This window comes from Thamnophis elegans, chromosome 8 (assembly GCF_009769535.1).
Source record: "Thamnophis elegans isolate rThaEle1 chromosome 8, rThaEle1.pri, whole genome shotgun sequence".
Classification (NCBI taxonomy): Eukaryota; Metazoa; Chordata; class Lepidosauria; order Squamata; family Colubridae; genus Thamnophis; species Thamnophis elegans.
Genome location: NC_045548.1, coordinates 49,125,205 through 49,234,531, shown reverse-complemented (window position 1 = coordinate 49,234,531; position 109,327 = coordinate 49,125,205). Strand labels below are relative to the sequence as shown.

Below are 109,327 nucleotides of genomic sequence, written 5' to 3'. Positions count from 1 at the left end.
ATTGTCTTCTCATTGCCTTGCTCCGACAATGAAGGTGAGAACATTTCTTCCAAAAGTGACCCACTCTATCAAGGAACTTCAGACCATTGTCCCTATGTTGATCTTAGTCACAGTAGAAGTTTGCAGGCCCATATACTCAAGCTTGTTCTCCACAAGCATCTTTATTTAGGGAGGACTAAAATACTTAGGGAGGACTAACTCAGGCTAACTAGTTGGTAGAACTTCTGTTAACTGTAAACAATATTCACCAAGGGGTTGATTTAAAATATATCTTCAATGTATTTTACCAATGAATTTCTAGTCCACAAAATAAAAAAAACTATTGAACATTATTTTTTCAACCCCCTGAGAAACTCCAAGTAATGAGAGTTTACAGTAAATAACTTCCTAGTTTCGTCAGTGAAGTGCCTCACATGTCTCAGTATGGAAAAAGAAGTGTAAGCCAAAAATGCATGAAAGTTCATTATATGTCAACTATCAACTTAATTATGAAGAGAGAGGGGCAGAATTGTCTGTAGAAGCTACCATGACCTACAGGGGACCCACAGATACTTCAAGTGTTAATGAAGGAGGGGGTCTGCTTTCCAGAATGCACAGAATTTAAATTGAATGATGAACATGGGCTCAGAGGATTGTCTCTTATTGGTAATGTATGCATGTACGCCATATTTCCATCTTTAATTATAAATACTAATCAGGCAGACGGAAATGTGAGAAGCTTAAACAAATGGAAAGAAAATCAGCTAAAATGGTACAATCATCCTTCAATTTCTTAAAGCAGCCCCAATATTTTGTGGAGGAACGGAACACAGCTCTCAGCTATGTTAGAATTATGCTGAGTTTATGGACACAGTATCTGGATACAGTAGGATCAGTTCTTCCTAGTAGGTTATCCTAAGCTTTGTGGAACTTAGCTATCCCTGCTGTGTGAAAAAATATATAAAAGGCAAAACAAAGTTATATTTCAATTTTCCATTTAAAAATAAAACAAGGAATTGGATAAAGATTTATGAGAATGCTGATACTGACATACGTTAGATAGATAACACTTTGAAATAACAAGTTTTTTTTTAAAAAAAGCTTTCCAAGCCACATCTATAAATATCTTCTACCCTGAGACTTATTCTACGTTCATCTCTTTTCTACTTTCATCTATGTCTTTTACACACTGATAGGTGATTGTATAAACAGGCAGCTCAAGAGTTTTGTACTATGTTCATTTTGACTGTAGTAAAGTACCCGCCATCTGCTTCACTCTTCTAAATAAAAGTTTTATTGTATGGGAAAAGCTCTGAACTCTTAGTCCCTTTTTACAAATTAACTTGGCACTTAATGAAAAAAGAAAAGAAAAGCAGCATTTTTTTGGGAGTTTGCACAATAAAAGGAACTGGGCAAAAAACCAATTTTTTCTCTGTTGCACTAAGTAAAACTGGAGCAGGGGGAAGGGCTGATAAAAAGATTATTCAGACTCCTTCCTTTTCACATATACATTGCTTCCTTTATAATTTTGATTTACAGGAACAAACTATATAAAAAGGACACTAGCAATCTGTCAGACTCTCTTTTGGCCTGAATCAAAAAAATTAAGGAAGATTAAATGAGACTGGCCAGTTTGGCAGAGGACAAAACTTAAATGAAAACAAAAGTCACCAAAGGAGTAGATTTGAGCTATTTTTTCAACAAAGCGATGGCCAATGTAAGTAAAAATACCGTGTGGGATATATGTTATACAAAAAAGGAGACATTTCTCTCCCCTTTCCAAGAGTGTGCCTCAATTAGGCTAACTTACAGAATGGGTCCAAAATCTAGGACCCGTAATTGACATGAGATTGAAGCTTCACATAGATGTGGCCTCTTCAGTGCTGCTGGAGTCAGATTCAGTCATGTGATCATCATTTACAACATGGCCTGACAGCTTCCTACAAAGAAACTCAACAAGGAAAGCCACCAGGAAGTTGGAAGTCATTTCTACTTTTTTGTCTACCTATGGCAGTGATGGCTAATCTTTTCCGGACCGAGTGGCCAAAGTGCTCCCAAACCCCCAAAATGCAACGTGTGTGCGGCTCCTGTGCATGCGCACCACCTCCCACAAATTGTCCCTGCACAGCCCCAGTGCATCAACCCGCTGTAAGTGCCCCCTGTGCATGCATGCATATTCCCCCTACACATGCCCAAACACCCTGCGCATGCACAGCAGAGACCTGAAGACCAGCTGGCTGATGAGAGGTGTGCACCCAAGCACAGTGGAGCTGAACTGGGGTGACAGCTTGCGTGCCCACAGAGCAGGTGCTGTGTGCCATCTCTGGCACGCGTGCCATAGGTTCGCCATCCCGGACCTATGGTAATTTTCTTATTTAGGTAAGGAAATAGCAGCGAGATGATGATCCAATTGATCATGGATTGTCTAGTAGCTTCTAACATCATGATTCTCAAACATCAGTCAATCAAATTTTCACCATGTTCAGCTACCACCTTCACTTGCTACTTTTCCACATGGTTTGCAGAGCCCACTGAGCTCATTCCTCGGTTCTTCCTCTTCACATATACTACCAGCCTTGTAACTAGAGAGCAGTCATTTACTGCACCACTCCTTTCCTGCCTCCACTGACTGTCATCTGGCCAGGTCTGAGTTACTTCCCATCTCACCCCAATCAACTGGCTCATGAAAAGGGGATCCAGGGCTTATAATTATGCACTGAAAGGGCCAAGGGATAATACAAATAAAAACAGAATGTGATCATCAGAATTTAGAAAATTAGCACTTCTTCGGTAGAATCACAATGATCTATATGGACAATGCTAAGGGAATATTGCTTGCACAAGCAAAAGAAAAGAAAAGTACATATTTGAGCCATACTGATGAATATTTAAGAGATTATTTTGGGGTAGAGATGCATTTACACAGCTTCTCAGTGCTTACTGATTTTTTTTTTGCATTTTTATAAATACATTAAATAATAAGCAAACTATGAATAAATCAGGTGAGGATTTAAAATGTAATGAAGTTATAATTCTTCAGTATAACAATTAGTCAATGCCTTAATAAATTATATTGCATCAACAGACTAAAATCACCATTTAAACTAAGAATGAATATTGAGAGCCATGGTACAAATCACCAAGCAAAATTGTATTTATGGTAAATCAAATACATATTACTAAAATATTTTAAGTATTTTGCAAGAAACCCAAATGTTGGGTATAGTATAAATCTGTGCATTAAGGTTTAAATTGAATTCTACATCTGACTTATTTTTAAGATTTATTTAAGACATCAAACTATACTCCTATGTCAACATTCTTCCATAGAGGGGATCAAGCAACCTTTCTACTAAAAACATACAGTATAATATCCTAGCTACAATTACTATGTTCAATATAAAGCCCATTTAGTACACTCTGAAGGGATATAAAGTTTAATAAAGTTTAATAAGGATATAGATCATTTCCAGAATTGTTGCACAGTATAGCATTGCCGCCTAATATGAAAAAAGTGATCTGACCTGATCATTTCAGTTCCAGAAATTTTAGAAAATGAATTGCTTATTTTAATTAATCAATCCTGGCAAAACATCTTAAACCAATTCTCTTTAAGTATAATATTTTGAGTAAAATTAATGTTGTTCTTCAATGAAGTTATCATTGGTACTTACAAATTTCTACTGAAGAGCATTCTTGACTCTACCAAGAGATATTTGTAGGTATTTACACCACTTTTTCCACAGTGGTGCAGTGGTTAGAGTGCAGTACTGCAGATGACTTCTGATGATCACCAGCTGCCAGTAGTTTGGCAGATTGAATCTCACCAGGCTCAAGGTTGACCCAGCCTTCCATCCTTCCAAGGTGGATAAAATGAGGACCCAGATTGTTGGGGGAAATATGCTGACTCTATAAATCACTTAGAGAGGGCTGTAAAGCACTGTGAAGCAGTATGAAAGTCTAAGTGCTATTGCTATTTTTCACTGCTTCTATTTTATCAGACACAAAGCAATGGTTATAGGACAGGACATATCATTCAATTATTTATTTATTTTATTCATATCATTTTAAGGACTCAGGTTGGAAATTTTGTTTGTTTGTTTGTTTGTTTGTTTGTTTATATTACTCTGGACAACTAACTTCAATCAAAAAAAATATGCCTGTTTGACAGCCAAGATTTTAAAGAAAATAGTAGACACAATTAGAATAAGCAATTTCGGGTCTTTGCAAAATGCTGGCAGAGGCAGGCCCCACAAAGGTTCCCTTCTTGTGACCCACAAGATGGCACTCTGTAATTGATGGGATCCATAGCCTGCCTCTCCTGCGAAATCTGATGGGATGGGTAGGAATGATTAGGAATCACAGCGCTCCTTCTTCCTATTTCTCTCCATAATCATTACCCTATGATGTAGTTTGGTTTGAAAGAATGTGACTGGCCCAACATTTACCCCACGCTACTTCTCTTATAAATTATATTGGGTTTATTTGTTCTCACATTTGTTTTGAACAGATAACCTGAAGCTAAATTCAATCATTCAAGAAAAAGGAGAAAAACTTTTCACATTTTTTTCATTACGGTAAGTGTGAGTGTATGTGTGTGTGTGACAATGTGCGTTTGCATGTGCATGCATGTGCATGCTCATGTATATAGATAGGTAGACAGGTTGCAATGTGATAGGCAGATGAGCAAACAAGATGTCTACAAGATGATATTCCACTTTGGAAGATCATCTTCTCTTAGCCATAGATCCTTCCTTTAGCCATTGGCTCCTTCAAACTATAGCATTTCCAGGGTTGAATATCTTCTCAGTTTAAAACATAGCAATTTATTTCCACTGTTTCCTGTTTTTAATCAGTTGCCATGAGAACTTCCAGTTTCTTATTTTGTGACTGTGGAATTTCCTTGGGAGACTTTGCTGACTTTGTCAACATCAGTTAAATTCCCCTTTATATATACTTGTGGACACTGATGAAAAAAATTAGAAAGTTAAGCAAGACAAAACATAACTTTGGCAGAAACCGTGTTGCTTTTTTAGCAAGGTCATTCGTTTCTCTATTTTCTTCAATAAGTAGGTTTATACAATCTTTAATTGTGTTTGTGTCTGCCTTTCAGCAGTGTTGACTCCTGGCAACTATCTAGATTAGTCCCTGCAGTTTTCTTAGCAAGGTATTTTTTGAAGGGGTTGGCCATTACTTTCTGCCAATTACCTGGAAGGAGCATTAAGGTAATCTAGCTATATATTCCTGTATTTCTCCATTAATATATCCATCTTCTATTGCTCATCTTCAGTAGCTTGCAGGCTACCATCCAGCCTGGAAGGTCAGCTATTGATATCCATATTTGAGTCATGTTGAGTGATTGCCCTACAGTGTTCTGGTGACATTTTTTACTGGATAGTTCACCATTGCTTTTCCTAACCTTTCCATTTATCTAGGCTTGAGACCGGCATATGGTTGATGAATGAAACATCAACATCATTTATTTTTGAAGTAAATAAACTTCATAAAAAGGAGTATAAAGAATTTGGCAGCTTGCTAATTCACTTGCTCTACATGGGGCTGCCCTTGAAGAACATCCGGCGACTTCAGCTAGTACAGAATGCGGCCGTGCGAGTGATTGTGGGTGCACCTCGGTTCGCCCACATAACACCCATCCTCCGCGAGCTGCGCTGGCTACCTGTTGATCTCCGGGTGCGCTTCAAGGTCCTACTTACCACCCATAAAGCCCTTCATGGCAGTGGATCTGCGTACTTGAGAGACCGCCTCCTGCCAATTACCTCCTTGCGACCTATTCGATCGCACAGATTAGGCCTCCTCCGAGTTCCATCTGCCAGTCAGTGTCGACTGGCAACTACGCCGAGGAGAGCCTTTTCAGTAGTAGCTCCGACCCTTTGGAACGATCTCCCCGTGGAGATTCGTACCCTCACCACCCTTCAGACCTTCCGCACAGCCCTCAAGACCTGGCTATCCCGTCAGGCCTGGGGATAAAGATCGTAATCTGTCCCCACCTGAATGATGAATGTTGCGTTTTATTTTTACTTGTACTGTTTTCATGTTTATTGTTTTACTGTCTTGTATCCCCTTCCCTATAAATTGTAAGCCGCCCTGAGTCCCCTCAGGGAAAAGGGCGGCCTATAAATAATAATAAACTAAACTAAACTAAAACTAAACTTACAACTTTCAGGAAAGTAAATTAATATAAAGATCCAATATGTATTTGTAGTTCCTTAAAATAATATCTATGACTCCTTTTGGCCTGTTCATTCTAATGAAGAGTGCAGAGTGCTTTCAAGAATTTCCTCTGCCCCCTGCATGCTTAATTCTTGGCTTCTTCATTAGGTTGGGAAAAGTCATGATTAACTGAATCTGGCTGGTGATCTACATTTTCTTGTGGAAAGATGTGTTATCCAGAGTTTTAAATCTGTGGTGCACTTCTTTTTTAAAACGTCCTTCCAGGATTCAATAGTTCTTGACAACTGTTTCCATGTCCAGTTTCCCCTTTTGGTGAGAAAGTCGTTGGGGGTATTTTGGAACCTGCTTCAAAATACCTACAGGAATTATCTGGATACTTTACAATCAAAGCAAGGACTGAAACCACTCTGGTCATATTGGTTCATGATGTTAGGCTAAGATAGAAACAGTATGTTCATTCTGATCCTACTAAACCTTTCATTAGCATTCAACACCATCAACCATGATAGTTTTCTGGATCATTTGTATAAATTGGGAATTAGAGAAATTCTTCTGTAGTAGTTCTGCTCATTTCTTAGTGGCCGCTTCAAGTTAATCGTAGCACAGAAAGAGCATTTGTCCAATTGGAATGGCTGCTGTAATATAGCATGCCATAGGTTTTGGTGAACCATTATCTGACTTTTAATGTTTACATGAAACCACTGAAAGAAGTCAACTAGGAATACATTCAAGTTGTCCTATTGAGATCTAGATGGGATGAAATATGAAAATGTTGAACCCAAAGAGATAACGTTGCCATTTCTCATGGTCTAGCCTGAGAGTATCTTTCACGATAGGGCACTAACCCTGAAGAAGTAGGTCTGAAAGTCTTCCTGGACTTACAGCTACTGCTGAATTAACAGTTGGACATACAGGCTTTGCTCAGTTTCAGTCGATGCACCAATTATGACCCTACATTGAGCTGGAGGATACAGGTTGCAATAGTGACTCATCAATTCACCACTACCAAGTCTACTACAATGTGCTCTACATGGTACCTTATAGACTGTTTTAGATTACCATTTAATGTTTATCCATTAACATAAATTCACTATGATACTAATAGAGAAATAATAACCCTAGTTAGGATAAATAACCAGCCCATAGAAATGCTAATGTACATTCTGGTGATTGTCAAGTAGAAATGTTAATATCTCTTAAATTGTCTTAGATGTCTAATGTTTATTTTCTTAGCACATAATTAACTAATTTGGGATTGTGGGAAAAGTCCTATAAATCTTATCAATAAATCATTGTTTAAAGACGGTTATAAAGTTATAATATTGTGTGGGCCTGGAGAGGAGAGGTGAGATAATCAGTAAATAACCCTTAGTTAACTACAATAATAACAATGAAATGTTAATGGACAATATTTAATGATACATACAGGTGTGTTATGGGGGGGGGAATGCTTAGATATCTTACTTAACCGAATTAATTTTAGAATGTGTTATAAAGGTGCAATGGTATTGGAGATCTATTGAAATTGCAAATGAACGCCAGTAGGTGGTTGTGTCTTTTAATATAAATGATTCTAGATAAAAACATGCTTAAACAATGGTAACCAAATGAGAATTATGGTACAGGGATAGTAAAATACATAAATTTTCTTTCTTGACTTAAAATGTACAACATGATTTGAATGAAGCATACGTAAGGACTGTGGAAGAAACACATGGAATATATTTGTAACCAATCGATACGCTTTCAACAAGATGTAACAAAAGATTTTTTTTCTTGTATTTTTTTGTTTAACTAAAACAATAAAAAAAATTCTCAAAAAAAATGTGCTCTACCTGGTGCTGCCTTTGAAGACCAAGCAGAAGTTTCAGGTGATGTAAAATATAGTGCCTTGTGTTTTTATTATTTGGCATTCATCACCATGAGCACATTATGCTAGGCTTTCAACTGCAAATTGTAATGTTGGTATTGAGCTATAAAATCTTGTATGACTGAGTGCCCAGGATTGCCTCTTTTAAGCAGAATCACCTATCTCCCAATAAAATCATTCTAGGAAAAATTGTTTGTGGTCCCCTCCTTTCATGAGGGATGTTAAGACAACATTTTTCAGAAGGACATTTAGATTTTAACTAATGGATAACATTTGCTATGTCATAGGTGAAAACACTATCTATATATTATAATAATATATTGATGTTTACCGTGGACAATTTACATGTTTATTATTAAAACTGACTTTTTAAAATACAAACTGCAAGGAATTGACTGTAAATCCATTAATATAAAAATGTAATACATAAATGTATTTCTTAGCTGTTCCAGTAACACTGATCTTCTAAGTCCTCAATCTTAAGCACACATAATGGGAAAGAAGCTCCATTGGCCCCACTGGAGTTTACTGATGCACGCTGAATGTAATTCTTAGTCTGGTGATCATTCTATTTTTATCACTTTAATTTTATTTACACTTTAAAGAAATCATGTAAATCATCATAAAGCGTTTTGTGGCGGAGGATGCAAACATGTTGCATTATTTTGAACATTTTCTCTGAAAACTCCCTGACTGCCAACATTCAAGTGTCTCAGCGTATGCCTTTCGTCTTCTAGGCACCGCTGTTCAGGCTCTTGTTATTGTAACCTCAGTCCCAGATGTGGCGCCAAAAACTAGTGCACTCTATAAAAGTAACTGACAGCTCAGATGTGTAGCTTAGTGGAGGCCTAGAGAAGTTACACCAATGAGAAGCTGGCTTTTTCACAGAGCCACACATGTTTACAGTCTGCATTCTGCCGGTAGGAGGAACGGTCTAACTGAAAAGCCGTAATGGATTCATAGCAGGAATTAGGATTAATTTTTTTTTTCAAATATCGAACAATCTAATTTCTCTCTTTAAGGAGGTGCAGTAAAACACAGTGAAATAGTCTTGTCAATTGAAATAAAGTATCATTTGAATGAAATCCTGAACCTGACTGATATGCCATGGAAATGCACAGGAAATTATGAGAGATTTTTTAAAGACAAAAATGTCAAATCTCATATAATTTTTTTGCTGAACATGAAGTACCTTGTGAAAAAGCCAATAACTATCTATCAGAATAATATTTTGGAACATACTGCATCAATTTCAGCCTGTATGCCATGAAAATATTTATATTATTCGGACAACTATCAAGATATTACTTCTTGCCTGCCCATATACAAATTTAAAAAAATAAGTCAGGTTGCTCAGAAATTGGAAAATATTCCCGCAGTATGCCTTTACCAAGTACCATTTTACTTTATTACAGCTAACTAATGCTGCACCATTATGTCCTGAACCTGGTACCTCCAGATGTGTCATAATCTGATTTCTAGCATCAAGTGTATATGATCATGTTGGCGAAAATAATGGTAGATGGAAGTCTGGCCAGTGACTAGAAAACTGATTTATATTTGTAGCTACTGTGTCTTTCGGATGAGGCATATGAGCATTGCTTTCATGGAAGTCTCCTATGAAAGGCTGTATGAAGGATCATAAAATATGTATCCAAGGATGAAGCACATGGTATTTCAATCAGTGGCTTGTTTATTGAAAGGTAATTCAATTTTGAACTCAGGTTTACCTGTACCATTATTTTAAGAATTTTTTGACTCTGCCAATATCAATAGTAGGAATGCTGTTCATCTGGTGCATTTCCTAAACAAGACAGATGAATGACAGTATTATGGTTTTAAACATAAGGAAGAATCTATTCTTGTTTGAGTTTGAAAGAAACAGTTAATTGATAAGCATCCAAACAAGTGTAAGAAGTTCTTTGAAGAACTAGTTTACAATGTATTTGCATGCGTGTATGAATATATGAGAGAAACCTGCCTTGTTCTGTAAGCAGAAAAATCTCCCTTGCTTTAAACAACAATCTATGGACTTTAGAAAACAACACTGGTTGAAATTTGACTGGGTAACTTTGGACCAGTCACTCTCTCAGCCCAACTCATCTCAACAGGGCTGTTATTTTGGGGAAAACAGGAAGATGAAGGAGCAGTCTTGAGCTGCATGTGGGGAAAAAGGCGGGACAAAAATCTAAAAAGAGAATTGTTTAATTCTTTTTAAATTTGTTTGAGAAATTTCCCATCATTCAAGAGAAGGCTATACTGGAATGAGATGTGGAACATAAAGGTGAGGGCTGCACTCAGCCTCATGAGCTTCCAGGAATCTATTGTGATTGAGGCAAATGTGGCAAAACACATTTTATGTTTAATCTCTCTGAAGTGGCTTAAGGATGGTAAGCAACTAGTACCATTCCTATCTTTAATTATCCAAAAACAGAACATTGGGTCTAAAATCACAATTCAGGAGTGACTTTTGAGATTGTTTTAAAATACTGAGATTGTTAAAGATGTCAATGTAGCTTGCCTCTAGGAAATCTATTATAGGCCCTCTAGAATGACTTTTAAAATGGTTTGGATTCTATAGTCAATTCTGCAACTATGACCATGTCATAATAGGTATAACAGTTTCTCCTATCTGCAAACTTTTTAAAATGATTCTACTGGTATAAAATATAGATTCTGCAAGTAAAATATAGCACTTGCTGTCTATTGATAAATATTTAGGATAAAAGTGGCGACGGAGGACAGGCTTGTACACTCATTTTTGTATTAGGATAAATTTGGCTTTGATATAAAAATACTTGACACTTCAAAATCAATACAATGGCACGATGTGTGTATGATTGTACAGCAATGGGAATCTGTTTTTTCACATTTCTTGGGATTTAAAAACATTTTTTTAAAAATTTGTTCTCCAGCCATTAACCACAATGCCAAGAGAAGCGAAAATTCCATTATCGTAATGACATAAGTCTGAAAGGTAGAGTTTTATTGTGTTGTTTGTATTGTATTGTTCGTTGTGTGGTTTCAATTGCTAAGCACTTTTCTTTGGGGAAGAACTTCAGAATCATGATTATTCTATTGCTAATTTTTCATATTTGATGGTTGGACAATAGGATAAATTATTATTTTATTCAACTGACTAATATAATCATTTTTATACACAGGGCAAGAATGTCACCAGAGGCACATAGGTTATTGAAATGAGTCAAAAGGTTAAGAATCAAATTAAAATTTGCACTGATTTCAGCCCATTAAGAATGATTAAGGCACCACATTAGAAACAGACTGCCCTGCTTCAGATACAAAGCCAGCTGTTTACCTAGGGCCAGTCACTCTCTCAATGGGAAGCCTGCAATGGCAAATCAATTCTGAAATGCTGCCAAGAAAACTGCAGGGACTTCTGCGGAACGTTGCCAGAAGTCAATACTGACTGGAAGGCACCACCGTTCCCACGCGCGCCAAAACCAAAAAAGTTTAATGGGAACAAGACTGCAAGGCATCGGAATGTTTTGGCGTTTCTGAATAGCGCTAAAAAAAGAACCTAAGAAGTCGTTACTCTTATCAGTGCGATGCCTGCCTGGTCTCCACCAATATGTCCTCGAAACTCTCACCACTATCCTTAATAGGAACAGTGCCCGCAGGTGGCTTTCTCCGCAATTACGGAAGACCCATCCCGCCTCAGCCCAAACCTGCCTTTGTAATCCGCGCCTCCTATTCCACAGCACGTTGTATTGTTGTCACCACTTGTTGCTGGGCGCTTCAGGGCACTTAGGAGGCAAGGAAGGCCGTAGCCGGCGATCCCAGCCCAGCAGTCCCTTAGCCTACGCGTGTTAACTAGAGCGGCGGCGGCGGGCAGGCGAAACTGCCGCCTATTAGCATTTCAGAGGCAGTCGACTCCAGTCCGGGTTTTGGGGCTGAGGACTAGCGAGCCGCAGGGAAAGGTTAGCAAAAGACCCCGCTCGGTCCGTCCACCCAGCTCGCCCGCCCTTTCGCTAACATCTGGGAAGCGCCGCTGACCTGCAGAGGGGAGCTATCCCAAAAGGGTCCCTAAGTCCCCGCCGGGCCAAAGCGCTCGATGGCTGCAGCGGCGCGCCCGGCCTTCTTGTCCAGCCCAGCGCATCCGCTGTAAGCGGCGGCGGCGGCGGCTGCACCACCTCTGCTGCCTTGCCGCGAGTGCCTCGGCTGTAGCGGCAATAGCCGCCGCCGCCGCCGCCGCACCCGCCCCCTCGCTCAGCCTTGCCCACCGCCCAGCCGAGCCGAGCCGAGCCGAATCCACTCCTCTTCGGTGCGGCGCGCTGAGCGGTGCTGGGCGCGGCCATGCAAGCGCGGCGTCTGGCCAAGCGCTCCAGTCTGGGCAACCGGCGCTTGAACACGGCGGGGCCGCCCTCGGCCGCGCAGCCTTTCCCGGAATCGGGGGGCCGCGGCGTAGCGAAGACCGAAAACTCCTGGAGGCCGCCTCGGCGCGAGGGCTCGGCAGCCGCCCTCGAGGAGGAGGACGAAGAGGAGGACGTGGTGGTGGACGTCGAGGAGGACGACGACGCCGACGAGGCGGAGGAGTTGGCCGGGTCGGGCAAGGGCCACGCGGCCGCCCGGGTAAGCCTGAAGGTGCGTCGCCGTCGCGAGAAAAGCGTCCCCGCCGTCAGAGGCTCCGCCTGGCTCGGCTGTGGGAGGCGGGTGAGGGGCTCGGGGGCTGGGTGGGTCAGTGCGGCAGGTTATTATGGGAGGGGGGGAACCTTCATGATTGATGACAGCGGGATTCTTCCTCGGGCAGCCGTTTGGAAGTTGAGGCAGGGCTAAGTCAGCCCCAAGTTGTAGTCAGGGTTAGAAAGGATAGGAGAGAGTGCAAAGAGCAGGAGGCGTCTGAGCATACCTAGAGTGCCTTTGCTGCGCGGAAGATTAGGCGCCGTTTCCACCCCTCCTTTGTAACAGAAGGGCAGAGCTTCTTGATCCCGTCCTTGATCGGGGGGGGGGGGGGGGGGTGTATCCTCCGCTGCTTTACGTTCAGCTAAAATGTCTAGGTCCGGAGAAGGGATTCTGTGCCTGTCAGGTTGTATAACAATAGGCTTCATGCATTTATCTTATTTTGAGAAGAAATGATGTTCTGAAAGGCGGGAGCAGGGTGTTCCTATTTAAACAAGGAAAGGGATGGGATGACATGCTGGTTTTAACAGCCCTGCAGGGTTGGCATTCGCCTGTTTTGTTCCCCAACTCAGACAGTTAACTCGTGTAGTGCAAATAAAGATGGCTGTTGTTTACAGTATTTTAAAAAAATCAACCCTTTAACAAAGTCTGTTGTGCCTGATCAGATAATTTATCGCCGGATGATTTCTATGATTAGACCAAAGTGGGTGTCCAGGATCAACAATTTTAATGGCAATAAAAAGGCTGGCTGATGGAAGAGGGCAAGATTGGAATGACCATTGGAGAGATTATTTTAAAAAAATAGCCGGGATGTGGGCACACACAGCTTTGAAATACATGCAGCTAAAGTGTATGTTACAGAAACAATAGTAAAGCTTTAAAAGGCCAAGGGGAATGCCAAAAAGGGAAGAAGGTAAAAATGACATCAGCCGGTAGAACTGCTGTAGTGCAGGAAAACCAACTGTATATAAACCCTGCAGTTCTAATACATGCTTAGGAGTAGTTTGTGTATTACAGCACCCAAAAGGTAACAGTAAGTTCAATAAATCTTACTGTCAAATAAATACAGGTTACATTTTGGGAAGATGCAAAGAAACCAAATATATTCTATGGCATTAAAATAAAAGCTATATTAGAAAAGCAAAAGCAATTAAAGCTTGGTTATTGCACAAAAGTTGGTGTGTGAGCGAGAGAAACAAATCTCTGCAATTTCTATAGCAAACCTGTGATTTATACTCAGAATTTCCACGCAGCATTTTAAAATCTTCAATACAACTAGATGCAGAAAGATCAGCTAAAACATAGTTATATATTTTATAATTTAAAATAATAATAAGGACAAATGTGTAAAGTATTTTGAACAAGCAAACATGGCTCTTGAATCAGCATCATGGACTAAATTTGGCCCCAAATTATTCTAACAAAGGTTATCTCTTGATCTTATTGATCCAAAGCTCAGTTAAATTGAAGATTCTGATTTTTGGCTTTTAAAACCATAAACATTCTAGATTTAAGTAGATAAATTTCCTATTTGCTTTGATTAACCTTGAGGTTCTGTTCAGATAATGAACAAAAATAGTATGCTCAGTTATAGCAATAGTTTTCCAGAATTAGTTTTTATTCAGAAAACATCTTTCACTGCTAGATAACACTAATTAACATTTTGTTGTTTAGAAATATGCTTAAGGAAAAAAAAGCTTTCAGTAGTAGGTGATCCTGCTGTATATATTTTTTTATTTACTTTTTGATTTCTTGCATTTTGTTGTGTAATTTTGAGACAAAACATTCTTCAACACATGTTTTAGCTATTTGAATTTTATTGTAAAAGAAAAATTGGAATAGATAATATATGTTGCTGGCATTTCACTTTACAGGTTTTTCTCTTGTATTATTTAACCAATACTAAAAATAAAAATCAGAAAACGTAGGTGATTAATGTATTAACTCTGTTTGTTCATATCCTTAAATTAGCATAAATTAGAAAATTAAGTGTCAGTGAGTTTTGCAAAAACAGATCAACTTAATTAAAAGTAGAAAGATGGCCTATTGTTACAAGTTTGGTAGATAGCTTATATGATTGCTCCTGATGTGATTTTTTTTTTTTTACTCAGATGAACTTTTTGATATGCAATAAGTTTATATACTGCATTTTAGAAAATATGCCTTGTTTGCTTTTGGCCTCCTTTGTGAGTAGTTTCTACAAATACTATCGGTCTTTGTTGTTTTCCCTCTCAGCTATGAGAAACTAATATTATAACTAATAATGATTTAGCAAAGTGTGTGAAATTCAACTACTGTCTTAAAAGAGCGGTCTAAGGCTAAGCATATCCATGTTGTTAAAACTGTAAAGGGACAAGTTGAGAAAAACATTACTTGTATTTGGCTTCTCCACAGACTTTTTTCAAAGAATTATATTGGTAGTGAATATGGCATATTTTTATGCAGGTTGCTAAATACTTCCTGACATATAGTGGTTGCTTGTGGAGCCAAAACCTTTTGTTGTTATGAAGAATAAGCTTGACCCAAACAAAAAGTAGCAAAGTTTTTGTGTACAAAAACATTTTTGTGCTAAACTATGTAGCATATAGAAAAGGGTCAGATTTTCATGGTGCAAGAAAGGAAGTTGTTCAGCAAACTTACTATCCAGTGGAAATGTTCTTTTGTCCTAAACTGCTTACAGCAGAGTTTCCTCAATATATTTATATACAGTTAGGACATTAAAAAAAATAAAGTGGGTATTCTGAGTAAACAAGCAGGCTACTTAGAGAAAGCTGAACAAGGGATTTGTTAGCAAAAAATTACGCATATTGAAGAACTCGGTATATGTCTATACATTCTTAACTTCTGGTGACTGAACCAGTTCAGATACTATTTTCTGATCATCTTAATTAGAACTAATAAAAATTTAAAAAAAATCTATGGCAAAATGGTGGATAGAAAGATTTTATCTCCATTGTGCTTTCTAAAGGCATCCAAGAAGAGATAAAAAAAGTTTGAATGGTAATCACAACTGCATGACTGAAACTCCACCCCTTTTGTTTATGAATTAATACACATACACAAAATCTATCATTTCAGCTGCACAATTACAACACTATCTTAGGTTTTTACCCCTTCATTATCTTTGCAGAAGTTCCTGGAGGTTCTTTTATGTACAAAATCATGCTCTATAACAAAATTGTTTTTTTTTAAATTATTCAGTGTGATGGTTAAAGAAAAGGAAAGGTATAATAAATAGTATTGCTTCCTTGGTAGAAAAATGGAGTTATAGAAATAAAAGCAAGTTCCTTTTACATCCTTTTCCAGTAGTGGCAAAAGATATATGGATTCCTTGCAATGACATAGTGTACTTAAATTATTTCTGTAAGTTTATTATTTAAAAAATAAATTGTTTATGGTAGTAACTTTTACTGCTATCTTACATTTAGGAAGTAAATCTTAATTTCAAGTAACCTGAACAGGTAGTTCTTGACTCATGACCACAATTGAACCCAAAACCACTGTTGCTAAGCGAGACATTTGTTATGTAAATTTTGCTTTGCTTTAACAACCTTTCTTGCCACAGTTGTTAAATGAATCACTGCAGTTGTTAAACTAGTACAGTAACACAATTGTTATGTGAATCTGGATTCCCCATTGACTATGCTTGCAACAAAAGGTCATCATATGACCCCAGGACACTGCAACCTTCACAATATGAGTAAACTGCCAAGCATCTGAATTTTGTTCACATGACCACAAGGATGCTGTCATGATGCACAACATCATAAGTGTGAAAAATGGCCACTTTTTTTCAGTGCCATTGTAATTTCAAACGGTCACTAAATGAACTGTTGTAAGTCTATATACCAAACTGTATACTGTTTTATTGATGGTGGAATACCATTCATCATTTTCCATAATAGAAAAATGGAAGCAATTAGGGACTAGATTGGGCATATCACTGAAGATCAGTGTTCTTGAATGTGATTGTTTTGGATAGTAAATTGCTTTGAAAACCTTTTCTGGTACACAACATTGCAGAGAGAAGACAGTTTTATTTACAAATAAGTCTCTTGAGTTGAGCATAACCCTTGGTTGATCATGTGCTCATGTCTATATGGTTATCCTCCTGAAATATGGAAAGAATATATGGCCACTGCTTTTATTTTTGATTTCCCATTCTAGACCATAGTCTAGATTAGTGGTGGCGAACGTTTTTTTCCTGCTCGGGTGCCAAAAGGGCATGCAAGCACGCGATAGCGCGTGTGCACGTGCCCACACCCATAATGCAATTCTCTCCGCCCCTTGCATGTGCACACAACTCGCCTGCGCATGGCCGTAGGCCTCACTGAAGTCTCCAGACTTCCGGTAGGTCCGTTTGGCTGTTTTTCGCCCTCCCCATGCTTCAGGAAAGCCTTCTGAAGCATGGGAAGGGTGAAAAACGGCCCAACAGAAGTTCATTTCCGAACTTCTGTTAGGCCCATTTTCGTCTTCTACAGGCTCCGGAGGCTTTCCTGAAGCCTGGGGAAGGCGAAAACGACCTCCCGCCTCCCTCTGGAAGGCTGAAAATCAGCTGGCCAGTGTACTACTTTTAGATATAACTCTTTTCAGATGCTTTGACCATATTTAATTAATATATTTAATAAGGAATTATTAACAACATAAAAAAATAAATATAAATTAGGTTGATTTGCCCCAAATGTAGCAATATAGGAAAACTCAGAATACCACTTTTTCTAGCATGGCGACAACATTGCAGCTCTTTTTATGAATACTGTAGAGATTTCCTGGTGAAAGGATTTTTTGATATAATTCTTCTATTTCAAACTGCTTCATCCTCAGGCTGGTATAAGAAATGAAAGAATATTTAGAAGTGGTTGATGTTGAAGAAACATTTTAAGAAATATGAACAGAAATTGATTTGTTTTAAAAGTCTCTTAGCTGTTTATTGTTTTAATAAAATAGAGTATTTCTACAGTTCCCATTGGTATTAGTAAAGATTCACTGTGAAGCATATTCCACAATTACAGGAAGAGTTTATTGGTGCTAGTAAAACAGCTCAGGAAAATCTTGTAATATTTCACAAGAAATATTTCTGAAAGACACATTGTATGTTAATCCTTACAAACAAAGTTCATTCATGTCCATCCTTCAGAACTGTCATTTACCACCAGTCCTGTATTTTAAATTGACTTTGTAATGTTCTTGAATGGAAGTTTCATTGCCACCTACATTCAGCTCAACTGTATCTTCTGAGCTGCATTCTCATTGCCAGCAATTAACCACCTTTATTAGAATAGATGTTTGTTTTGTCTCAAATACTTTGCTCTCTCTATAGTCTGTTAGCAACATAACCCATTTCTTGCAATATGGTGTAGCAATTTTAAATAGGAAAATAAATCCAGTAGTTTTTCTCAACATTGTGAGTTTGTACTTTGTTTGAACACTGTAGTTTTCTTTTGGGTGATTTTCCTTGTCCCAAATTATGGAATTCTGAAACCTCAAATCTCAGTTTGTGTAGAGATGAAGGTGGATTATCAAAGACAGGCAGGCAATGAATATGGTTTGACTATTCAAGCCCCGGCAAAAATAATTGGCTAAAATTATTAGTTCTTTGTATGGTCTATGTAGCAAAGCAAATAAGTAGGAGCTAAGCATCATAGGGTACAGTAGAGCATTTTTTTTACTATCATTTTGCACTGTAAGCAACCTGCAGAGTCAAAGACTTCATATTTGATGCTGTATTGGATGGCAAGGAAAAGTAGAACAACTTCATTTTTTACCTAGGATATTCCATCTAGAACATGGGTGTCCAACTTTTTGGCTTGCCTGGGCCGTCCTGAGTGAAAAGGAATTGTCTTGGGCCGTATATATTTTTTTTCTTTTTACAACTCTGTTATCCCTTTTTATTGGGGTGGAATTGGGCAAATGAATGGAGCTCAGCGTTTCCTGGCAAGATGCCCTTCCTGACATCTATGTGGAGTTTGCAGTAGACAAACATCTATCACTACCTAGGATGGAACTCTCAACCTTCTGAGTGGAAAACGAGTGTTTTCACCTATAGGCCATCACACTCCTGTATTGGGCAACATATAACATATAATTAATGTATATAAATCACATACTATTGTTAAATATATTGTTAAAAAATTATGTCTTGTGGAGCTGCATTACTAACTGTCTAGAGCCGCATGCAACTCATGGGCCACAGGTTGGACATGTTTGATTTAAAACATTGACACTAAAGAAAAAATATTTATTAAATTGAAGGCATTTCATTTCTGTTCTTTCTCTACTTCTGAGTTACTTATCAGTTATGAAGGTCGTATAGATGATGGCTATATTTAATCTAAGACCAGAGCTAACAAATGTGGACTTCTGTTCTGTACTTTTCAGGTAAGGGTTACTGAAAACAAATGAAATAGTTATATTAAGCCTACTGAGATTTTGCATGCCAATTTTGTTTTGTATTTTTGTTTTTAGCACTCTGGAAAACAGTGGAACTATACTTCATGATGTTGAAATCTAGTGACAAAACACTAGTAAAAGAAGCATAGAAACGAGGGTTGTGCTATATTTGAGTTGCCCGTTATGAGCATCGTGATGTATTTGAGTTGCTCATTGTTTAATGAGAGTTTAAAAGTTTTGTCTTTTAAAACTTTTGTTCTAAATTTGATTTATTGTTTTGGCCATTTGTTTTATTAACTATCATATTGCATACACTGCTATTTCATCTCCAAGTTGCGTAACAAGAGATTTGCCGTCTCCCATAGAATTAGGAAACTTTTAATGTATCACAACAGCAAAGTCAGTGAATTGTCCAGCAGTACCAAAAGATTACAGGCAGATTTAAAAAGCTTTATTTAAACATTACAAGAATCTCACAGTCTTTTAGTCACACAAATCTTATGAATCAAGAAACCTATTTATCATTGACCAAATAACAAAACAGGCATGGGAATTTCAGGAAAATTTTCTGAACATAACTTTAATGGAATGGAAGATGGGACTTTCAACTTCTTTCTTCATCTCTCCTTTTATAGGCAGTGTTGAATTACTTCAGTACTTCACTTGGGGTGTAATTGATTGATGATTCTTCATTAACCTGCAGAAATTATATCTCTTTGTGGGGATTGTAGGTATGTTCTTGGTTGTGCCCAAACCTGACACCACCAAGTCCCCTCAGGAAATGTAAGAAACATGTCAAGAGGCTCGGTTAAGGAATCTTCTATTCATTCATAGTCTGATACACCTTGGCATATTTCTGAGCATATTATGCTTAGGTATATATAATCATCTGCCACCTTCAGTGAGTACAATACTCTTTACTGTCTGGCCTTTAATTTACTTACTTTCTGAAACACTGTTACACATACACACATACAGAAGAATGGTGTTTGATTATGAAGAAAAACTCATAACCTTCAATTCCATAAAACCAAGTCCTCAGATCTCAAGGCCCATCAGACGTTGTAGGATATATATATATGTATCAGGTGGGTTTCAAAAATTGTTCAAACCTACTCTGAGGGTGTGGCCTTCTTTGTGGGAGTGGCTTGCCACCCATGTGATCGGATGGGAGTGGCTTGCCACCTATGTGACCGGATATGAAGATGCCAACAACACTTGTCAGAACCACCTTAAATTACCTCACACACAGCATGCATAAGAATATGATGTAAACTTATTTTTTTAAAGGCATCTTTGGTTTGCGTTAAAATAACTTCAACATACGCAATGTTCTGATTGCACCACAAACGCAGTAGTCATCCTTACCTTTCACAGAGGCACTGAGTTTTATAAATATGAGCATGATAGTGTAGAATAATCATATCCAAGGACCAGTGGTGGGTTTCAAAAAATTTTGGAAGCTCTTCTGTAGGTGTGGCCTGCTTTCTGGGTCCACTGGTGGAACCTTTTCTAACTGGTTCGGTAGATTTGACAAACTGGTTGTACCGAATAGGTGCGAACTGGTAGGAACCCACCTCTGATATGTATGTATGTATGTGTCTGTGTGTATGTATATATGTATGTATGTATGTATGTATGTATGTATGTATGTATGTATGTATGTATTTAAAGTCACAACCCCTGGTATGCCCAAATATGGGAGGAAGTTCACTACTTCCATTCTCTGTCCATCGGCTCATCACAAGAGACCATCCAGACAGAAACCCAATATTTTTACTGTTGCCTTTTGTTACATTTGTGTTGTATTTGTGCTGATAAATAAATATTCGAATCCCAGTAAGGGTATGGCCATCTGATGAGAGCTAAATAGCTTGAAATACATCTATACTAGTCTCCCTTTATTTATTTATCAGCACAAATACAACATATATATATATTACTCAAGATGCGTTCAATCATACTTCTCATTCTAACATATGGTAGGCATTTTGTCATATATCAAATATATCAAATACTAACAAATTTTAGTAACATGGATAAGCATGTTGGTTTTGTTCAGTGTTCTGGTTTTTTTGTGCCATCAATTAACATGACTCTCCTCCAGTGGTAGAATGCTTGGGACTTAAAATCCAAAAGTGAATGTTTTAAGAATTCTCAAAAGTACTTTAACTTGTGAATTCTGTCTCCTATAATCTGTCTCCAGTAGTGTTTAATTATCTGTGTGGTGAGGTTGGTTACTTCTTGAAGGACAGTGGCTTTAATATCTAGAGCAGGCTTGAAGCCACAGAGTGGGTGGACCCAAATCACAAGTATGGGGATGGCAGGATTTGAAAATGAGATTGAGAAATTTTCTTTAATATTTAACTGTGGCATACATAACTCAGTACTAACACTTGTTGTTCCCCTTCTCAAAGAGATTAGGAATTATGCTTCCAGTTTCCTGCACTCCTGTTCCGATGGACCTCTGTGGGCTGTGTGTACTTCAGGTCTCAAAACATTTATGTCCCTTGTAGTGAATTGAACCAGGAAGGCAAAAGCACATAAATTACAAAGACTGAGAATATTCAGTGTTGAACCATTTCTTCCAATCATGATACTAGGTTTGGGTCAAGAGTTAATAGTATAACTTTAATACATGTGGACTTCAAGTCCCAGCCAGTAGGAGTTGAAATCCACACAACATAAAATTGCCAAGTTTGGGGGGGGGGGGGGGAACCTGCACTGAATTATTTTAACCCAAATCAAGCTGACTTGCTTTTTTGTCATCTAATATCTCTTGACTGTAATCCTCTTAATGTGAATAAGAAATTAAGTTCACTATCCCAGCATGTAGCAAAATATGTGCATATACATTATAAAAAGTGGCAGCATAATCTCAAATGATATTGCTGCTTAAGGAGGATAGTAAAAGATGCTCCTCCCAACCCGCAGTCCACAGATCTTGGCCCGGAGTCTAAATATGTACAAATCTGGCTTTAAAAGGGCATTATATTTCCATTCAATAATAAATAAAACCTGTTGGAAATCAGGCTGTACTCATGGTGATTTCATGGCAGATCTGTGTAGGTTCTGTAAAAGTTGTTTATGATTGCCTTACTTCAGGCAACTTTCCTAAAAAGGTAGGAAAAGGTAGGAAAAAGCTAGGAGAGCAGGGATAAATAACAGCTAGGCTACAATATGTTGAATTAATTCATTAGAAATTATTTGTGTCAATTGAATGAATTCAACTCCCAATACAAGATAGGTAATAAGAGTTAAAAGGAAACCATGAGAGAGAAAGTTGCTGCTATATCCCATCACCGTCGACAATGCATCTGCCTTAATTTTTTTCAATACATTAGTAATATAGATTTTATTTATTAAATGTATTGCCCGCCCATCTTACTACACGATAACTCTGGGCAACTTACAACATTAAAAGGATAAAATTATATAAAACCTATACACAACACAAACAAAATGCAATAAAAATATAAATACTCAACATGTAACTTTGAACTAAATGAATGGCTATAAGTAGAGGACTATAGCATAGTATAGTATTATGTAGATAAGCCTTCAGATCTGGAACAAGCCCTGATAATATTTATATTTGAAGCAGAATTTCTGAAAACATGGTTTTGAAAATATTTATTAAGTGATTTAAATAATTCAAAAGCATACTTTAATGTTCACTTATTTTCAAATGTGGTGAGCATATGAAATAAATTTGGTTTGGGAAAAAATGGTCATGGTTCCTATTTCCCATATAGAAATAATACTGTGTGTGTGTGTGTGTGTGTGTGTGTGTGTGTGTGTGTCCATACTTATTGGTACATTTACACATACATATATAAAGTTAGCTATATAATGGACTTTACAAGGCTTTTGAACATATATAGTGCTTTGGTGGGTACACTAGCACAATACACTAGACCACAAGTTGCCTAACTTTTTTTTTAGCCTAAATATTTTGTACAAGCGTATTGCATAAGATTAGTTTATAATTCAGCATATCATGTAACAGCTAGGTTAATATGTTATGAAATAGTAGCTGGTTGAAGTTTTTAAACTGGCAATTGTCTTTAACCAATTAATTGTGCTACTATCCAAACACTGATTAATCTCTCTTTGTAGTATTTTGCTTGTCCCAAATAATGGATCCCTGATGATGTATAAAAATAAATGTTATGCTTTCTGAAAGATATACACAGCTAGCTAACCACCATTATGAAGACATCTTACGCAAAGCCGTGTTAAATCATTATCTAGTTACACAGATTTAGTGAATTGTCTCAGAATTAGCATCAAGTTTCTGCAGAGCTATTGTAAATGGTTGAAAATCAGCTTCTCTGTCAAATAACTTCTTTTCTGCCGTTTTTCCTTCAAATATGTTCATGATTATTTCGGTGAAAGTTTTACTTATGAAAATAGAGTTTATTTAATATTTTGAGCCTTTTGCTTTAAAATATAGAGGAAATATGTTTTCTTAGTCTTGTGTCATTGGGCTGTATATCAAAAGATAAAAAGCTTGGAAATCATTTTTTGTTCTTAAATAATTGTTCTAATTTTATTTATGAAATAGCTGCTAAATATTTTTAAACATTTTTTGCTTTTAATATTTAGACATGCACATAGGGACTGCTATAGTGTTTTATCCTTTAAATGTGTCATATTGAAATGAATACATCTTTCTGTATTGCGAATCCTTCTTTTAACTACCAGATCTTCAAAAATGAATCTAAACCTCATTGTAACTTCAATTATCTAGTACATTGTTCTGCTGCTTGGAGAATGTAAAGTACTATGGACTTTCCCTTCAGTCCAGCTCTGCAAACAAATAATTAAAAGAAGGTACAGTACTTTCAAGTAAGTTGCCTAAAATCTGGAAGGCAAAGAAATTGACAAATTATCCCTAAACTCCTAATCTCACAAAACTGAAGTATCATGCAGTTTTTCATGAGGAGAAAGTTTTAGTGATAAATACCGGTATATAGTTAACATGAAGTCCAATTTTAAAAGAACTTTTTTTGGGAAAAGAAATAAAAAAGAGACATATCAATGAACATATTCATTTTCAAATAAGCCTGATCTACATAACCATTGTTGGTTACATTTATTTGCCACCTGGACTGGTAATCTCAGAGCACAAGCAGAATCCCATGAGGTAGAATAACCTGAGAAAAAGGATGTTTGAAAGTCCAGTTGCCTCTTGAAAAAAGCACCTTTGGGACAACCATGACATGAATGAGAATCTCCATATACGTTCAAAAATAAAATAATAAATTAGATGAAATTCTCAATCTCTACAGCTCAGCATGAAAACCATTATCTTGATTTATAAGAAAGGTTTTGAGTAGGTTCCTGAAAATTGGGAGTGAGGACCTGATGTATCTATCTTCATGTGGAACAGTTTCCAGAAAAGGTGTTACCTCCAAAAAGTCCTGTGTTCTGACCCACATTCCTGTGAATTTCAAGTGTAATGCAAGGGGTAGTTTTGATGGTTGTGGAGGAGGTAGTAAAAGATGTACCTCTCTTCATGTCCCAACTGGCCAGGCAAGATCATTTTGGATAAGACAGTGTCAGCTTTGTCTATTAGGGAAGAAAATGTCTTCTGATATCAAAAATATAGAAAGCTGATCAAAATTGTTTAGAAGCTTCTCCTACCTGTCTAATGACTCCACAGTTACATCATAAATGAAATATAACTAGACATTTTGACAGTTCCTTTGCTAAAAAATTATTTTTAGTGGCAAGGTATCCTATTCAAGCTTCATTACGGAAATATTTTTACGATAGCAAGTACTGTTCAGGTATCAAAATATGCTGGCCAACAGCACTGATTTTTACAAGAAAGATCTATAATAAATTACATGGCCTAATTTTGTATGTAGAGTAACATGTCCCCCCCCCAAAAAAAACATTGCACCAGCATTTATTTATTTGCTTTATGTGGCCGTTCATCTCATATATGTGACTCATATGTGACTAGGCAGGTTACAGTACAGTAAATAAAACGAATAAAATTCATATAAAATGAAAACACAGAGCAACTGAGCATCGCAAAATAACCATCAACAAAGTCAATTGCATATCCAATGCCCCAAGGTCAGCAGGGTCGGGGCCAACCCAGTCTACTCACTCTTTTAAAATGAATTGTGAGGAATCTAATACATGTATTTTATTTTTCAGGTAACCAGCATAAAGCGTGAAATGACCTTTGCAGCATTTCAAAAGGAAGATCTAAAAAGTGATCTAAATCAAAAACTCTCAGATCAGCAATTTTTTGTGTTGGCTATGAAGGAAGAAGATTCAAAAACAGCAGACACCAAAAAAATTGGCAGAATTCATGATCATGAAAAAGAAAATACTCGTTCTATCTGTCTTCTTGAACAGAAGCGCAAAGTTGTATCTTCAAACATTGATGTGCCTCCTACAAGGTACAGAAATTTAAAAAGTAGAAAATGGAAAAAAAATGGTAAAATTCTGAGTATATTTTGTGTTCTTCTTTCTGTTGTTTCAGTATCAAATAACTCAGATACAGGTCATTCTTGATTTATTACCACAAGTGAGCCCAACATTTCTATTGTTAAGCAAGGCAGTTAAGTGAATCATGCCCTGTTTTACAACCATTTTGCCATGGTTGTTAAGTGAATGTTTACAATTGTTTAATGAATCATACAGTCATTGAGTGAATCTTTTTCACCCATTGATGTTGCTTATCAGAAACTCCCTAGGAAGATTGCAAATGACAGTCCTAGGACCTTGGGATGCTGCAACCATTGTAAGTACATGCCGGTTGCGAAGCATCCGAAGTTTGATCCTGTGACTGTGGAGATGCTACAACAGTCATAAATGTGCGAATTGGTCATTACTCACTTTTTTTCAGTACCATTGTAGCTTTCAGCAGTCATTAAATAAATGGATGTAAGTTGAAAACTAACTAATGCTTTTGATGCAAGTCTAACATAGGAACACAGAATCCTAGGGTTAGAAGGGGCCTTGGAGGTCTTTTAGTCCAACCTCCTGCTCAAGGCAGCTGACCCAATGCCACCCAGTAGAAGAATCACCCAAGTCGTAGAACCTTTTTTCCCTTCTGCTCTGCACCGGCAGGGCCAAAGTGGAGGGGAACAAAGACAATTCAGGAGCCGCAGGAGATGTCCTATGGTCATAGGTGGAAGTCACAGTGCATGCTTGCAGCTACTGGGGAATGGAACAAGGTTCCTAAAAGGAAGCTGCTCTGAGGCCAGATGAGTGAGTGTTATGGGGTCATTAGTGGACATTAATTTTGGAATCCTATAGATAGGAGATACAGATTTACTGGGCAACCTTTAGTGCATCTGGTCTCTGTCAAACAGGAATAATTAACTGTTGTAATTTTTAGTTCAATCTTCTCCATAGTGGTCAAGGCAGTATCCAGGCTGGGTTAACCTTCACACACTTATCGCGAGGACTGAATCTGGTAAAGTTGTTAAGCCACGCCCCTGTTGCTAGGCAGACCCAGATTTCGACTCAGTCCCTCGATGAGGGCAGCTGCATCATTGTCTTTCTCCGGTCTTAAAATCGTTGGATTGTTATTTTAATGAGTTTGTGAGTAAGTTGTCAAGAATTGGACGAGACCCCGTTATCAGACGTCCCTCGCAGGGACAGTGATTTGGGAAGGAGTCTGAGCCTCTAAGCCCTGTCAGGGCACGTAAGCTGTCGCTAGGGCTGGAACGACTGTAACGGCTGCAAACGGCTTCCCTCGCCTCAAAATCAACGATGCTTACCTTGGGTTCAAGTTTCTAACTGCCCTTTCATCGCATCGGAGGTGTTAATTGCTCCCTCAGCTCCCTGCTGGGAACACGCTCCACCGCTCCTGTCAGACAATTGAGCAACGAACCACGGCAGCTCTGTGACTATATTATAAACAAAATACACGCTACTGCGGAGCAACCGAAAGGAAGAGTTAAAGGGAAGAAAATCACAAAAATTTTGATTGAAGTGCCGCTAAAGTGACTGTGCGAACAGCGTTAATAGCGATCTTATTGTTTTTAAGCGTGGGCTCCGTGGCAGTTTCTGTCAGTAGCGAGCATGGCGGCCGCTCTTAATGCTGAAACTGCCGCGACGCCGCCAGAGTTGCCTGAGGAGGCACAAGTCGTTCAGTCATCTGAAGGGGCCTTGGCGCCTCATTCCTCCCCTTGTCCTCCACAACTGATGGCAGGGAATTGGGCAATTCTAGCAAGAAAACTGTGTGAACCGCAGTTACAGCAAAAAAATCAAAAAAGTCATCTAAGCCCAGTTTGCGCTATGAAAAGCAAAAAGACAAAGCACTAGAACATATAAGAAAGCAGCCAGTAAAAAGGCTTCTTCCACCCAGCCATCTAATCAGCCACCTCCAGCTCAAGGCCAATTATCATTGCTGCTTTCCCCAGGAGCAGTCAGAATAGGGAGGTTCCTCTTAATCCCATCTTTCCTATTGAAGTCTCAAATATCTGGGGGCCTGCTCAAGAGCCTCAGGCCTCTCTGCCTGTCAGGGATGACATGCTTCCACCAGCTGTCCAGAGAATGGATGCGCTCCCATCCACCTCCAGCGCAGCAATTCTGGGCCAGGCACATCCTATGTATTTGGCTAACTTCAAGATATTATTGCCAGTGCCATATCACAGGGCATCACAGCAGGGTTGCAACAATGGGATGTCCTGGCACAAAGACAGGCTAATGCCCCTGTCGCAACACCGCTGGGTCCTACTCCAATGGCAGACCCTGCAGGGCAGGTGGTATCTGATCAGAAGGACCAGGATGATTCCTCTGAATCAGAGGAGGGCGAACTCAAGGAGGCTGAGCTATCTGAGGATGAGGGCAGGGAGACGGAGCAAAAAATCTTCTCAGGCCTATTCCCTCCGGCTCTTTTCCAATCCTTGCTATGCAAAGCCAAAGTAGTCTCAAAAATTGGATCCCAGCCAGCAGCTTCCACCCCTCAACCAGCAATTGTTTGCGCTGAATTCTTGTATTCTGAGCAGTTTCTGCAAGCTGAAACAGTGCCAATGCCAAAGATATTTGTGGATTTAATTCAGCGACAATGGGCGGCTCCCACATCTGGGCCAAGCCCCTCCGCCTCAGATAAAAAAAATTCAATGTTGCTAATGAATTGGCACAATTTCTGTCTATCCCTAATATAGATGCTCCAGTAATCGCTCTCTATACGCCAGCCCATATGCCAGGGGCTCCAGAGGATGTCCTGAAGTCAGAAAAAAAGAAGGCAGACCTCACACTGCAAAGAGGACACCAGGCATCTGCTTGGGCAGTCCGGGCCTCTACCATGGCCTCCTTTTTCACACGACCCTGTCTTCTTTGGCTTCATGACCTGCAACAGCGTATCCCCATCACAGATATACGCGCACACCAGGACATCACGAAGCTAGTGGCAGCTGTGCAATTTGCTTCGGATGCTACCCTGTCTGCCAGATTTGCAGCTAGGGCCATGGCTTCCTCGGTGGCATCCCGCAGGCTCCTGTGGCTTCGGCAGTGGCAAGCTGATGTGCGCCACAAGTGGCGATTGGCTTCTGCTCCATTCAAAGGCAATTTGGGAATGCCTTGGATCCCTATCTGGTGGAGAATAAGAAGAAGAGGAAGATCCTCCATACTGCGCCTAAGAAGGGCTTCAATTGTCAGGCTCCTTATCCCAGGCGTTCCTCCTTTTGAGGGCAAGACTTTGGTTCGTCCTTTCAGAACCAGGGCTATGGTTCTTCCTTTCGGCGGGCGGACTATGGGAACCAGGGATATACTGTATATACTCAAGTATAAGCCAAGTTTTTCAGCCCACTTTTTGGGCTGAAAAAAGCCGCCTCGGCTTATACTCGAGTCAGTGAAAAATTTGCCCGAAATGGAGGAGAAAAAGGGGCGGGGCCATGCCGCTGGGTGACGCTCGTGAATGGCCCGGCGCCCCTGTGAGTTTCCCCTCCCTCTGTGTCAGTTTGCCGTGCAGCACGCACCGCACCATCCCCCCTCCTCACGTTCTAATGTAATGCAGGGCTGTCTTACGATTCCCCTTCCTCCCCCTCCTGCCGCTCTGCAACGATGTCCCACCTCCTCCTTGTTATGGCAAGCAGCCACATAACGATGTCCCAGAGCTAGTTTACTGTTTTTCTTTGAAATAAATATTCAAAAACATTATTGGTATCTATTTTTATTTTTGAAATTTACCGGTAGCTGCTGCATTTCCCACCCTAGGCTTATACTCGAGTCAATAACTTTTCCAGTTTTTTGTGGTAAAATTAAGTGCCTCGGCTTATATTCGGGCCGGCCTATACTCGAGTATATACGGTAGGCAGCATACTCATATACTCTTCCAGGCAGAGAGCCCAACCTGACTGCTATCAGTGGGGAAAGTACTACAGGTGTCCTACAGGAGGGGGGATGTTATCACCACCTCAGGGGCCAGTTATTCTATTGGGGGTAGGTTGTCCCTCTTTGCTGATGTGTGGGACACAACCACCTCCGACGTTTGGGTTAGATCAACTGTTAGAGAAGGTCTTGCCCTTGAGTTCATCTCCAAGCTCCCTAGGCTCTTCAGGACCTGCCTGGTCTCATCCAACCCAGCTCCCAGATGTCTCATGCAGGAGGCGGTCCAACATCTCCTTGACATATGGGCAATACAACCGGTACCAGCGAACGAATGCGTGCTGGGGTTTTATTCAATCTTTGTCATTCCTAAGGCCTCGGGGGGCTGGAGAGCCATCCTTGATCTTAAAAAATTAAACAAGTTCATTTGTTATTAACATTTCAAGATGCATTCTTTGCATACCATTTTGGGTTCCATCAGATATGGTAATTTTTTTAACTTCAATTGACTTAACGGAGGCCTACCTCCATATTCCTGTTTTGCCCCTCCATAGACAGTTTCTCCATTTTTCTTACCTGGGGCAGCATTTCCAATATACTGCCCTTCCCTTTGGACTGTCCTTGGCACCTCGGGTATTTATGAAGGTGCTAACGGCCTTGGTCGTGGCACTATGGGAGGTGCCTATTAGAATACAGGCCTACCTTGATAACATTCTTATTCAATCTTCGTCACCCAGGCAGGCACGAAGGGACCTGGCAACTACCATTCAGGCCCTTCAGGACCATGGGTTCTTGATCAACGTACCCAAGAGCCACTTCCATCCATCCACCAGGTTGGTGCATTTGGGGGCGTTGATCGACACAGCTGAATGCAGGGTTTTCTTGTCCCGCGATCGACAGGACTCTCTCAGGGCCTTGGCAGTTCAGGCGTCCAGGACATGGAGGTGTTCCTTGGCTTCCCTCTCTAAATTGCTGGGTACCATGGTGTCGGCCATTGGGATTGTTCCATGGGAGCGTTTGCATTCAAGAGACCTCCAGTGGTTCCTCTTGCCTTTTCAGAGGAGACTCTTAAGCTGTTTCTTGGCCAAGGTGCGCATCCCGGCGGAGATCTCCCATTCCCTCAGGTGGTGGATGTCTCAGGCCATCACCAATGGCCAACTTTTCAAGGAGCAGGATTCTTTGACTGTCATGACAGATGCCAGTCTTTTTGGCTGGGGGGTCCACCTTCAGGCCCAGGTAGCACAAGGCAAATGGGACCAGGTGGACCGCATCCACAATATCAACTGGCTGGAGTTGAGGGTGGTTCACCTGGTTCTCCGTCACTTCCTTCCATCAGTGGCGGGTAAACGTGCTTGTGTTAACAGACAATGTGTCTGCCAAGGTGCACATAAACCGCCAGGGGGGTACCAAATCACGGTCCCTCGTGGACGAAGCCATGAAGTTGGGACTTTGGGCCGAGAGGAACTTGCTTTCTCTCACCACGGAGCATATTTTGGCGAATGTGCAGACAGATTGGCTCAGCCATGAGGTTCTGGACAATTCTGAATGGCACCTGCACCCCTCAATTTTCCAGGACATTGTGGACAGATTCGACATGATGGTGATCGATCTATTCGCCACCCCCAACAACACCCAGCTCCTGCGGTTCTACTCTCGGTTCCCAGCACAACAGTCGGAGGGGGTGGATGCCTTGTGATGCAGCTGGCCACCTGGCCTTCTATACGCCTTTTCCCCATTTCCTCTTCTTCCCAGAGTAATCCAGAAAATCATTGCGGAGAAGGCCAAGGTCGTGTTGGTCGCCCCCCCACCCCCCATTGAAACATAAGTGGCACACTTTGGATGTAAGGAGGGCTCTCAAGATTTATTTGAAACGCAGGTCTGAATTTCGAAAATCTGAGATTCTCTTTGTGTCCTTCCAGCCGGCTTCCTTAGGCGATAAAGTTACCTCCCCTACCATAGGCAGGTGGTTGAGCGCCTGCATTTCATTGGTTTACCAGTCCCAATCCTCACAGGTGCCGGGTAAGAAATACCATGCATTCTACAGGGAGTGTGGCCACCTCAGTGGCCTGGGCTGCTCAGGCCTCCTTGCAGGAAATTTGCAGGGCCGCGACTTGGGCCACTCCGTCGGCTTTTATCAAGAACTACAAACTGGAGTCCTTTGCATCTGCAGATGTGGCCTTTTGCCGCAGAGTGCTACAGTCAGTGGTTAGGGCTGAGACTTCACCGAACCAGTCCTAGACCCTCCCTGGGACAGGTACAGCTTTGGTACGTCCCAGCCTGGATGCTGCCTCCACCACTATGGAGAAAGGGCGTTGGTTCTTACCTGAGATGCCTCTTCTCATAGGGTGGAGGCAGCATCCATCCCCTCCCTGCACGAAACTGGTTCAAAAAGGGGCCGTTTTTGTCCTTAATTGATGATGCTGTTCATGTGATTGAGTTATGTGACTGACCTCTACATTAGAAACCTCAGCAGGAATATTCATGTTGATGTCCGGATTATATGTACATAATGACTGAGACAGATGATGCACTGCGTCTGGAGTTTTTCTTCGGCAAAAGCTGAGTCTGCCTAGCAACAGGGGCATGGCTTAACAACTTTACCAGACTCAATCCTCGCGATGAGTGGATGAAGGTTAACCCAGCCTGGGTGCTGCCTCCACCCTATGAGAAGAGGCGTCTCAGGTAAGAACCGACACCCTTTCTCTTACCTTTTGTGAGGAATAAATAATGGGAAATCATTAATAAAAATTGAGCTTTAGTTAAGCACATTAAGCAATGGCCTTCTACATGCATAGCAGGCAGGAAAATTGCCTAGGCTCTTGTTGTTCAAGTTGTTGTCCAAATGTCTCAACTATAGATCTTTCATTTCTGGTGCAGAAATAGAACAAGGGATTGGGAAAAGCTACTAGTTCAATGTCCATTTCAATTGCATAATTTACAATATCATATAAAGTAAGAATTCCCCTAATCTGATTTTAGTTTTCTATGTTATTTATAAACTGGCTTTCCTGTTTGGGTAAGGTGGAATACTTTTTTTAAAAAATATCTAAACTGGGCATATGAAGAATGGCAAGAATCGACAATGTGATCAGACAGCTCATTTTTTGTGATCAGACAACTCATGGTTTGTTAGAATAAAATATAATATCTGAATCAGGCATGTATTGAAGCTAATTAGGTGCAACAGTGCGATCAATGGAAAATCCCCCCCCCTTCCTTCTTTAGCATAGTGCAGGTAGTCATATACTATGATGGTAATTGAATGAGGTAATTATGATTGTAAGTTTTAATAGTCATAAATCAGATCACCATATGACCAGACCTAATGTTACAACCTTGTTTAACATGGTGTCTAATTGTATACCATTAAGCAACCACATTGTTCTCTATGGCCAAGTTTTGCCAAAAAATGAAAGAAAATGTAAATTGCAATCGTGTGACCACTAGGCACTGCAAACAGCCATAAATATGGGCCAGTTGCTAATCATGCAAAATGCAGTCATGTGACCACCGGAGGTCAGAACTTTGAAATTGGGTCGTAAGTCTCGGGGCAATTTTTTGCAATTTTAATAGATTTGTATGCCGCCCAATCCCGAAGGACTCCGGGCAGCTTACATAAAAGCAATTAAAATATTTAAAAAGATTAAAAACACAGAACAATATAATTTAAAACAGAAAAACACAACATACACTCAATTATAATGGGGCTGAAGTTCAGTCAAGCTCAACAGCCCCAGGCCTGCCGGAACAGCCAGGTCTTAACAGACTTGCGGAAGGCCAAGAGAGTGGGGAGGGTCCGGATCTCAGGGGGTAGCTCGTTCCAAAGGGCTGGGGCAGCAACAGAGAAGGCTCTCCCCCGGGGAGCCGCCAGACGACATTGTGTGGCTGACGGTACCCAGAGAAGGCCCACCCTGTGCGGTCTTACTGGGCGCTGGGAGGTATGTTGCAGGAGGCGGTCACGGAGACATCCAGGTCCTAGGCCATGTAGAGCTTTATAGGTAATAACCAGCACCTTGAAGCATGTCCGGAGACCGATGGGAAGCCAGTGCAGCTCACGGAGGATAGGTGTAACATGGGTGTACCTAGGTACACCCAGTATCACTTGCACGGCTGCATTCTGGACCAGTTGTAGTCTCCGAACACTCTTCAGGGGCAGCTCCATGTAGAGCGTGTTACAGTAGTCGAGCCTTGAGGTGACGAGGGCATAGTGATCATTTGGAGTGCCTCCCGGTCCAGGTAGGGCCGCAACTGGTGCACCAGGAGAACCTGGGCAAAAGCTCCCCTGGTCACAGCTGACAGGTGATGTTCTAATGTCAGCTGTGGATCCAGGAGAACACCCAAGTTGCGGGCCCTCTCTGAGGGGTGTAAGATTTCACCTCCCAGGATTAAAGGTGGAATATCTGGACTGTTTTGAGGGGGCAACATCCAAAGCCACTCAGTCTTGTCGCAAGCGCAAGCTTGTTCATTCCCATCCAGACCCTGACAGTTTCCAGGCACTTCCAGGCACTGGCACATTACTTCCACCGCTTCACTGAGTTGGCACGGGGCAGACAGATACAGCTGGATATCGTCCGCATACTGGACCGAACCCTGCGGCACCCCATAATTGAGGGGCCTAGGGGTCGATCTCTGCCCTCCGACCAACACTGACTGCGTCCTGTCCGAGAGGTAGGAGGAGAACCACCGCAAAACGGTGCCTCCCACTCCCACCTCTTCTAGCCATCTAGCCATACCATGGTCGATGGTATCGCCGCTGAGAGGTCAAGAAGCACCAGGATAGAGGAGTGCCCTCCCTCGCTCGCCAGAGATCATCGGTCAGTGCGACCAAACCAGTTTCGGTGCAGTAACCAGGCCTGAAATCAGACTGAAAGGGATCTAGATAATCCGCTTCATCCAAGGTCTGCTGGAGTTGAGAAGCAACCACCTTCTCAATAACCTTTCCTAAAAATGGGAGGTTGGAGACTGGACGGTAGTTTTTAAGGACAGCCGGATCCAGAGCAGGCTTCTTAAGGAGGGGTCTCACCACCGCCTCCTTCAGAGGCTGCGGGAAGGACCCCTCTCGAAGCAAGGTGTTTATAATCCTCTGGATCCAGCCCCTAGTCACCTCTCTGCTGGTCGAAACCAGCCAGGAGGGACAAGGGTCCAGTAGACAAGTGGCGGTACTCATCGATCCAATGGCCTTGTCCACTTCCTCAGGAGTGGCAGGCTGGAACTCAAAGTTTGCTCAAGAATCCCTCGGCATCTCTGCTGGCACTGTCCAAGTGGAGTCAAGGTCCGTCCGAATCTGAGCGATTTTATCCAACAGAAACTGAACAAATTCCTCCGTTCTTCCCTGTAAGGGTTCACCCGCATCTCTCCCTTTCAGGAGGGAGCGGGTTATCCTAAACAGGGCGGCCTGGCGAGATTCTGTGGACGCAATAAGGGCGGAAAAATGCGCACGTTTTGCCACCCGTATCGCCACTAGATAAGACCTAATAAAGGTTCTTAGCAGTGTTCGGTCGGATTCGGAGTTACTAGCCCTCCACCGTCGCTCTAGGCGTCTCTTGGCGCTTCATCTCCCGGAGTTCCTCGGTAAACCAAGGCGCCCTCCTGGATCCACTGCCGCGGAGAGGCTGCAAAGGCGCAATCCGATCTAGAGCCCTAGTCGCCGCGGTATTCCAGGCAGCGACCAAGGACTCAGTCGAATTGTGGGCAAGGGAGTCAGGTATCTCCCCAAGCTCCGTCTGAAATCCCGAAGGGTCCATCAGGTGCCTGGGGCGGAACCATTTAATCGGCTCCACCTCCCTGCGGGGGGGAGTAGCTTCCAAAAATCAAGCCTTAGCAGGAAGTGATCTGTCCATGACAAGGGCGAGATCTCAATCCCCTTTAATTCCAGATCACGTCTACACTGCTCCGAGAGAAACACAAGGTCAAGTGTGTGTCCCACCATATGAGTCGGACCCTGAGTTACTTGGGTCAAGTCCATGGTTGCCATGGAAGCAATGAACTCCTGGGCCCCATCAGAGTGTTCGCCAAGAGATGGCAGGTTGAAATCCCCCAGTACTATAAGTCTGGAGAATTCAACCGCCAGTCCGGCTACTGACTCGGGGGAGTTTCTATCAGAACTTCAAAAGGTCATTAAGTGACCAGTTGTAAATCGAGGATTATATGGACTTGCATTGGGGCATTCACAAAGGATTGTGAAAATATGCTAAATATAAATTATATGTTTCTTGCTACTGAAGATATTCTGTGTATTGTTCTCCAATGGAAGCACTTTCTGTAATATGCATAGAGACTGTAGACTAATTTCTCAGAAACTGTATTGGTTGTCACTTATAAAGTTGGTGTAAAAGCAAACAGTGGCAATTTTTGAAAGTGATATTCTCACGCACTCATCTACTGCTAAAAAGACGTGAGTGATTTGAAGCCTTGAAATTTCACCATTAACCTCTTAGAGGTGTGAAATTTCTTAGTGATTTATAATGACATATCACTGAAAGGGGTCATGTTGCTCATCAAGCATTATGCTCCACTCAGAGCAAAAAAATATATATATTACTTTTTTTTGCCTTTTAATAAAATTTGCTAATTCGAAAGATGCCAACAGAATCCTCTTGGGTTTTTTTCTAAATGAAATGCAGAACTTTAGGTATTAAATGTGTGTCTGTGTAAAATATGTGAGTTTGTATAAAAAAGATGTATGTACACATATAAATCTTAAAATTAGAGTACTAAAGGCAGTGATGCAAAGACATTTATAGAGGTTTTAAGTACCCAAATACAGTAGATGACCAGGAAGCTATTTAGCGGTTTGTATGAATTGGTCTGATTCAAGATAGGAGGAATGTGTTTAATTTGTTTTCAAGGCTTATAGGCTACTTCACTTAGCTGACTCTGAATACTATGAAATTCCTCAGTATGTAACTGAAATTAAAACATCATGAATTGAATTTTAAAAGCATTTTTTGTATTATAACACCAATAGACGTATGCAGAAGAATAAAATAAATTCCTCCTCAGGAGGGATCATGGTAGTGAGGTACTCTACATGCCTTAATGAAACAGCCAGTGAAGGACTCCTTGGTATACTCTGAGCTTGGTTGTTTTCATGCAGACGTTTCATTACCCAAACTAGGTAACATCATTAGCATGTAGTTTGGTTAATGAAAAGTCTGCAAGAAAACAACCAAGTTCAGAGAGCACTCATTTCAACCTTGAGCTAAAAATATTCTCCTTTTTTTGATAAAATAGCCAAATTTCCATATTTCCTGAAAGTCATGTAGGAAGAGGGCATTTCAATGTCAAGCCCAATACTGTTCTATAGGAAGGGGCAGCAATTAGAAGAAATAATTCCAGGGCAGTTGGCAGTTTGATCAAAGGGGCATGTAAGGAGCCTTCCCCGCTAGATTGTATGGAATGGACAGATGTTGCTAGGTGAAGGCAGTTCTATAAGAAAGCCTGGTCTAAACTATGCACTGCTTTAAAAAGTGACAACAGCACCTTGATTCCTACCCCAAAGCCAAAAATCAACCAATGCAGTATAAGTGTTATGTGGCTATCACAAGATACCCCCATAACTATTTGAGACACTCTGTTCTGGGCCAGTTGTGGCTTATAAATGCTCTTCAATGGTAGCTGTACATAAAACACATTGCAATGGTTCAAGTCAAAGACTGAATAAGGTATGAATGACAGTGAATAACATTTCCTGCCCAGGAAAAGATCACAGATCTCACACAAGACAGAGCTGTGCCAAAATTCTCTTCACCAGAATTCCCTAGTACTCCTTGAGCAGAAGCTGTGACTGCAAATGAAACCTCGAGATGTGAAGCATTCTGTTTGGGGCAGTGCGGCTTCACACATGGCTAACAAGAATCATACTGGAATTAATAGGTCTTCAAACTAGAAATCTTTAATATTTCAGCCCTTGAAATAAACAAATGACATCTCATTCAGAAGCATCTGTACTCTTCCTTTTGCTTCTTCAAAATCCAATTTAAGAGTATCACAGGGAAAAGCTGTCCTATGTTGATTATGAAATTGGTGGTTTATATCAGATCCACCAGATGGCACTAGAGAGTGTTTACAACTTTAATGTACAAAAGGGATTATTTCATAGAAAGAGAAACAAAATGCATATTTTATTATATACAATTTACGTAGTTGAATTTATTCAGTTTCATACACTGAGTTTCAAAATTATATATACACACACACACACACACACATATATGTCACAACCCCTGGTATGCCCCAATTATGGGAGGAAGCTAACTGCTTCCATTATCTGTCAATCGTCTCGTCACAAGAGTCCATCACGACAGAAACCCAATATTTTTACTGTTGCCTTTGTTATATTTGTGTTGTATTTGTGCTGATAAATAAATAAAGGGAGACTAGTATAGATCTATTTCAAGCTATTTAGCTCTCATCAGCTAGCCATACCCTTACTGGGATTCGAACCTGTGCTGTATTACATCTTAGGCAGACGTCTTAGCCATTAAGCCACTGTGGCCTAAGATGTAATACAGCACAGGTTCGAATCCCAGTAAGGGTATGGCTAGCTGATGAGAGCTAAATAGCTTGAAATAGATCTATACTAGTCTCCCTTTATTTATTTATCAGCACAAATATAACTAACATACATACATACATACATACATCATACACACACACACACACACACACACACACACACACACACACACACACATATATATATATATATATATATATATATATATATATATATATCGTGTATACTTCTAGAAGAGTGAAGTTGTTTTTGGCAGCAATAAAGAGAATTGTACATAAATGTCCTTTTAAGTTTTTACACTTTTGTGGAAGTAATTTGTGATTTGTTGGCGACAGCGATACAAGATCTGAAACTATTTACAACTACATTTAAAATTCTTCTTAATTATTCGTTGTTTTAAAAAAATCATGGGCAGAAGTTTTATTAGTGCTAGAAGCTTCATGTTGTAACTAGTGTATGTTACAACTGTAGTCTTGTCAAAGTCGTCAAAAATGTTGTGGGTTTTCCATCACTGGAAGGTTTTAAAAAGAGACTGAACAGCCATCTGTCAGAAATGGTATAGGGCCGTGATGGCGAACCTATGGCATGCATGGCCCAAAGTGGCACATGAAGCCATGTTGCCTCGCAGCACGGCCTTGCCTGTTTGTCTTCTTGGTTTCTGGTGTGCATGCACAGGCGTTGATCAGCTGTCCTGTGCACGCGGCAGTGCCGAAAACCGGTGTGCGCATACGCGCCAGCCAGCTGATTATGAGGTGTGCATGCATGCCAGAACCTGGAAGTTCAGCTTTTCCAGAGCGTGGTCCCTTCGTGCACACAGCAGTGCTGAAAACCAGCCTTCGTGCACACAGCAGTGCTGAAAACCAGCTTGTGCATGCGCGCAGGCCAGCTGATCATCAGGCACACATGCGCTTTAGAACCTGGAAGTTCAGCCTTTCGGAGTGCAGCGCTGACAAGAGCGTACGTGACATTTCTGTGCAACCTTTTTGGCAGTTGGTGCCGAAAAGGTTCGACATCACTGGTATAGGGTCTCCTGCTCGAGCAAGGGATTGGACTAGAAGGCCTTCAAGGTCCCTTCCAACTCTATTATTCTATGTTCTAAAGATAGATGCATTTGGTTAGATGCTGTTTGATTTTGTGGTAATCAGACTAGGGAAGACAGGTGGAAAGTCCTCAGCACAGCTATTGAAAAGGGAGACTTTGTAAATCAGGAGCGCCTATAGCTACAGTGCAGTCCTGATTTCATGGAAGACACTTTTTCATGGACTGGGTGGGGGGGATGGTTTTGGTTTCTTTTGCTTGCTTGCTCACCTCCTACTGCTGTTTGGCCTGGTTCCTAACAGGCCACCGACTGGCACCAGTCTGTGGCCCAGAATTTAGAGATGCCTGCTTAAATCAACTGGAAGGTTGGAATGTGTTTCTAGCAATGCCACTAAAAGAGATCAAACTTTTATTTTTTGTCCAATTTTGTCCTTCGGCGGAAGGATTGGAGCAAAAGATCAACCCCTCCATTTCTAAGCATAAACCCTTTATTTTTCTAAAAGATCCCCAAATTATGCCCTTGGACTTCATTTGCAAAAAGTGGTCAAATTTTAGATTTTGGTTTGAGCTAGGGAGGGTGAATTATGTCTCGGTATGGTGTCTTTCCCATTCCTATTTCCACAAATATTAAGGAAAAGAAATGACAATGCCAAAATCCAGCCATTTTTTTTGCCAAATTTTACAGGTTGTCTTGTGGATTTTAACAAACCCATGCAGCCAATAGATTGCCTATTTCCACTGTAAATAGATTATGAGTCCTTTATCAGGTTAGAAAATAGTGAACTCATTGTTCAAGATGCCTTACTTGCATCTTGTTATGTCTAATAATTTTTAGGATAAGCTGTATAATCAAAAGCAGAGGCATATCCAAGAAGTTCACGTTGTAGAGAGAGCCAACCATAGTAAACCTTGTAAAGGAAAATATGGTTGTAAAGCTCAGTTTTAGTATTGCCATTCCTGTCCTTTCTCTAGCACCTGCTTTATTGTGCAAGATTAGCTAGCTATGCAACAGCAAAACATCTGAAATATCTGAGCACCGATTCTGTTTTGCCTAAGTTTAAAGAATCCTTCAGATCATGCTTAATTACTAGTGATCAAATAGATGTGTCCATGTGGTCTCATAATGGGGCTGAATATATAAATGGTTCTAAATGAATATATGAAGATAATATTGAAATTATAATACTGAAATAGTTTTCCACTTCTTTCTTCCTGGATTTTTTAAAAACTATGTAGTTTAAATCAACATTAGGGTTTCTTAGTAGTTCTCATTCAAGTTCTAACCAGATTTAACTCTGGTTAGTTATTTAAAGATCAGCCAAGGAGTTAAATATACAGTAGATCACAATTTCTTCCTAATTCTGTTATTTGCTTACGTCAGCCTTTGGCTTTTTAAAGAGCACTGAATTAAATAATAATAATTCAGCAGGAGATTTTGAATGTAGAAGCTGCCAGAATAAAGTTTGAGTGTATCATTTCTCTTACTGAATGCTCAAGTTCCATCTGAGCAACTTCTGCTTGTTTAGTAGTTTTGTCACATAGCAACATTGAATGAGTGTTTGAAAGTCTCCAGCAACTAATATGTGTAAAAGAAAAGGAGAAGTGACAGTGCAAAGAATCCAGCTTGAATGTACTTTGAGCTAATTCTGTTCAATTTGGGTGTGTGCAATATAAATCACACCCAAATAGAGTAAATTAGGAAAGAAATTAATTCATCCAGATACATTGGTTTAAATGACCTATGTTAACTCTGCATCAAAAGAAAACTAGACATTAGTAAATATAATATGCTTCATATATTATCCCAGAATCGTAATGCTATCAAGGGGCACAGCTCCATATTCAATGAAAGGGAAGAATGTAGGGGTTTTTTTCCTCATTACTATTTTTGTCTTGTTTCTGTCCTGATAAAATACACTAAAATACTTCTTCAAATGGAATGGACTTGCAGATATGGTACTTAATTAAACACAGTCCACTGCATCTACATAAGTAAATGTTGCATATTTTACTGGTGGTGTTTCAGATTGGTCTCTGAATAACAGTAATCAGGTTTGAAAAGGCAGGTGCTATTAAGGATGCCTGCCAAAAAACATAATACTATTTCCTAGATTAAAAACGGTGACACTTGCTAGCCAGTGTCTTATCATACTATAACTGCATTCACATTACATTATGCTGTGACCCATTTTAATCTTGTTTGTTGAACTAGCCCTTGTGGTTATTATGTGAACTCTGCATGTAGAAGATAGAACTCCTGTTCAGTTTATTTTTCAAATAATTGGCTCCAATTCTCTATCCAATGTAATCAATGATTTAGATTTGAATCGTGACCAGACATAATTCATTCATTTAGAGAGATTTAGATTTAGATTCCTTTGCAAACACTAATTATTGATATGGAAATAAGAACAACCACCTGTGAAGAAATTCAAACTACTGTACTTGCTGTCTGTTTATACCCTCTAAATTTTCAAAAAAAACCCACTGTCAAGTGTTTTGTTAAATACCTTTTGGAAGGGCTCATTCCAGTATCTAAGCCCCAGGCTTAGAGATGGCCATCCTCTATTGGGACAGAAAAAATATAAATCCCTTCCTTTAATTTAAGAATATTGCTCCATTTTCACTTTTAGAAGTGTTTATATTAAATATTATTAAAATCCTAAGCACATTAAGGTGATAGAAAGTTTCATTAAACTTACTGGAGTTTGGTGATTAGTATATAGGATTTGTTTATTTATTTGTCTGTTTGTTCATGCATTCATTTCATTTCATTTCTATAGCAGCATCACAACAAATGACTCTGGGCAGTTCACAATTCAAAACATATATTACAATTAAAATTCTAAAAACATTTTAAAACAATAAAACAGTAACAAGCATCAAATATTATATTTTCTTAGTATGCAGGCTTATACTTACTTCTTGTGAAAAAAATAGATAATATTCTGCATTCCATTTGCTCTCTTTAATGATGCTTTTTGTATAAATTCTAGAACAGGCCCTTAATCTTCTTAAAAATTATTAAAAATTATCATTCACATTTTTAGAAATACCACTGAAGTATGTTATGTACACAGTCTATAGCCCTAAGGGGTACTTATGCCCCAGAGGCCCTCCAATAGTTGCTTGAATTGTAATTTTCAATGCATAGGAAGAATTGTTTTGATTCATTAATTTCAATGTTTTGTTGACTCCTTGTATATAAGTGAATGCTTTCTTTAACGTCTCCTTTTCTAAAGGCAAGGACAGATAAATATTATAAAGACTTTTGCAGACTTGACTATGCCAATGGAAGATAGTCAATATTATTTGTTTGTGATAAGTTATTCATTAACCAAATTTAAAGTATACAAAGCAGTGATTTATAGCTTTGTATACATTTTAAGGGGGCAGATTTGTGTATGAGGAGAACTGGACAGCTTTACATGGCTTCCGTGTCTAAATGTGATATCTGAAGGAAGATTTTGCCAAGATTTTCCTATCTGTCTTCAGTGTTCCCTAGTCTTAAGATCACAACTATAAAGTGTGAAATCTAGGCATAGTGACAAGCTTTCGTTAAAAAAATGTATCTTTTTACTTTTATGGTGTTACTATTACAATGCTTTGATGTATTTGTTAAAACAATTAAGGTAATGTGGCTGTTTGCATGTAGTCTCTTTTTCTCCATCCTTTCGTTGTGGGAGTAAGCTTGGAAAGATAAATGTCTTATTTATATTTATATTTATATTGCCAACAATACTGTGATCACACCACCAAGCAGTGTAATATGAGGGGATAATTTTGCCAAGTTGTTTTATTTGGACAAATGTACTCCACAGACATGGTAGCATAAAGAGAGATGTTATACTTCATTTTCAAGCATGAGGCTTGAAGAAATGGTGTTAGATTTCAGGAAAGGATTCAAAAGCAGCCAGCAGCAACAGTAAAATTATCTCTTTCGTGCCATTCATTATATCACAAATATCTTTTGAAAAGTGTCAGACACCTGTGCTGATGAAACCAGAAAGGGGAAAAATGTCATCTTGTGTATGTTTAATATGTGTATCATGACAGTGTACAAATGTACTAAAGTCAGCCTGTAGAGAACCTTCCTGGCTGCACAACTCTTGTTTCTTTCACACCCCACTACTTCCATCGGCATTGTGGCTAATACAGTTTGGGAATTATGTTTCCTTCTAACTCGTAGACCGGACCCATTTAGTCAAATCACTTGAAGGATTTGCAGGTTTTAAATTACAATTCTCTTCATCCTTGCCCATTAACAGGCTAGGTGGGGTAGAGAAATGTTGGATTCCAATTATCTTTGGATTTTTCTCGTACGTGATTTCCTTTTATGGAACAAGGAAGGAGTCTGTGCCTATGAGAGAAAATTAAACAGTGGCATCATGAAAGTAAATAGTACAGAAAGTAAATACTTCAGAAAGTAAGTGGGAAAAGGGGAGGATTATTGACATACCTCTTACCCAGGATTCTGTAATGTTATGCTTCTGGTTTGTGTGTCCATATGCCTGAATTCAAGAACATATGAGTGAGGCCGTTTTCTATTTATGAATGCAGTTCTTCCATCCAACTCTCCCATGGATGCAATAATAACCCCTCCGAAATTCTTAATAGCTCCAGGTGGGAACTTTCTATTAATTGGTCTCTCTGCAAGGAGTAGGACTAATTCTGAATTTTGACTGGCACTTAAAAAAGAGCACAGATTCCTATGTATCACATACAGTTTTAGTTACAAGTTTTTAGTTTTTGGTACTGCACAACACTTAAAAATGCCATGCATGGTGATGATATTGGCAATTTATAAAATGGCAGCAATACTGTACAGCGACTGCCTTCTTTGGTTTGAAAGGCTTCCAAGCCCAAAATGTACAGGATAGTAATTTCCTGAATTCCACATGATGTTTATTGTAGTAATGCTTATTTAGATATTTTTAGATTACAGGACTTGCAATAATTTTGCATTTTCATGATGTTGATGTTAATAAAATTATTACCGGAAGTCAAATAAGATTGAAATTGTTGGGCAGCATTGGGCATCAGAGTTTTGTGACAGATTTCATAATGTTTCACCAGCAAATGTGTGGCATCTACAGAGGCACAGCCGGCCACAAGTAACTGAGCAGGGACTTACTGAGTTCCTGCTCATCACAGTTGCCTCTGTGGTCTTGAAGCCCAAAATGGCCCAACAGATACCAGCTGTGAATGCCTATATCAGTGTAAGTTTGAAATCCTTAACTGAGAAGCACTTGACTTTAGTGAACTGTACAATACCTGTTATACAAGACTCAGTAGATAGCAGTGGCTGGACTGACTTGGATTAAGCTTGAAAGATAACAAGGTTTGGCTTTGGAATAAAAGAAATACCAGGGCCACGGACTAAGCTGGGAAGTTGAAATACATCCCAGAAGAAGGAATCATTTCTTTACTGTATTGTTGCCAAGAAAATTCCATAGACAAGCCAGGAAGCCTTCAGGAGTTGATCCTGAAGGAGACGGTTCCTTTGTCCATGTTGTGTAAAAGCTCCATATTTGTACTTTGGTTCCCTTCTCCCTCCTTCCCTTACGTAATCTCAGTTTTCTTCAGATACAGAAAATACATTATTGTTGCTGGTGACCTAAAAAAGGATGATGGGGAGAGGAGAATAGAACAGATAGGAGACAGATATATTTCCTGCTGCAGCAACTCTGTATGTAATCTGCTTCCTCTGTCCCCCCCAGCGTGTAATGAAATAATGAAATATCTTACAAGGAGAAAAAAAAACTGTTTTGAAAAAGAAAAGTAGCTGTGGCTGGAGAATGAGCTCTACGCATGTTGGGCTTCAGAGAAGCATTATGTCATTCTCATTTGCACTATTATGGGATGATCTCATGGAGGGGGGAGTTGCTGCAATTTACAGCTCTGCTATTTCAGCCCATGTGATGATCAGCATTCACTGTGCTCACCGGCAGAACAGAATGAAAGGGGGAAAGGAGAAGAAATGGCATTGTAAATTATTGAAAATCCTGAGACGTTTTAAAGAACAAATGCTGGAATGGACAGATTGACAATAACAGGAATGCGATTCACTTGCTCCTTTTTCTGTTCCTCCGGAGGGATTTTATCTCAAAGAAGAAGAAATCACTCAGGTTGATTTTTTTTTCCTTTTTTTGCAGTCCCTACCAACTTTTCCCTTGCCATCTTGCCTTACCGTTCTATGATCCCCATTTAAAGACTCATTAATTTTTTTTAAAGAGCAAAAGCATATATATTAAGCCTATTGTATAACTTGAAAACTGTGGCCATTAACCAGTGCATGTGTGCCATGATGTGTATTGTGATTGATAATTCCCAAGTTGCTTATTGTTAAATTACTTACAATTAGGATACAAATATATGAAAAACAATTTGTACTTTTAAAAGAAAACTTCCACAAGAATTGAAAAATGGAAGTTGGAATAGAAGTCAAAAGACAAAAATGAAGATTGCTGAGAACTAGAAGTAAAAATTGGCAAACCTGTGTGTGTGTGTATGTGTGTGTGTATATGTGAGAGAGGGAGGGAGGGAGGGAGGGAGGGAGGGAGAGAGAGAGAGAGAGAGAGAGAGAGAGAGAGAGAGAGAGAGAGAGAGAGAGAGAGAGAATCCAAGCCAATCAAATAGATCATCCATATCATAAATCAGGGACAAATGAATTTTTTCCAGCCAGTAATTCCCCCCTCCCTCCTTCTCCTCCTCCTCGGGAGTTTATATTAAAATAACACCTGTGGGGAAGAAATTTTAACGTTTCTTCCTTTTATTTAAATTATACAGTTAAATATAGCTTTATGGGATTTTTGTTTCAAAACTTCTGCATTTAACAGATTTTTTTAAAGGACTTTAACAAATCCATATTACCTCTGCTATTCCCACAGAATCCCTACACTTCTCTCAGTGGCAGTCCCATGCATGAGTCTTTGTGCAAAGAAGAATGATGAGGCTATCAGTTGCAATGCCACGTGGTTGAATTATAAACATAGTGGATTTTACTATATTCATTAACGAGAATAGCAGTGGTAGAAAGAAAGGTGGCATCATAGATAGTGTACTTTAAATGAGGCACAGTTTTTGCCTTAATTTCATGAGCAATTCATATAAAATGCATTTTTGTAAAAAAAGGTAAAATAAAATATATGACGTATTGCAATACTTTAGCAAAGAACAGAAAGCTCAACAAAATGTATAACCTTTTGCCTCTCCTGTCCACTGCTTAGTTTCAGGAACTGGTTATTCCTCTGTATAGGCATAAACTGTAAAATACAACTACCGTAATCCACATAATCCATAGTTCTGCCGCCCACAATACTAGAAATTGTTGCCAAATACATGTCACAGTTTGAGACAGAGAATCTTTGGAGGTATTGCTAAACTGCCTTGTTTGGACTGCCATGTTTTGGCATGACTACCTGGCAGATTTACCTACCTTAATCTTTAACTAGACAATTTTGAAGCACATGTTGAAAGTCAGCACAGTGAGCAAATACTATCCATTGAACAGATACTGCACCAACTTGTTCTTTTGTTTGAAGCTTTTAAAGAGCATTTAGACACCCCATGCCCCAACTGGAGCATCATTTCAGAAATATTTCTTTAACTAAATAGAGAAATAGAATGACCAATGATGGGCAAAAAATAGTGGGAGCAGGAATGACTGACTTCCTGTTAGCTTCTTCATTGAGTTTCCTTGTGGGAATCTGACAGGAAATATTGGAAATTCCCTTCTCTCCTCTCCCCTCCCTTCCCTTCCTTTTCCTTCCCCAGGAAGCAGGTAAGTGGCTGCTGCTGGATGGGGGAAGGAATGAGAGATTGCAAGAGTGGCTGGGAAATTGTCCCAGAACACTGAAAATTAAGAGCATGTAACCACAGCAGTGTAGAGGCAGCCAGTATCACTGAAGCAGCCACAACGTCCCAAATTTCATTCCCTCGGGAGTCGTGGTCCCAGATTTTGGACAAATTCTGTAAGTTGGTCCATTTGAGGTAGGTTAGTTTTAAAAAAAATGTCGCCCTATGATGCACTGTTTCACCCAGTTAAAGGTCATGACTGAGAATTTTAGTACAATTCCTCAATTTACAACAGTTTGTTTAGAACTGTTCAGTTACAGTGGCACTGAAAAACATGGTTTATGACCTTTTTCCACACTTGCGACCATTGCAGCATCCCCATGTCATGAGATCAAAATTCAGATGCTTGGCAACTGATTCATATTTATGACAATTGCACAGTCCTGGAGTAATGTTATCACCTTTTGTGACCTTATAACAAATAAAGTCGACGGGGGAGCCAGGTTCATTTAACAACTGTACTACTAATATAACAACTGCAGTGATTCACTTAGCAAATGTGGCAAGAAAGGTCGTAAAATTCACTTAACACATGGTTCACTTAGCAACAGAAAGTTTGGACTCAATTGCAGTCATAAGTCGAGGAGTACCTGTAATATATAAATTAGAATTTGGAATATTAATGGCACATTGCTTTCTAATCCCTTTTTCATTTGTTCCTGGTTTCTAATCATTTTGTTTCAGAAAATCTTCAGAAGAAGTGGACATGGATAAAGTCACGGCAGCTATGGTTCTAACTACTTTATCAACCAGCCCTTTGGTTCGCAGCCCCCCAATCCGTCCTAATGGTGAGCATGTTTTCAGGAGAGATTATGACAGAAAGGTTTGGGGAAAAGATGCAACTAGCTTCATTTTCACTTCTGCCTGCCAGTAGGAAGACCAACCATCAGTCATTCTCCCCAATGTGGAGTGGGGTGGGGTTAGTAATTGTAAAACAGAAGTTTACACTAGAACAGGGGTGTCAAACTCAAGGCCCGCAGGCTGGATGCGGCCAACATGATGCTTAAATCTGGCCCCCGAGGCCAGCCTGGAAATAGCAAACGACTGGCCCGCGGTACCTCTGGCAGCCAAAACACAGTGCAAGGCTGCGTGTGGCTCCCCCATGCTCCATTTTCGGCCTCGATGGCCTCCTGCAGCACTCTGCCAGTCAAAATGGGGCACGGAGGGGCCACGCATGGGAGGACATACCCGTGTCCCTATTTCTCCCCCCCCCAGCCCGCGGAGGAGAACTACAATGTTGATTCGACCCTCGAAGAAATCCAGAGTGACACCCCTGCACTAGAGGATTTACCCACTTATTTAATTTTCCAACTAACAGAATGAAGATGTGGAGGGTTTCATAATGTGAAGCAGAAGTCAGTGCCTTCCTGTTCAGTACTTCTACTCAGTACAGTCCCTTCTTCATGCTAATGACTTGTCAATTAGGTTATTTCTGATCATAGATCTAAGGTGTTACTTTGTATGATAGAGCATGTTTTGAGATGTAGACTGGCTGATAGATTACAAGCACTGATTGAATAGGAGACAACAAAAACAAATCCTCATTGATTGCTTCTGCAAAACAATGACAGTGCTGGCAAGGAGTGACCAAGAAATCTAGCTCTCGCCTTCATAGCTGCCAGTGATCAAGAGGAGTGAGGGACTACAATTAACCCTCACATAAAAACTGCAGTCACTACTTAGCATCTAGTGTTGCCAAAGCTGCAATTGAATAGGCAAAATGGTGTGGGGTTTTTTTTTCTCCCAAAGCAGGAGTGAAATTCAGCAGATTCTAGAAAACCGGTAGCAGAAAATTTGAGTAGTTAGGAGAGCCGGCAAATACCACCTCAGGCTGGCCCCAATGTCCCAAACAGGGGTGGGTTTCAACCGGTTCGCGGCGGTCCCCGCGAACCGGTTGGTCGGCGAACCCGGAAGTAAGTAACTTCCGGGAACGGCGAAGGGCCCACCCGCCTGCCCGCGTTCCATACGCGGTTTTGACGAGTTCTGCACTTCCACGCATGCGCAGGACGCATACAGCGCCTGTGCGATCCTCCAGGAGCAGCTGGAACATCGCACAGATGCTAGTACGCATGCGTGCGCTGCGCGCGTGCACGAGGACGCCGCCGGCCCCGTTCCAACCGAACTGGTTGGAACGGGGCGAGAGACCCACCCCTGGTCCCAAAGTAATAAAAAGTATCAAAGCTATAGCCATGTGAAACTCCTCATCAAGCAGTGGCAAAGCTGTAATGCTCTTGGCCTAATCAGCTGTCCAGCTACAACCTTAGTGGCTTGTCAAATAGGTAGATAGTCTAGAAATCAATGGGTTCTTGGCTGTAGCCTTCTTTGAGCATAGCTTGATAGAAAAATATGAGTAAGTCTTTGTTTATATCAAGTATAGTTTATTTATGCAGTTCGGAAACTCCAGTAAATATGGAACCATGTATATTCCTGGAAAATCTGTATGGTGTCTGTATGTGTGTGTGAGAGAGAGGGGGGGAGAGAGATGTATTTCTTATATCTTAGTAGACAATCATTTTCTTTTCAATTCATTGTATGTAATCTAGATGTCCCAGCATTCTTCCTAAATACATGTTTTTAGTTCTATTGCCCCCAATTCTCTTACTAGAAATTGTTTGTTTATTAATTTACAGTATTTATTAAATTAATTTGCCTTCCATCTTGTTTTGAAGGGACTCTGAGCGGCTTACAGCATTAAAAGCATTAATATCCAACTTGTAGTTATCTTTTTTAATGCTGTTGTTAATTTATAGAATCCTTAAATGGATCCTGGAAAGAAGGAGGATTTGTGCCTTCCAGTACCAGTAGCAGTGGGTATTGGAGCTGGAGTGCCCCAAGTGACCAATCAAACCCATCTACTCCATCACCTCCCCTTTCTGCTGACAGCTTCAAACCATTTCGATTACCATCTCAAACAGATGATGGCATTGACGAGGCTGAAACTAGCAGTCTTCTTTTTGATGAACCCATTCCTAGGAAAAGGAAGGTGAGCCTGATATTGACTGTGTCAATATTCTCTTATAGTGTTATTATACCTGTGTTTCTCAACCTTGGCAGCTTTAAGATGGGCGGACTTCAATTCCCAGAATTCTCCAGCCTGTATGTATATTGTGATATTTTATGAACAAATACCTGTGTTTACTTATGAAAGACTGCATCATATATCATTTTTATCTAAAGCCAGATGTTTTTTTGTTTCACTTTGCCTTTATGTACTCTTCATTTTTTTAAATATATGGCAATTGTTTTAGTTCTCTTAAAAGAAATATTTGTCTGAAAAGTCCTGGAGTTGCTACAGATAAATTGTTAGTAGATGAAATGTTAGGAAATTCCTGTCTGTGTTACTGTATTGTACTAAAGTCAGCTACTACTTTTCATTCTAATATGAAAACAGAGTGAACTCATTTCAGTATTCCAAATTAGCTTTGCAAGATTATTGATCAAAAGATCAATATTGTATAGTTCTGTTTATGAATGGTGAACTTAAATTGCATTCAGGTGCGCGGTACCCAAAAGTAAATCCTCCTAAGTTTAGTAGGCCTATCTCCTTAAATGTATGTGTCCTTGAAACATTAATTTTAATTTACTTTACTATTAATATAAATATAATAATTTGAAACCCATGCTTGTTAAATGAATGCACTGTGTACAGTTTGTGCTCCCTGTTTAACTTCTCAGAACTCCATGAAAGTAATGTTTAAATGCCTTTGGAAAAACTGTGGAAAGGTACTAAGCACTGCTGTTGGCATTCAGAAACACATCCGGACTATTCATCTTGGGTGAGAAGACTACAGTTCTTTTTATTTATGAAACAATTTCTATCCCAATGTTAGCATTACTTTGAAGCGAGTTCACTAAGATTTATAACCAAATGAGCCTGTTTATAATCTAGCTATTACTTGTGGTAATCCCCTTATTTCTTTTTCAGGGGTTTGCATATAACATTGAAGTCTCTTTTATCAGTACTTTGAGCTAGGGGAAAGGAATCAGCAAGAATTCAGTTTCATATAAGCAGTGTCCTTGCTTTCTATTATGTATAAATTTGTTTCCATTAATGGGTAGACATACTCATGACAAATGACTAATGACAAATCTTAGATTGTTTTCTTGATTTGCTAAAGAAAGTAGAATTTATTTTAAGACACAGTTTCCAATGCATGTATAAGAATCAAAACAATATTTTTCCTAACATGAAACAGAGCACTGATTTATTTTTCCTTTTTGGCCACTGTAAAGAAGGAACAGTCAAAAACTACAAACCAGCTACTTTGGGTTCATTTCATTGTGTGCCAGTGAACTAAGCTTAACTTATTAAGTTAGTAATTATTATAACTGAAGCTATTAGATCAATAACACAAATTTGATAAAATCAGAAGTTTTAGGAACATTTGGGGAATTCTTTTTGGAAAAAAGAAACAGTTTCTCTGAAAAGGGATTCTTGTTATTTGTGGAAATAACATCTGGATGACTTACGACTGCAACAAGCTGCTGCAGATCTTTGGTTAATGTGTTTCCCCTTATCTCTCCTCCTTCTGTATGGCCATGATAAACTTAGGCAATTTTGCTTCAGTTTTAGATGGCAGCAGTTGTTTCAGTTAGATCCAACCAATTGTGGTAAATCCTAACCATAGATGAATTCAAATTACTCCAGTGAACTATACATTTTGAATACAATTCTGAAAAATGGACAATATTCTTTTTCTTTAAAATAGAATAAGCGAATTCTTTAAAAAATAGAACAAAACCTTCCATTTTCCTCTCTCTACACCAATAGAAAAGCAAGAACTAACATGAATCCAAAGGATTTTTGGTATTTAAAAGCTCTCCTATCAATCACGATAGGAATAATTAAAAATTAAACTCACTGAACTATGCTGTCATTTCTCATATCTTTTTCCCATTAATTCAAATCTGCATTTAATAATTTAAAAAAAATGAGTGGGTGGGAAAAGTGAATTGAATCTCACTCATTGCATAAGCTAGGTACAATTATATGCTTTTTCTTTCTCCCAGATTTTCTCCTTTGCCTCATCAAATTGTCGTGAGAATAAAGGGAAATAATATGCTGAGGGTTTTGAAGGAAATATCAGATACAAATATGAGGAATAAATGAAATAAAGTCTCTGTCTACTTTAAATAATCTATGTTTCCAGCAGCTTAATTTATAAAATGTGAAAAATAAAATTAAGTCTTTTTTATTTCAACATTCTGTGCACATGAAGTATAAGAATATTAACTGATCAGTGGATTTCTCCTGAAGAGATAAAGTCTTTTCTATGTAACTGTGTGTATATATCTTTCTAGTGTCCTATGTATAGAAATGCTAGTGCAAATATTCCCCAATGTGCACATGAATATATTAATTTATATATATAATTTATATATATATAATTGGTTTTAGTGGTAAGATATTAAACAATTCTTTTTCTTTGCATAGACTCCTATTAATATATTGGAACTTCTTATTATACTGAATTTGGTACAGTATTAATAAGTTCTGACTGTCATTTCTTTAGACGTGTAGGAGAATCTGACTACAGTGACGGAGAGGAAGATTTTTACTACACAGAAATACGTCTCAACACTGACTCAGTAGCTGATGGATTAAATAGTTTATCTCCAGTTTCACCCTCTCTAGCATCTCTTCCTTTTTTTCCATCCCAAGATGGGAACAGAAGTGAACTATCATGTGCCAAAACAGATGCTAAAGGGATGACTCCTCTAAGCCGTTCAGCTCCTACCAACCTCTACCTCATTCACTCTGATCATGCTTACCAGGTGAATATTTCATTTGATTGCATTTCATTTATTTTAGTTTACTATCCATAAATTATACTAACTAGATTCAGTAGTGATAAAGTGAAATCGAGCTGTGATTGACTTGTGGTTACATTTAGGGGTTTGTTTGTTTTTTGCATCCCACCCTCTTTTTCTCTTTCTTGCTGCAAAGTTCTTGGGAAATCATTTAAAGTAGGTATCTGAAATTGCTGAACTATTTTTACACTATGATTAATAACACTAAACTAGGATTGTACTATGCATGCAGGTCATGTGCTATTCATTCTCAAACCCTTGTTTAAGAATAATAAAGACTTCTGGTATTGAAATAGTAGAAGAACGTGTTACTTTTTCATGTAAAGGAGTAGTGGTGAAATGGAAGCACATAGTACCCCTCTGACAAAATTGTTTCATTTATTTATTGATTGATTGATTTTCCACCTTTATTATTTTTATACACAATATGGCAAGTATACCTAATTCTCCATTTTCCTCTTATTTTTCCCACAACAACAACCTGTGAGGCAAGTTGGGTTAAGAGAGAATGACCAGCCCAAAGTCACCCAACCGGTTTTCATGACAAAGTGGGGGACTTGAATTTTCAGTCTCTGGATTTCTAGCCAGGTCCCTTAACCACTAGGCCAAACGGGCACGCTTGTTGCCTTTAAACTAGCAATTATGTTTTGATGCTAGTTTGAGCATCATAATTCATTGTTTTTTTTTACAGATATACAAAATTTATATTAACTTTTAAGTGTGGAAGGAATTAACATAATTTAGTATGTGGTGGCTAAACAAACCTTCAGAATCCATGGGCATTTGCAAATGCTAATCAGATAATTCATTCTTTGTAGCAATCTATATTCTAAAACACCTGCCAATATAAAAAAATGGTAGTTTCCACACCATATCTGATCATTTGTTGCATACATTGAAATGGTGATCTTTATTTTAAAAATGGAATCAAACATTTTAATTATCTCTTGCAAAGGAAAACTATTCTTTATAAATGAACTGAAAACTACTTATAAAGGTTTTGAATATTTGTAATCAATATATATATATACTGTATAATCTTATTTTTATGATTTATTTATTTATATTTCCTATTTCTAAACTGCCCAACTCCCTTAGAGATTAATAATAAGCTCATTGAGCTGTGTAGTCATTTCTCATATCTTTCTCCCAATAATTCAAATCTGCATTTGAATTGCATTTACTAAAAAAAGAGATCTTTCTTAATAAAATGGCTAGTGGATGGGAAAAGTGAATTGAATGTCCATTCACTGCATATATATTATATGAAATCATAATAGTAAAAACATGAGCAGGATAAGTCCATATAAAACAACAAAAGTCATTTTTTTTAATGGTAGGCCATTTAGGCTGGTGGGCCAGGAAGATGGCCTCTGCCATTGCCCCCATCCTCTGACCTATCTTTTCCCCCTCTGGCCCCACAACATGACAGCCCCCTACTTTCCTGGCCTTTCAAAGAAGGTTAAAAATTTGGCTCTTCTGATTCACATGAGGCTCCCAGATACCTTGATGGCCCTCCTGCTGCCTTTTAACTTTTAATTTATTCTAATCCTGTTTTTATCTGTCACTTTTTAAGGTGTTTTTAATCTGGTTTTAGGCTTTCCTGTTTTTACTATGCACTACCGAGAGTCACTCTGTGAGCAGGATGGGCAGTATTTAAAGTTTGATAAATAAATAAATAAGATTTGAACTTGGCCTGCCACCACTTGGAATGGGCTTTTAGAAGTATCCAGTGTCACCACTAAAAACTTTTTTGCATTTGTAAAGACACCCAGAGCAGGTATACATCAAATTGCATGATTCTCATGTAGTCTCTCATATAAGAAAAGACTGAAGACAGCAATTGCAATTTCTCTACATCTCTCTGCAACTATTATTATTAACATTAATTATTGAAGAAATTTTTACAGAGCACAAAAAATACAAATACGAAAAAGAAAAATGATAAATAAGTAAAAAATAAAGAAGGAAAAACAAAAAAAGATCTGTCTGCAAGAAAGAATCTGCAAACTTTGATAACTTTAAGATAGAAAATAAATAAGAGAGTATGGAGTCCTTGGTGCATTCTGAACGTGGTTGTTTGCTTGAAGATGTTGACCTGATGAGGTAAAATCATCAGTACATTAGTAACATCATCAATGGGCACTGATGGTGTTACCCAGTCAGGTGGTGAAATGTCTGCGAGCAAACAACCAACATCAGGGAGCTACAAGAACTCTACAGTTCAACTCTGAACTATTTATCTATAAATATCTATGAGTTATTTTTCTTCAGCAATTGCAGTTAAATCCTGCAACTGGCTCCTGGCTGCGATGTCTATTTTTTCTTTCTCATCATCTCCACTTTTGTTTTGCAGTTGCTGCAAAACTCCTTAAAGAGCTAATTCCCTTTGATATCTAATGTTACATTTAATATATGAAAGCCGTATGTGCTTTCTTTAGCCTGTTATTGTTCTTTTAATCATTATCTAATATTTCACCCTGGAACTGGCAAATATTTTTCCTCCAACTGTGTTATAATTTCCCTAAAGCTATCTTCTCCAGTCGGATAATTCCAGATTAGTTGCTTTGTGACCTCTCCATTGTTAGCAGCAATAGTCTTTTGCTGGTTGGGAATGTTACAAAGGATGCTATAGTTCAAAATATCTGAAAGGAGCCACATTGGGGAAATGAAAAGTTGCCCTAAAATGCTTCTTTTGTAAGAGCTAAGCTTTCAATAATTTTTTTTGGATCTGCATATATTATGAATTCACTATCTTTCATTTTTCTTAGTGACCACTATAGACAACTTCCTTTCAGTGGCATCATGTATTATTCATCCTATTGTCTTTTCAAAAGAACTGAAAAATAGAATCAAAATGAGACCAACTTACTATTTTTCATAGGAGAGAATCGAACATATAATTTGGTAACATGGAGATGTTCCTTCTTAACTGACTTCCTATTTTTTGAAACAGGCTACAGCTCCTGTGAACATTCCAGGGTCAGCCAAGTTTACTCCCAATGGAAAAAGCTTTAGCATCTCTTGGCAGACACCCACAGTTACCTTCACTGGCCTTCCAGTAAGTAGAAAACCAGCAAATTAGGAGGGGGAGGTTTGTTTACCACATAGGATGGCATGTGTGAAGCAAGATCAATATTTGCAATTTATGCAGGTAATGGATTTCTTTCTCCCTTGCCTGTCCAATTCCACTCATGGATGCATTGCTGCAGCCAAGCATCATGCAGTTCATGGGCTGCATGTGGCCCATTAGAGCCCTTGTGCAGCCCATTGGTATTTTCTTTTAAAAAATCACCACCCCCTCTCCAAAAATATATATACTGTGAGTGCCCCAAGCATCTCTGCCACCAGCAGTTTCACAGTACTGCTGCATCTTTAGCCTCCAAACTGTTGACCTGCTAGGCGTTCCTTTGTGGCCTGCAGTGATTTTTGATGTATCAATGGGATCCTTTCCCCTTGTGTAGACCTGCATCAAAGATTTCAATAAAGGTCACTCAAGCATATTTTAAACAAAATAGCAATAGCACTTATAGTCTTTGCAGCCCTCTCTAAGGGGTGTACCAAGGTGGCGCAGGGGTTAAATGCAGCACTGCAAGCTACTGCTAGATCAGCAGGTCAGCGGTTCAAATCTCACCGGCTCAGGGTTGACTCAGCCTTCCATCCTTCCGAGGTGGGTAAAATGAGGACCCAGATTGTTGGGGGCAATATGCTGACTCTCTGTAAACTGCTTAGAGAGGCCTGAAAGGCCTATGAAGCGGTATATAAGTCTACTGCTATTGCTATTGCTATTGCTATTGCTACAGAGTCAGTCCTCATTTTACTGATCTTGGAAGGTTGAGTCAACCTTGAACCAGCCAGAATCAAACTGGTGGCAGTCAGCAGAATTAACCTGCAATATTGCATTCTAACCATTGCGTACCACGACTCCCATTTGAAAAAGCCATCAAATTAATTTGCTGTAAATGTCATCTGCGAATCAGCTTGATGTTTGTTAATATACTATGCAGTGTCAAAAGACCTTATGACAATGCTGAATCCTATAGAGATAAGAGCACATTTTGACCAAAATTAATTATGGACATTCTCCAATTCCATTGGGCTGCAGTGATACTGCAAGACAGTTTTCCTCTTTCCTTAGCTTCCCTCACAGGGATGTTTTCATTGACTTATCATGATCTGTTATAATCCCATAATGCTGTTTAGTTGCTTATACCATCTTCCATATGCATAACATATCTTTAATTCCACCTAATATAATTAACTACTGTAAACAATATTTCATTTTTTTTATTCAAATAATTTTTCTAACTTTTGAATTATCATTATCAGAGCAGACATCGTGTCTTATGTCTTAGCATTTGACCTAAGGCTACATGTTCCAAATTTTCACAAATATGCAGGGCTGTTTAAAAACTCTGATTTTTGACAGGGTGAATTAGAAATTGATAAGGTACTGCCAGCTATTTCTCATTTCACAACGTGAATCACAAAAGCCTCTTATTGTCAACCTTTAGAATTTCTTGGAGGCTTTCTGTAGAATCTGGGGGCTCCTGCTGAGCTGATAAAAATGAAAGTAACTGAATCAATTACATTGCATTCTGCCAATGAATATTTATTAAATTTCATCAAGAAACAGCTAGCAGTGCAAGGCATCCTGCTGGTTGTAATTTGAACAAGAGACTCTTAACAGAACCTGCTATGCATGAAATACCCCAAAATTTGATTTCATGACAATATGGTAGAACTGGAGTAATTTTAAAAGGAGGGTTGCACTCTGTGGCACTGGGATAAATTGACACAAGTATTGCAAGAAAGCCAAAAGTCTCATTATCACAAAATAGGCAGATTATTTTTCTTAAACTTGTGCTATCTGGATATGTTGATACTACAACTCCCATTATTCTCAGTCAATATGTCCAACCAATATGCTGCCTATGGCTTCTGAGAATTATAATTCCACTATGGGCTATAGGTAGTTATAGATATTAAGAATTGAGTATGAATTCACAAAGATTCATTATTCCCCAAACAGTCGGGAACACAACTGTTATATATCATAAAGTAATTATTTGGTTATAATCTCTTCTTCCTAGTTCAGTTCTGACCTCTGACCTCCCAAGGCTATCTTCAAAGTCACAGAAGGCTTTAACTTGAAGACTTGAAGGAGCTTTTGGAAATGTCACTGTTTAGAGCATTTTTCAGTTTCACTGCTATTTTCTTGACAAATTTATGTATAAGCAGATCAGAAGCTAACAAATAGCTATAGTGAGAACAAAACTCTATTATTAGTCTCATTTCGAAGAGCCCCTTTGCTGATTTTGCCAGTAGCAGCTGTTGACCTTTTTTTCTATACAGTTTTATATAGTATGCTAAAATTAGTTATTCTGATGTTACCATCATTCACTGCATAAACTAATGAGGTGGCAGGAGCATGTAAAGTATTGATGAACCTGTTGAAGCTTTCTCTGAACTAGTTCATTAGCTGTCTATCAACTCAGTAGAAGCAGCACTTTTTGTATTATGTTGAATATTTTGCCCTTCTTACCCCACAGATGAGAATATGCTAGGTAAAAACAAGTGCCAGAGATACAAGTACAAGATCAGATATCCACTTAGATATTTATGCTTAAACATAAGAGGGAACAGAGGATTAAGTGAGAGAACATAATCATATACAATTTTGAGAACCAGGAAGATTTTCCAGGAGGGCATTCTATTACCTGAATTGTCTAATGTGGTGAGCTCTACATATTCACATGTGAGCACATTCTTAAACAATTACAATTATTCTTCAAATTAAACTAGATCAACACATCTGAAACTTCATGAAATTTCATAGAACAACTTGGAGGATTATAGACATTCCTGCTTTTTTTTCCTACAAAATGAAATGTGGAAAATTATGTAAAGGGACCTGAGCAGAGGTGGTATTCAGCAGGTTCTGATCAGTTCTGGAGAAATGGTAGCAGAAATTTTGAGTGGTCCGGAGAACCGCTAAATACCACCTCTGACTGGCCCCGCCCCCATCTAATCTCTGCCTCCCAAAACCCAGCTGATCGGGAGGAAATGGGGATTTTGCAGCAACCTTCCCCTGGAGTGAAGTGGGAATGGAGATTTTACAGTATCCTTCCTCTGCCACGCCCACCAAGCCACTCCATACCCACCAAGCCACGCCCACAGAACTGGTAGTAAAAACATTTGAATCCCACCACTGGACCTGAGACTTTTTCTGTCAATCAGCAAGATAATGCTGTGATTTCCTCCAGTCTATACCCCCTCTTTCCTGGTCACATGAGCCCAAAAAGTGCATTCTGAACTCATCCTTTCCCACTGCACATATACATAGTCACACAGATGCAGCAAGAGGGATCCCCCAAAATACGAACACAGACAAAACATTCATGCACCACTGTGATTAGATCCTCATACACAATATATATGTGTGCAACATGACTGGCCTGGACCCTGGGGTGAAAGTACATACTGTACATATGCATAATATGCAACATGCTGCTTTGTTACCTACATATTCTTCCTCCTTGAAAGAGGAGATCGCTTCTTCCTAACTGACATATCACCAAATACTTCTAGAAAGGTTGCAAATTTTGTTATAGCTGTTTATAGCTATTTATAATTTTGATAACTTTCTTTATTGATCAGGCTCATATGTACATTTTATTGGTCTCTGATTATTTTGCTATGATTTTTCCCCTTTTCCTTATGGTCTATTTACTTTGATCTTTGTACAAACGAATATATAGATATTTCCCATATCCCCTGCTGCTAAAAGAGTTGGAAAGAATTCCAGAAACTATGGTCTGGATGCATTCCCTACCTTGATTTTAAATCAAAATTGGGGGAGGAATCTATTCCAAACAGAATCCTTAAGAGGTATAATAAAGCCAATTTGAGTACTAAGTAGATATTTACTGGCACAGAATATATCATTTTCTTTCTTGGATGCTTTTAAAAATGGTCCATAAGTAAATGTTTGCAAGCCTAGGCAGGGAATAGTTTCATATATTCAATCATGAATTCTGGCAAATTTCTTTGGTTCCTTTAACCCCTTCTTGTGATTGAAACCCTTCCCTGATATCTGGAGCAGATGATCAGCAAGAATATCAACTTGTCCACAAGATAATTGTATCCTTAGAATGCTCCAAATCATTTTTCTTTCATATCTCTGCCCTGCATTATGAGATGGAGTCCACCACTGAGTCTTGTAATATGTCCTCTATTCCATTGGGAGAAAGTCTATGAAATTAAGGTGATGAATCCACAGATTAAAACTCAATACAAGATCATTTAGTTTTATTAGCCATATTGTATCTTTTAATTCTGCAATTAGAACTCCACTTTTGTTTCTCTTACTAGGTTTCACCAACTCACACACGGCATGTCGGGATCGGAGAACAAAAGCACCAGATCCACGCTGTTCTTTCATCACCACCTAGAGCATCAGTTGGCCTCAGGTAGGAGGCTCTTTACTTCGGAATGAAGGGAATTAATTAATGAGTGGAGGGTTTCTTCCTATATATATATTTTATTATGTTTTCATTCTATACAATCACATATTTACTGTGCTTGATCAGGGCATATAACATTGAGTAATAAACACGGCCTTCACTTATATAGAAAATGCCCTCTACAATAAAAACCCAATATACCACCTTGGCCCACCATACACCCTCTTTCAACCCCCTCCAACTTTCATTCTTCCTTCTCACACACCCCTCTACGCCTACTTCCCCTCCCCTTCTTTCTAACCCTAACCCTGTCACTCCCTCTAATCCATTCCCTCCCTCCCTTCTCCTCCTCCTCTCTCTCACCCTCTCCACCCTCCTTCTTCTTTCACTCGACTCTTTCCTTCGGTATATTTCTATTATCTTCCAGTATATTCGGTTTGTTCTATTTTCGCACTAACATTGAAAAGCCACAGTATACAAATGCAATCATGGAATTTAACACATATTGTATTTCCCCCCTCCCCCCTCCCCCTAAATCCCCACCTCCCTTCCCTCCCCCCGACTTCCCAAAGACCATACGTGGTATAACTTTTGGACAATCACAGTCTAAAATATCTCTACATTGAACTCAGCTCCTTACTGTTACCCAAATTTTAAACAATTTAAATTGTTACTGATACTAAGCATAAGCTATCTGGAGTTTCTTAGTCCCATATTTACTTTTTATATAATCAGTCCATTTTTTCCAGTCTCTTTTATATCTCTCGTTTGAATGTTCTTTGAGATATGCTGAAATTTTGGCCATTTCGGCTAAGTTCATAACTTTCAAAGTCCATTCTTGAATTGTAGGTAAATCTTTCTTCTTCCAATACTGCGCCACCAAGAGTCTTGCTGCCGTTATTAAGTACAGAACCAAATTAGTCTCTGCTGCTGTAAAGTCAATACATATACCCAGTAAGAACAACTGGGGGGTGAATTTTATCCTTCTTTTGAGGATGTTTTGCAGGATCCACCATATTTTTATCCAAAATGCCTTGACATTACGACATGTCCACCATATATGAAAATATGTAGCATCACAGAAACCACATCTCCAACATTTAGGTTGAACATTTGGATACATAGAGGCAAGCTTTTTAGGATCTAGGTGCCATCTATAAAACATCTTATAAAAATTTTCTCTCAAGCTTTGTGCTTGTGTAAATTTCACATTTCTTATCCAGATTCTTTCCCATGTTTCAAGCATTATTGGTTCCTCGATATTCTGAGCCCATTTTATCATGCAATCCTTAATCAGTTCCGTTTCAGAATCCATCTGTATTAGTACATTATATATCCTCTTTATATGCATTGAGCTTTGATCTCTTATTTGTTTAAACAAATTATCCTCAACTTTTACAAAGCCAATTTTTGATCTGTTTCCACCTAGCCTGTAGTTGACCATACTGAAACCACGTTTGAACTACCTTCTCTTCTTTAAGTACCTCTAAAGATTTTAGTTGCATCACCCCTCTTTCTGAGATAAGAAGTTGTCTATAGGTGGTTCTATCGTGTTTTTGTTCTACATTCATATTTTCAATTGTATGTCTAGGAATTGCCCACATGGGCACTTTATCATTTAGTTTATATTGATATTTTTTCCAAACCCGCAATAAAGCATTTCTTAAGATATGATTTTTAAATTTCTTATCCATTTTTTTGTTAAATAACAGGTAAGCATGCCAACCATATAACAAATCATATCCCTCGATATTCAAAATTCTATCATTAGTTAGATAAATCCAGTCACTAATTGCAGATAATGCCACTGCATCATAATATAATTTTAAGTTAGGTAATTTCAATCCTCCTCTTTCACGTGCATCTTGCATTATTTTCATCTTTACCCTCGGCTTCTTTCCTGCCCACACAAATTTGGTAATACCCTTCTGCCATTCTGAAAGATTCGCATCTCTTTTAAGTATTGGTAACATTTGAAAAAGAAATAAAAATTTTGGTAAAATGTTCATTTTTACTGCCGCTATTCTACCCAGCAAGGACAAATGCAGTTTTTCCCATCTTTTCAACTCCAACTGTATACTATGCCAAAGTGGTTCATAATTATGCTTATATAATTTCCCATTTGAGATTAAAATATTAACTCCAAGATATTTAACTTTTTTAACTACCTCACATCTTAGCATCGCCCCCAGTTCTTCCTTCTGTTTGATAGTCATATTTATAGCTAATCTTTTGGTTTTTCCTAGATTTATTTTAAATCCCGAGACTTGACCATATTGATTGATCGTGTTCAATAATACCCTACTAGATTCCTGCGGTTGTTCCAATATTATGACCAGATCATCCGCAAATGCACGGACTCTATATTCTTGCTGTCTAATTTTAATCCCTTTTAGACCGCCCAAGCCCCGTATCTTATTCAACAGTATTTCCAAGTTATAATAAACAATAATGGGGACAGAGGACAGCCCTGTCTTGTACCTTTTTCAATTTGAAAGGAGTCTGTCAGACTTCCATTGACAATGATCTGGGCTGTTTGCTGCTGATATATTGCACCAATTGACCGTAAAAAGCCATCTCCTATCTGCATTTTTTGCAATGTCTTCAGCAGGAATTGCCAATTAACTCGATCAAAGGCTTCTCCGCATCCAAAAATATGAATGCGGCTGGGATTTGATTGTTCTTTCCCAGGTATTCTAAAGCGTTAATAATTAATCTAACGTTGTTCTTCATCTGTCTGCCCTGTATAAAACCAGTTTGATCGGTATGTATCAATTGTTGAATTACCACCATTAGCCTATTTGCTAATATTTTAGTAAAATTTTATAATCTACATTGAGTAATGAAATAGGTCTATAGTTTTTTGGTTGGGTAAGGTCTTGGTCTTCTTTGGGTATCAACGATATGAACGCAGTCTTCCACGAGGGGGGCACTTTCCCTCCCGATTGAATTTTATTGAATAGTTCTCTGAGGGGTTCTACCATTTCTAACTGTAAATTTTTATAATAAACAGCTGTTAAACCATCTGTGCCTGGTGCTTTCCCTAACTTTAATTGTTTAATTGCCTGCAGAATTTCCCCAGAAGTTATAGGTTGATTCAGCTTATGCCTATGTTCTTCTCTAACTAGGGGAATTTTCTCTTTATCTAAGTATTTGTCTATATCTACGTCCTTAATTTTATCCCCTTTATACAACTCTGTAAAAAATTCCCGAAATACCTTTTGAATCTCTTCCTGTTGAAACACTTCCTTCCCTCTGTAACACAATTTGGATACATTTCGAGCTTTCCTTTTTTTTCTAATCTGATAAGCCAACCACCTACCGGGTTTATTTGCATTACAGAAAGTATTATGTTTAGCATATAATAAACTGGTGGCTACCTGGTCAGAGATCAGCATATCAAACTGAGATTTTAATATAGCAATTATTTCCCTAATCTTTGTATCTCCTGGATTCAATGTTAATTCTGACTCTTTCCCTTTAATTTCCTCTTCCAATTCTTTTCGTTTATGCCCTTGTTTTTGTCTATGTATTTTGTTTATATTCATTAATACTCCTCTCATATACGCTTTGCTTGCATCCCATACATATTCCATAGATGTACCCTTATTCATATTGAGAACAAAATATTCCGATAGCAATTTTTTACAATCATTAACATACTTTTCATATCTAAATAAGTTTTCATTCAACCTCCAGGACCTTCTTGCCTGGGCTACCCTTCCCAATTCCATCCAGACTGGATTATGATCTGAAAGAACTCTCGCCATAATCTTTGTCTTCTTCACCCTGCAAAGTAAATCATTTGTAATTAGTATAAAATCAATCCTTGAAAGAGATTGATGTCTGTTGGAAAAAAAGGTAAAGTCATATTCTTCTGCATGCCTCTCGCGCCAAGCGTCTCACAATTCAAAGTCGTCCAGCATGTCAAAAAAGGGTTTGGGTAACTTAGCTCGGAATTTGGTGTTCGGGCGAGATGTCTTCTTATCTCTTTTGGTGTCAATCACGCCATTCCAGTCACCCAATAATATACAAGACTCAAAGTCCCACTGTACTAATTTAGCATGGAGATTTCTATAAAATCCATCTTGTTGTTGGTTAGGAGCATAAATTCCCAAAAGTAACGTCTTTTTCCCTTCTAAGATTAAATCTAATGCAATATATCTTCCGAAGAGATCTGCTTCAATTAGCTCAGCTTTAATGTCTTTTCTTAAGTATACTATGCCGTTTTTCTTTTCCATGGCTGAGGTCGCAAAATGTTGGCCCAGTTTGGGGTTAAACAAATATTTTTGATCGGTTGATTTGATATGAGTTTCTTGCAAACAAATTATGTCATTCTTAAACTGTTTGAGATAATGAAATATTTTCTTTCTTTTCTGTGGAGAGTTCAGTCCGTTAACATTCCATGTCAAAATCTTAGTTGTCATTTTTGGTTGCCTGAAGCTTTTTTAGAGCCTCCCGCAAGGCCTGTCTCACCTTTGGTTTGGCTCCTCCCACAGCTTCTGAGCTTGTTGCAGTAGCTCCTTGATCAGTGGCCAACGATTGTTGAGATTGTTGCATGGTAGTTTGTTTATCCGTTTGTCTGGTGGTCATACGGTTGGATCTTTTTTCCTTGACTCCTTGCCCCTCCGGGAGAGGGAGATGATACATTTTATCTGATGGTTGTGTGGTTTGTTGTTTTGTTCGTCTCGTGGTTTTTCACCATGTCCCGAAGATTCAGGGTATCCCATCTTCAGAATCTTATGATAGAAATCACGAGCTTTCCATACAGAACTGAGACGATATCTTTGTTTGTCCATTGTAACTATAATACCGAATGGGGCATCCCATCTGTACTGTATCTGACGCTTTCTGAGCTCTTCCACCAGAAAGGCATAATCTCTTCTGGCTCTTAGCATTTGAGGTGGAATTTCTTTCAAAACAATCAGGTCCTGTCCACCAATTTGAAGCTTGGTATTATAAGACTCCTGTAATATCATATTTCTAGATTCTTTTGTAACAAAGTATATTACCACATCTCGGGGAAGTTGCCTTTGTTTTGCCGCCCACGAGTTAACACGAAAAATCTTGTCAATCTGCCAATCAAAATTGGATCCCGGTTTTCCCACCAGACGGTCAAAAGCTTCAGAAAACATTTGCTTTAAGTTCTCCTGCTTTTCTTCACGCAGCCCCCTCACTCTTAATGCAAGTTCCATCTGCTTATATTGTATCATAATAATTTGTTTTTCAGCATTATCAATTTTTTGTTCCACCACTTCAGTTTTGGATATCAGGTTATTTTTAGCTTCATTGAGAATTTCTAAATTATCTTCCATTCCAGAAATATATTCTGTTACCACATTTACAATTCCCATCATATTATCATTCATTTTAGTGACCCTAGTATCAAATTTGTCATATAGAGCTTCCATCTCATTCCTTATTTCATCTTTGAACTCTCTAAGCATTTCTAGATTCTGTTCTCTGGACTCTCTAAACATTTCTAAGTTCTGTTCTCTGGATTCTTTGAACATTTCCAAGAAAAATTCTTTTGTTAGTACATCTCCACTAGAGGGCATAGATGGTGGGGGCTGCACCTTTGTGCCTGGTATGGGAGACGTTTTCGGAAGTAATTTCACAGAGGTTGATTTGGATGCCATTATTTTGCTTTTTTGAAAGCATGACATTCCTCCATCCTGGTCCTCCTTGACCTCTCAGCGGCTTTCGATACCATCGACCATGGTATCCTTCTGCGACGACTGCGGGAGGTGGGAGTGGGAGGCACCGTACTACGGTGGTTCTCCTCCTACCTCTCGGACAGGTCGCAGTCGGTGTTAGTGGGGGGGCAGAGATCGTCCCCTAGGCCCCTAAATTATGGGGTGCCTCAGGGTTCGGTCTTATCCCCCCTACTATTTAACATCTACATGAAACCGCTGGGAGAGATCATCCGCAGGCACGGGATTAGATACCATCAATATGCGGACGATACTCAATTGTATCTGTCCGCCCCGTGCCAACTCAATGAAGCGGCAGACGTGATGAGCCGGGGCCTTGGGGCCGTTATGGACTGGATGAGGGTTAACAAGCTTGTGCTCAACCCAGAAAAGACCGAGTGGCTGTTGTGTTTTCCTCCCAAAGATTTGACTAATATTCCACCACTCAGGCTGGGGGGGTCAAATTTTACACCCCTCAGAGAGGGTTCGCAACTTGGGAGTCCTCCTGGATCCACAGCTGTCATTTGACCACCACCTAACGGCTGTGACCAGGGGGGCATTCGCCCAGGTTCGCCTGGTGCGCCAGTTGCGGCCCTACCTGAATCGGGAGGCTCTCACAACAGTCACTCGGGCCCTTGTGATCTCTAGGCTGGAATACTGCAATGTGCTCTACATGGGGCTGCCCTTGAAGAGCATCCGGCGACTTCAGCTAGTGCAGAACGCAGCCGCGCGAGTGATCGCGGGTGCACCTCGATTCACCCGCATAACACCTATCCTCCGCGAGCTGCGCTGGCTGCCTGTCGATCTCCGGATGCGCTTCAAGGTGCTATTAATCACCCATAAAGCCCTACATGGCAGTGGATCTGGATACTTGAGAGACCGCCTTCTGCCAATTACATCCCTGCGACCAATAAGATCTCATAGATTAGGCCTCCTCCGTATCCCATCGGCCAGCCAATGTCGGCTGGCAACTACAAGGAGGAGGGCCTTCTCAGCAGTAGCCCCGACCCTTTGGAACGAGCTCCCCGTGGAGATTCGTACCCTCTCCACCGTACAAGCCTTCCGCATAGCCTTGAAGAACTGGCTTGCCCGTCAGGCCTGGGGATAAGGATAGCCACCCCTCCCGAACGATGAATGTATGTTGCCTACTATTTTATTATATGTTTCTATCCTGATGTCTGTATTCCCCCTTCCCTGTTTTATGTGAGCCGCCCTGAGTCCCCTCAGGGAAAAGGGCGGCCTACAAATATTAATAAAACTCTAAACTCTAAAAACTCTTTTAATTATTTATTCTAAATTGCTAATCCACTGTGCTGTTTGGAGAAAAGAAATTCCTCCCCCACCCTTTTTTTTTTTTTTTTTACAAAGGGTTTTACGGAGGGTTTCAAAAGAGAAAGTCCGTTTGGAATGTTTGGAATGTCCTCTGTATCAACAACAAAGGAGTCCTTGAAAGCTTTAAGGAGTAGATCTAATTAGATTATAAGAAGTTATTCCTTTAATTCTGTACCAGGAAGCCGGAGATAACAAATGCATAAGCTGTAAACGCCATTTTGAAGACAATTAAACAAAAGAGATTTTTATAACATTGAAGCTGGTATTTCAGATAGGGAAAAATTTTAAAGTTCACAAGTTTGGTCTTTGCTTGTATTGATTTTCAATAGTCTGTTTTCTAAAAATTGTCCTAAGGGGGAGGGGTTCCTGTCTTGTGCTGTAAATAACAGCTGCGAAGTTCAGGTCGGAGTTGAATGACTCAGCTTTGGGTTGATCCTCCCCCTCCGTCCACAGCCCAAAAAGAAACAAACTGTGAACTTCAAAGAAGATTCTTACCAGCTGAGATTCCTCACTGCTTTTTTCTTGTCTGAAAAAAGAGTTATCTTCTTGATATTGAGTAGATAACGAGCCAGAACTCTGGGGGCAGCTCTGTTAAGCTGCCGACGGCAACAGGTCCCTCCCCGGAAGTCCCCATGAGTGGAGGGTTTCTGTGGCCAACCTCTTTTTAATCTGAATTTCTTTTCAAAACAAATGCAGATGAATTATTTTTAACAATGCAACTTATCCTCAAGTGGCAATTACTTTTTTTTCAGTTCATCACAAAATAAGCCACATTCAGTCTCTTTTAAAATTAAAGAAGAACAATTACTAAGGCCTAATTAGAAAATAGAGATAGAAAGAGGGGGAAAAAACAGAGAAATATATAGTATAAGTGTTTTGTGAACTTTGGAAGAGGCTATAGGACCGTGATGGTGAACCTATGGCATGCGTGCCATAGGTGCCACGAGGAGCCATTTGTTAGAACACTCAAGATGTTGCCCTGTCAGCTCCAGTGCACATGTGCACGCTGGCCAGTTGACTTTGGTCTTCATTTTTTGCCCCTACGGAGGCTTCCCCTGAAGCCTCCGGAGGGTGAAAAACCACCCAAAGTTTGGGGGAAAACTTCTGGTTTTCCATTGGGCCGTTTTTTCTCCCTCCAGACACTTCAGGGAAGTCTGAAGCTTCCAGGAGGCCTCGGGGGGAGGGGCAGGGGAGGCTGTTTTCAGCCCCCCTCCAAGCTCCTAAAAAGCCTCTGGAGCCTGGGGAGGGCGAAAAATGGGTCCATCGAGCGTGAAAAGCAGGGGGAAGGGTTGGGGTCGTGTCCATGTGCGCACATGGGGGGGTTGCACGCACATGCACACAGGAGTCTCGCACATAGAATTATGGGTATGGGCACTTCTGTGCATGACTCCTCCTTGCGCTTCCCCCGCTTTCAGCACACGATGGGGAAAAGGTGAGCCATCACTGCTATAGGAGTTCAGATTAAAAAAAAGAATAGACAAATATGTTGTCATATTGAAAGCATGGCATTTCCATATCAAAATATTGCAGAAGATATTGCAGAAAAGAATGTTTTTTTTACAAAACATTAGTAAACTTTACAGAAATATTTTTCTAAAGATGTAACAGGTTTGTAGTACTCCGTCTTCTTATTACGTATTTTATTGCCACCTAGCAGAAAACTATAAATTTCCTTGCAGTACCCTCAAAATTTTTCATACATTGAAGGATGTTTTCATTATGTCCTCTCTTGCATATTATTCCTATGTATTTTTCATTCATTGAGTGGCGCGGTAGTCTAGAGGTGGAGCTCTCGCCTCACAATCAGGAGGCTGTGAGTTCGATCCTAGGTAGAAGCAGATATTTCTCTCTCTGGGCACATTGAGAATATATCTGCTGAATACAACTTCGCATTGGCGAGAGGAAGGACATCCAGCCAGTACACACTCAGCTCCATTCAGTTGCCCAGACTCCACCCTGCAAGTGATTATGGGTCATTAAAAGAAGATGATTTTTCATTCAATATTTGTAATATTTGGTCTCCAGAATAATTCAAAGAATATAAGGAATTCCACAGTTCAACCCTGAACTATGTACTTTTTCTCCTATTGGAATTTTAACTTTATTATACCATAAAACCCTATGCCAATGTAACCTGTGCCAATGAAACCTCAAAATATGATCTTCTAACATTCTTTTATTTCTCAGCAAGACTTATTGTTTTACAAAAAAAAAAAACCCCACCAAATAACAGCCTGAAAATTATAGTTTAAAACAGGATAATCCCAGTCCTCCTCTATCTTTGTATCCTGCAGAATTTTATATTTAACCATTGGTTACTTACTCTGCCGTACAGATGGCTATTATATAATTTTGCCTTTTTTTAAAGGTGCATCATTTTTCACAACTGATATTATTTGAATAAACATCATTGTAGGTATATAGTCATTTTATCACAGAAAATCTTCCAAACCATGGAAGTTGCAAACTTTTCCCTTGGTAGATTTTTCTTAATTTCATTTCATATCTTAACATAATTATTCTGAAATATAACATACAGCAGAATTTTATTGGTTGCAGTATATCTGGATGTTTTACCTTTTATTCATATCTGAAAACTAGTTTCTCCAAGCAATTCTTTTTGATCTTTCTCATATTTTTTGTTATAATTTTAGTCTTTATTCGTTTTAAATTTAGCTACCATGCCAAATTTCTTCAGCTTTTCCATTAATATATCTATTCCTTCCAAGGAATTTTCAACTATTAGAACCAAATAATCTGCAGATGGCCTTAATTTATATACTTTTTTCATCTTCATGCCGGTTATTCTCTCATTTTGTTTTCTGTCTGTATTAAGAACTTCCAAAGTCAAAATAAGCTCCAGTGGTACCAATAATCTTCTCTTGTCTCTTTTTAAATCTCACAGGGATTAGTGAAATCACCATTAACTACAATTTGTGCTGCTCATAATGTATATACTATATCAGTTTTAACTATTTAATAAAATTAACCTCCAAAATCAATTTTTCCAGCATTTTAAATAAAAAAAACAAGTTCAAATTATTAATTGTTTTCTCTGCATCAACAAATGTCAATGTGGCTGATTTTTCATTATGCTGTTTCAAATATTCTAGTACAGTACATTAAGAATATTTCTTATATTATTTTTCAGCTGTCTTTTAAGCAGAAAGTCACATTAATCTTCATGTATGAAGTTGTACAAAACATCTTTCATTTTTTTCAGCTAGAAATATTGGAAACATTTTGTAATCATTAACAAAAAAAATGAACGATAATATTTTCTTTTTGATAAAAAGAGAAACCTGTCCTTTTTTAAAGCAGTATTTGCTCCTATCCGATATCAATCCCTTTTCCAAAATAGAATTCAGCATTTGTAATCAGTTCAATGTTTTTTTTTATAAAATGTAATCCATCTGGTCCTGGTGCTTTACCTGTTTTGTTCTTTTTTTATTGCTTCTCTTATTAGTAAATGTCGATTCATTATCTGCTTACACTGTTCACATTTACAACAGGAGTAAAGAGCTTACTTTTCTGCTTGCCTTTTCTAGTTACTGATAATTTATTAAAATTAAATATTGCTTGAGCTGCTGTTTTACCTCTTTTTTATATGTGTGTGTATATGTGTGTTTAATCTTCAACCTCATCGTCTTACCTTAATAACAGTTTTTCTTTCAACTTTCTGCCAGAAAACCTAGAGGAGAGGGCAAGAAATGTCGCAAAGTATATGGGATGGAAATAGAGATATGTGGTGTACAGCTTGTCGTTGGAAGAAGGCCTGCCAAAGGTTTATTGATTGAAGCCCAGAAACAATACGGAGTTGTGTATAATAGGGTTCCCTTGCTGCAACCGTGCAGTGTGACTCTTCCCACCTCCTTGAGGGCTGACGTCTATTGAAGACTGGCACTCTAAAGCATTATTCATTTCAAGGGGAAGGACTTCTCAAAAACCTATACGCAGCAATATAGGAAAAACTTAACAAAATCTTTACCAAGTTTTGAATCAGGAGCAGCTATATGCATCTTTCTGGAACAAAATCTGTTTTTAATACCTTGAACAACTCGCCTGCCAGGACATTTGTCTTACATACTACATCATGATCAGTATTTCACCTTTGGAATCACTTAAAGCCAAGATTAAGTGATGCTACTTTTCTGAGAATGAAGTAAATGAAACACAAATACATGCGTGCATACACAGACACACTAAACTTTAGAAATAAGCTACTTTTTTCTCAAGAGCAGCTCTCCCAAAAGTGGTAAATAATTCCATTGTGAACAGTCTTGATTCAGCGTCTGGTGCTTGTCCTTTAAGGATAATGGAAAGATGCTTTGCTAAAGGGGCAAGAAATTTAAGAGTGATCTCAAACTCAGACCTGAAGGTTGAGCACTTCTTGTATCTGTCCCAAAGAAGGCTAGTTGGGGTACAATCACCAGCAGTCCTAAGCAAAAAAAAACAAAAACCCACACATGGGAAAGGAGTCTGGTTTTAAATGAACTTGGATTGAAATCAGCATACATACCAACAAAGTTTGGGTTCTGGGATATCTTCTTAGAAGTAAGTACTGGAAAATGTTGACCATCTCACAGTGCTAAAGGCTCCACTCAGACTAATGGGCAGCCCAGTGGATTTCATCAACATTAATTCAGGGATGTGATCGACCCAGCAGCTTTTCCCCTGCTTTTTATGCCATTTCTAGGTTAACATTTTAGTTCAAAGAGCAAATTATCACTTCAGGGGATAGAGATTAAAAGGACAAACTGGTTTCCCACTTCCCGACATGTAAAATATGAGTGCAGCAAAGCAGATGTCTGTATGTAAAAAAATCCCATTGGTTATAAAGTTCTTTCAATATCAGAAATAAAAGCCTTCACGCTGGCTTGCACTTTCATAGGTTTTTGTGCTTTAGTGTAATTTAATCTTCATTTGGCCCATGAGATAGACTGTTGTAGCTGTGGTGTAAATTGAACTAATGCTTGAGAATCAGTAGAAAGTTTGGACATAGGTTACTGGAAATAATGTCTACAGATTGCCTATTAAAATAAAGGAATTCCTATAAGAGCACTACCACATATTAATATAAATACGGCTTGTGCTCAAGACCTTCCTGGTGGATATTGTCCTTTGATATTAACTCCAGTGGGATGAGATAGGTATCCCAAGTTGGGAAAATAAGAGCAAGAATGGAAGCCCTTGATGCTGTTGTATGATGACAAGTCAGAAATAAATTTTATTGGGGAAGGGGGGTAGAGGAACCACTGATGGTCTATATTATAAATCACTATTATGTAGAGTGTCTGCCTATAATAAATATAAAAAAGCACAAATTTTAATTAAAACAAAGATATTAAGCTAGGGCTGACTCTTCTATAAACTTCAGAATGATTAAGTTAGCTTTAGCGCAATGATAATATTAAAAGAATTCAGGTAGGCCTGGAACCGTCTTCCAAAATAAGGCTATCTGGTTGAAAACACTTCTACTGTACTGATAAAGGCTTCTTGTATAAGCATTTTCATCAAGATATTCATCCAGCTTTCTCATTGTCTCAAAAAGCACAATTTTATAGCATGTGATTCCACTCATAAGTAGAGAATAGGAAATTTCTTTCTTGAGATTTGGTGGGAAAGTCAGAAAAAGGAATGAAATCGACATATATTGCTTTTTTTTTCCTTTATAGTTTGATCTTTAACTGTTCAGCTTAACTATCAGTGTCTAGCAAAAGTAAGATTTAGGAAAATCTGAGGTTGTATGTGCTTATTTATTTATTTAACAGAAAATTGTATTTGTCAGATATTTCTTTGGATCATAGTATTTACAGGCAGATGACAACTAACTTTGAAAGAGTATATTATATAATAATCCCATCTGCATTCTAACTTGAATGTGTTATTTTGCACTCCTATAATTGTGTTGAAATATATCTCTGGCTGCATGCATGGTCTATCCAAAATTCACTAATAAATTGTTCTGACCTGCTGCTTCATGGCCAGTATATGTTCTGGAGGAAATACCAAGTATGGCTTTATGTATTTTTTCCTAATTTCACATACAAAAATGTAATAGAGTTCACATTTGCTGGCATTCCTGTTTAAAGATTTCTAAATGATAGGGCTACAGACAGGGAGGAGGTCTGCTTGAAAGCACAGAGGATTTCCACTGTAGTTAAAATTAGGCTAAGTAGGTTTGAGCTAACCAAAGACAGCTTAATAAAATTAAGCTAACACTCTTGATATAGAAAAAAACAACCTCAAAATCACCTGGAAAGCTAGAGTGCTATAATGAATTACTAAATTTTTCATACATTGAAAGTAGGTGTGCATTTACCTTAACAAAAGTTCAGGCTGGAATGTATTGAATTGATTTTCTTTCATTGGCCTTTATTTGCATCATCCTATTTTCTTCCTTTAGTTTGGTATTTCTTTTCACAGGATGTATGCCATACAATTTTTAAAAAAATATAACTTAGTTGAATCAGCTGTTGGTGTAAATTGTGATTACATGCCCTGGAGATACCAAGACAGAAGTGGAAAAAATCGTTTTAAGACCATGCGTGCCACAGATGGCACACAGAGCCATATTTGTTGGCACGCCAGCCATCATCTCTGGCACACATGCGCACACCGGCCAGCTGATTTTTCACCCTTCTGGAGGCCAGGAGAGGTCATTTTACCCTCCCCAAGGTGAAGGCTTCCTGCCCACCATACACAGGTGGGCGAGCACGCACACGTGCGCAATAGTGCATGTGTGCCCAATTTTGGCACGCCATAAGAAAAAGATTTGCCATCACTGTTCTAAGATGTATGGGTTGGTCATTGTTGGAAATAAGTGATTTATTGCATATGTATTCAAATTGAGATAGAGATTATAATATATGCCAAATAATATTGATAAATTTATTATTCCTACTTTATGTTATGTTCTCAAAATGTTCAAAGCAGAAGTAAATACATGTTATTATAATCAGACTCCACATTCCTAGGAATTTTAAACTTGGTCATTCAGTATTTTTATTACACATTTTTCTAATTAACTCTGCACTCTTGAGGGTTAGAAATTTTTAAAGATAGAAAAATAATCATAGGATAATAACTGTTTGCCAAATATCGTTCATTTATGTGCAATATAGCCTTTGTAAGTTCATTTATTGCTTTTTCCTATCCTCAATTTTTGGTTTTGCAGACTTTTACTGAGTATGTTCAACTTCAACAGTGAAAACGTTTTTATCTTTATAGAGATATTTGAACAACTTTTTCCCATAGTTAGATTAAAGGCAACTGACCTAAGATAGGATTTGCTTGCTTATACTTTATATGACATTACTGTCAGATAATTCTGTTGGATCTCTATTCTGTACTATAAAGAGACAAGCATAATTTGGCAGTAGAACTGCTGGAATTTGCCTTGTTCTATTTAATAAGTGTTCTTCATAACATTGATTGTAACATAATAAATTCTTTTTATTGCTGGAGAATTTCAATAGGGCTTTAAACTTACCAAAAGACCCAGGAAATAGGTGCTAACCAGAACTGTAGCTTAGAATTAGAGATATGGTAAGCAAGGGGGTTGCAGTTAGTGTTTCATAAGACTTTTTAAAATATAAATTACTGCTTACTTACTTATAAATAATTTCAAAATTATTTATAAGATATCACTGAGGTTTTGAGAAATGCAAAATATTTTCCCAACTCTCCCTGATACTTTTCTTAACATGTTTTCTTAACAACTTATGAGCCACAATGGCGCAATGGTTAGAGTGCAGTACTGCAGGCTACTTCTGCGGACTGCCGGCTACCTGCAATTTGCCAATTCAAATCTCACCAGGCTCCAGGTTGACACAGCCTTCCATCCTTCCAAGGTGGGTAAAATGAGGACCCAGCTTGTTGGGGGCAATATGCTGATTTTGTAAACTACTTAGAGAGGGCTGCAAAGCACTATAAAGCAGTATATAGGTGCTATTGCTATGTATTCATAGATATTTTAAAGCTCTATCAGAGGTAATATTTTGAGATCATTATTAGCCTGATTTGACTAAACAATGATGTGTAGCAGCTTCAAAGTGAGGGCAGAAAATATTATCTCTGACTGCTTGTTAGAAAAGAGTTAATAAATTCCCAACCTTTGCTCAGGGGTAATTTGAAAAGCTCTTCCCATGCCTATTTTGACATTTCCAACATCTGACATGAATACTGTTGTCAATAACTATGTCCAATCCAAGACTACTTTCTGGTGAGTCAAAATAACTTTGAACAATGTTATACATGAGCTTTATGTATAAATAATTGTCATGTTAGAATCAAACATGACAAGCTGCCATTTTTTTCTTTTATTCAGGTTTGTGTGTTTAGATAAACCTGTTTAGATTATGCCCAGTGTCATCAGATTTTGCATCATTATTTTCATTGACCTCCCAATCAAAGGAATATACTATATACAACATGCTTGCAAGGCTCCCTCTAGCTTTTGATTACTTATTTTTCCTGAATTTCAAAATTTGTTTCCCTTGATTCAAGATTTAGCTAAAATAAATCTCAATCACCTTTGCCTCTATAAATTCACTTAAGATGAAAGACTAAGAATTTTTGTCAGCATGTTTAACTGTGTAATAAAAACCAAGAACAATGAGAAATTAAGTCTCATATTTTGTGGTAACTAAAGGAATGAAGACATTTTTGACATTTCAAAACTTCATTTTCTTTACTTATTTTAAGAAAATCTATAATATGGATTTTTTGGAATGGTTTAAATATTGTACAGTCTGGATTTTGTTTCCAGTGGGGCAGGTACATGATTCTGGAAGAATAAACAAACATTCCATTATAGTTACTGCTACCTTTAGTTTGTCTTGAGCAATGTAGGAAGACATCTGCTTGCACAAAGATTCTGACTTTTAGGGAAATGGAATAGATTCTATTAATTATATGCAGTTTATTGGTGGACAAATGCCATTGGGTTTCATCCTCTATTTCCTCTGAGAGGAAAAATGTAGAGAATAGTGATATAGATTTACTAAACAGATTGGTAAACAGAGAGAGATTGTATTTTTTGACCCAAAGTTATTCAATACAATTAAAGAGGAATGCTCACTTGAGATTGGTTGAATTGGACCTTAACGTGTATTATAATCTTACATATTTGGAAATATTAGAGGAATTTTTAGCCAGTGTAAGAACAGAAATTCAGTAAGACATAATCTGCTGAATATTTATTAGCATAAAATAATGGGAATTAAATTTTAGAAAAATCTTTCTGTTTTGAAGTACAGTGACATTTTATGTCACTATCTGTGACAGAATTACTGCCTAATTTCAAATGAATGCTATTTATAGATTAAAATCTTTGGACCTAACCATGTTAGTCAATCCTTTGACCACATTCATACCTAGAATTAAGATGTTCTGAGGCTTCTTTGAGTTTAATATGATGCAGCCAATATGGCAAAGTGTTGTGTGAGAAATAGGGCTCTGTGACTTACTCAAATTGTGGTTTAAAAACTCCTGGATTAATATAGGCAGATAAACGCTGGATGCTCAGATATCCTTTGACTGTCCTCTTCATAGTTCAGTCAGTCCTGGCCATATTAGGACATTCCTGATCCTTCAGCTCTATTATGGTAACAGATTTTGGGAAATTACCCGGGTGGGGGGTAGAGTATAATCTTCATTAGTGTTTCTTATCCTGCAAAACAAACATTGTAATTGTATTTTCAACGTGTTTTCTTTGAGTTAGTGGAATAACTAGATTCATGTCCATAATTATTATTGAGCTCGCAAAATATTGAATTAAAAACACAATTGGAATCTAATGCAGCTACACAACCATACATGAAACTTTTCTGAGATTTAAAGATTCCAGTTCTGAATTTGGGAATACTTTTTATAACCACTTAAACCTCAAGGCCACTGGATTTTATATGACTGTTTTTCCTGAGCAAACTCAGATCTCTTTTGTGAGCTGCTTTCAGCAAATGAATATTGAAGTCTTTCCAAAAGCTGAAAAAGAAGGATGTTTCTGTATTCATGTAGTCCTCAATTTATGACCACAATTGGAACCAGAATTCCATTTTTAAGCAAGGCGAGTTTATGTGAGTTGTGCCTGATTGTACGGCCTTTTTTGCCCCAGTTAATGAATAACTGCAGTTGTTAAGTAAATCATGTGATTATTAAGTGAATCCAACTTTCCCCACTGATTTTGTTTCTTGGAAGATGGCTGGGAAGATTACAAGCAGCAACTCCCTGATCCCAGGATGCACAGCTATAGTAAATACATACTTGTTGCCAAGCATCTGTATTTTCATTCCATGATTGTGGAAATGCTGCAACAAGTGTGAGTGTGAGGACTGGTTGTAAGTCATTTTATTCAGTGCTGTTGTGACTTTGAACAGTCACTAAATAAATGGTTGAAAGTCAAGGACTACCTGTATTTCAAAGGATGTTTGAAGATCCTGGAGTATCCTGGTGTGCATATCAATAGTGACCCTCAAACTGATGAAATGGCAGAGTTGGTTTCTTTTTTAACTTTTTTTCATCTTTCCATGCTGTATGCATTCTGAAACCTACCACCTACATTTAGCTGCTGATTCAGCATTGTTAGATTGCAGACTTATCTTCCAAAAACCAAATTTTATTGGCAGACAAATTAAGGGATTATGGATTTATGAGGGAAGAAATAACTTCTTATCTATTAGGCTCTGATTCAGCCACACACTTCCTCGTGTTTATCTTTAATTTGGTCTTCTTAGTTAACAGTGAGTTCAACCAATTACACTATAAGAATATTAGAGTGTGCAAGTTGCACTTCTAATCTTTCTGGATTTACATTGCATGACAATCTGGGTTGTTTTAGATGTTACCCTCTAGACACAAAATACTATTTTTTCCTTCAGTTAAAATATTAAAAAAAATAATTTAGACAAACCAAGAGTAATACTTTGAGTTGACTTTTTGAGTACAATATTTAAACTTAGTCTAATTGATTAGATGTTTTAGTTGCTTTAATTTATGACTGTTGAAGATTTTAATATTTAGAATATGCAGTAGTTTAGTCAAAAGGAAAAAGAGACAATTGCCTTATTGAATGGTGCAATATTGGTTTTTACTCAAAAAAGGGCTAACTTTTTGAAATAGAATTTAAACTACTGTGAAGAATATTAATTCAGTGTATATTAAAAAGTCTATATAAACTAGAACATTTATGATTTTAAATCAGTGTAATAAGCTTTCCAAAATATAGTCTTTCCTAAAAGATGTGGCTAACTTTTGAATATAAATGCAATTTGTAAACCTTTTTTCAAGACAGAGTTTACTTTCAAATTTTAATTAATTTCCAGCAAAAAAAAATTGCATGTGCATATGACACAAAAGGAAATTTGCTAGAAAGTCTATTATTCTTAAAATAGGCAGATATTCTTATACTATTTGTTAAAAATGGTTTTTGGTCCAGTTCTGCTGTTTAGGCAATGTGAAATTAGTTTAAACTTTCCTTTATTTTTTTTTCTAAATGTATGTCATAAAATGAATTTTATACCTAGAAAATCATTTTTAGAGTTTAATCAGCTCAGTGAATTAATCTCAATTTGGGAATTTACATCTGGATATATCTCCATTTTTCTAAAGAAAGAAACAACAAAACAGTGTTTGTCTACAAAACCCATAAATTAACTAAAGATTTATAGGACTTTAGGATTTTTCATTTTTTTTTAACCATGGTTATTCTCTGGAAATCAAATACCCTTCAAATGTTTTGGAGCAACTTCCATCATCTTCCCAACAGTTTGATCAATGTTAGTTCCTTGTACCTATGATAGATTCTTCTTTAAGTTATCAAATAACTTAAATTATTTGGCTTCAATTTTGGATTCCCATTGTAAACTATGATTATGCTGCTTGCTTGTAGCCCTTAAGCACTTTCAGTGTATATATTCATAAACTTTGACTGAGCTGTGAAATTAAAATGTTCTGTGGTGTGATGAAGGTGGCAGAACTTTAAGTAGGCTACTAGCCTGGCAGTAATGAAACAAAAAGGTTAGTGTCCTGTAAGAGATTTAAAAATCATGTGAACTAGCAAAGCATAACTGCACACAGTGTGAATTTGGGATGATAGCAAAAAGTGACAAACTAATTCCCTGCCCACTCTGATGTCTTCTATTAAAAGTATTTTTATGTTATTTTATGTTATAGTTTGGTATACTATTATAATCTAAAATGTACTGATTCATCACATTTCTTTCTTCTATTCACTATCCTTTAAGCCAAATATTAGTCCATGATTTAATTAGGTTTGTATTTATTTGTACGAGTACATTAAATTGATGAATAATTGTAATGAAGGATAATATCAAAATGTTATTTCTTTAAATGGTTTCTCTGAGATATTTGTATCAGTTTATATCTTTCCTCAGATCAAGTTAGTTTCAACAGTAGCACCAGTCAATCTTGTGGAACTTAGTAGACATAGATGATCCTGTTATTAGCAGCTTCCATGGAATTTAGAAAGGGAAGAATGGGTTTTTTATCCAATCAGCAACATTTTTTAACGAAAACCATTACTAATAGGTCATCTTTGTTAATGTTTAATCTGTCTGGAACTAGCATGCACAATAATTATTATTACATACATACAACAAATCATGATATTTTGCATTAAGTTTCAGCAACTATGTGTTTTTTCAGGCCAAAGATCAGTTGACATGATGGGATGTTATTCTAATAAAAGAGGCAGGGCCAAAACAAATATGTCATCAGGTCAAACTAAAAATCAAATCCTTCATGATTTTAATATACAGTGAAGCTTAGTTTTATTTAATATAGATCAAATGATTAAATTGTTTAAATGAAATTCACATGATCACTCCTTATGTATTTAATAATTTTCCCCATCTATGCAGCCTACTTTTGGATGACTTTTTTAAGCTACATCCCACTTCATAAATGTTTGTTTGTGAAACCAGGAAGGACTATTGGATCATACTGGCTTCATTTCACTTCATTCTTGACTCGTCAATGGTCCTTATTATATACAAAATGGGGAACTTGGGGTGGATGATTGTTATTCTTTGCTAGTGTTAAAACTCACTTCACAGGGTTATTGCTGTGGGGAAGATAGGAGGAGGAAAAAAAATATTAGGTATTTTTGTTGCCTTGAGTTATTTATAAAAATAATTGACATCCAGAACACCTGACCTGAGTTCAGTTGCTTTTTTCGTTTTTGAAAGACATGGCAAATTCATAAACATGGACCAAGGTTGAATCAAGGTTGAAACCAGAGGTATCTGCAAAGTGATCAAAGGATTACAGATGATGAAAGCTTTATGGCACTGTTGAAATTTAAGCTTGGCTCCTTCCGTAGTTACATTTTGACCTTTGATGCCCATTTGAAAAAGGCAGAGCTTACGTTGCAAGGGTGCAATGCTGCTTTTGTTAATTTGTTGGATTCGACAGATACATACAGTTGAGCCTCTGACAAGATCAGTGGACCATATAGATGGTGTTAAGTAGAATAGAAAAAATAATTCTATAAATGATTCTATAATCTTCTATATAGATGGAAGACTAATTTTGTTCATATATGTTCTTTATGTTTCATGAATGACTTGCTTTATTTGTTTTGCAAAAGTTTTGATAACTTTATGAAATCAGAACCTAATTTTGGCCTACATTGCTAAATACAATGCTAAACCTGCATTCTAATGTAGAGGTTTTTTTCAAAGTCAGATCTACACAATATTTGTAAAAAAATTTCCTATCAAAACTGCTGTTTACTTAAAACTAACACAATATTAATGAATATTACAGAGGCACCCAGGGCATGTGCAGGGAAGTCAAAAAAGTCACAATGGCAACACTGCAAAATGCTGCCCCTTTTTCACGACACACACATGACATGAAAAGGCTGGAGCATCAGAGTCATGCCTAAAAGACTCAGCAAGACTCATCCCACTTAAATTGGTTTGAGGATTTTATGTTAATTATTACATTCTGAAAACAAAAGCACTTAAGTTATTTCAACATGTTAGACTAGAGGTTAAGTATAGCCAATAGGATTTAGTTACTGTTTCTGCAAATATTTCAAAATGCAGTTTTATAAATATTTCTTACATAGTAAGTGTTGGATTTTGTGACTGAATGTATCTGCAATTGCGCATCACATATTTTCATTTTTAACACGCTTGTTTTGTACCAGCTCTGCATTTTTCTAAGAATCTATTTAAAGAGATATTTACTCAAAGTTACCTTCCATACAGAAAAGGCCTGGCTGTGGCATTTTGTTTTTAGATAATATAACTAAAGATAATTAAATACATACCAGTCTAGGTGCAATTTGCTTTAAGTCTCACTGTTTATGATAGAGAGTAAAAAAATGTTTCCACTCTTTCTATTGTTGCTGTTTCACCACAGCTAGCATACTAGACAGTTCTATATTTTATCCGTTCTTCCCACTGACTCTAATCAAATGCATTTAAATTTGGAAATTCATTGGCAAGCATTGGACTATTTTTTGTGGATGTACTTGAGACTCTGGGTGGGGAGATGTACAGCCATCAGGAACTGCCAGGAGAAAATCTGAATTGGCAGATTGTTCCAGCCTAGTCTTAGAGGACCCCCTAAGAGAGTATTGCAGAGGTTTAGCACTCTTTAGGCTGCTTAGCCTGCCTCCCAGGAGGCATGGATTGGTTTCTTTGCATATATGCTGAAATCATTCCTCTAAAAACCAAGCACTCTATATTTTGGTTGGATTTTATCTAATATTTGTAATAAATTGTCAGCTGCTTAAGTGCATCCGATTGCAATGGCTATCAAATGGAAAGTGATTATGAAACTTCAACTGTCTGAGCTACTCCTTAAACTCAAATTAAACTTTTCAAATGCCTCAAGCCAATTGATTTATAGTCAATGCCTTCTTACTGGATAAGCATGAGAGTTGAAATGCAATCATTTGAAGAGTGGAGCCTGGAGAGAATGATTTTCCTGATGTAATTATTTTTCCTGATGTAATTATTTTTCGATTAAGCAACAATCCTACCGTACTGCTTTATTTTATATGCAATTATCTAATCTTTTGTTAAACTGATTTTTGAGAAACAGTCTTTAAGAAACCTAGGAACTGTCCAACACAGGAAGAAACATCTCTCTCATTCTATTATGACTCTAATTCCACATCATAATTCATTTGTTTCTGACGGTTGAGAGGAATCTCATTGCACATATGCTGTTGAAGGGCTGGGTGTTGAGATAGCATACAGACATCACCATCACTAGAGGGCTCTTTCATAATGTATTTTACCCCTGTGCCAGGGGAGTGATTTCTAGGTTGGCCTCGGATTAGATTCAAGCCTACCTCTAAGCAAAGACTGGGAGTGATTAAGTAGTATTAAGTAATATATATATATATATCTTGGGATAACAGCAGCCTACCTCCAGTAACACATGAGGACAGATGGCAATTACTCTCAGTATGAATGCTGCAAACTTGTGGTATGTTTCAAAGCTTGCAAGGCTGTGTCATATCTCTGGGGTTTCCCTTTCATTGGAATCAATGGAACTCCATCCAAAGAATATAAGGAAAGTGAGTTATCTTTCAGGAGAGTTTCTTTTCTTATCTGTTTAATATGGAAAAATTCACTTTATAAATATTTGAAAGAGAGCTTCCAACTTTGGCACTAATGGAAATACTGGATACTTTTCATATATATTTAGAAGGTTGTTTGAAAAAGAAATGTTCTGTCTTTTATATAATTTTTAATCAAATACAGATATTCTGATTACTACGTCTTGGTTTCCTATCAGGCTGTACATGCAAAAATAAAACTAGTTCAGGTCTCAGAATCTCGAGTTGGGGGTGGGGGAAACCAACCGTTTGAAGTGCTTTGCCAGCTTTTGGTATATTGTGCATTTTGTGTGTGTATATAATATATGTAAATTATAAATAGATATATAAATAGATTCATATGGTTAAATGTTTTAGTGTTTTTTCACTGTTCTCCAAGGAAATAAAGGTGTTTTGTATTGCTTTATGAACTGATTTAAAAGGCTTTATGGGACGACTAAAATATTTTACAGCTATTTTACCCTAGGAATGGGTAATTCTGCTCTGATGTAAATCTGGCCATTGTTTTTGAAAGCAGAATTTTAGATTTTAAGATGGCCCTAAATGCACTTTCTTGTGGCATGCAGTCTATTTTATCTGAATGAGCTTTCCAAACTAGAGACCACAACACGTTTACCTTCGTGTGTGTGTTTTCTTCCCTGCCTAACAAGAGTTGCAGAACTTGAAATCTTTAATCTTTTGGGCAAAGAGGTTGGAAAGAAAAACAATATGCTACTGAAGTAATAGGACATAAGATCTATCATTAGGAATAGATTGTTAGTCCATCTGTTAAAATCCATTGTAGTAATAGTCTCAGTAAGTGAGCTGTGCTTTGTAATTCTTGGCTGTGACAAATATGCTTTTGCTTTACTTGTCATAAAACTGTTTTACTGTTAATGGCTATTTCTTTGGTTGCATTTGCTTGAACTTAGTTGGAAGACCTTATTCAGACTGTTATGATGTCCATAAATGCAATTTAAATGCACTTACAATTGATTTGCTACCATGGAGTGTGCTGAATTATTTCATTTAATAAAAGCCTTTGTGTAAGTGTTTTCATGTGTGATTTGTTTCTGTTAGCTTTTGCTTGTATTGTAGTGAAACAAAAATGTACCAGTGTTTTAGGAAGAGAAAATCAGTTATTTCTACTGTGCTGCATTAAGTAATCCAACACTGGAACTAACGGAAATAATTAGTTACCAGAGCATTTAAAATTCCAGCATATTTTGAGGTAAGATCCTTTCATTATGAGATCGTTTAATATAAACACAGGACAGATATGTTTTCTAAAGACAAAAACATGGTGTTACTACTGAAGTCTTTCAACATTACTACCATGTTATCATTCATTTGCATTGTGCCATATCTGTAGTTGGAACTGAATTTCTCAATAATCCAAATATTTAATCAGAAAGCAAGTTATAGGTGTCCGTGAAGGCATCATTATTGTTTCAGTCGTTTCAGCTCCCAGTTGAAATTTCTAGAAGCCACTTATTTAAATGTTGGACAATGTTTATTACAGTGTGCCCTCCTATGGTGACAAGTAGGTCTACAGTCTTTTAAAAGTTACAAAACTACACAGGCTGTTTGGTGATGGGTGAATTGGGCTCAGATTGTGCTTTGCAAAGGTTATACTTGGCTCTTGATGGGTTTGCCAGGAGCTGCTCTCCCCAAAAATATTAGTTAAAAATAGGGCAAAAGTGATATGATTTTATTTTCACCTTTAATCAATATTAAATACAATTAACATGATTATCCACCTATGCTTTTTATTCTTGGAAACTGCCTGGATAAGTGCTGGATCAGACATGACAGAATGGGAAAAAATGTTTTATCATTTTTATCTTCTATAACATTAAATGCTACAATTTGCTACTTTTTGGGTCTACAACTGGAACTGTTGGGAGTCACATGCATGCCTGGAATCTTTGAACAGACACAATATTCACGTACACAAGTTCTTTCACCTGAAGTGGGATGATAGCAAATGATGGGTAGATTACATGGCATGTTAGTCCAGATATGCATAGAAAGGATACACAACATTACTTTCCAATTCATTTTCCAACCAAAAAAGGGAAGGAATTTTACCAGTTGTTCAAATCAATATATCTGTATGTGTTTTAATCATATTTTAACTACCTTCAATGTATTTATAGGCCATCTAACACCATCATGACTAGGCAGGTATAAGATAATTTAAAACAATGAAGTACAAAAAATACAGAAAAGAAATTTCCAGTAAAAATAGCACAAGACTAACAAACTCATCTTCTGTAAAAGGTGCACCATTCACTCTGCCCAAGGCCTGGGGGAAGAGCAAGATTGTGAGGGCTCATTTAAATAAAGTCAGGCTGGAGGGTCATATAGATTTCAGGAGAGATATCTTTCAAGAGGCAGATGCTGTAACCATACACATTACTCCTTTTTCATGAGTCACAACAGATTTCACTGTTTAATCAAGGGATCCAAAGCATTCCAACTTTATTGCATCATAGGGGATGAGTAGAAACTGCATAAGACAGATGATCCTTTAGATAACCAGACCCAATGCTTGACCAAAGACAAAGCACAGTAAAACATTATGCAAAAATGGAGATTATTTTGATTCAGAGGTGTGACTGATGGGTTAGGGTTAAGGGCCATCAAAGGGGGAGTTACAAGGGATAACGAATGAGGCTCTCTCACATGAGCTGGTCTGGAACCCACTTTATCAAGTTACAGCAATTGTTTAATTAAAATTCAACACCATGATCAGAAGGAGCTCTAGTGTAGGTGTGCTAAAAATGATTTCAGGAACCACTACTTTGTTTACCATGATGTGTCCCTTCAATATAACCAATAGAGGGGTAAAACATTAAAACAAGGTCAGTATTCAGTGCTATAGCAGATTCACTATGTACACAATCCCTGGGGTTTAGAAATCTGTCTTGAACAGTCCTGCCTGAATTCATGGATAACCATTGCCAATCAAAATAAACAGGATTAAGCTAACAGAACAAGGAAGCTTTCTAGATGCCAACAAAATCCACCTAAAGCAAAAATGGCAAACGTGGCCTTCTAGATACTGTTAAACCACAATTGCTGTCATTCCTTATCATTGGCTATAAATTGATGGAAGTTGGACCTCAGCACCATTTGTTCATTTCAAGTTTAACAAATGCTTGACAAAGTAAGTTTTATTTATTCTTAACTTTTCAATGGGGGAGGGGGGGAGAAAACAGATTTTTGCATTGTTCTCTTGGTCTTTATGGTATACAACTACAGCTATAATTCTTATAAGAATTACCATATTTTTTGGAGTATAAGATGCACCTTTTTTCTTCAAAAAAGAGGCTGAAAATCTGGGTGTGTCTTATACATCAAATATAGCATTTTTTGCCTCCTGAAACCCTGCCTCCTTTACCAAAATGGCCATGCATATCCTTATAGAGGCTTCCAAAGAGCTCCTGGGAGGTGGGGAGGGCAGAAATGAGTGAAAATGGGCCGTCCCCCCCCCCCTAGCAACCAGCAGCACTCTATAAGCCTCCATAAGGCTATGTGTGCAATTTTTTTTTACAAAAGATGGGCCCATTTTTGCGAAAACGGGCCGGTTTTTGCTCATTCCCCCCCCCCAAACACTCTGCAAGCCCCCCCCCCAAGGCTATTCATGCCTTTTTTATAAAAAACGGCCCGTTTTTGGGAGGTTTGCAGAGTGGAAAAACCTTTTTTTCCCTTTTGGAAAGCTCTTTAACTGATTGATGAGAATTACGTTGATCAGGTGCTGTGCCAGCAGAAACAAAGTCTTAAGGTGCTGCAGATTGTCAGTGATTTCCTTCTCCAGCACATGAATAAATACACCTGGAAACATCTACCTACCTACCTACACTCTCTCCCTCCCTACCTACTGTATTTTTCTCTATCCCTCTATTTACCTACTCTCTCTCTCCCTACTATCTACTGTATTTCTATTTCTTTCTCTCTATCCTTCTACCTACCTACACACACACTCTCTCCCTACCTACCTACTGTATTTCTCCTCTATCGCTCTATCTACCTATCTACTCTCTCTCCCCCATGTATCTACTGTATTTCTCTCTCTATTTCTCTTGGTCTATCCCTCTACCTACCTATCTATCTACACTCTCTCTCTCCCTAACTACCTACTGTATTTCTCTCTCTTTCTCTCTCTCTATATATATCCCTTTATCTACCTACCTACCTACCTAACTACTCTCTCTCCCTACCTACCTACTGTATTTCTCTTTCTCTCCCTCTCTATCCCTTTACCTACCTACTTACTTTTTAAAAAAACCTTGGTGCATCTTACACTCCGGTGCATCTTATATGCCGAAAAATATGGTATATAGCATCCTCAATAAGCATCTTACACTCTGGTGCATCTTATATGCCGAAAAATATGATATATAGCATCCTCAATAAAAAATAAAAAAAACCACCCTCATGATGTATCCCTTTTGTAAGGTGAGTCAGTTGTGAATCACCAATTTGCAGATGGAAAATGGAAACAGCAACTCTTGGTTCAGAGTGAAATAAAACAGGATAACATAACAAGAAGATTAAAAATATAAAATGTAAAACACAGGAAATATCTTGATGGCCCTACATAAAGTCCCATACAAACTCTTCGTTGTACATCTTTGCAAATTCAAAGTCCATAACTTGGGATGCATTGCACATTTGGGTTGCAAAGCTCCAGACAATTAGTAGAAGGCAGTCTAGAGACAAAAAGTTAACTCCTGCCATCTAATGGTCATCTGACATTTTTGCATCATTACTCTGTCAGCCTGATTTGATCAGCTCCTTAGATCAGGGGTAGTCAACCTTTTTATACCTACCGCCCACTTTTGTATCTCTGTTAGTAGCAAAATTTTCTAACCGCCCATGGCTTCCACAGAAATGGTGATTTATAAAATAGGGAAGTAACTTTACTTTATAAAATTTATAAAGCAGAGGTACAGCAAACCCCTACCGCCCAACATGAAAGCTGGAACACTCACTAGTGGGCGGTGGGGACCAGGTTGACTACCACTGCCTTAGATGATAACTTTGGAAATTTTTGCCATTCTTTGCAAGTATTATACTAGTGTGTTCATATTAATAAGCACAAATAATTGCTGGTTATTGGTTACCAGCCTGAGACATGCACATATAAAAATAATAATTAAACGCACACTTTGGAAACAGGAGCACAGATAAATGTCATTTAACAGAAACATTGACTTACCAAAAGGCAAAGGCAAATACTTTGGAGAAAGACGGTTGATTGAAAACATAGGAATTCATTTCTTTTTTAAAATCTATTGGAAATTCTTACTTGAAACTAAACCTGCATCTATTGAATGCATTAAATTTCAGACTAGCTAACCATATTTTATGAACTCAGTTCATGTGGTCAATTCATGGTTCATGAGAAGCCCTAAGATTGGATTAATTTAAGAGAGCAAAACCTCATACGTGTATCTGGCTTTGCTAAGCAGATGTCAGACCTCATTAATATTTGTGTACGAGACTACCAGAAAAATCTCAGGCCTGTGGGCTGAACTAAGGCTTCCCCCATTAATAAAAAAATATTGTGAAAAAACAGAATGGCAAACCACTTCTGTATCATTGCCAAAAAAACAAAAACAAAAAAACAATACAGACATGTAGATATCTGAAATAAAACATGTATTTATAGTTTGCACTTTGTAAACACAATGAAGAACTATTTTGCATGAACACAATCTCATTGTGGCTCAAATTTTACAAGGGTCGCAGATACAAAGCTAAAGCTAATCCCTGAACATGTCTTTCTACAATCTTCTGACACCTCCCGTCTGTTGACATTACAATTCTCAGAATTCCAAACACAATCAAAGAATTCTGGTAATTGAAACGTTATCAGACCTGGAAGGGTCAATGGGTTATGCAGGGAATTCCAAAATATTTTCAAAATAAGAAATTAGGGCGTTCAATATCAGTGCTTAGGTTGTCTTTAGAAGTGGTCAGCCTCCACATTTGTTGGACTTTCAGACCATTTTTGCATTAATAGTGGTCATTCACATGTTCTGTTGTTTGTGTTGGAGCATTTGCTGTTCTCTGACACTACTCCACCACCTTCCAGTACAAGGAAGCATGTCCTATTAGATTGGTCAACTTCAGGCAACTGATGGACACAGTTTGATTCAAACCATTGTAGCCTGCCAGTGGCCAGCAGAGCTGGCAGCAGATTCAGACAATGATAAGGTTGGGGAGGAACATGGGCCAGTCCTGGAGTCTGGGGAAGGCTCTGATGAGGGCTCTGTGTCGGAGGCAGAGAGGGGGCCAGAGACATATGCCAGTTATCAGTTGCCTTCAGAGTCAGACATCAGTGAGGCAGATGAACAGCTGAAGCCTGACCCAGGCCGCCAAAACACTACCAGTTCGGCCCGCCACTGGACTAGTCAGAGGTGGTATTTACCGGTTCTCTGAACTTCTCAAAAATTCTGCTACCGGTTCTCCAGAACTGGTCAGAACCTGCTGAATACCACCTCTGAGTAGCATTTAGATTTATATACTGCTCCATATGCTTTACAGCACTCTTTGAGCTGTTTACAAATATTAGCATATTTTCCCCAACAATCTGAGTCCTCAGTTTACCAACCTTGGAAAGATGGAAGCTTGAATCAAACCTGAGCTGGTCAGAATCGAATTCCTGGCTGTAGCCTGCAATACTGCATTCTAATCACTGCACTACCAGAGCTTCTTGTATCAGAAGATATGCCACCAAAGTGGGCAAAGTAAATACTTACAATTAACCCCCCCCTGGGAATGGGGGTACTGTTATATAGGAAAAAATGTATTTTATGGTGGATGGGAGGACTTTATTGTTCATGTAAACATGCACCCAGTTATGGACCGACCACTGGGTTGGTCTGTGTAACTGTGTGTGGAGTTGTGATTGTCTTTCTCTGTCAGTGCTGCAACTCACTACAGACTATAAAGATATCCCTTCTGCAGAATTCTGGTACCTTAAATAATCAGCATTACCTGCTCAAGCCCAAGAGGGAACTTCAGTGGTTGCAACTTCTTAGACAAATTCCCACATCAGCACAACTATTAAAAGTGCAATTGCACATTTTTTTCATCTAGTTTCTTCACCCAGATGATATGCAGACTCACAGCCATGAAAATACAACTTCCACTTGTTTACTCAAAAAGAGCACATATTATACTCAATGATGCGTTCTCTGTACTGAAAATTTAGCCTGTAAGAAAATTCTTATATGCACACATACACACTGCTCAAGTTATTCAATGATGACCCATTGTTTAAAAACAACAACCCAGAGTTCTTTAATCCTCTTACCTGATTTGAACCATGAACTAATATGACTGGTTCACAAACGTGCAGCACAACTAATAAGTCACATTTTAATCTTCTTGCTAATCTCCTGGCTAACCTTTCACTCTCTCTCTCTCTCTCTTACACACACACATACCAAAGCAAGCCCCATTATAAACTATAAGGCTTGCTTCCACATTCCAGTGGACGTTAGTAGCAGTTGAATTAGATCAGCAGGCTCCAAAGACAGCAAATCAGGAATATCTCTCGGAAATATACATAAATGTCTTAAGCATGCTTTCTGTTTTTATTAGCCAACAAGTGCTTGACAGAGAAAAAATAATGTGGCAGAATTGTCATCACCATAAATACATTCATACATTAAATTGCTTGTTTTCAGTCAGCTTTTAGGCAAACACATTCTGTACGGGATATTTTTTTCACAAACACATTCGGCATGGGGTATTTTTTTTTGGAGTGTTGTTTATTCAAATAGATCAGGCACAAAACCAAAAAGAAATCCCCAAGGGAGCATCTGTTGTTATTAGGATTGGTGTGAAACGCGAGTTCACAACAAAATCTTCACATTAAAGGTTGGGTTGAAAGACAACATTAAAGGCACTACTATTCATCCCACTTGCTTATCACCTGGAAAACGTCACTACGCCCACCCGCAGTAAGATATCTTCAAAGAACGCCGGATATTTTCGATCGTCATAGATCTCTTTACTAAGGGAAGCGAAAACTTGGCTTGCTATAACCCAGTCTCACGCGGCGTCTCTTGCTTAAAGTTTAACCCCACCAGGCTGCTGGCCATCACTCTTCGGATTCCCAGCCCAGCTGGGCTGTTCGGCAAAAACTCTACTAACAGCAGGGTCGCCACGAACGTCGCGATCGCCCAGGACCCGCATGCTAAACGGGAGTAAGCCCCCTTGCCTTGCTCCGCGAACTTTTTAACATCCTTCCGGCATCGTCCTAGGAGTCTGCGCATGACAAGGGGCGGGAGGAAGGCAAGGGTTTCTATGGCACCAGCCGACAAACAGGAGTCGGTCCAGCCCGGGAGTTCTTTTTCCCACCGAGTCGCAACTGCAGGTTCCCCTTTCGAGAAAGAGGTGTCGGTGATGTAGGTGGGTGAGTTTTTGGCTGCTGGGCGTATTCAAAGGAGTCGGAGTGAAAAGCCAACCTCGAAGATCTGCTCAGGTTTCTTTGAGCATCTTTTTTTAAAAAACCATTTAGAAGTGGGCATCAGAAGATAAGATGCATTTCTGGTGGGGATGCTGAAACTGACCTTGGTGATGGAGAGGATCAGGTTCCAGTCTAGCTAGGGGGGGGGGGGGAGAGTCATTTGTTTCCACCTATTGCCTCAGTTTCTCAAATGGAGAAGGAATTATTGGGCTTTGTGCTTCCAAAACCGGAAGGACCATTATTCTTGCCCTTCTGCTAGTGTAGTGACCTCGACAAGGCTGGACAGCCCATTTGTCCTCCTGAATCATTTCAGGATACACAAGCTCAGAGGTTTGAAGTGCCAGGAGGGAAAATGGGTGGACTTTGTAGAAAATTGGGCATAAAAGCCCCAAACTGGATATTGTTGTCTTTTCTCCTCTGTTAATAGCAGTGCTTAACAGCCCTCTCTAAGCGGTTTACAGAGTCAGCATATTGACCCCAACAGAATGCACTTACTGTACTCATCCATTTGCTTTCCAGTCTCCACTTTGAGAATGAGTCTGCTGCTCCAGAACTGAGTCAGCACATCTGTTTCTTAGAGTTCTGACTTCTTACTTCTTCCCCTTGCCTCTTTTTGTAATAGTTTGAGAAAAATCCTGGAGAATTTGAAATCTTGCCCAATCATTTTGCCTGATTCCAATAAAGATTTCAGCTAATTTTAGTTTTGGATTCTTTCTGAACTAGCATTGCTATGATTGTTTTCTCTGTAATGGAATAATTAGGTTTCTAACACTGAGTCAAAAATGAATGACTGGGGTATAAAATATTAACATTGGGTTGCTAGAGAGATGATTGACAGACTGATCCAATCCATGACTCTTCAAGCCAGTTGGAAGTCCTTTTAAGATTATAAGAACCCTGCAGAAAGCTGGATCTAAACCAGCATTCAGTGTCACATAACAGCTAATCGGGTACATTCAAGAGTCTCAGGCATGAAAGGCAGAGCAGAGCAATAGGTTCCTACTCCTGAGCAACTTAAGTGCTACCACAAAGGATATCATTATACATTTTGAAGCCACATGTCTGTGCAGATTTACTCAGGTAGAAATTCAACTGAGTTCAAAACTGCAACCTTATACATCCTTAATCTTCTCTAAACAAACAGTACTTCTCCAAACAAGGGCTTAGTAATCAACGAAACATTACTAAATGTAGCAGACATGCATCATGAAATTCTATGAAATACAAAATGAAAGTAACAAAAGAATATCAAGCTTGTACAAACTTAATGTTAAGACAAATCACAGGAAATATGTCAACTCAGGCTGTTTGTCCATAATTAAACATTTTGGCAGATCCAATTTTAAACTTAAGCAGCATATACACTTTAATCCTCTACATATCTAATCAGAAGAATGGCCTTGCTTAGGTCCCATCAATCAGGCAGGTAAATCTAGTGGGAGCAGGCAAGCATGCCTTCTCTGTTAGGTGCCTTCACTCGGGAATAATGTTCCCCCACTCAAGGGATCTGAATGACTCCCAACCTGAGGATGTTGCATGAAGCTATTAAAGACCTGGTTATAATCCCAGACTTGGGGCAGGATAAAAATTGAAGCCCTATTGAATGTGTAAAGGATGGGGTTGGTTACTTTAGTATCTATCTACTATCCATCCATCCATCCATCCATCCACAACATCTATTGATCTGTTTATTGAGATGTTATGTTATTCATAACATCTTTTTTTTGTTATCTGTTTATTTTTCTTAACTTTTTCTCCCTTTTGTTCAATCTTGTTCCATTTTCAGGGACTACGTAGACAAATCTCTGCAGTTTTCTTGACAAGTAGTTTGCCATTGTCTTCCTCCTAGGGCTTGAGAGAGAGTGACTGGCTCATGGTTACCTAGCTGGCTTGGTGCCTAAGGCAGCTCTAGAAGTCAAGGTCTTTACTTTACTTTTTTATAATTGAAAGTGACCTATAAATTGTATAAATGCATAAAAAAGAAAGGATTATTATGTATATAAGGAAAGATAAAGAAAAATGCAATGTTCCTTTGGAAGCTTTTAAAAATCTTCATTGGTTTCATGATACAAAAGAGATGAAAATCGCATCTCCCCCCCACCCCAATCTGAAGCTACTAATATATTAATTTATGGTTTGTGTTTCCTTTTTTTTTAGTGAGATGAACTCCATCAATTCATTTGAAGCTGAGTACATAAAGAATTTGCAAAAACAAATCTGCTTACTAGAATATGAGACGACTTATCTATATCCTTTTAAAATAATGCAATTTTATAACAAGTATTTATGGCTGTTCCAAATTAGCTGTATTTCTTAACAACTTTAAAATGTTCTGTATTTTGAATACCAAGGATCCATGCCTGTTTGTTATGAAAGAATACAATTTATTGGATTAATTTTCTCTAAAACACAATGTGGTAGGTTTTTTTTTTCCTTTTCCCAATATTCAGTTCTCTTTATTTAGGACAAAATTAAGTCACACCTTTTGTTAACGGTATATCATGTACTTTCTCCAGTGTTTCCAAAATTGGAATGACACTTATTTATTTATAAATTTGTAAGACCACCTAACTCATAAATTGTGACGTAGGCAGCTAACAAAGGATTAAAAGGAATAAGAGATTAACAAAAACATAAAGAACCATAACTATGCAATATAAGTGGACAGAGATTAAAAATCAAAACATCTTCAAAATCCTAAAAAAGTTAGTTTTCCAGATGGGCTAATCTAATGTCCTAACTCAGTTCCCAGGGGAAATATGAAGTTTGCAACCACTTGTGGAAGGCCAGCAGGATTAGGCCATATGAATCTTGAACAGTATGTGTTCCAAAAGACAGGCACCATGACAGAGAAATGATGTTTTCTGGGTCCCATTAGATGGTATTGTGTAATGGAGGAAACCTGAAGCATAAGTAATAATATGTACCTTGAATTGCACCTAGAGCCTGTAGAAAGGTACTGGTGGTATAATAATAGTGTTACATTGGCACCTTCAGCTCTCTAAATCAGTATCTTCTGGACCAATTGTAACTTCTGGATGGTATCAAAGGTAGCTCCATGTGCAGAATGTTGTAATAGCCCAAGTTGAAGGTAATGAAAATATGGATAATCATGAGCATAACCTGATCATGGAAGAGTTTCTACTGGCATACAATATGTAGCTGTGGAAAGGGTTTTTTGACCACTATTGCCCCATTTCCTTTTAACAGGAGCCACAACTCAAAATTACCTCCAGATTGCGCACCGATTATGACTGTGGGAAGTATAATCCCATCCAGAACTAAATAGAAAATGTTTTCAGATCCCTGGGGCCTAAAACCCAGAGCCGCTCAGTCTTGTTTAGATTAAGCAAAATGTGTTTCTCCCCACCCAGATATCTATACCCTCCAGATACTGGATCCCAATAAAGTCCATCTACCACCCATGATGTACCAATTGAATAGATATTTCCTGTGGTGGGAAATGGTTGCAGAGAACTTCAAAGCCAACAATTGCCTTCCATTTGGAGCAATGGAACAGGAAATCCAATACTTGAGATGTGTTGAGATGCACCTTTTATAGTTCCTACATAATCAAAAGCTCCTCCCAGTTTAGCTTTGGGTTATTTCAGAACAAACAGGAATTGGTCCAAACAATGCGGTGGGCCTCAGCTGCTCAAAATACTCATTTTTGTAAAATATCAATGAGGTATTGTTGGCAATATATCATATTAGAGGGTTGTGCTTCACTGTATTAAATTAAATTTATTTTTTTTAAAGTTGGGGAAGTTTAATTTTCTGCTTCAAACATTGTAAGAATCGTATATCCTTACTTTATTTGCAGTGAGATATACAGTTATAAGCTTAGTTAACAATTAGTTAAAATTTAACCCCTAGGCATTCATCTAAAAACAATGCAGGTTTGGAAGCTAAATAATACATTTATATCTTCCTTTATATTGCATATGGATACTTTTCTTTTATACTGTTTAAAAAACCCTGAAAAGTAATTTATTATTTCTAAGACAATTGAAAAAAACTTACATTAAGTCCCACCTCAAAAATGTAAATCGTGTATATTTAGTGCTCCAAAAGGAGTGCCAAAACCACACATGCTCGTCAGAAATTTAGCATTTTTGAAGCTGGATTTTTGGGGGATCATATTTTTATGAAGATAATAGCAAATTAATATGATTACTCAAGATTATTAACATATTTCTGATGTTGACCTGTTTCTGGAACTAGGAATTGATCTTGCAAATATCATATATCTTGTTCCTTAATCATGCACCGTGAACTAGAGAGAAGGCTAAGAAGGCTACACACATCCCACCTAAAGTTACTAGAAAAGCCACAAAGCTGTTGCAGACACTGAAGGTAACTTCTGTTAAGGTTTGGTTTGGTTCTCTTGCACTGCCATTCCAATGTCAGTATCCTCAACAATCATTACAGGTTTCTGTGGCCATATGAGATGCTCTTTCTATAGCACCTTCATGTTGCTTTTAAGTTGGCATTTCTTTAAGCATCGTTAAGATACCCTTTCTAAAAAATAAATCTGTCAGTTTAATAAAGCGTCATGTTCATTTGAAAGGAATATTGTCAAGGATATCTTTGCATTTGCACTGGCTCTTTATAGCATAGGCTTTTCATTTTATTTAAATTATAAATATTAGTTATAACATCACATAATTTACCTGTTTGTAGAAATAATCCATCCTTGCAATTGCTTATAGAGCAATACTTAAGTAGATGATCTCATCATATTTATTTATTCCTTAATTTGATGCCTTTTCTTCATTAGTTTATGGATTAACGTGCAGCCACTTTAGGTAATTCTGCCTATTGTGTAAATCGAGGTAACCAAGTTACTTTAATAAACTGTGGTTCAGTTAAACTAAGTAGTGTATATGTAAACAAGCTAATCTAATATGACACTGAGCTACCCCATTGCTTGGGGGATTCAGCGGCATCAATAAGTGTCAATTCTTAGTGACCACATACTGTAGGTAAATTTTCTCCATGATGATTTTTTCCTAGTCTGGTCCTTCAAGTCTTCCTGCAGTGCACTAATAATTACAGTAACATCCACTTTGCTATTGGTTTTCCCTTTCTTTTTTTTTCTTTCTTTCTTTCTTTTTTTCTTTCTTTCTTTCTTTCTTTCTTTCTTTCTTTCTTCTGTTTCATTCCATCTTTCTAGGTATAGGAACTAGGTCTTCAATCATGCATCCAAAGTATGATAATTTGATCCCATTCACTTGTGTCACAATGAAAACTCATGAATAAATGAAAATTTATTTATTTAATAATCCATGTTTGTTTTCTTGGCTGCCTGTGTTATTCTCAGCAGTGTTCTCCAACATTCAAAAAACTTAACCCTCATTCTATACTGTTCAAAGTCCAACTTTTCTTTCAACATGTCACAGGGAAAACCATAGCCTACATGGTTCTTGATACGTATAGACATATTCCAGCATCTCTAAAACCTTCATGCTACTCTATTCTGTTGGACTGTGGCAAATTTCTGGTTCTTTTACTTAATTGTTGATTCTGAAAGGCAAAGCTATTCACTTTCAATATCTCTACTGTCAGGTTTAAGGCTGGTTGTTGTATCTGTTGTGATTAGTTTGATCTTCTTTAATTTAATCTTTGTTCCATTTATTTTTTTCATTGCACTCCTTCATTTATATTAGCAGTTTGCAAATCATTGCATTTTCAGCTATCAGTTTAGCATCAGCAGCATAGCGGGGATTAATAATGTTTCTTCTACCAAATGTAAACATTCCAACACTCCACTTATTATAATTTATTTTATAAGAAACATATTTGCCCCGATACAGAAAGAATAGCACTTGTTCAGGAACTGATGAGTAAAGAAACACAAATACAGAAGGGTACAGAAAGTAAGAAGGATGTGAGTTTCTTGGCATTGTTAAGAATCAGTATAGATCTTCCTCAATGAGATGTCATTCGGGACATTTGACTTCAACTGTTAGTGGTGCTGATTTTGAATGATGGGAAATAAAATGTTAACTCTCTAGGTGGCAATAATTTGAGGAGGATCTCACCTGTATGTCACTTGATATACTAGTCAGCTATTAAAGCGCTTTTACTAGTCTTTCAACTGAAATAAGTGCATTTACATGAAATTAATCTATTGCATATTTTCAAAGGAACTGGAAGCCACCATAAACAGAACAGAAATAGATATAGCAAAGAAAGAAAATAGCACCAAACATGTTGAAACTGAAACTCAAGCAATACACAAACGTCTTCAAGTACTGTCTGGTAATGAAAAACTCTTCTCCTCATCGGGTGTCATTCTTGCTATTAAGCTAAATTTATGTATATGAACTGGATCACTGTTAAATTTCTATATCTGTAAACGGCTATCTAAAATGTAGCCTATTCTGTATTGTTGTATAGAATGTGACTATATTCTATATTCTGATAATGGATTATCAGAAATTGGGAAAATCTGGCTTTACAAGACACAGGAGCTTTGTGTTACAATCACACTTGTAATACCAAGCAAAGCTGTCTTTTTCTTTTTTTTTTAAAGATGAACATGTTTATAGGTTCTAAGGAAAAGGAGAAAAAAGACTGTTACTCTAACCAGTGTAGGAAATTCAGGCTTTCCCAACATTTGCTAGATTAGGAAATATGAATATTTGTTTGATGTCTATTAGAATACCCATTTTGGAGCAGATGCTATTTATCCATGTTGCATTAACAATCCTAAATCATAGTTTATAAACTACAATTGGGCCAGTTGGTAAGCCTTTCTTAAGATTATCATTGCTAAAACAATATATGAATCCAGTCACTTCTGATACAACTTTCCTTTCTAAGGTAGGTATGTAGGTGGGATAAAGCACCAAAAATTCTTTTCTAAAACTTTTTAAACATCTGCTATATTTCTTCCATGAGAGGGAAGAGTTCCATAGTATAAACTATAGAATTCTCCATTCATACCTGAATTTACTATCGCCCCTCAACCTCTTTTATATATAAACAAACCTATCACAATTAGATATTTCCCTTCCTACTAAAACCACAATAATGGAGGACACTGAAACTCAGATTGCTAGAGCCAGCATTCCCATCTGTGTTGCTGTTGGAAGAAGTACGGTAATCCGGGCAAAAGGAAAAGGAAATAGAGCTCCAAGATTTTGAATGCAAAGTTGTCTAGCTATCTTCCTGGACTGAGGGACACTATAATGCAAACATATAACTCTGTACACATTGTTTGTGTGTTTACACAACAAAAATTGCCTAGTGATTTTCAAGAAGTTGCACATAAGGTGCAGCAACTCAAATATTGTTTATTCCCATTCTTCACATACTGTAAGCATGTTTTATCTGGACATAAGCCCTGCTTTGTTTCAGTGGGTTATCTTTCCTAATAAGTAGTTTTAGAGTCCCAGCCTCAGAAACATCTGGAGGCTTAGTGTCATAATTCAACTAAGCAGTCACACAAGAAAGGAAATAGATGTTTACAGGAAGACCAGACATATTTTAAATGTGTGGAGCGATCCTGATGATTTCCTGCAGATGCAAGTTCTAAAGAAAAGCTGCTATTAATGGAGGAGGTTACGAAACTGAAGAAAATGCTTGAACACTCTACCCAGGATATTTCACACAAAGAAGCAGAACTGCTAAAAATTCAGAGAGAAATGCAAGAGACTGTGAATTCAGTGAAAGAAAAAGAACATGCTGTCTGTCTTTTGGAATCAAAAGTAAGCTACTGCAGTTAAGACATTTACCAAATGCATTTGTGAAAGAGTTATTGCTATGTTAGAGGCATACTATATGGTTGGATTAATTTTAATTTTAACATGAGAGACTTGTGATGAATAGATAATTCTTTCTTAAAAGTGAAAATAATATGCATTTATTACCTAAACTATAATTTATCTAAACTATGTGTCTTCAATAGGCTTTTGCTAATACAAATAGATGACATTTCTGAAGAAGACTATAATTCCACTTTTTTCTGAAGTACAAACGTTAAAATATATATAGTTCTGAAAACTTTGGTCATTATGTAGACCTACTCATACATAAAGTAAAAATTTCTGACTTGGATTATTTGAAGATCAAGCCTATGTTATTTCTTAGTTCCTGAAAAGTGATTTTGGAACTTTAGTTCTATGAAATGGCCAGTCATCTCTGTCAATTAAGCCTTCAGTCTTGTCATGAAACAACAGCTTTCATTAGTTTAATGGGAAGCCTTGGGCATTAAAATTCATGTTCATGTCTGCTCAAATGGAAATTGATTAAAATTGATATTATTCAGAGCTAGCTCTAGTATTAAAATGAATACGGCTTCCAGAATTATAAACAGGGATGCCCATCAACCTCCTCTAGCAATGAGTGCCCATTTTAGTAAAACTAGAATTAAAATCTGGTGAAATTTGGTTTAATCACAAGGAACAAGCTGCAGAGATGCTAGAGTTATGCAGTATCTGATAACAAATGGGCAATCTGGAAGGTTAGTGCCTAAATGCTATATAAGCAACAGATAATAAGTGTATATTCCTTATGCTAGAAATAGGGCATTAAACCTGCAGCTCACGGGCTGGATGCGTCATGCCTTGGCCACACCTACCCCCGGTTTAGCAAAGAGAGAAAAAGTTGCAATACGTCACATGATGACAACATGTCATTGTGAGTTTGACACCTCTGCTCTATAGTCTCACCAGAAGAATCCTTAATGATGCTTCCAACAACAGCAAAGCCTGACAGAAGGGAATGTTTAGCATTCATTTTATTATATGTTTTATTTAGTGTCAGCAGAAGATTTGGCAGTACCAAGACATGGAAAAAAACCTTTCAGAACTCAGATCACAGTGCACACAACTGCAAGCATTGCTTTACCGCTTAGAAGAGAAATTATCAACGAGGTCCCAATCTGCACAAGAGACTATTGTTAAGGAACTTAGGTAAAGGCATTTGCGTTATCCACCTTTTAATATTTTTAGAACTATTCAGTACATCTTGTTCACACTGGATAGCTAAGTATTTCTGCATAATCATCTATAGTATAGCATAGTATAGTAATAAAATCAGGAGAGATAGTGGTAGCATACAACTAAAAAAGAACCTTATTTTTGAACAATCCATTACAGCTAATATTTAAAATGATTTATACTTAGTGAGGAAGCTGAAAAATTAAGGCAGATACTCAAGGAAAATAAGCTTTCGGCTGATGAAGATAAGTATTTACTCAACAAGATGGCAGAAGATTGTGGACATCTGACAAAAGAAAATAGTCTTTTACATGCTCAAATACAGAAAGCTACTAAGCATCTAAACCAGGTAGGCCTCAGGTTTGTCAGATTCCAATCTTAAAAAAATTAAAAGAAACCACACAAAAATTTCAGTCCAAGATTTCTTCTCTGTAAAGTATTAATTTCCAGAACATTGTTTGACAGATCCATGCAAAAATACATAACAGAACATTATAAATTTGAAGGATTTTACTATAGTAATAGCCATAAAGGATAAAATAATAGAAGGCCTTTAACTAAATTCTATTACGTCTTGTGATTGGAAAAGTGGTAATAGCAATTTTATGGCTTAGGCATTGAAATCAGCAGCATATTTTACTGCTATTTTACTACTATTTTCCAAAATCATTTCTTCATATTTTCAGGATTCAGTGAGGCCAAAACTGCTCAAGAACTCAATTTTTTTTGATATCCTCTCTCTCAACCTCTGTCTTCCATGCAGCAGAGAATAAAATAATTCTTCCCAAATTCTGAGTTGATCTCTTGCATGAGAAGACTGCAAATTAGTTTGAAACTAATGAAATAGGAAATCAGTTGTATTCCTAGTTGCTCATCTGTTTTTTACAGACAAGGTAGTGCTACTGCATGTGCAACATGCTCATTTTTAAAAGAAATGGTAGATATTTAATTATTTAGTCTTATAACAATTGTGTGAAGTTAAGAGAAATAGCAGTAGCACATCAGAGGAAAAGATACCATGATTCTTTTTACTAATACACTAACTCATATAAATGTTGTAGGAAAGGCAGCTGAGAGAGGAGGAAACTACTTCCTATTCAAGAAAAGTGTCTGAGCTAACATCAGGAAGAGAGAAAACATGGCAACTGAAGCGGAAACTCACCCACTTGAAGACTCTGTTACAAAACCTAAGACAGAAAGTTCTTAAAGCTCAGGAACAGGTTGTAACAATATTTTATGTAACTCAAATTCCATTGGTAGAACATAGATGTACCTGGGGAATTAAGCGATGCTGGAGATGATCTATCTCAACCGTGAACCATTTAATACTGAGTGGTTCTGGTTTTTAGGACCTGCTGGTTTTACAACTTTGCCATCTTCAGTGCTGGATGGAGATATACTGTCCCAGACAGACAGCTTGACAATCTGGGGTCCTTCTAGAATCATGACTCCTGATTGAAGAGCAGGTGGCAGTTTTAGCTAGGAGGACTTTCACATAACTTCGCATTGTGTGCCAGATGCATCTGTTCCTACGTTGAGGGCATCTCCTCATAGTCACTAGTCACCTATTTGGATTACTGTAATGCACTCTACCTGGTGCTAGAGTAACTAAAAGTTTCAATTGGTGCAAAATATGTTACTTATATGTGTTCCTAGTAGAACACAGATTAAGCCACTGCTCTGTGAGCTGCATTGGTTGCCAGCTTGTTTCCAGGGCAAATTCAAGGTGCTGTTTTTGACCTTTAAAAACCTACATTCTATGGAGTTAGCTATCTGAGGAATTGCCTCTCCCTGATTACATCTGTTCATTTGTCCAGATCCAACACAGAGTCCCATTAGCTAGGGAGCAACATTTGCTGGACCCTAAGCAACAGGACTTCTCTGCTGTGGCTACTGCCCTATGGAATAGTTTCCCCCAAAATGAGGCTGATTTTATCACTTATATAAATAATATTTATAATATTGCTGTAGTATTTATTACCTCTTTTTAACTTTGTTATTTATTGGTTAGAGTCACTTGTGAGATGGGCAGCTATATAAAGTTGATGAATTTGATAAATAAATAAACTCAAACACAAGAGTCAATATACACTCCCTTTCTGTACTAGGGAATTCTAGTAATATCCCTTGGATTTTGTAGAGTCAAAATTAAATTTAAATTAAAACAAGTTTAATTAAGGATAAAATTAAGGTAGTCTTTGAATTATTGTATACGATGTTGTAAGAATTGCCAGTAAATGTGACTTATGTACAATAAATATAAATATATCCGTTCTGAACAATCTTCCTTATTCCATTAAAATCAAGGAAGCCTATAATGTAAGCATGTTAATTAACTAGACATTTTAAAATAAAATTGAGGTTTAGACACTAATTAATATATTTCAAAATCACTGCAAATAGTTACTTCATCTACAAGAAAAAAAATCTACAGATCACAAAAGGCAACATCTTCATACACAACTAATTGATTTAGAAAATCAACACATCAAAGTGCAACTGGAAAATTCTAAACTAAGAACAGAGAAAAATCATTGGGTGGAACATATTTCTCAAATACACAAACAGGTATCTTAAGTAACGTATATTTTTATTTACATTCTATGCATGTAAATTTTGGGGGGGGGGAAACAAGACAGAATCTCTGTGATTTGTTGTCCATATTTATCTCCATAATGTCTAGTATAAAATGGAGCAAATGTCTGGTTATGATTCAGAATAAAATATTTATGAAAACTGCAGTTAAGAGAGCCAGATACAATTCTGTGAGCGTGCAGAAGAACGAAAGCAACCTGTGCATTCCTGCCTGAAATTTATAGTTAAGTGAATTAAGATTACAAAATTCATTAGCCAGGGTTAAAGTGCTTCAAAGGAGGATCATCAGTGATTACTATTAGTCATGGCAGCTATTGGGATCTTCATGTTCAGGGATAACGTATCATTGAATAGGAGACTCCAGGATAAGGCAAGAGCGAAGTATTTGTGTCTTGCTGGATTTCCTTCAGAGGCATGTAGTTGGGGGAAAGGATGCTGGATTATAGTATATGTCAAGTTGAGATCACTGTTTTACACAATGACCTGAGGCTTTTAGTTATATAACTTTCAATAACAAAAGTTTGTTAACTCTAGAACCATTCATAATCCTGCAGTACATGATCTACAGTGTGATCTGAAGTTCATCTAAGAACTATTAATAAACTTCTCACTCTGGGTGGATGTGGGGAGAGATTTTGGCCCACTCTTTTTAAAAAAATTACTTTGGCTTATTGGTGATTTGAAAGTGTGTGAATTGCTCACTTCAAGTTCTGCCAGACCATTTCAGTTGGGCTAGAAAAACAATTTGAAAATGCAAATATTCTTCTGTATCTTTCTGTTGCTGATTTGTTTGTTTAGGATCATTTTTCTGCTGCATGATTCATATTTGCTTAGGCTTTGGCTCAGAGAGACCCAGTGACATTTCTCTTATAGAATCTGGTAATATGCAAGTAATGGTATTTGGTATCTAAAAGCTACCCTGGTTCATCTTGAAGTGATCTTTATTGAACAGCTATTCGTGAAGAGTATATACATTATACTATATACAATAGGAGAAGCAATTATCATTAACTGCATGACTATAATGATAGAAACCAAGTTCGATCAAATTTTCTAATATGAGCCTCAACAATCTTTTTTTTAAACGTCCATAGAGATCACTGGATCAAGACAAGTTTCACTTTCATAAACCTGCTTCATAAACAACAGGTTCTGATGGAGCCACCAATGTGTGCACCATGCTTTGTGGGAGAGCCTCCAAACACACATATGATTTGTCATTTGATTGAAGTTATCAATTGAAAAGCTGATTATTCTAGGGACCTACATACTTTCTCCAGCAGTCAGTGAATGTTGGCTTAATAATAAAAACATGACACAATATACAGTTTTTGTCAATCTCTTTATTAATTGAACCTTACTAAAGTTCTGATCACATTGCCACATTGAAGGTCACCATACTGCAGAATTAGTGCGTGTGAAAGATTCACAGACTTCTCTCACCAGTGTATAGTATTTTGTTGCTATAACAAGCAGATTGTTAAACCTGCTTTTCCTAGCATCGGTAGAAGGCTTCACTTTTCTTCTAGCTTCAGCATCAGTTGCTTTTTTCATTGACACACAAGTGTTGGGGTTGAAGTCTGCCATGGGAGCTCACTGGGACATTTTAGATCAGACATTCTGCATGATGCCAAAAGTGACTGTTATCACCCAATGATCAAATTACTTTTGTAATAAAATGTGATTGTAGGCAAAACATTCAGAAAACCAAAGAATCAGATTTATAGCAATCAAAGGCATACATTTTAGTGACTCCACATAATCTTGTCCTTTTTTAAGGTTAGCAGAGTAAAGAAATATTTCTTTTGTTTGCTTCTTCATATACGTTGCAGAATTTAGCTTGCCTTGATAACAAAGTTTGTCAGGCATTTCTAGAAAACTATTATTATGGCAAAAAGTAGAAGGCTGTTATTGCAATACCATACACATTACCTGGGCAACATATAACAAAAATCCTAAAGATATAAAAAAGTTAAATGTTTAAGCCATGGTTAGCAATTCAGTAAACCAGATTAAAAATGGTGTTCCATACATATTTAACAGTTCCACAAAAAAGATTCCTGCAAAAAGACCTTTCTGCATATTTAATAAGTTGACATGATTGTCCAGTTCTCATTCTACTGGATAGTTTGTATGACTTTAGAATGAGAGCCAGATCTGAAATCAATCCCAAAAGACTGACAACCAGCTAAGGTCTCCACCAGATTAAAATCGCCACAGACGATCCCCTCTGCAGCAATTATGACTGTTTTACATTCATTAAATTAAAGATTCAGATTTCTGTTTATGCTGAGCAGCTTGCAAATAGTTTAAGGATTAGGCAAATGAAGACTGGAAAATAGTTGCCAAACCAGTTTTCCTGACATAGGAAGGGTACATGAACTATGACATTTACGTAGGGTTTTCCCCCTGCAGTATTCTTAGAGATACTTTTATTAAATGTTTTGGAAGAATAGATGACTCAATTTCACAATAGGAAAGTTAACATTTTTTTCCAACTTTGTAAGCCTCTAACAACTATAGCAGCAAATTCTAGAACACAGCTTCAAAAACCCTTATAGCAGTTAGGTATTGTGACAGGTATTTTTGACTAGAATCCTCATTTGGTGCTTAAAATTCAGTAGATAGTACTATAACCTCTGATATATCATGATAAAAGTGTTAAGGGACCAACCAAACTTTCAGAAAAGGACAGGAATCATCTACTCCCTCTCCTTGCGCTATACTAGATCCATTACGGAATTTAGAGTTGGTTATTCAACCTGTTTGAAGACTTGCACTGAAGGAAATGTACTTCAGATTACTGGCTGACAACTTTTAGCATAAAAGTTTCTAAATTGGCATTTAAAGCTAATAAATTAAGTCTAATCTAAAGGTGTCCAAGTAATTGGATCTGGTAGAAGAGAACAAGTCCACTCCCACCTTTCTGCAACAACGTTAGACATGAGAAAATTACGCAGCTAGAAATTTGCTTTAAAATTTCTTCAAAATGCTGATTCCATTATGTACTATCGTATTAGGGATGGTGCTCCTGAAAAAACATTTATTTTTCTGAATTTACACATGAGTACATTGTATTTTTCTGAAACCAGGTCACCATGTCAAATTTCTCATATAGAGATAGATAGATAGATAGATAGATAGATAGATAGATAGATAGATAGATAGATAGATAGATAGATAAGAGAGGGGGGAGGGGAGAGATTAATTTAGAATAATTATTGCAATATTCATAATTAACTTTTCCTATTACAGATTGCTGAAAACCACAATGAAATCAGTTTTCTGCATAGCCATGTTTATAACTTGTCGTGTGATCTCAACAATTTGAAATCTGAAGTCAATATGGCCTCTATTCCACAGAAGGGGAAAGTGATCACCAATACATTAACAACAAATTGTAGTTCAATGAACTAAGTTAAAAAGTAATTAATTTTCGCTTATATAAATATCATTCTTTGAAAAGTTTCTTTAAATTAAGTTGTTGTATTTTATACATGGAACTATTTTTTTTTAATGACTTAGAGAAATATCTGAAGATAAACTATATATTTTTTTGCTTTAGATAATATTTCAAGTATTTGTATATTCTCAAGATATTAAATATTAATTTCAAGGTACTTTTAATACTTTTCTCATTATTAATGTATCAAATTCACACATGAAATTGTCACAAATTAGTACCAGTGAAAAAATAGGGCTTGCATGGTACTCTTTTTGACATTATTATGTTCAGCATACAACAAAACTGTGTAATGTTTTCATGATCATCTCAAAGAGCAAATAAATTACCTTTTTAAACTCAGAATTCTTTCTGTATTCTACTTCTATAAAGGATCTGATTCATCAACTCTTCACAATATCTCTAATGGTTAGTGCCATCTGAATCATCCCATTGAGCAGACATTGAGTACAAATTAACCCAATTATAAAGAGGGGAAATCTAACCACAAAAGTACATGGAATGTACAAACTTACAGCACAGCATTACGAAGAGAAGAGCTTAGTGCCATGTTGCTGTTGTACATGTTCTACACAATTCTCTCTACAGCACCAATTCAGTAGAGAATCTATTACTTAGGATAGCCATGCAAATCATTTGAAAGGACACTTCAATTCCCACAACTTTGCTAGCAGGACTATATCATGCTAAAGATTCTGTTTGACTGCTTCAAAGATCTTCTCCTGTCTCCTGTTTCAGATGATCGTTTTTGCACACAAATGTATGAACTGTCAAACTGAGAAAAGGTTTATATTAAATCATTGCGTTTTACACTTCTGTTTACTTGGCAAGTTGCTATGATTTTCTATGCCCCAGCTCCAATTAATTGCCTAGCCCTACTACTCCTTTTAGCAGTTCTACTTGGTCTCTCTGTTAATGAACAAAATATACATGATTATGAATATGTCAAAATCTAGAATGCAGAAATTAAGACTGCTGTTTTGGATGCATATTAAGAGTTCCCAGGTTTTTCTTAGAGAGAAAACACCATTTGCAAGAAAAGATAGTGAACCATGATTCAGAATGTTCAATTTAACAATACTTAGCGCAGTGTGCATATCCAGTTAGATGGAGCTGGTGGATTTTATCGTATATTTCTGCATAAATAGAACAGTACCATGCTCTATTGGGTGCTAAAACAATACACATATATACAAAAAGTATTTAATATATTTTAAAATGTTATAAATCCCTGCAGACATATATATAGGAAAATTAAAATTCAAAGGGGCTTATATAAACTAATTTGATTGAAAAAATAAGTAACCAGGCTAAGCAAAGCAAATATATTACCATAATGCCATAATTCTTCTAAAGCTATAAACAAAGTCCAGAGCTAAACTAAGGCACATACCCTTAGGAGAGGGAGACTGAGAGTTACCATCTACATTATTTCTTGCAGTTTCTTAAATTGTAGGCAGTAGCTTAAATATATAAATAAATTTTAAACTATGGACTTTATTCTTTTTATTATGCTTCACATATTTACACGCATCTTTTTAAATTACTATATTTTGCTTTAGTTATGTACATTTACATACCATAACAGTGTATTTAGGAAATAAAGCTTGCTTAAATAAACATGCTTCTTGCCTGAAGCTATTTTGGAAAATTGCTTAATAGTAGTATAGCTAACTGTCCAAATCCATCTTAAATAAAGGTACTAGATGGATTGGTTTTTAATAGCTGTGCAAAATGTATACCCCAGAAATCTAAGCCAATTTGAGGACTGATGTAGAAGTTAGGATTCAACAATAACTGATTCTTAATCTCTGGTTTATAAAGAACTTTTTCCAAAATACAAATGACCAACACTTTTTTTCCCAATTAGTCATAACCAATAAAAAGATCAGTGTAGAGGCAACTGCCATGGGGTGTCAGTTGTTTAAATTCAACAGTTTTCTTTGATAAAATAATTTTGACAATGCTTATGTTTTGTTAAAGGAATAGCCAAAATGTCACACTTAGGATGCAATTTTAAAAAAAAGTCTGACTAGAGATGCAAAATGCACAATTATTTATCCAAAGCCAACAAAAATCCTGAATATATCCACAGGTTTTTTTAAAAGATAACCCGAACAAATCACAACAATTCTGTAGTGTACCAAGTGTATATTTCAATTTACTGTATTTAATCTAACAACAGATTTGGTCATAATTTACCAGATATACACAAATGATTTAAGTAGCAAAAGGAGATTCGGTTTCAAGAGAGTAAGTAAAATACATTAAGAATGTAAAGCCAGGTCCAGTTTAAGCATTAAGTGAATAGTATGTTATAATAAAGCAGATTTAGGTGATTTTCGGACAAGATAGGTAGATCAATTGTAAACTATTTTATGGGGAATAAATGGGATGAAAGAAATCTTTATAACTTACATATTCACAGAGCAGAACATTTACTTAACGTTTAAAATACTTCCCATTCATATTATGCTTCCCCACTATTTTCTACTTTGGACCCCAACAGAATTACACATTACTCATTTCAGTCTAGAAGAGAATAAGATGTTTTCAGTTCTTAAAAACAAAACCCAATAACTACTTATCTGTCAGGTTTACAGTGATGTGGAATCTACCAATGATGTATTTGGATAGAAAAGATTATACAATTTAATACCCATATGATTCAGTCTCTGTTTCATCCAGCAGAAACAGTGTCTAACATTAATCCATTGTTGTATTGAAATAAGGGATAATAAAGCTGTCTCTTTAAATATATTTTATATATATTTTATATATATATATATATATATATATAAACTTTGAACAGATGGAGCACCATTAAGATTCTATCTGTCAAAGCAATTAAGTTTACCACACAACTACCATAATTTAGTTCGCAGATATAAAATAGGAAAATATACTCATTTTAAAGTTAATAAACTCAAATATGGTGACCCTCAACTTATAATACAGTACTATCACACTGGCCTAGCTATGTATTATGATAAATGCTGTGCATATTTATTCACTGTGACATAGTAATATATTGAATGCAGTGTCTAAACTTCAGGTAGCTCACGTGCATTCAGGCTAGATGAAGCTGAGAATTCTAAGCATAAAAAAGGTGCAATACCCTCCCTTCCCTCAGAAAAAAAGGCCTGAAATCATTGGTA

The 109,327-nt window shown here is 37.8% G+C and overlaps 2 protein-coding genes across 4 annotated transcripts; both read left to right on the top strand.

The window, feature by feature from the left end:
- Window positions 1–12,266: 12,266 nt before the first annotated feature.
- ZNF704 (zinc finger protein 704) lies at window positions 12,267–70,976 on the top strand. Its single transcript, XM_032223098.1, is given in 10 exon segments — window positions 12,267–12,646; window positions 25,247–25,494; window positions 47,475–47,578; window positions 49,541–49,773; window positions 50,466–50,566; window positions 52,304–52,565; window positions 55,558–55,662; window positions 59,976–60,073; window positions 70,779–70,822; window positions 70,825–70,976. Coding segments are annotated over 10 exon segments (1,548 nt in total). The 5' UTR covers window positions 12,267–12,358; the 3' UTR covers window positions 70,890–70,976.
- Window positions 70,977–90,486: 19,510 nt separating this feature from the next.
- LOC116512148 (centrosomal protein of 135 kDa-like) lies at window positions 90,487–108,550 on the top strand. 3 transcript variants are annotated; one of them, XM_032222454.1, is made up of 11 exons: window positions 90,487–91,105; window positions 92,950–93,083; window positions 93,321–93,410; window positions 95,441–95,519; window positions 97,313–97,427; window positions 98,694–98,878; window positions 99,930–100,084; window positions 100,298–100,460; window positions 101,173–101,331; window positions 102,515–102,679; window positions 105,962–108,550. In XM_032222454.1, the coding sequence occupies exons 3-11, from the start codon at window positions 93,325–93,327 to the stop codon at window positions 106,121–106,123; spliced, it is 1,269 nt and encodes a 422-aa protein (XP_032078345.1). In that variant the 5' UTR covers window positions 90,487–91,105; window positions 92,950–93,083; window positions 93,321–93,324; the 3' UTR covers window positions 106,124–108,550. The 3 variants fall into 3 exon arrangements, with proteins under 3 accessions (XP_032078345.1, XP_032078346.1, XP_032078344.1); XM_032222455.1 differs by lacking the exon at window positions 92,950–93,083 and having other exon boundaries at window positions 90,487–90,900; XM_032222453.1 differs by lacking the exon at window positions 92,950–93,083.
- The last annotated feature ends 777 nt before the right edge of the window (window positions 108,551–109,327 follow it).

Coding starts and splice junctions, on each gene's coding strand:
- LOC116512148 (XM_032222455.1), top strand. CDS start 93,325: ATGAACTCCATCAATTCATTTGAAGCTGAGTACATAAAGAATTTGCAA. Junction 95,520..97,312: donor AGCTGTTGCAGACACTGAAG/GTAACTTCTGTT, acceptor ATATTTTCAAAG/GAACTGGAAGCCACCATAAA. Junction 100,085..100,297: donor ACTATTGTTAAGGAACTTAG/GTAAAGGCATTT, acceptor ATTTATACTTAG/TGAGGAAGCTGAAAAATTAA.